The sequence below is a fragment of the Ciconia boyciana genome, chromosome 11 (genome assembly GCF_034638445.1).
Source record: "Ciconia boyciana chromosome 11, ASM3463844v1, whole genome shotgun sequence".
Taxonomy (NCBI): Eukaryota; Metazoa; Chordata; class Aves; order Ciconiiformes; family Ciconiidae; genus Ciconia; species Ciconia boyciana.
In genome coordinates, this window is record NC_132944.1 from 14,648,654 (window position 1) to 14,753,901 (window position 105,248).

General features: G+C 40.4%; 1 protein-coding gene across 1 annotated transcript; it reads left to right on the top strand.

The window, feature by feature from the left end:
• The first annotated feature begins 23,087 nt into the window (after positions 1-23,087).
• Positions 23,088-74,521, top strand: TAFA4 (TAFA chemokine like family member 4). Its single transcript, XM_072876421.1, has 4 exons — positions 23,088-23,167; positions 26,292-26,407; positions 64,754-64,909; positions 74,370-74,521. The coding sequence occupies exons 1-4, from the start codon at positions 23,088-23,090 to the stop codon at positions 74,519-74,521; spliced, it is 504 nt and encodes a 167-aa protein (XP_072732522.1).
• Positions 74,522-105,248: the final 30,727 nt, after the last annotated feature.

Consider the following 105,248-nt stretch of genomic DNA (forward strand, 5'->3'; position numbering starts at 1 on the left):
GAAATGACACGGGTTACTGCAGAGAGAGAGAGGGTCTCTAGAGAACTGTAATGATTTTCATCTGTGTGAAATAGATTTTTTTAATGCTATTACTTACTATCTTATGTTTAGATGATGCTGTAGCAGATTTCTTTTTTTTTTTGCCTTCTAGTTTCACATTGATGTTTGCTATCATTTTTCTGAGTGACTTCGGTGCTTGTGGAAGGTACAGGTTTGATGTACTCTGATAGCTAAAAGCTCCTAATTATTGAAGAAAAACACAGGCAAAATGATACAAGAGGCTTGGTGGTAGATTTCAGACCAAAACTGAAGAGCTTTCTGCCTTGCCAGGGTGCATAGTCTGGGTCCATGCTACTTATTCCACGGCCCCTTTCCTCGGCTGCCTAGAAAGCCGTTCCAGCTCTGGTAATTCTGGGATATGATTTAAATCGCATAAAAAGATTCCCATTGACTTTGCTGAGATTTATTCCTAAGAACTAGATTAAATCCACCAGTTCTCCTGGTCATACGTCTCACTGTGCAGGTGCTACCTGGTATTGCCTTCCAGATGTGACTGCTCTGGATTAGATCTGAATTGGCAACCGATTGGTGGTACTTGCGTGGAGCAGCTCCTGATCTCCCCATGCCAATCTTTTATTAATCTAAGGCCAACACCTGCTGTCTGCTCTCAGGCAAGCTGCCCAGCTAAAGACTGGGCTTTGAGTGAAAAGGGCAGAATTTGGCCAGGACTCCTCAAGTGTTAGAAAAAGTGTACATTTAAGAGGTAAACACTAAAATATTTGATGGAAAGCAGTTCATTCTCAGGTTCATCTAGAATAACGTTTCTTATGAAATCTTGAAATTACTGCGTTCTGGCAATGCCACCTAGCTCTGTTGGCCAATGAAAAATTAAACTCTTAATCTAGAACTAAACTTAATTTTGTGGGTGCAAAAAGTTGTTTTGTTTGGAATATCAATCCTTAATGAAACTTTAAGACAAATCTTTTATTCTTTTTAACTCGCTATCAATATGGAGCAACAAGATACCTTGGAGTGCTAAGCGTCATTCCAGCCTCCTGAGGAAAGTCTTGAGGACACTGTTTTGTCCTGGATTTTGGAAGTATATTCAGAATAAAGAGCTCTCCTGTATATATACTTTTCATCCAAGATACTGGATTTTCCTTGTCTCACTCTCAGTTTATGGCCCTGGGACTCTTTGCCCCTTCTCAAGGTCTAGTAGGAGAACTCCCTCAGCATCTCTTTTTCCCTTTGAAAAATTTAATAACCATCATGCAAGCGGTTATTTTGAAGCCAGTGCCAACCCTGCAGATCAGAAGATCACAGCACACTTTCACCTGAGGTTAGGCAGTGCGATGTGAGCTGCTTTGCAGTGGCAAAGCATGCTGAATACTTGCAAGCTATGGGGATTTCTATTGGTCTGTGTCACTGAAGCCTCTTTGCTATTCTAAAGAGGCTTATAAGGAGGAACAAAGGACTGCGGATTTCACCAATTTTGCTTTACTTTATTTTTTCCAGCAATTATTTTGGAAAGGCTGTGGGCTGAAAGGCTGATTTTCTTCGACTTGGTACAACTATGCCAGAGTAAAGCTCAAATGAAGGAAAGTAGTATCAGGTATCTCAGTGACTCAAAAGGTGACCTGTTGTTTTTATTGCCCCTTCTGTTGTGTTTCAATTTCAGTTACACTTTACAGGGAACATCTGTGGAATAAAAACTCTGGTGGGGTCAGGCCTTTCTCCTCGGAGGATATTTCCCTCTACAGAGCATCAGTACAAATTTTCTCCCTCCTTCCTTTAAAATAACAGTTGTGTTACAAGTGCTGCAAGATATAACGAGCAAGGATAAATATATTAAGGGGCAGCAATCTCAGCCTTGGTGTTACATGATGGTAAAAGCCTGGTTGAAGAACTTCGTCCCCAACGCTCGATGCAGAGCTCGTGCTCTTTCTGTTCTCCAATCAGCCACTTGCAAAGCACGTCTCAGTCATGCGTTACATCCTTCTGAACTGAAGGACATGGTATAACTGGAGTCAGCCCGGGCTTGCTGGTTCTGACAGCAACTAACCCCTTAAAAGCAGAGAGCAGAACTCTGATGCTTTCGCTCTTAAAGCATTCGTAGGCTTTTTTTCTAGCCTGCAAGAAACTTCTAACTAAACCAGAAGCATTTGAGTAATGCTTGGACATAGATAAACCGGTTAATAGAAGTTTTTTTAGCTTTTTAAAACAAATTGCAAATCTCAGATTCATATTTGGTTATTCAGGTTATTAATTAATGTGTTTGCATTTCCACAACTGTGTGCCAAATTCCCATTTGGTGCAAGTTTCAGAGTATTAATCTGAGTGCAAAGGGGAAAAGGAGAAAATTTAGTAGTTGTAGCATTGAATGGGTAGTGATTTTTCTTTTCAACAAAATTAAATGAGCTTCTTTTTTTTCTGAGTCATTTCAGTGTCGCTTCAGGTATGCAGTGAAAAATTTGGAAATTCTTAATTGATAGGATACCCAGTCTTTCATATGTGCATCTCTGGGATTTATATATATTACAATTTAATAAAGCTTCTGACGTACATTCTGTGCACGTGTAATTAAGGAGTGACTATACGTCGATGTCATTTGCTGTGTTATCTAGATTCCAGTTATAGGGACGATGGTATTTTATGTTGTCATTTGCAAGCGGGAACATCCCTGCATGAGTGAATCTGTTTGAAGGACCAGGCTGTACCTGTTTTAGTCTAGAGAACATAGCTACCCATGGATTTCTTTGCTGCTTCCATTATTCAATGAGAATTATGTGTGTTTATGATAGTCCGATCAGCAAATAGAAGTGCATTGCCGATGTAGATATATTGTGAAGTACAGCAGTTTACATTAATAGGAAGGATTTATCTTGTTGCAGTATTGAATTTATGATGCTAAGCTGTGATATTTTCCTGGTTCAAAAATGTTATATTGCAGTGAGCTGATACCAGGGTGATAAAATAAATGTTTCTTTTTTAATTTAAGCCACTGTAACATGCTAATAATGTTGGAGACAGGAAGAGAAATGCCTTATTTCAGAAATTAATATAATGCATCTGTATTACAATTTCCTAGCAAAATTCATTTAACTTAGCCTCCTAAATGAAACTTCTTGTTTTGTTTCAACTATTAAACAGATGTGGTTGTGGTCTTTAATGGAAGTATGCTTTTGGACACAAGCTGTGGGGTTAATATGCCCTGCTTAAATTAGTCTTCTTTGGGACTCTTTGTTCCCTATAATTCTGAAAAGGAAATAGAGAAGCTATAGTTGGTGGTGATGGTCCCTTTGCTGGGCATTCAGGCAGCCCATGCTGCTTGCTGGTTTCCTTCCAATTTCCTGGCAAATGCTCAGCAGCTAGGGTTACTAGGAAGGAAGGAGGAGTCATCTCTTCCCCTTTGCTGTTCTCTCTTCTTCTGGCTCTTACCAGGGACTGTGGCAATGCCAGGGCTGTATTCAGGATATCCGGTCGCCGTGTTCCTTGAAAACGTGGTAGAGTGTGAAGGACATCTTCATGATGTCCCACGACTCTCTTCCACTGCCACCTGCGCACTACGTACATCAGCTCCTGAGGGGAACTGGGTGAGCCTTCCCCCATTCTGCTCAGACACGCTCCCTGGGTTGTGCCTTGTCGAGCACGCAGGGAAGGGGATTCTTGGCAGCCACGTTGGTACAGCTGAGAAGAGAGAAGGCTGTTGTGGCTGGTCTGCTCTGAAACCCAGCTTGAGGCCGCAGCGCTGCTTCCTCCCCAAGGAGAACGGGGATGCAGTGAGCCAGTGACGTTAATGTTGGTCAGCTGGCATTGTTATTATGAGGCTAAACCTTTTCCTCTTTGTATATATGCAGCTGTGCCCCCCTCCATGAGTGTTTTACGGATTTCACTGGAATTGGCCCAGCATGAATACAGGTAGCTGTCAAAGACCGATCCCGACTGGTGGGCTCCTGTTGACTGCTTTACTATTTGTACTGAGCTCTGTCAGTTTAATGACTGTGAAGCACCACGGTTAGAAGTCAAGTGCTATAAAATTTTCCCCAAACACACGTCTACAGCAGTGAGTGGACTTGCACGTAAAATAGGCCATTGAATCTGAAAAAAGGATTAGTAATTTTGTGGAATATAGAAAGATTGCCATATGTGTGTCTTCATGTTACATTATTTAGTTAAACAGTGTCTCTGAACCTTTGAGTTAATATCCATTATTTGGAAGAACGTAAGAGAGTATTTCACATTGGCTTGTTTAGCTGAAAGGTACTACTGGAGTAACAGTTTAACTGTGGGAATATTTATCAGTTATAGGCTTAACTGGGGCTGAAGGGGGAGGAAGAAAAATAATTATTTTAGTACTAAATTATCGCCATATTTTTGGTGTGCTGCTAAAATGATTCATTCTGCTTTTGTTTAATTATAGCTCTATTTCTGTCAGGGACCATTAAAAGAACAACATTTTGTTAGAAAAAGTTACTTGTAAAAACCTGCACTGATTCTCTTGAACTAAGAGAGTATTGGGTAAAAAGGATTCTCCTTCCTTTTCTACACTAAATTGACACAGAGAGATGGATCTGAGGTGAAGCGGGGCAATTTCTGGCAGAATTAGTGTAACCTTCCACCTGAGAAAAGAATAGGTTAATTTGGTTTGTTAAGTGTTAGAAATTAATTAGTACTGAGCTTATCCACATACTTAATAGCATTTCCCTCCGGAATGTTTCCTTCTTGTAGATGTTTCTAATGTATTTTTGTTTTGTACTTATTTCAGTTTAACAATAGAATAGATGTGGTAGCCCTAAACCTTTAAGAACAATTACTGTTTATAACTCTGAAGAAGGTGCAGCAACATTAAATACAATTACTTACTCTGCCAGTGTGCATCATTCACCTACGACATGCTTCAGGTTATGCTTGCTCTCTAGTTGCACCCCAGACTGAGATGAGCTGTGCTGCTGAGTGGATGGACGGGTAGCTGCATTCACCCAGCATCTTTGCAGATGGCTGTAGGAATGAGAAGGAAATCAGGTATTTTCAGCAAAACTCTTGTTTTTTGCCAGTATTACACATTCTTCTTCTTGCACAGAATCTTCAGCAATGAATAAACTATTACTGTTAAATCTTGCTTGGAAATGTAGTGGAGACTGGCAGCTATTTATAATTAGCATATTTGGAATATACATAATTGTATTATGGCTGAAAACTTGATACATCTTCTGTGTTTTCCTCATCTAAGAGGAAAAATAAAGACTGAATAAAACCAAACCGGTCTTGTTTTAAATGCTTTTTTCTACAGAAGTAACATCTGTTACAGTTAATGAGCATTGTTGTCTTTTGTTTAAATTCTTTGTTACAGAGGCTTAGAGCAAGAGGGCTTTAATAATGAAAAGGCCTTCTTCTCTGGAATGTCTGTCTGATAATAGTCTGTAAGATTTCAGAATAATACGGTAAAATAATTGGTTTTCAAATGAATAATTGTGTATAACTAATTGGAGGGCAAATGGAAAATCTGCATCCTCCAAACAAATGTAGTGTGTCTCTTTAAGTATCCAAACAATTTTTCCTTCTATTTTTCTACCCTCAAGACAAAAATAATATCAAATCTCATTCAGGTTGTACTTAAATATGACCAAACTGATAATTATATTATTATAGAGAAGGGCAGGATAGCTGGAGGATACGTACAAGGTGCATTAGTCCCGCAAATAGAAGCTGATTTACTTGTTGATAGTAGAGACACGTTTTAGTCACTTTATAGAATTAACAATTGATCAGCTTGTTAGGTTCTAGTTCTTCATAAGCACAGCATGTTTATTCATTATTGTCATTACATGGTGCAAGCAGCTGAGGTCATGATTAGTAAGGCAAAATCTAAAAATATTTAAACTTGCTTAAATATAACTTTTGCAGCAGGCAGTTCTTGAGCAATGCACTGATTCTCACTTTTCAGAAATAAATATCACTTATACCTGCCTGGTTAATTTGCATTTCATTTACATTTTTCAGAACCATCAGATCTATTTGTTTTCCAAATGCCAGTGATTCAGGCTTGTAAAAGTGTAATAAGATGGGCAACATAAAAGCATTGCTTTCAAATTGTCTTGGTCACTGGAAATACGTATCGATGTATAGTACTGCAACTGATAAAATAAGCACGCTGCTGGAGGAGAATGGAAAGATGTTATTCCAATAAATATATTCATGATTGTTTGTTACTAAGTGTAAGTTATATTTTCTAAATCAGCATTGACTTAAGCTTGAGCAAACTCGATAGCAAAAATTCCCACAGAGGCTTCTCCTGCTACATATGACTAATACATTAAAGAAGATAAATAGTGATTTTTAAAATTTATTACACAGTAGGATTGAACACAAGAGGAAACCATTTTACAAATCTGAAAGTTAAGGTCACCCTGAGAAGAAAAGGACACTTAAGATGACTAGAAAAAGTCTGCTTCCTCAAGAAATTGAGATTCAAAGTTTACTCTTTTCACCGTGTCTTTTATAAAGCTTTAGAATCCCCAGTGTAAAACCAGAGTCCGTTTTGATGTGCAAATATTTCAAAACTGTATAGTGGATAGGCGTGTAGACACTCGCCTCTAACCAGTGCTACAGATTAGCTTCCAGTCTCTTAATTCATTACGGACTATGAAGCTTTTTGATAGTGGTTTTTATAATATAATTCAGTATTAGGGATGAACTCTCTAAAACATTTCATTGAACTCTTCTAATAGTTTTTAATAGTTTTCTCCCTTTTCCTTTCCTATTTATAAGCTTTTATAAAAAGATCCATTATGTATATTTTAGTCATACTGAACACCATTAAGCTTTTGGTTCATAATTCAGACTTCTAGGAGTATGAAAATGTGCTCAATAGCATTTTCTTAGGGCTTGCTAATAAAGTTAATGAATTATTTTTCTATTAGCCTGTCTTATCTTAGCTAATACTGCTCACTTGTTTGATCTGTAGCAAATCAGGACAACATTGATTTTCTTTAAGAGATGAATAATGAAAGATCTACATTCTTAAATATGTAGCTAAAGATAAGTGACTTAATTAAAAAATTATCAGTGGAAGGTAGTAAGATGAATTAGCTGTTTTAATTTGTTGTATATGTCAATATGCTGTAACATAACCTGGAGTATTACATAAAATCCATTTATGATATCCTTTTCTTTAATTTTCAGTGTGATTTCATAGAGTCTTCAGTTGCTTATTCTTTTGAAAATTGCTCATGTATTCGGAATGTTAAATCTTGGAACTATCTGCCCCAGCTTCAGCTTGTGTAGGCCTTGACTCTGCAGATGTTTAACGTCCAGTGCAATGCAGCCTGATGAAAATAGTTCTGCTTTGATCAATAGTAATGTTTGCAGGCTTTGTCTTCGGTGGTGGAAGTCAGGTTATGTGCCTGATTGTTTTTTCCACTGACTGGCAAATTCTGCTCTTTGATCACATGTGCTATGAATATCAGAGCTGGCAAAATTCCAGGCTAAATTGCTTGCTATCTTTTGACCAGCTTTACAAATTATACATGATGAAAAAGGGACATCTCGAGGCCTCCCGTCTTTCATCCAATGTTGCTTTTGATATCGTGTAGCTCTCGTCAGGGTACACAATATAGAGGAGGAGCTGTTAGGAGGAGCTGCTCTATTAAGACATAGTAGTTGATCTTATTGAAGGAGGAGATAAACAGCCTTCTGTTGGACGGGCTGCTCTGTGTCGCAGACTCTTTTGATTTTTTTTTGGTCTCACGTAATAGAGCAAGCACCCACACAAGTTCCACTGGTGGATTTCCTGGTGGGAATAGTTATGTATATAGTACTGTGCCTTGAATAAGACTTTCACAATTCTCATGCTTAAATTCTAAGTGACTCCCAAGTCATGCTGGTTTTCAAGCTTCAAGATCCTGTTTTTCAGAATATATTTTCTCAAGTCTCAGTGCAGCTACAAAGACATCATTTGACAAGCATCACTGAGCTTCTGCTTCAGGTCCTTGGGTCACTGCCTTTCTGTTGCAAATGCATTGTCCAACGGTTGTTTTGAAGGTTAGTTATTCCTATCTTTTCTAGACATCTCCATTAGCTTTCTAGGATAAGACAACAGCTGGTTCACAAAGATGTTCAGACTTTGCCTTTTCCTAATGCTAGGCTGATGGCTGTCCTCTGAAGTAATTCAGTTGGGTGATGGGAAAGGAGGGTATGTTGTAAGTAGGCTATACTTTATAACGGGAAGGGACTGGTGAGTGACTTTATAAAATCTCTGCGTAAGATTGCTTGGTAGACAGGATATGAGTGGAGAAGTCTGTTAGAATGTCTCTGTAGAGCTTCCGTGGGTCAGTTTGACAATACAGTGTGGGATTTGGGCAGACAAATTTTATTCTTTGCGATTCTACCCAGCAACGCCCTGCCAGACTGCGAAGTGTTGAGGATAGGCTGGTTCTTCAGGCTCTACTTTGTTTTATCTTGTTTTGTTCATTTTGTCTTGCTTCAGTTTTTGATTAAACATAATACTTGTGTCAATGAAATGAGTAGCAAACACCTGCCACATTATGGATTTTGCGATGTTAGGAGTAACGAATGGGAGCCAGTGTTTCTCATTCAGAAGAGGAAGACTGCCAGAATCAAAGACGTAAATAAGAGCCAGGGAAAATTAATTGCAAACCTGTCAAGTCTGGTCTGTCTTTATTTTTATTACATGGTCCTCAGCAGATCTTCATTAGAGATGTTTAAAAAAAAAAATCCTGCTCCTTGTGCGAATTCAGCTGAAATTTACCCGGTCAGAGTGGAGATACTGTTATTGGTCTTCTATGCCAGGAGAGCAACCTCTGGATTTTTGCTTTCACTCTGAAACATTTTTGCTCAACACTGTACAACACACAGACAGGATACGGCTGTGGTTGTGTGCTTTGGGACATGAGTCTCAGGAGACAAAGGTCTCTGATGGATGAAAGCTCCAAGGGTCCCAGATAACATACAGCTGTGTCTAGACTGTTGCACTGGAGCTTAAGCCAGGCTTGAGCACTGTATTCAGAGAGCTTTGCTAACTTAGCGTAGATCCAAGCAGAGAGCAACAATGACAATGCTAAAACCCAGCCTGCTATCTCCTCAGTGCAACAGTCCAGCCTGAGGTGCAATGCTTCTAGCCTGAACGCTGACAAATAGCATGCAGGTCTTGGCTCTTCGTGTGACGGCCAGCCTGCTCTTGATCCCTCCCCGCACTTCTGGGTCTCTGCTGGAAGAGGACGCACTGTCGTTGAATGATCTATTTGACGGTAAATCCTCCTGAGTGGAGAACAGGAAGCTTCAGAAAGTAATACTTTCCAGTTAGGGTGACTATCATAGGAATATTCATTATTAAATTAGAAATTTTTCATATTTTTGAAGACCTAATGTTGAGACCTTCAGGTTAAAAAGGCAATAGATTATTTATGCAATACTGCTGTTCTCAGGTAATAAGTTGGATGGTGCTATTGCAAGCAGAGAAATAATTAGGAATTCTTGTACAATCGAGTAGTCAAATTAAAAAGGACAAAATAATGGTTTAAGAAACCAACTGTCTTTGGCTGGAGTGCAAAAATAATTTAAAATGATAAACCACACCCTCCACTGGCCATTTATTCTGTTTTACGCAGTAGGGTCAGTATACCAAGTGAGTTATGCTGTCTTTCTAACATAAAGATGCTATAAAACAGTTCATACTCACAAATACCTCCTCAAAATCATACAATCTGAATGAAGCTGAACAGATAAATACCCAAGTATTTATTCTATTTTCTCAAAGCCATCAGTTTAGAAAAAGAAAAAGGACCAGGAGGGTAAAGTAAGGGTGGCTGCACTCTCTCGAAGATGTCCTTTGGGTGCTCACCAAACGGTATCTGTGAGCAGAGAAGGGAATTTTGACCATTGTCCCTGAATTTTAGGGGAGGGTAGGTGGGCAGGATTTAATCCCTGGATGAAAAACAAAGTATTAGACTAAATTGGCAGCAGATAGCTATGTGAAAACATGTGGGGTTTGCCTGAAATAGTGCAAAGCACAGCTCTAAATTAAAAGTCTGTATCTTTCTTTTTGTATGCAGTGGTACCCTCTGGTGAGTGCAGGTTCGGTTACCTGCAGCTTCTCTTGCTAATTGCCCAAAACACTTGTCATTTGCAAGGAAGGGGGTTCACTTGGAGAGGGGAAAATATAAATCCAGTAAGTGATTTTTTTCCATATCCCCCCCCTTTTTTTTAATTACTGTTGCTGTTTTGCATTTAATTAGTGACCAGTATTAAAGTAAAAGGCCTAACAAATTCCTATTATGGTCCCTGAGATGTAGCACATTTTTAATAACAGCAGTTTTTAATCTAAAACAGTCCTGTGACTGTCTTTGCTAATGGCCTTCTTTCTTTGTGTGGCTGTCTTGCCTATTACCAGGCTATGGAAATGGTTTGTGCAATAACCCTAGAATGTGAATCAATGATGCAACCACTCCATAGGCCTCTTTAAAAATGTATCTCACAGTGCAGGGAACTCAAATGGGAACAGTTAAAGTGAGAGGGTTTCACTTTTGTGTTCCAGTTCATCAATCTTTAAAGACACACTAGTAGGTCAAATGGGTCTAACACTGATCGATTTACAAGAAGAATCCCTTTTTAAAGTGAATCACAATTCATCTCCAATGGGCAATTGAAAAAAAAAATAAATAAAAAAATACAGCCACTGGGGTCCTGGTGGGGGAGTACTTAATTAGCTCAGCCCCTCATACACTCTTTAGTTAGTTGCCCCTTAGAATCCATAATCCAGTCTGATCTATTTTTTACAGCTCATTACATTTTTGTTCAGTTAGCTCTTACTGGATCTGAGAACTTGTATTTGACTAATGCCTACCATCAAGAAGGGCAATCCTTCTTGGCTTTGAGGACAGGTTCTCTGCAATGTGATAACGACAAAGCATGTCTGTCCCCCAGTCTTCTTACCAAAGGCTGCTTGCCACTTAACTGCGCCGTAGGAGCACGCATAGGACATTGTCTGGTCACCACCCCAAAAGGCAAACATCTGTTGAACAGCGGTTCAACAACAGCACAACAGAATAACAGCAGTTGTCTCGGGATCTAGCAAAGTGCTCCTGATGGACCTTGTTCTCCTGTAAGGATGACTACATTTGAGCTATAACCAGCGCACTGGTAAAGGTGTACGTGGCAATAGGGTGGAAGTAAATGAGGCACGCTGAGGGTATATTTTCATGGGATTATTGGTGGGGAAAGCTACTGGAAAGTTGTATGTGAGATGGAGGGACTCTGTTTAGTTATGTTGCCTCTCTGAAATCATAGAAAGGTAGTATCTGCTGAGACATTTCATACCTGCTGCTAATTCTAATATGATTGAAATTTGGAGGCTGCTCTCTTTATCGTAGTTAAGTTTGAGTACTGTTTCTCCCAGGACAGTATTCACAGTTCACTTACTCAAAAATGGAAAAAATGTGTATTGTGGGGATCTGAAAGACAAGATTCTGTTAATAGTCAGAGATCAGAGAAATGGAAGACTCCTGCAATCTGTTTCCCTAAAAAAAAAAAAGTTCAACAGAAATAACTGAGTGTCCACCCAAGGTGGCTGAAAAATATTGGTTCTTGTTCAGATGCCAATATCCAAAACATCATACATGCTCAGGAAGCACAATCCACAGAAAGAGAAATGGCTATTATTTTCTTTAGCTCTGCCATTGTGAGCATGCTGTGGACAAATTTTATTTAGGGGAGATGGGGGGAAACAATTGCCAATATAGGACTAAACCTGGAGGCTGTGGTAAAAGGACAGTGCTCCGGGAAACAGGAGGTGGAGAGAACCTTCAGAGAGAGATTTGGAAGGGGGAGAGCAGGGCAGTGCTGGCTGTGACAAGGTGCATGAATCAATCAGACCTCAGCTTGGTGGGAGACTCCCTGTGGCAGACTTTGTGGAAAAATATTAAGCATGGTTCAGTTTTTCATGTTTTGTTTCCCCACCTCTCTGGCAAATTAACTCTCATTGTTAAAAGAGTGAACTAAATGTGTAGTTTTTTCTGTGAATCTTGAGGGTTTTTTTATAAAGTCCCAGTTTCCTGGATGAAAATAATTGGAGGAGATTTTTCTTTTCTGTTTTCTAATTATTTTTAAGAGAGTTAATAGCTCTCTAGTGGTGATGAAAGGCTGATTAAAAGCTGATTGTTGTCTACCCTGAAAATAAACAAACGATCAACAATTTATTACTTTCAACAGATCCCGCATCTTTAAGGCAATCATAATTGCCTTAAAGTGAGGTAGGGAAAGTGGGGGGATTTCATACTTCATTTCCAACCCTGAGCATTTCAAAGCATTATCAAAATTATGCCACTTACCCTCTCCCCAGCTCCTCCTATCAATCATGCACACGGTTACACGATCATGAAGTGGCTTGTGCACGACTGAAGGTGCAACAGAAAAATAAAAATCCATCCTAGGCAGATTGGGAACTAAAAGCCTAAAGTTCAGTCTTTTCTGAGCTTTGTGAAAAAGAAAATTATTTTTTTTTAAACAAATAAAGAAGAAAGTTTCTAGCTTTAGCCATGAAGAGGACATGCTGTTACTCATTCAAAGTCTGGCTGTGGTCTTACTTCAGTCAGAGTAACTGATTGAGCCTCCTGTATGGAAACATGTTATTAGTTCAGCTGTGACAGGTACTGGAAGGAGGACCCTCTGACAATTCAGGTGCTTGAAGGGGAAATACCACGCTAACAACTTCTCTTACTGCTTCTGAAGAGCAGTATCAGCTTGCTGGGGCTGCTGGTGTCCTGTCTTGGTAGTGCAGCAACAGGAGGGTGTCTAGGACTATTCTCCTTACCCAGTCCCTCAGCACCTTTTAAGGTTTACTGATGTTTCGTTGCAATAGTAGCCAGAGCTCTATCTGGCTTCCTCATGCCTGCGAAGGGATGAAAATAGCAGCCAGCAGATGATTAACCTGCTCTAAACAGGGAGACCTTTTTTCACCATTGATCAATACATAGCTCAAGTGGGGTCTCTTTCCCCGCCTGCCAACCATTTTCTTGATGCTGACATGCATGCTGCTGCCAAGCAGGTGAGCTTCCCAGAGGAGGCAGGAGGAGATGCTATGCAAACAAGAAACAGAGAGGGCTGAGAAGGGACAGGGAAGGAGGCCTGAAGGATTGGGCTGGAAGAGGGAAGAATGAAGGAAATCCCTTCTGGAGGTGAGGAGGCAAAATGTAATTTATGGGACTTCTGAAATTCTCTTGCATCAGGGCATGCAGTAGCTGGTACTGCTGGAAATGAAAATACCTGAGAGAGAGTGTTACCTTATGTATTCATATTGGAATCTGGAATTTTTCTGGTTACAAGGAGAAAGACAAGGACCTGCAGGAGAGAGGTAGAGTCACTCCATGTACGTGTCAGTGGTCTGCTGGGGCAATCAAACCAGCTAGGGCATGCTGCTGACACATCACAAATAGTACATCTTTCTGAGGTCTGTCCACTTTTTAAATTTGCTTTTTCTTCTGGCAGTGTAATATTGATTCTAGGGCCACAGGACCAATAGCTCAGGAGATAATTAACAGATATATCTATCTGCTCATCCTTCTTCCTGACTCAGTAGTAGGCTGCTGTCAGGAATTAGAAAACCTTATATGGCTCTCGGTACCTGAAGAGCACAATGCAAAGAGTGTACAGCTACAGCCTCACCCAGGTGTCTCAAACTCAATGAGAGCTAAACCCAACTGTGCCATGGCCATACTGTGACTGTGGTGCTCCAGTTAGCTCCAAACAAGCAGATACTTCTCCATGGTACAATGTTGAACAGAGACCAGAGTTCAGGACTCACGACTCAGTGTTGGAATAGGAATTAAGTTATGCCCAGCTCAGACAGTGCTGTGTACAGTGCGGGCACACTCTGTGTGATGGTCAGTACTTCCATCCAGCATGATGTTGCCAAACCATAGAAAAGCAAATACAACTTTGAGGTTGGTTCTGAATATGCTTTTGTTCATTTAACTAGGATCAAGATTGAACAAAATTGGGTTCGCCTTTAAAGTGCAATTGTTTATTGACCCAAATCCAAGTCGTCATGCCATACAAATGCCTTGCCTCTGTCATTCAATTACAGAAAATGAAGAATGATATTACACTTTTTATTTGGTAACAGTTCCTGAACTGATGGGCCAGGAACCCTGTTCTGGAACTTTCCTATTCAGCAGAGCAATGATTTTCTAAAATAGCTTGAGGAGCAGGCTCCGATAAGCAAACAACTTTTTCTAACACTGAGTAAAAAGCTTGTCCCATAGCATGAAAGTCAAGTGACAAAACAAGATCAAAAAGTTGGGTTACAGCTCTTTGGTCTGTGCCTCTCCCCTCCTGTGCAAGTTTTGTTCTTCACTATTGCCACAAGAGAGTCTGTATGCTAGGGGCAGAATTTTCAACGAATCGCAAGCTGACTGTGCTATCGTTGTACAAAAATGGGAATATAAAAAAAGTTACCTTTCAATTTGCTAGTACTTATCCTATGTACTACCCCGAGACTGACAGAGAGAACAGAGATAGCACACCACAAGATGTTTTGCTATTGGCTTATGCAGTTGATAACACAGGTGCTAAAAATGTGCGTTCAGCCCATAATTACACTTCCGGAAATTTAGTGCTGTATTTATGAAATGCTTTTCATTAGAATCTTTTAACAATTAGCTAATGAGTCCCAAGTGGAACAATTATCCCGTATACCCAGACAGTTGGGATTCTTCATCAGCCAATGTGCATCCACTGCTCATAAAGCATGTTTGTGTTCTAAAAGCAAAACTAGCTATTCTGTGCTTTCTTCTTGGAGCATTTCATGAATTGAAACAAAAGCAGAGACCGGATTACATTGGTGACGCAGAAGTGGACAGATCCTGTTGGAGTCAGGGCCTAATACAGCTTAGGGAAGCATGAGTGGACATGCTGTAACTATTAACTGTGAATGAGGTGTTTTGGGGAATAACAAGAGAATGTAGTATTCTAATGCAGTAGAACCAGAAAGAACCAAATTTGGTTGCATAAGGACCCTCAGAACCACCAGAAAGACATCTAAATATAACACAAGCTGACCCTGTCTGCATGAAAAAAAATATCAATATGTGTAGGAGGTATTTTCAGTTTTTTTCTGCCACAATTTTCCTCCACTGACCTCTGATGTGTTGACTGTCTGTGGTCAGGGTACTGAGGATGACACTGTGAACAGCGACTATTTACCTTGTATTTATATTCCAGTGCTTTTTTTTTTTTTTTTCCAAGGCATAAAGGAGATGTAGTCCTGTTACAGACCCTGAGCAAACATGTAATCCAACCCTGTGGATGGAGAAGGGAGCCTTGACCATACCGTAGGTGTTCAGCCAATTTAAAAAAAAACCTCCATCAAAGCAGGCTCCATGAGTTTTTTGAGCAGCTTGTACCACTAGTTTCCTACACTTAGATACAGAAAGTTTCTCCTCATGCACCCACTAAATTATCTTTGCAGGACACCTAATTTATTTTTATGCCATTTGCAGTAGCTACAAAGAACCACTTCTTTAAATCATGCCCTTCTTTAAAGCAAACCTCTTCAAGGAGGCAGTTAGCATGTCTCCAGTAAACTCTTTTCTTGACTAAAACACAGCTACTTCAACCTTTCTTTACTGCTCGTGCTTGTTGAATCTTTTAATTTTCATGTTATTTCCTTGGGATTGGCTCTTTTAGTTAATTTGAATGGTCACCCATAGTCAGTGATCATCTACTTCTTGAATGTGAGCCCTGGGCTGGCCACCAGGCACCCAGAACAGGTCTGGGACCTCCCAGTGTATTATCCAGAGACACAAACTGACATGAGGTCCCCTCCTCCATCCTTTCCCTTCCCCCTTCCCTCCCTCCCTTCCCCAAGTGATCTCTGCAAAATAACCTACCAGCTCACCTGGGTCCCCGGTGAGTGGGAAGAAAGGTGAGTGTCCTGCTCTATAGCTATTGGGTGAGTTATCTTTTCCTTCCATGGGAGAAATGAAATTCCTCCATCAATTCAGGGTATAGAAAACAGTGTCTTATTGCTCGAGATAATCTGTGCAACAACTTTACTGCTTTGCTACCTGGCAGGCAAATTTTGCAGTAGGGGAAAAGGCGCATTTGCCTTGTCTGAAACATCCTGCTGAAGAGATTTCCTTCGAAGATGTTTCTCTCCGCAGTTTTTGGTGTGCTGTCTGCTTTGTGTGAGTACTGCTCTGCTTCTGGGAGATCAGTTGGGAGTGGAGCAGGGCACTGTCTCTGCTCTGCCTCCTCTTTGAACAGGGTTGAAGCAGTTTCTGTGCTTCCCTGAACACAGTGCCTGCAAGTCTGCCCATCTCTTAAGTAGGCCATACACCAGGGGGTGGAGAAGATTTTGAGCTGTAGTGAGGGACTGAAAGCACCTGGGTAATCACAATGAAAAATTCTCTCTGATAAATGTAGTTGAAAGAGTTGAAATGCTGGGCTGTAATGAGGAGATATGCTGAGTTGGCTGTCCAAGTTGGGCAGGCTGTTTGTGCAACCTTAAAAATTAAACCTTGATAGCAATAGTTACCTCTTCAGGAGTTTACTTTGGCAGAAGAGTTCTTTGTAGGATGGTGATGAACAATAAATAATGCTGTATGGAGAAAAGGGTCTATTCTGACTCTACTTTACAGCTAGAATAGCTGTACTTTACTCTCTGAGCAGTCCTGTTGGTCTGGGTGGAATTTTTCCTGGAGGGAAGATGTGGACTCAGTTTGAGTTGAGAGAGCAGTTTCTAAAACATTTTCCTAAAAATTAGTTTTCTAAATGAGATTCTATTTAATTTAGGTGATCCTCTCATACACAGAGATTATACTTTTGAACTGCAAGCGATCAGTTATTTGTGCCAGCATAACTCATAAGCTTCATTTGCAAGACTACTTCTTGCCACGTAAATACACTTGAAAGCTGTGAGTTCTGCTGACCACAGGTCCCCAGAATATACGCTGGAGTTAGTGCATATGAGGAAGCTACTGTTCCCTTGCCTAGAGGGGACCTGAACTAGCCCCTGTAGTTTGCATTGCATCAGGTTCTGAGTAGACACCTGACTTGTTCTGCCGCAGCAGAGGAGGCAACAGCTTCAATTTCAAACTCCTCCTTACACTGTGTGAACTTGAGATCTTCTGGCAGTCCTTTAGTTCTCCCCTTCAGTCCCTTGCTTGAATTTGTTTTCTGATTCTGTGCACTGCTGTTAACTGCTTCTGCGTGACCCGAGTGTGGATTAAATGTGGAAGCCACAAACTCTCACTGAGAATGAGTCCAACTGAAAAAGGCTTTCCAACAGAGCATCCACCCAACTCACTATTCTCACTCTGGCAGAATATATATATATATTTATATTTATATATATAAAGCCCCTATCACCATATTGATAAGTGAGGAAGGCTACAGTGACTGGGGCAGAGAATTAGGGTGGCTTAGGCATATTTTTGCAGTCCTCTCAGCACACCCTCTTAACATGCCCACAACGGATGGAAGGTTTGTTCTCATCTCTAAAGGAGACAGTGAGGACAGATATACCCTAGAGAACACCAAATGCTCGTGAAGACAGACACATTTCCCGCAAAACACATGGCACACAGGATGTCTGTCTGTGTGTGGATGGCCTGGCTGCTGGTGTGGTCGATAACCTCATGGTATGTGGATACAATAGCAGTTCAGTACTCCCTTCTTAGGAGGCTGTGGGTTTTATTTCCTTTAGCTCTCATTGGCATTGTTTTCTTTTCCTCCCCACCTCCCCCAGTTGCTGTTAAGTGAGATTTTGAAATATTCCTGTGGAAAGGGCTGACTAGGGGTGACAGACTGAGCTGCTGCCAGCAGAGACTGATGTCATATATGGAATGTGATGTCATAAAAAAGCACTTCAAAAATTGCAGGTGAAGTGTGTTGGGAGTTTGCTGGGGTCTGAGAGATGCTGGGAACTGCCGCAGTCCCCCAGGGATTTTTTTGCTACATGTCTGGCTTTCTTAAAAGTGAGGAAGCACACTTGCAGTTTGCTGCTGCCACCTCGTTTAGCTAATTTTCCTGCTGTCTGAAGAGCCTTCTCAATTCAGTTTGCCTTATGGAGCTTGATGTTATCGGGCCTCCCTCAGTGATACCTGTAGGGAAGTAGACACAGCAGAAAGATTGGTGTTTACCCTGGGAGTAAAGGATGGAGGAATTGGGTTCAATAAAAGTTTTGCTTTCTTGCACTGTGAGAATAGTCTTATGTTACTATGTGCATAACTTTGTGTCCTTCCTCAGTTTGCATAGGGCCTTCCTACCTGGTGTAACTGTTACTCGTGTGAGTAATGATGGGCAGAACCGAGACCTTTAAGCACCTTACTTGTCTCTGTGTGGTGCGCCAGCCGGGTAGACGAGTAGGATATAGCAGGAGGGAACATGAAGTAGAAGCTGGAAGGTTTGTTACCCCTGTTTGTGGTATTGACAAAGATCATCTCTGGTTACTGTGTATTCTGAGGTTCACTTCGAAATACCTGATGTTGAGAAATTGGCAGTGATGCAGAGAAGAGCTGCAAGATAGATTTAATAGTTCAAAGCCTTCCAAGGAGAGGCTTCCTCCTTCTGACTTATGTGAAAGTCAGGGGCATGGTGGAGAGCAGCGAGCGTGGGCAGCGATACCAGGGAGCGGAGGTCGCTTTCATCTGCCAGCAAGAGGCCTGATGAGATCAGATGCCTAGAAGCAGAAGCTGGACAATTTCAGCTTAGAAATCAGGTGCAGTGTTTAAAGCGAGGTTAATTAACTGTTGGAATAACTTAGCTGTGGTGTATTTACTGCCACTTGAAGTCTTCAGGTGGAGCTAAATTTACCTGACCTGACGCAGAGATTTCGGGGTGTGGGTTGAGGGACTAAATTCGGAATCTAAACCGCGTTATTTCCCCCTGGCTGGCCCATTTCTGGGGCTCGCAGGGGACCTCGAGGAGAAGGGGCGCAGCCTGCGAGGCGGTGCGGGGAGCCCACCAGCCCAGCGCCGCCCCCGCGGGTGCCGCAGCCGCGCTCTCCGGGAGGAGGCTGCGGGGAGGAGCCCTGTGACAGCAGCGTGTTAATATGATTAATGACAAAACTTAATTTGCACGGACAGTTCATTCTCGCACAATGGAGCGCTCGCAAATTAGAGGCTTTGCGGCAGACGGAGGCCTCGGGGGGGATCTCTCTCAGGGCCAGGATGGCTCCGGCGTGGAACAATGAGCGGGGTTCGGCGGAGCAATTGGCGCACGTTGTACGGATGAGATTTAATGAGATTTCCGAGTAATGACGAAAGTTGGAAGTGTTTAATAGCTCGCCGCTAAATTATGCATGCCGCCGGGGCCGGGGACAGCTCCGTCGAGCTGCGGGCCGCGCCGGCCGGGCGGGGGGGGGCGGGCGCCGGCGGAGCCGCGGCGGGGGCGGGCGGCCGCCAGGGGGCAGCAGCGCCACGGCGCAGGGCCGGCCGCCGCCCGCCGCCCTCAGGGAGGGGAGTGCGTCCCCGCCGGGCCGGGTCTCCTCACGTGCGCTTCAGCACCAACAAAAATAGAGTTACTGCACACCGACAAAACGATTTCCCCACTCGCGGCCCTAAAACTGCGGTGGGCTGCCAGGCCGGGCCGAGGAGTGTCACCTTGCAGGTGTCGGCCCTCCCCTGAGGCGCAAGGCCTGCCCTCCAGCCTGTGGGCCTGCGGCAAACGTCTCCTGTGGGATAAGGGGGTCTTTGGCGGGATATTGCTAACTTCGTGCCCCGTTTATAGCCGTTTAGCCCTGAAATGGGCGGTCTGTGTTAGTTAGCTGGTGTGTAACGGGTAGAGCTAGCCAAGCAGGTGTTCGCTCTTGCTCTTTTCTTGATTTTTGTCTCTATTTCCCCTCAAACTCGACTAGCCGTGCTTTTCAAACACACGTAGTGACTGGACTAGAGCTCTTTTTTTCCCTCTTCTAAGACATTGCAGGCGTTGCTCTGTTTTCTCTCAGTTCTTTATTCAGTAGGACGTAGGAGTTTAACAGGGCTGACAGCAGGGTTAAATTCTCAGGCTGGCAAATTGCCCTGTAAAGTATGTGGCACCCGTACTTGCTTCCTTCTTACCAGTTGCTTTACAGAAGAGGAGTCTTTTAAGGGATGTGCTATCTTTAAGTGAGGAATTATTGACAATAGAGAAATTACGGCCTTTTAAATATTCAGTGCATGGAGATTTTCTAAATTATTTAATAGCTTATTATAAAAGATGGCATAAAATGGTTTAGTAATTTATTCTTTACAGAAAGTAGCCGTAAGAAGTATTTTACAACATGTAAATATTGGTAGGAAAAGTACCTAATTTAAAATGCTATCTTATTCCATCTGTCAAAGGAATTATACAGTGCCCATACAATTTTCAAATAACTTTAGACCTTTGTTATTTCTGTTCTAGAAATGCTTCTCTAGCATAGAGAGATGCTATTTATACCCATTTCACCCAAGTGTGGAGGCACAGAGACAGACTGTGCTGCGGCTGAGCTGCAGCAGATCTGACCATTGCAATTCCCTTTAGATACCAGAACCCACAGTCTTAGTTTGGGTGCCCTAAATGGCTGACATGGGAGAGTTGTGTGGCCTTAAGTGGGGTCTAGGGCAACTAAGTGCAAAGCAGGAGTAGTTCATGGCCAGCCCATGCATAAATGCTTGAGAGTAGAGCCTCTCCCCCTTCCTCCTTCCTTCTATTCTTTTTTATAGCTTTGCTAGAGATGGAAGTGGGGGTTCAGCTGCCTCCTGGCTAGAGCTCGTTGTATAAAAATGACCTCTTTCTTCATAAGATTGCTTTCCGTGGGTAACTTTTGTTCAAATCCCTCTTGTGTAAATTAACCCTGCTGCATTGAAGTCGAGGACTTCATCCACAAAATTCCAGTTGTTGTCAGATGTATTGGTGCCTCCTGGGAGGTGATGCTGATTTTTATTTTGTTTAAAGCGGCACTCAGTTTGCTCGCAGGTGGCCGGTGGGAGGGTTGATGCCCGCTGGTGGGAGCAGCTGCCCTTGCAGGCCACGCTGCCCCAGCAGAGCTCCTGGCGAAGAAGGTCAGGAGTGATTCGCTTGTTTGTGCAGCCTGCAAATAAGCAGCTCTGCTTTCCAAAGTAATGCTGCACCCTGAGACAAGGCAGGGACCAGCATTAAAACCACTGATCACAAAATACGCACAAAACATGGGTTTGCCATGAGAAGCCTGGAAGTCCTTTTACCGTTATTAACCAGGTGAGCCTCTTGCTTCTGCTCTGACCTCCCTCCTTTACTGAAATAAAGCAGCTGAATCTCAGACTTAAGATTTCACTGTAGGAGTTTGCCTTACACTCCCCTCAAACAACCCTATTTTCTTAAGAAATATCACTGCCTGGAAGGCATCAGAAAGCCCCAAGATATGCTGGTGGCTGTATCATCTGCCTCTTTTGCTGTATTCATTTAATTAGAATGAGTTAGAATAATCAATACTTCCTTGTCTTTTACCAGTGTTTAACATATGTTTACAGAACAGGTTACACTAAAGTTAGTATTTACCTGTAGATGCATCTACAGAGGTTTTTTTTTCCTCTCTGATAAAAATTATGGAACAGATAAGCACTAAAACCCAAGTTAGTATATTGCAATATTGATTTCTACAAGAGCACTGTAAGAATATATTTATCTATCTGTCCTGTTATGAAATGGGTAAAATTGTACCACACAACCATTTCAGTCATTCAATACTATATTGAAAAGCCTGTTTGTTTGCTTTTTCTCAATAGGCCTTTTGAGGCACACTGATTTTTTTATTTTATGTGTATTCGTGGAAGAAAGGATTAATATAGGATGGTAGTGCTTTGTCTTAAGACATCTCTTTGCACACGTTTTTTTTTTAATTAGAACTGCTGCACTGCAATTTTGGCTCAGTCTGAAACTCTCCATATTGGAAAGGGAAGACAGAGTAAAATGTGATTAATTATAGATTGCTGGCCTGGTACCTCTTTAATTCCAGCAATTACTCTATTTTCTCATGGCATTCTGAACAGAAAGGAGCTGAGTGTATTGAGCCAGGGGCTTTCCTGTCCTAAGCTTCTGAAAGGTGTCTGCCTACATGCTTTTGTGACCCCAGAGATGCTTTGCTCTCCAATGTGATAATGTCATTTTGTGTTTCTTAAAACAAATTTCTAATTGATCAAAGGAAGAGTGAAATGAAAAGAGTGGTGGAAGAAGATGAGAAAAGGTTATTGTGATCACTCCGTAGGTGAAGACCGCATTATTATTACTCTCACAAATTGCACTGTGTTGTGTTTTCAATAGCAGAAGGTTAAGTTGAGCCCAGGGATAGAAGTGCGAGAACAAATATAAACAATAAGAGCAAAGAGACTCGAATGTCTATGAAATGGAGTGTTTGAGCTCATTATTCTGTGGAACGTGTGTCAGTACTGCTGCCAAAGTGTCTCCATATAGTGACTTCAAAATGTAGCTTCTGGGTATAGGTGGGCTGGGTGTGAGATGTGATGCTGGAAGCAAGTAGAGACAAAAGTGTCAGAGGGTGCTATAATGCATTGATCACAAGGACACGATCCCATGGATGCGACCCTACAGACCCTCTGCTCCTGAGGCAGCCAGACTCCAAGGGCCTTGGCCAAATCTTTATGAAGACAATGAAAGATTTTCTCCCCGTCTTTAATAATCTCTGGTTAAAACTGTTGGAGGTTTCAAGTAAGCATGTGGAAATCTGTTTGCACTATGATGGTGTCTTAGACCTTACAGCTTTCACAGCGGTTGAGTGATGAGAGGGCACATGGTTATAAGGACAGAGTGAGCTGCGCCCATTATGTTTGTAATTTCTAGTATAGTGAACTCTGCCTTTAGTTAATGTGCTATTTCAGAGCTGCCTTATCACAGTTGCTCTGTGTTCTTGGAAACAAGTGAAAAGAGCAATATGACTGCTGCCTTTTGCCTTGGATTGCACTGTAGATGGCACTGTGAAACAATGATTTTGGTAACGAAGCTCTATTTCACAGCACCATTCCAGCCGTTAATTGCAGTGTAACATGGCTTTCTTTCTAGGTCCCCAAAGCGAAGGAAAAATTCTGAAATGCAGAAAGGCTTATTTGCTGCCGCAAATGGGAATCTGGAAAAACTATGAAAAACAGACTGAAATAATTGTGTTTGACTGGAACAAAATTCTTGCAAAGTCCCCAAGGTAAGAGTACTTTTTATCTTTCAAATGACACTGAAGATTTGCTGTTCTGGTTAGCAACAATATCTACTTGAATCCAACAGAGAATGAAGGCTTGACATTTCTGAAAGCGGCAGCCCACTGACGCTGAAGGGCTCAGCACCCCTTGCTGCATCTGTCTGCCAAATTTCATTTTTTCCCTGCCTTTTTAAAGATCCTCTTGTATTTCTTTATATTAGTGGGCTGAAGACTTGGGTCCTGTCCACCTGCAAGGCAGACTAAAGTTTGCAGATGTTGTATAATTTTAGTGGTACTGGATGCTTTTAGCAGCCTTTCAGTCTGGATATAACTAAGTTGATGCTTTGCAGTGATACACTTATTCCTGGACTTGAATATACTGACAAAGGGGTAAGGTTACCCTGTAACCTGATGAAACCTGTTTTCACATTCCTTGTCTAACATCAGGGCCATGGCTTCAAAAGAGTCAAACTCATAATCTGGGAGAGCTTTTGAAATTAGGTCAGCACACAACCATTTCCACTGAGACCAGCTTTGCTCCTGCACGGGGAATGGTGGGAACACCTGGGTTCACTTGCATGCTGAAATAGCAGCTGTTGAGCATGCGGTGCATGATTTGGGACTAAATATCTGGCCCTTCCATCAACTCACACCAGAAAGGGCATGCCCAAAATGTCTGATCTGTGGTATTTAATTCCAAGGGTTAAATCCTGCTTTCAGTCACACCTCGGGAAACCTGAAGGAAGGTCCCTGTCTTCATTATGATACTACAGAGTGACACCAGAGCTGGGCTCTCCACTGGTACTTGGATCAGATTCCTGTGTTTGCATTTAGAGCAACAGAGGGATGGTATTGCAAGATGAACAGATGATGACTTCCTATTTAGTGGTAACTGGTGCTTGAGGTGTAAGCTGTGTGTTTCTCATGGAGAGAGCAAGAAAACTAAGACTAAATTCAGCCCTCTCCTCAAGAAAATGAGGTTCAGTTACCTGGGAAAGATTTGGGTGACTAACATCTGAAATGGTAGGTTGATTTCAAAGCCTACTGGGCAGTTTCCTTAGACTAATATTGGATCAACAGCAATAATAACATTTGTGCTGGTTTCACAGTGACTCAATCCCATTAGCTGCAGTAGCATTATGTGGTTCAGCTGGGTGCAAGAGGTGAATTAGGTCCACGCTTATTAGGTGAAGTGTAGCTGCTCTGAATTAGCCTGGGAGTGCTCCATAAGAGGATACTTGTAGGGTAGGCAACGACCAGTGACGTCTTTATCTTCTGGGCTTGATTCATGCTTGCAGAAGACTCCTATAAACTGCTGCAAAAGAGCCTCAGTGTGTTTCTTCCTGTGCTGGTTCATTTGTAATTAGGGTGGCAACATATTGGGCTTGAAACAGAGCACCATCTTAATGCAAGGAAAGGTACCTTTTTTCCAAATCAGTCCTTAAAATGCAGCTTCTTTACATGGAATTTTTTTTTCTTAAATCTGTAGATATGGTGGGTTATTTTTTAGCAATATTTGTGTATCTTTTTTAAAAAGTGTGTAGTCTGGAGTAAAGTCTACAAGGACAGCTGAAGGTGCTGGGTTTTTCACCAATGTATTTTTTTCTCAAGTATAAAACAGTGTTTGTTGCTAAAATATATTTACATACAACAGGCTTTTGGTCTCGTAACTTTTGATATTAATAAGTGCATTTGTGATTTGTTTGGGCTTTATCAACATTCCCATTCATACACAATGAGAGAACAAAATTGGTTTGTGATGTGTGAAAGGGAAAATTATGCAAGGACTTTTAAATGAGAAAACAAGGGATCTGTTTTGGTTTCATTTGTAGATGGTGATCAAATTTAAAACAGGATCCAAGTGCTTCACCTGCCTTTGATAGTAGAGCTGTCTAGGGCATGAGTTTTGCCTTTTTTTTTTTTTTCTTTCACACTACCAGTCTATTCAGCACTTGAATATTGGATTAGCTGAATAGTCTCAGGTATTTTAAAGATATACAGATAAACAAATTATTTAGAAAATACTTGGAAGAATCAGAACTGGAATCTTCAGGGTAAAGAAGTTCTCAAAGGACTTTTTGGTGCAAATAAGCATGCTTATGGTAGGCTTGCCCAAATCCCAGTGTGCTGATTAACTGCAGACTAACATCACTGCTATGAAAGCAGTATTTAGTTCAATTTATGCAAATCTATAAATTGCCATTAATTAATTTGATGTATTCCTGCTTACAGCATTTGCTGAAAGTGTGGAACCTTGTATCTAAGGGTTCAACTGCATAATGCCCATTTATGTATTGCATGGGTAATAAATCATCATAACTGAGTTTAAGAGAGTGATTAGATTACCTTTCCATATGATGAATGGCATAACATAAGCTATTGAGGGATTTAATTGTAGATATTTGCAGCAAAATTACTGAGGATTTGTGGTCTTAGTTCTAACACTAACATGAATAACACTAACAACATCTGCCTTGTTTAGAACAAATGTTTTCTGAAATGCAGTTTCTAACACCCTGGCAGAGCAGTGAGCCCTTGCATATTTGACTGAGGTGCTGGTTTCATGAGTGTGTAACCCTCAGCAAACTTACTGATCTCCAGGAAAGCTAGCAGATGTTGTGTGCTTGGGAGATCCAGCCAATTCGTGCACATGGCTACATGGGAATTGGTAGCTTTAGCAAATATGTCCTGAGAAGTATTGGGTAAAAAGGACATTTTTCTGTGATGTTTCTATGATTTTGAGCAGGTGCAGTTTAAAAATAGTAGCACGAGTTATAAATATGTATATTTAAATTTGAATGTGGATGGATCTTAATCCAAAAAAACCCCCAAACCTAACCCCTTATTTCAGATTCATAGAAATGTATTACACTCATAATGTGTTATTATAAATATGTGTTTGTGGGTAATACGATGTGTGATAGCCATTGCATTGCTTCTAATTATAAAACATGCTTAACAAAGAATTGATCTCAACCAATCCGTGAATATGATTTTGTCAGTGTTGCCTTGTAATAAGCCATATTAGTTATTCTTCAGCATCTTTTCAGCTTTCCTTCCCTGCATCGTTTTTATGTTATTCCCTAGTCCCATTGTTCTTTCACTCAACTGCTTCCTTTTCTGCCTCCAGGATGAGATTCTGTGCCAAATCAATGCTTCTATCTGACTGGCTCTTTCTGGTCTATGTGTTAATGGTCTGCTGTAAATTGTTGTCCGCCTCTAGCCACCATCCCCGGGGGCACACAGGTAGGAGCTTTTAAACTCATTATGTGCTACTGAGACCAATTAATACCACTTGCAGAATGTTAGAGCCCACTTTTTAGCAATGGATAATTGATGAGGCTGTTGACAGCATGTTATAATCAGTGCAATGGGTTAAAAATATAACAACAACAAGAAAAAATGATTTGTTATAAATTTTCATGTTTTTTCTCCAGTAATTTAATGTACTGAAGCTCACCAGACAGTTTTTGGAGTGACTTCATGACTGCTAGGACTTTGGGATTTGTTTGTGTCCTTTTGCTTTATCCTTATCCAAAGTTACTCTGAAATGTATCTTTATCTTCTCCCTCTTAATCCAGTTGTTATCAAGAGACTTTACAACGGTATCATTGGCTTTGGTGGGCAATAGATCAAAGCACTCAGACTTATGTTAGCCAGTTCTTTCACTAAGTAACACAAATACTGAACTGTGGTTTAGTTCAGCTTGTGGTATGCTCCTTCTTTTCCTAACCTGCATAGAGAGGCAAACAGAAAGACATTGCATTTAAGAGGATGCACTATTGTAGCAGGGTCTATCTACCAGGCACAATGTAGTATCTTATTATAAATGCCTGAAATAGCTCAGAACAAGCTGGGTTGGCTTCATGAAGAGATACCAGACTGGATCTTCGAAGCAACATCTCTGTGCTAGGATCATGCAGACATATCAGCTTGAAAGCAGAAGGAAATATACATGTACTAATGCTAATGCAAAGATATTGGTTCAAGTCCTAAAACTGGATAGCTGAATTAGCTCTATGTCACCTTTGATCCCAGAAGAGAGAGAGGTAAGTTAACAAAATACCACCTGTGAGCTCTGCTCTTTAGGAGAGGTCAAAAGCCTGGCTGCCACACCATGATGAGATGACTGCATTCTCAGTACCATAGTTAGCTTCATGCTGGCTTGGGGATTTCTGCAAGTGTTGCTATTTGTGATGTAGTCTCATTCTTAAATTAGGTGTAATGCCTTAGTCCATATGAGCTCTGAGCCAGACTCTTGTGGGTCCACGTCTAATGTTAGCATCCACTTCAGCTCAGCGCTAGGAAGTGGGGATGCATTTGTTAGAGGCTCCATCCTCCAGATGAGACAACCTATTGATCTCTTTCCTGGCTGCTTCTGGTGATGTCTAGGTAGGGGTTGAAGGTTCCTCATGTGCTCGCCAAAATCTCTTCAGTCCTGACAAGCAGGACTCGCTGTGACCTGCATATAGCTGCTGTGTCTATCTACATGCTCACAGCACATGAGCAGTGTGTGTGTCCAAGAGCTACACAAAACACCTCCTTGCCTTACCCAGCTCTGTGTCCCCTGGTGCTGTGCAGCACTCATGTGTTTGCCGTAAAACGGAGTCACAGGCTATGGAGAATAACTGACATGTTGCAGCAAAAGTCCATAAAGTGATTCCAGTGAATAGAGTGTTAGAGGATGATCCATATTACTGTTTTGCAGGTAGCTGTTATGGAAACTAGTTGAATCATGTCAATGAGGAAGGGGGTCTATGCACAATTACAAGTTAATTAGGCCCTCTTGACCTTTCCTGTAAACAACTGCTGCTTAGCAGGGCATTTCAGAGCTGACTACACAGCAAAACCTGGAGAACAGCCTTCTGCAGCTTTTGTCATTCAGGGAAAAGTCTTGTAAAAAGAAATGTTATTTTTGTCTTTTAAAGATGCACTTTGCATGCGCACTTAAGGGAAATACCTGTTATAAGGCAGTAGTGATCCTGTGTTGTGGGCTTGTATGATGAACACTCATTATGTGTTATGTAAATTATGACAATCTTTTTAACATTACGTTTCAGAATGCTTGACTGCATACTTTTAATTGACAACAAGAATTCTTTCCCCCGTATCAAAGAGGTACTGTAAAACACAATCAAGCTGCTCAACTGTTAAGCACATTTGTGTACAGTGCTTTCTCTGGTAGGCTAAAGAAGTGTTCTGCTCTTCATGAATAGTTTGGTCAGATTATGGAGCTCTTTTTCAAATAGACACCCTTGAAGCTGGAGCCTTCATGCACCTTTTTAGACTATGGTGTCATATTCTTTCCCAGACATGAGTTTCTCTTATGTGTACACTGAAGTGACCCCCATCCCACTTTATGATTCCATGTAGCAGGTGAAACAGTCACCCCGTTTTTGATTCTCCAGCTCCCCATGTCTGACGTCTGGCACCATAGTGCATTTAGAGGGCTTGGGGGGCTCTCCTCAAGGGGCCTACGTTTCCCAGCCTCATGTTATCTTTGCTGTTTGATGTGACACCTAGATCGACCTTCTGAGATCTGTGATGGAATCTGATATGTGAGCAAGACAACGTCTTGTTCATCAGGAAAGCAAATAATTTAGAACTTTTAGTGTAGCCTGTTTTGTGGAAAGCAAATAATTAGCCTCATTTGTTTAATACAAATTAGCATGTTCTTGGATGGCAATTGAGATAAAATTTTTGCAGTCAATAGACAACACTAAAATTTTTCAAAGTAAAATGTACTGAAGCATGTTAGAGGGATGAATTCAAGCTTTGGGTTTGGCAAAGGCTTTGTCCTGTGTCCCTTAGGTCAAGCAGCTGCAACCTGACCGCTATGTACTGAGGTGGGAAATACATGCTGTTTAAGAGGCATGAGGTGCCTAGCCTGGGATACTTTAGGAGGAGCTGGTTTTTAAGACCATGCTCTGTCTGCTCCTGAAAATCGATGTGTTTCAAACTATGTACTTGACATCACTAGTCACTTTTGAAAAAATGCTTACTCATTAAAGCTAAGAAAGTTTATTAACTGAGAGCAGACAACAGAATTTAAGATGAAAAGTGGGGATTGACTTTTTTCCTTTCAAAATACTGCCATTTTTAAGGAGCCTAATCCGGGAAAAGACAATTATTGACTTTGGTCATGTTAGATGGTGCCTGAAAGAATGACATTCGACAGCTGTCTCTGCAATATTCAGACAGGAACAGAGACTAGATCTTTAAGGACCCAATAACCATCCTGTTTCTGAAAAGTGAGAGAGAATGCCATTGAGCAATCCCTTTGACAAAAAGGACCTCTTCACTGTAATAAAGTGTAAGACGGACCTGGTTCTTTCTTTTGTTCTGCAAAATATTCACCACCATCAAATAACTGTCAGTAGAGAAAGAGACTGTTCAATCTGGCAAGCCAATCCTGCCATTGCTTTGAAGCAGTTTGGATCTTGTGCTCAGCTTGGAGGCTGCAGCCTATTTTTCATTTGAACACTGTAATTGCTTTGAGTGGCAGAGTTAACTAGGCAAAAGGTAGAGGAGAAATGTTCCTTCTCATTACCATTAGATCACGGAAGAAGCTGTTTATGCAGATTATTTCAGCAGGCTCCCTGTACATCTATGTAGAGAAGACGACACTTCAGAATATTCATCTGACTTTGTTGCTCTGAATTACCCTTCTGAAGAGTTTGTCTTTTGCAGTGACAATAGCTGAGGGAGGTATAAGCACCAACCTTACTATAGCTATTTAAAACTGGGCAGTATTTCAGGCTCCCAGAGTACCTAACTGATACTGATATAACTATCAATTCCATGCTGTGCTGAATGAAGCAACATACATTTAGTACCAGAAAAGATTTGTTTTCACCTCACTGCTATAAGTCAGGATCCACAAATGATGAAGCATTGAAAAGACACTTCCTCAGGTCACCTCACGTGGGGGCTGGACTTGCAGACCATTAATTGATATAGCCAGCTGAGCAGTTTCTGTCATGAATTACCAGTGCAGCTTGGCTTTTTTGAGGCTGCTGTGTTTTATTTTTGTGTGATGATGCTCACCTGAAATGCTTCTGGCCTCCTCCTGCTTGCTGAAGGGTCTAGATTTTTGGGAAGTCCATTATTATTAATGTGCCTAGAATCCATATATTTAATATATACCTTTATCTTAAAGCAGGGCCAAATTTGTCTCTGAATTGTCTAACATAGTTCACATTTTCTCTTTTCTTTGTGATTTCAAGTGAAGACTTCAGTGGTAGCCCTAATGGTTTGCTTGCTTCCCGTAGCTTCAGGATGATGCAGATCATAGGGATAAATCACTGTGAGTGCGCTGGGACAGCTTGGTCTTTTAGCCAACTTGGTCTTTTAGCCAACAAAATAAGTAGCAACTTCTTTTCACTGAGTTTATTCCTTGTTGCACTGCAGACGTTTTTATTTACAGGGTTATTGGAGGTTAAATGGGAGAAGTCTTTTTAAAAATGGCAGTGGCAAGCGAATATGCATGACTGTAGAGACTGGGAAGTGAATTCAGGGGGGAATTATCACCAGCCTGAGAGGTTTTAAACTGCACATCTTTGCTTAGTGAAATGCAGCTGAAAATTTGTAATTTGCTGCCTGGCATCTTAGATGTGGTCTCCAGCAACCAGGATGCCGTCCTAACTGGTTTTCAGGGAACTGGTGATTTCCGTCACATATGAAAGATGAGCTTCTTTTGTAGACTCTGCTGAGCAGGGCCTGACTGGGATCTGAGATAATTTTGTAGGATTCCATGTGTCGTGGTTTAGCCCCAGCCAGCAGCTAAGCACCACGCAGCCGCTCGCTCACTCCCCCCTGGTGGGATGGGGGAGAGAATCGGAAGAGCAAAAGTAAGAAAACTCGAGGGCTGAGATGAAGACAGTTTAACAGGTAAAACAAAAGCTGCGCACGCAAGCAAAGCAAAGCAAGGAATTCATTCACTACTTCCCATGGGCAGGCAGGTGTTCAGCCATCTCCAGGAAAGCAGGGCTCCATGACGCATAATGGTTACTTGGGAAGACAAATGCCATCACTCCAAATGTCCCCCCTTCCTTCTTCTTCCCCAGCTTTATATACTGAGCATGACGTCATGTGGTATGGAATAGCCCTTTGGTCAGTTTGGGTCAACTATCCTGGCTGTGTCCCCTCCCAGCTTCTTGTGCACCTGGCAGAGCACGGGAAGCTGAAAAGTCCTTGACTAGTGCAGCAACAACTAAAACTTCCCTGTATTATCAACACTGTTTTCAGCACAAATCCAAAACATAGCCCCATACCAGCTACTATAAAGAAAATTAACTCTATCTCAGCTGAAACCAGGACACCATGAGTGTTCTCCTTTGTTTTCTTCTGATTGGTGCTTGAACAGGGAGATGTGTATGGAAAGGCTCAGCTTGTGTAGGAGCAATCTGAGTGAATAATGCAGCAGTGCACTTGACGCAGAAGACAAAGGCTCTCCTCGCTGCTGCTGTCTTTCTGCCTTTGCTATGGCTCACAGAAAGCAGTCTTTTTCAGGATGCGTGTGTCTTTTTTTTTTTTTTTTGGTTGCTCTCTAAAGAGGTACTGGTCTAACCTATCAGTGGGATGGTCAAAGTCACTTGTTTGTCATGGAAACAGACCTCCTGTCATGTGGTAGTGGAAAGTATTGTATGTACATGGACCTGCGGCAAAGATCTGCCCTTAACGGACAGCAAGCCAGACCAGCTGAAGGCAGTACAGAGGGTATGTGTTGAACTAGGTGTTTAATAACACTTTTCTGTGTCCCAAACAGCATAGAGAAGTCAGTACCCTGAAGGAGTGGAAGAATCCCCCCCCCAAACCTAGCGACCACTCCAACACACTGGGAAAGTGCATGCTTCATTGCCTTCTACTAGGTAGCAAGAGAGGAATAGCAGCCTATGATAGGTAGAACCTTGATGAGTTGTCAGTGTGGGGTGTGTTATCAGTAAAGCGGGCATCAGGTGAAGAAGAAATGAACATCACAATTCATCTGAAGGATGAATAAGGGATTCAGTCATGCCGTTGGATGGACTTGGGGGCTGAGTAGCAGGTGGGCATAAATAATACTGGGAACATCCCAGCAGAGGGTTGCCCCTTTATGCACAGAACAGCAATTCATGTACTGAGGGATGTATCAGACGTTGTTTTGGTCTGCAGGACCCTCCGAGTCTGCTTTTTTTAAACTCTGAGTATGAAATGTCACTGTCAGCTGGAATTCAGACCTGTTAATACCTCTTGATCATGCTTTTGGTTTCAGGCGGTCTGGTAGCAGACTGGATTGTTCCACATCACTTGCAGGTTTTCAAAACTTTAAGAACTTTGTGGACAGCATCCTGTCCCTATTGGAGTTGGAGGAAAAATTCCTCCCTTACACAGGCTCCAGGACTTCATCTACTTAAGTGAAGGCTGTGTGTCTGAAAAAATGCAGCTTTATATTAGAAATATCGCAGCTTTCAAAGAAAAAGGGAAAACCCAGGTGTCTTGTTCTCCCCTTATTTTTGGGTAGGAATGTCATTCTTCCTAGTGGTGTTGTTGGGTTGCCACGGGCATGGTTTCCAGTTCCACCAGAGGGCCTTGCAAGGCCGCCAAAGGGGGTCCAGCACACAGCCGCAGACAGGCACTGCGCTTGCTTTCTCGTGATTTAAATCATAACTGTGCATTTTACTAATTAGAATTATGAGTCCTTTTGTATTTCAATGGGTCAGACACGGTTAGTGCACAATAAGCTTTAGCCCTTTATTCCATTTAACTCCTTTTATGTCTTAATGTTTTATTCAGTGTGTTATTTATGTGTTTTATTATCCAGCTTCTAAATATAGGGTAGCTACAATATACAGCCTTGGCTGTAATCTCTTCAAGTAATAAGGTAGGGAAAGCAATTCAGTTGAGCAATAGGTTCCCTTTAAGACAAAAAGGAGCAGAGTTTGCTGCATGAAGTTTGCTGGTATATTTATTTTTGAGAAGAAAAAAGAGAAATAAATACTTCTCCCTCCCCCCCAATCACAATGAGAACTTTTAATATATATGACAGATTTTGACAATGACTTCAATTTGGATGCATAGTTGTGTTACCAGTAAGGAGCAATTCAGTGTTAATTTGGTCTTTTGTAGGGTAAAACATAGCTTCTGGTATAGTTTTCCATGAACGTACACTTTAACTGCACGGAATGTGATTGTATATGAAAAGATTTGTGTATTCCAGGGAGTCCGGGGGGAAAAAATTACAGACAAACTGGTGAATGTGTAGGTTTTGTGTATCATATTTCATCGTGTTTCAAAAAGGAGGGGGGAGGAAGTCCTGTAACAAAAAGAAGATGGAGTTTCATTTAACACACAAATGGCCAAGTCCAGTGTATCAATCTGTATAGCAGGAGGCTGAAACCAAGCTCTTTCCCGCAATATCAAAGTGACCTTATTTTAAAACCATTGGGGAAAGCTTGTGAAAAGACTGTCTTTATTTTATTCCTTTTACATTGACAGCATAATTTTTTATATAACTGCTATCTGCAATAAATGATAATCTTTACATTCCATTGAGCAAAATTCTAACCAAGAAAGCTTTCTTTGCTCTATGTCTCTTTTTAATCTACTTCTCCCAAACTTAGGACTTATATTACAAAAAAATATTATATTGCAAATAGGTAGTCTTGTGCGAACGTGGGGAGAAAGAAATGGTTGGATAAGTGAAAATTGACAAATAGAATGGAAAGCATCTTGTCCTCAGCGTTAATTTGGGTGAAGTGATGCAACAAAAAGTGGAATGTGTTCTACTCGGGAGCTCTGCTCTGGGTTTACATGGAGGTCAACACACCAAGTCCTTGGTAGGATGGATGCTTGAGTGATGAAGGCAATAGATTGAAATGTAAAGGACTTGCATTGAATTCCTTGCTCTGAAATGATTAAAAGACCTGCCTAAGATGAAGTCCTGACCCCACTGAAGTGGGAGTTTGTGATTCTTCTGTGATTTAGTTTCCAGCCTGCTCCGGATATGTCATACGGTTTTTGGTCCCAGCAGAAAAGTTAGACTTCATAGTTATGATTTTATTAACCCTTAAGCCAGTCATTCTTACAGAATTAATCATTCAGTGTTTTGCAAATCACTGCCATTTTGAGAGACGGAAATTGCTTTAGGGCCTGTTCTGCTATTGATTGACATGTCTGTGCTTACTGCATGGGCTGCATTGCCACAGCCTTGCAATTACATTAATTGTAATAGCAGCACAGAGCCTGTCCCGAACTTAAAGTCCAATTTTAATGTAATTGTAAGGCCTTGTGCTACTGGAGAGTTTCATCCCAAATGAGTGACTGCACAGGCTTGAATAAAAGTCCATGGAAATAGCAGTTTTTGTTGATTTGGTGATTTAGACTTAGTGTCTTTTTTTGTCTGTGCTGCCAGGTGAAGGGTGATTCAGAAGCAGGCTAGAACATGCTGACCCTTGATGCTGGCTTCCATTTGCCCATGGTTTTGGCTGTAGGTGGGTACAAAATATTCACCTTGTAGTTAAAGAGGAGGAAATTATTTGTCATACTTGGCTGTAGCATCAAACATGCCCCACCTGTGCCTAGTCCACTCAGACTGCATGAAGAAGTGCTCAGCTCTGCTCTCATGCCAATCATGGTGTTTTCCCCTGCCAGAGAGCTGCCCTTTGATGTTAGTTTGAAAGTTTACGGTGCTGATGTCTCTGGTTTCAAGGACATGTTTGAATAAGCATTTTTTCTTGGAAACCAGAAAATGTTTAACAATGGAAGAACCTGCAGATGAATCTTTTTTTTTTTACTAACATTTAAGTGTTTTGTTGGCGAAGCACCTCCAGATTGCTGCCCATAGCCTTTTGCTGCAGCTGTCTGTTTTTCAGTGTTTGGCAGCATTCTTGCATTCCTTCAGGAGAGTGACAACTGGTAGAGGACAATGGATTCTAAATCAGGAGATTAAAGATGTCTTGTAGGGTTCAGCAGGGTAATCTCTCCTCATCAGACTGGAGATGCTGTCCATCAGCACAGGAGTGGAGACTACACCTGACATTCATTATCTTCCAGGGTGGCAATCTTTAAGGATACCCTGCAAATGACAGAAGTTATGAGTGGAAAATTCTAGGATCAACATTTCTATTGCTTAGTGTTTGGCCTGCCTTTATTTATTGTCTTTCTTTATTTCTACTTTCGTTTCCCTGATGGACAGCATCCATATGCCTTGCAGTCCAGTGATGGTCACTATTCTTTTGACTTATGTTGTTGTTTAAAGAAATAATGACTACATAAGTGTGAGGCAGGATTTCTCTTAGTGTTATTTACTGCTTGCATCTTCCTGATATCAATTCTTCCATTAGTTTTACACCTGTGTTTCTTTAAAGTAGCATGCTAAGATGCAGCAAATATTTTGGAATAAACAGATCTCTTACTGTCTCTTTTGCAGAGACAAATTGTTGCAAATTAGCTTGAAGCGTTATACTTCTGGGGTGCAATGGCAGGATCTGTGTGTAACAGATCATGATTGTGTTAACGGGTGTTTGTAGGGTGTTGCATATAGGCGATTTTAGTTTCATGTTGGATATTGATGCCTGATAGCAAAAATGAAATTGTAAGCAATTGTAAACCAAAATTTTAAATGTATCAAGGTAATCTTTCCTATGCATCTTACTTTCAGGTTGGGTGAAAAAGCTTAGAGTATCTCTTGTGCTCTGTATATCCTTTCTTCTGTAGCTCCCTTTTTCCTTGGGAGATTTCCTTCTACATCACAGGAAATAAAAGTTGATAGAGAGCACGCTGATCTTCCTCCTTCGTGCTGCCCCAGGATTGTCACTGGATGGGACATGAAGATGAGGGGGTTCAAGGGCTCTGAGGTGGCATTAGCCTACTTGGTTAGAGCACAAGTGTCCTTCAGCAACAAACAGTGCAAAATGGGAGAGAAGAACAGCATGCAAGTCCCTCATTCCCTGTGACCTTTGTAAGGTAACAGATTGGATCCAGTGCTCTTCCTAGTCCAATGCACAACACAATGAAAGACAAAACCTCTTGAAAAAGAGCATGGAAATATCTGTTTTCCCTATAAATGTGTTTTTACAGCTTTTTTTATACTGTCCTACACACTATACAATTTGAAAGTACCAAGGCTTTCTGACACATTTCCCCCTCCCACCCCCCGTCCCAAAGATGTCATTTGCACAGTCTGGTGATACCATAAAAAGTATATTGAGGCACTGGAAGTTATGGAACCAGATTATTGCATTTCATGAATAAGCAATAATTGTGCAAACACTTTGCACCCCCCCCCCCCCTTTTTTTTTTTTAAATGAGGCACAATAAATAACTGGTCACCCAAAAGAATGGTGCCTGTCCTCTTATGACTTACCGTTTTGAGGAGATGCCCTCTTCAGAGGAGATCAAACAGGAAGATCTTAGACTGTATATGGTCACTGATGTTTGTTGCTACTCCTAAGTATTCTCAGAATGTCTTTAGAAAATATAGTTTACTGAAAGCATGAAAATCAAGTCAGAGTATAATTTGAAAAAAGTGCAAATTATGTCAGTTGGCATAAATCACCCTAACAACATGAGTGTCTGGCCCAAATCGTGCATATGCTAATTATTTCTGTCTATTGAGCCCTTTCAGCAGATGCTGGTATTCCTCCAACTGAAAAACAAAACAAAACCCCAAAACTAAATCAACTGAAATTTCTCATCTAAAACAGTTTGAATGTAGAAAGAGGTCCCCACTGTTCTCTAGGTGCACCCTGTTGGAGTTAGCACTGTTGGGTCACTGAGGAATTAAAATGTAACTGATATTTTTATTCTCAGTGTTTCTCAATGCATCTTGCTTAAAAAGAAAAAGAAGCCTGGTTGCACTGGCAGTTGCCTTTTAGGACTGACACTTGCTTGACTGTGTGTCCAAATGAGTTGTCTATTTTTGGGAGTGCCCACTCATAATAGAGTTTAATAATTTACTTGCATTGAGCTAATGTTTCAGATTTTGTTCTACTTTCAAGGTTTCAGAAATGGGGAGAGAACAACATAGTGGATTTTACTATCAGACCTACGCTCAACTTTTTTTGTTGTTTGAACTACATAGGAAAAAGCACTAGTTTGACATTTCATTTGGAAATACTGTGGCAGGTGTGCTATTTTTCTCCCTCCGCCATACACTATATTTACTGGAAATACAAAACCCCCACAACTTTGTGTCAACATTCTTTAGAAATGGAGTAAAATTGCTGCCCTCAGCAAAATGCCATTTACTGCAAGGGATGCTACAGTCCCCAAACAAGGAGCCAAGATAATTAGTCTACAACTGACAAATAAGTCTGCTATGCTAATGTAAAGAAACATCCTTTTATCAGACTGTATCACATGGTAGTTTGTGCCAAGCTAGAGAGAAAGGAGAGTTTACTCTGAAAACATGTCGTCTTCTGGGGGAACAAATCTAATCCATCAGTGACTATGGAAAGCATTTTCCTGACCCTTCCCCAGTACCAAGGGATTAGGATTAACTGAATTCTGGATCAGAACCAAGGCCTGAGTAGGGTTCTTTGCAAAATCATTTCCATTTTTCTTTTGGCTGTAGCAAGAACTGCGTCAAAACAGCATTAAAAAGAACTATGGCTGCAGAATGACCAGTTTACCAGAGGGATAAAGGTGATCTCTCTGTATTGCCTCTCAACAAAAGAGAAGGGTCTTTGCCCCAAGTGCTTCAGTCTAAATAAACAGCGATATGCTGGAGTAACTCTACTATGGCAGCCAGACTCACTGAAATCAAAGCAATACAAGGTGTTTGTCAGTAGAACACGAAGTGCTTTACAAATGAAGTGTGATTATTCTCATTTAACAGATGAGGGGCTGAAACACACATGTGTGCATGGTGAATGCTTCCAGGTCTTGGGAACAAATTGGACTCAGTTGCAGAACAGTGCCAGAGGTTATATTTAGATTGCCTTGACTGAGACTTGGCGGCTGGACTACTATGTATGCAAACAAAACAGAGCAGTACTTAAATACCATCATTGCACTGTGCTGGCCAGCTACAGTGAAGATATACGCCTATCAAAGCTGACAAGTGACCAGTAAGCTCCTTCCCAAATTTATTTCCAGTATTTCCAAGTCCAGAGTCTGTTAGCTGAGTTGGCCAAAAGGACATGCAAAGAAATGGCATTTTTCTAAATGCCAAATACTAAATGCTAAATACTTTATTCTTACAGTTATTAAGTTTTGCTCACTATATTTTTTTATGGAGTATGACATGGGCTTTCAGTCTGAGATCTGTTAGATAATAAACAGTATTAGCAAGGTCATTCCTTGACTAAGGAAAAACTGCATGTTGTGAAATGATAAATTCAGTCAGGGGGCAAGCAATGGGAAGATGTCTGTTTTGTGGCAGCCTCAGCAGATAGTTGTAATGAGACAATGGATATTGCTAATTGCCACTGCTCTTATATTAGCATATTCACTTCAACTGGTTTGCCACTTGCTTGTGGGGGTGGGGGAGAGAAGAAGTGGGGTCCTTCTGTCACAGGTGAGTGAGGTGGTAATACAGTCATTGCATACCAAGAAACTGATATGCATTTCATGCAGAAGTCAGTGCAAAGCACAGGCAACACTAAGGTAACTAGAGTTGAGAGGCAGTGTGTACTGACCTCTGGCAGAGAAGGGTATGACCTCCCCTTCAGTAATGTCTTGACAGCTCCTTGCTAGATCACAAACAATGCTAGCTGACTGAGGATGAGGAGTCGGGGGAGGAAACATTGTTGTGCCCTGCTCAGGTCCCCTGTGAGAGATGTAGTGACTGTGACACGACTGTCTCTCCATTCACTACGTAGAAAGCCAGAATGCCAAGGCCCCTCTTAGACTTCGGTCCTTCAGCAGTTGTGATGGCTCAGGTAGCATCAATCTTAGGAGGTGCCAACAGCACTCTGGCACTGCCCCATTGAAATGACTGGTTGATAGCATCACTCTTCAGGGCATGCAGACCTCTGAGCTTCTCCAGGGACAAGGACAGTACCATTCCTCACCACCATTTGGCCAACTTCAGTGGTAGAAACATTAAAAATACAATCAAGTCCTAAGACAGCACCAAGATGTGTAACATTCTGGTTTCCACAAAACAATAAGCCATTTTTAGTGAGACACCATTCTTTCCCTGTAAAGTTGGAGTGACTATTTAGTTGAAGAATGAGATTATAAGCTTAAATCAAAGCAAAGGTGCTTTTGATCTACACTGGAGATACCACACAGGGTGAGTAGCATGAAAGGAAGATGCTGATCACTGGAGTTATCTGGTTGCTGTGGTGTGTTTAGAGGCCCGTGTTTTAACAGATGAGTTATACTAGCATATGAGTATGTATTTCAGATCTTAATTCCATTTTGTGTTAATGGATTTCTTAAATACCCCTGTCTTTCCATTTTCTCTTTACCTTTTTTTTCTGTATCTGTTTGAAAATCAGTAAGTAGTATTCTTTTTTTAAAAAGGTCATTGATGTTATAACACTGTAAATAAAGCATTAAGCAAAGAATTGATGGCTATAAAAAGAAGACAGTATGAAATACACAAGGATAAACACTATGCTTCAATAAGAGCGTATGAAGAACAACATCCAATTGCAAAATACTCTCTGGGGCAATGAGAGCTACTTGTTATTTTTTGCATAAATCTGATGACTTAAGCTATTTTCTCTGTGAAAGGAAGATAATGTCAGGCTGATTGATAGAGTGAACAGGACATGACAGTCTTCAAGGAAGAAGAAAGGCAGAAATCACTTTCAGTAGAGAGGGGATTTCGTGATGTTGTTGAGCACTTGATAAGCCAATTGAAATTCAAAAGTCACATTTTAAATTACTGAATGATGAAATGAGAGGGAGATAAATAGGTCTGTGCTAATGATTACATACCCTCTTGACTAAAATCAGAGATTAAATAATATATTGTACATTTTGAGTTAATTCTGCTGTCCTGTATCCAAACAAGGGCTAAAGTTTAAAACATGGTTGAGCAGTAACCTGGTAGAAATGTGCAAAGGCTGAGATTATTCTTTATGTTGTGATGTTATGTGCTATGCAAGTCTTGTCTATGCAATGTTTGTATGGGTGTGCGAATTACCAGGGCTTTAATGCTACGGTTAATTTTTTAAAAAGGTAAATGGGCTTTTTGTGTTTTGGTATAGAGGCAAATCAAAGACATCTGTTTACTGACAAGACATAACTATCTTAAATTAATCTTTCTGAAATTAGGCACTGAGAAGGTCCTGGGCTTGGTGTCTTGCTCAGACAGAGCTGAACTGAACATATGGCAGAAAATAAGGGCAGATATACTTGCAGATTCTCTGTAGAAAGCTGACCTGGTGCCTGGTGCCATGTAATGACAGGGCAGCTCTAAGTTTTGCCTATGACTCCAGTAGAATATTATTTATAGCACTCAATACTTGCTAGAAAGTAGAGGGATTCTGATTGTATCCCGGCTTTTCAGGGAGGTTAACTGTACAAGGAGGTCAACATGTGTCAGTCTTTCCAACTGCTATACAAATCCCAAGATAATAAAAAAGTTAGGCTGATGTGGATAAGTCCTCAGTAGTCAAAATGGATGAAATGTGAATTATGATTCTTCCATTCTGCTGATGGTGTAGTTGAACATCAGTACTGGTAAATGGTGTTTATTGGGCCACAGTTCACCTACTTCCATACACCAAAAAGAAAGCATCATCCCCTTCTTTGTTGACTGCTGCACCACTAGTGCTGTTTGGGAGATCTCTGTGTAGTGGGATTTGATGCTGTGGATTAAGTGATAATTTTATGTTGCCTGTAGTAATTTTACAGGAAATATTATGAAGATATGAAAAATATGGACATAGAGAAACAAGAGTCAGTCTCAGCAGCATCTGTCTCACAAAGCAGAGTGCTGATTGTGCAGCTAGACTGCTGAGGAAAGCTTTGTCTTTTCCTCTCAGTCCCAAGTCAGTCCACTTCCCCCTGCTTCCCTCCCGTTCTCCTTGATTTTCTGGAGGAGTTCTTGCCTATTGATGTCTTGCTGTAGAGTCCTATTAGCATCAGAAATTTATCTTCTTCATAAATTGCCCTGTAGACTGTACCCTGACAATTTGAGCTGGCTTTAAATTGTTATCACTGCTTCTGCTTCATCATCCACAAGTAATGATGTTGATAATGAAAATGTTATGCATTTACCAATTCTGAGGCCCCCTGTTATCTATGAGGGGATGCTAAGTAGATAGCAGAGTATCAGAGTCTCATTTTGCTCTACACATCTATATTTTGAGCTCCCAAGTACTGAAACAAGGCAGATATGGGCTTTTAAAGTCAGATTGAATGAGATATTTAGATACCTATCACTGCAGATTAGCAGCCAGTAGGATTTTCAAATGTGTGTATGCAAGGTAGTTGCTGAACTTCCATTTTAACTGCAATGAAATTTGTAGATTTGAAGACTTGAAAGTTGTGATGGTATAAGCTGAGATCCTGCGTATTACAAAGCTCTGTGTAACCATTCCTCTGTCAGCTCCAGCACCTTAAAATAGCTAAACAGCTGCAGGATTGAAGAGGATCAAGTCCGTAGAGTGATTTTACAGGCAGCGCCAGGAATGAGCTGGAGCAGCAGAGTGCCTCTTTTGTCCTTGTGCAGAAAGAGCAGACTGTTACAACGGTTTCTTATTCAGCGCCTGTTTTATTTTACTTTCTCTGAAAACTTTTGTCTTGGATGGCATTGACAGCAAGGTGCAGAATAAGCATCAATCTGACAGTGACTCACTCAGCCCTTGTTAGCCATCGATCTTTGCTCAAGTGCTTTCTACTCAACCTCCCCACTGGGTGGCAGCAGCAGAACACATGCATAGATTGCTTTTTTTGTCTGAGTGAGTAGTGGGACTGCCCACGTTAGAACATATTCTCCCAGCTTTCATGTGACTTTCTCCTTATTTAATCTTCTGTTATTTGCCCCAGTGTATCCAGGAGAGGCACATCTTGGTCTTCAGTTTGCTCTTCTTATGGTGTCCAAGAATGCATATTGCTGGACTAGATCTTCAAAGAGCCGGGGGACTGAGTCACAGCCAGTGAGTAGGTGATATGCCCGTGTAGCTGGTGTGGGTCAGACTGCAGCAATGACCAGCTCAGCTCACTGAACATCAGGTAGAACTTTAACTAGAAAAGGAACTGAAACTGAGCATGAGCGTTTCCCTTCCAGTTTATATTAGGCTATATCAACAACGATTAAAACAGGCAGGTATTAGCTGCCAGATAGCATGGACAAATAATTTAATTTCCCAGTGCTTAAAAAATGATCCTCATCTTAGCAGGCCTTGTAATTAGATTTGACCTTGAGCAATCCTGCATTCCTCATGTTACTTGAAGCAGTATCTGAATTTTTGAGTCTCTTTAAAATGTTGTCATGGTTTAACCCCAGCCAGTGACTGAGCACCATGCAGTCACTCACTCATCCCCTGGTGGGATGAGGGAAAGAATCGGAAGAATAAAACTGAGAAAAGAACAGTTTAATAATTGAAATAAAATAAAATAGTAAAAACTAGTAACAATAATAATAATAGAATATACAAAGCAAGTGATACATGATGCAATTGTTCACCACCCACTGACTGATGCCCAGCCAGTCCTCGAGCAGCAGCCCCCCAGCCAGCTTTCCCCTGGTTTATACACTGAGCACTGATGCCATATGGTATGGAATATCCCTTTGGCCAGTTTGGGTCAGCTGTCCTGGCTGTGCCCCCTCCCATCTTCTTGTGTATCTCCAGCCTTCTCAGTTGGTAGAGCATGGGAAGCTGAAAAGTCCTTGATTTAGTCTAAGCACTACTTAGCAACAACTAAAACATCAGGGTGTTACCAACATTATTCTCATACTAAATCCAAAACACAGCACTATACCAGCTACTAGGAAGAAAATTAACCCTATCCCAGCTGAAACCAGGACAACTGTAAATTGTTACTTAAAATATGTAACAACATCTTCTGTAGCATTGTGCCTTTATAACATAACATGTTTCTTAACTAAATGTCATTATTTTATGCTGAATGCTTGGACCTACAATACTTTATATGTGTGCCAGCATTTAAATGGGATCCAGTTTGCCTCTGATGCTAACAGTCCATTAGGATGAAAGTGTGGGCAGTTCACCTCACTGTCAGTGCTGTATTTTTCAGCTATTTGTGTGCTGAGCCTGTACAGTAAGAGAAAAGAGATTTGTACAGTGAAGACTCTCTCTGCAGTATGAGAAAGTTCCACAAAAATTAAAATTCTAATGATGGTGACATTTTTGGGTATCTAGGTAGAGACTGAACTTCAATCAACAGAACAAGAGCTTTTTTATTTTTTGACTACTGGTGTCTTGCAACTAAATGTTGAGAGTTGATTTTTTTTTAATTGTTCTTGACTAATTAGTAAATACTGTAGCTGAAATGACAGCAAGATATATTTCGGAAAATATCACACCTGCTTTCTTTGGAGGTGGTTCTAAGTTTAAGAGGAAATACTTGTATTTACTAGGGGGTGAATATGGTATTAAGTGGGTAGAATAAAGATAGTGCTGTTTGTTGCAAGCAGGAAATAAGAGGTCAAAACACAGACTATTTCCCCAGAGCAGCAGGGCCTATAAATGCCATAGCAGTGACATCCAGTGACTGGGTTGTTAACAGTAATTCCACAGTAGTTCCTTTTGGATATGTAGAAGAGACTTAATCCCAGCCACAGGTCCTAGTGATGGTGCTAGACAAGAATGTGGAGATAATAAAGTAAGGAAAATTATTATGTGGGGAAAAATGCAAGATTGGAGCTGGTACAGGCTTGACCTCTGTTATGGCCCTCAGTCTTGGAATGAAAAAAGATTTTGGCAACTTGTTCACCTCCTTCTGAACTTGCTTGCAGATATAGTGACACAAACCTGTCTGAAACTTATCAACACAAGCCATGTGCACTGGCTGAATGTATTATCTGATGCTGTGCTATGGAAATTGGGGCTGTTTGACTTATGGGACTGTCCCAGCTGTTGAATTTATCTGGTTGGCTTAAAAGCTGAAAGGAAAAATCACTTTGAAGGAGGATTTTTTAGAAATAAAGAGATCTCTTAATTAGGGTTAATTGTGTCATTCAGAGAAGGTAACGGGTTAGCATTATTAATCTAGCTCCGTGATTGACCCTTTGGGAGTGGTGCTGTGTATGCCCCAGGTGACAGGTGATGGAAGATCCACAGAGAGGATAGAACATCTCTAGCTGGCAGACACATGAAATAATCTGTATGAAATTGGGGAGTTTAAGGGGAATTTGGGAGTTTTAAGGGCATAGCATAGATGTGTACTGGGATTCTCCCCTGTACATTCATCAGGAAATGATACAGTATAATCAAGAGATGATCTATGTAGTTGTAATAGTTGTGTAAAAAGGCTGCTGTTAAGTAGATCCCTATGTTGGTATCTTGTTCCAAGTATTGGGATTAGCTACGGGTGGCAAGAACAATGCTTTGTTTTTTGTCCTGAGCAAGTTGTTTCCTCCTTCTCTTTAGTTAGTCTGTTCCGTTTCAGTTTGCTCTTGTGTATTGTGATACCTGTCAATCCAATAGTCCAGCATGTTCTGAATTAATTGTAAAATGCTTCAGAGTAAATGGAACCGAGACTGTTGCAGAGAACAAGAGATGGCTGAGTCTTACTGTGTTTAGTGAGACTGTTTAATTCACCGCGCTTTCCAAAATGGGAACCATGTGTACATCTTGCATTTCAAACACCTGTTAACCCTGAAGGACTAAAAGTTCCTGAAGGAGGAAGATGTAATTTTACAGTCCCTCTCACTGCCATTGACTCCCCAATAATTTTTTGAAACCGCTGGGCCAAATCCAACCAAATGAAGATCTTAAATGTGGTAGGGTTTCTAGGACTGTGAAGAAAACCAACAGTGAGGTACATTATTGCCCCCTAAGAAAAAGCTATAGTGTAATTGTGAGGGTTACCTGCCCTGTGTGTCCTGGCAGCTTGCTGATTAATACACCTCTATACTGGAGCCAGCACTTACCTTGTTGCAGTTAAGGGGCATAGAAGATGCCTGAGCACTGTGAAGTGGATGAGAATGGAAGTCATGGCAGTGATGTGGGATGGGGACAGAAAACAGACATGTCATGGATGCAACTTAGTGGAACAGCACAATCAATGAGGGATTATTTCTTACAGTCACCTCAAGAAGAGATGGTCACCTCTGAAATGTGATTTGCCTTGTTTAATGTCAGAATTTTTTTTTTTTTCTGATAGGAGAAGAATGTGATGATTTGAATACTGGTTTTCTTTGGCATTGCCACTGTGAAATAGGCCAGATGTAAGATTGTCTGTGGGGCAATTCCATCTAGCCTGCAGTGATAGAGGAGCAGGAGCAGGTATTGCACTAGCTTGAAAAATCCAGTAAATGCATACATGGGCAGCTGCTTATGGCTGTGAGCTGTAGGTGTTGTGTCAGTGTGGACCGTGATCCCAACACTGGGGTGCATCCCTCCAAGCACAACCATTGCCATTCTCGCATGTGAGTGTCCAACTCTCATTTGATTTCTTTTCCATTAGATTTTGATTATTAGATGTCATCCATTTGAGTTAGTAGCAACAAATGCTCAGCGGGAAAAGTCATTGTTTTCAATGCTCCTGGGTCACCTTTTAGACACTTCTGAAAATCCTATCTGCAAATTCTGATTTTTATTAGCCGCTTTTATTATATGAGCAATGTCACTCCTCATCCTGAAATGACAGGGAAACACCCATGACAGCTTGCCTATTGCATCTCTTTAATCTTGTTTCGTGTTTGGTGCCAAAGTTATAAAATGTATTTAGCAGGATCCCATAAATAATTGCAAGATGAGAACAGAATAATGATGGAAAGTAACTAGTAAGTTAGCCAGATCATGTAACTGCAGTGCTATGTGTTGCCAGGAAGAACTTACGCCAGGTTGCCTGCAGAGTCGCTGTTTTGAACCTCCTTGAAACCTGGAGGAAGTCTAATTTGAGAAATTTTATGGATTTCTTTATGTAATAGTTCTAAGAAGCCTTGCCCCCAGTGACCTAATTATGTCACCTGCATGCCGCACAACTTCGTGCTCAAGCAAGACTGCCACAAGGCATATGAGCTTTGTACTGAAATTTTTTTGTAAATTAGATTTCATCTTTTCTTCCCCTCGTACAAGCTGCTGACTTCAGCATTTTACCTGAGGTTGGAAGCTCCACTGATTTTTGTTTTGTTTTGCGTTTGGGTGGTTTTTTTCCTTTCCAAAAGGCCAAGGATGCAATGATAAAACTAATTTGTCTTTTTAATCTTTACCTTGTAATGAGAGCTAAGAGAGCCTGGAAAGAGATGCCAGGCAAGTAAGCTCTTTTCCTTTAAAAGCTCTCCAGGCACATCACTGAGTCTTGGGAGAGCTTTAAAGGAAAGCAGTAATGAAAATCCTGCAGAAAAGGAAAAATAAGCCAACAAAATTAAGACTTAAGTGTGCTATTTTTATTCAGGACTGGGGGTAAAAAAGACTCTGGTACCTCCTGGGTTCATTCTCAGATAAAACGTTTGAATCATTAATTATTTTTAAACGTTCTTTTTGTATGGATGAGCTTCCCTCTTTTTTTTCTGCCCTACTGATTTCCCCAGTACTAAGATTTTAGGTGATTGAAGATGATGTTGATCTTATTTGGAGGTTTTGGAATTGTTTTACCTCAGCTTTGTTTGAAAATCAGATTGTTTTTACTGTCAGATCAGTAATTTTCATGAAGTTTTGTTTTGCTAGAAGACAAAGACCCAAACCACCAAAGCCAACTTATTTAAATGCTGGGAATCCAATAGCTGTGGAATTTAAGCACCTGATCTCAGAAAGTGTTTAAAAAGGCCACACCTTTCACTCGGGCAGAGCACTGAGTTAGAAACAAAGCACAGTCACAGCCATCCTTGCTTATAACCTTGTTTATAAAGAAGGTGGTGGTGAGAGAGACTGAATGGCAAAGGGTCGAGGCCCCAGTGCTGGTCTCTCGAGAAGCTGAAATAACAGTGTTTATCATGCCTTTGGGCAGGATTCTGCAGTTTTAAGTCAGTAGCTCTCCAATGGTAGAGCAATGCAAAGCTGCATTTGTGCATGGATCTGCTGATAGGATTGCTCTAGCACAGCAGATTCTTTGTTTCTAGGAGACGCATGTGCAAAATTTCTGTTATTTGTTCCCTTCTGAATGCATATAACGCAGTGAACTCCAAAGCCTTTCTTTTGCCAACTGATCCTCTAAGAGTCCCATGACTTCTACTCTCAGTGGCTTTTTTCCTTAGTCTTTAACAACCTTTGTTGTATAAATACTAGTTTGTAGAATCAAAATGATGACTCTCAACATTGCTCTGAAATATTCAGAGATGTTGCAGAACTAAACCATATTTTTCATTGGCCCATCGTGCTGTGCGTGAGACTTACGGTTTTGCATTCCATATATGAGAAGGAACATAAGCCTCATCTTGTGCTTGCATTCCTGAGGACAAATGAAAACAAATGTTTTGAATAAGATTTCTTTTGATAAACCAGATACCCATTTAAAAATGAAACTCAACCCCTTTTTCACTTGTGCAAGATTAGCTTTTAGTCTTTTTAAGGAAGAGATATCCAAGTGAGGATGCTGGGCGTTAGCTGGTATTGCTTTAAAACTGGATTATTCCCCCTCACCCCTGATGGGGCCATGAATGGTTACCTTTCCCTCATTTCTCTCTTTTTGATTGGATATGGAAGATTGCAAAAGTGTGTCTGTGTCCCCCCATTGTGTCCCCTCCCTCCTCCCCCCCCATTGTTTAATAACTATCCTTTGGGATTTTTGAAGTGAGGGGTTTTGGGCTTTTTCGTTGTTTTCAGTGGCTTAGTGAAGGCTGCTTTCTCCACTGTCTTAGCTGGAGGAAAAGGCTGAAGATCAAAGTGACATGTCTTCCATGGTCTGAAGAGAGAGAAGGACAAATAGCAGTTACGATTTGTGAGCTGAATGGTAAACGATGGAGTTTTTTATATTTCTAAAACTAAACTTTGGAAACTAGCAATATCCCCCATCATCAAGGGTGTTCTCAATTATGTGCCTAACTTACATGTATTAGTTTTTCCAGTGTTGTCAACAAAGTCAATGGGCCTGACTTTTTTATTACCTGTGCCTTCATGCAGTCGCTGCCCTGGTATAAATGCTATCATTTGGACGTTAGCAAGCAGCCGTAAACCTCTATTCCTTATTGCTCCCTTGTAACTCTGCGCTATGATGCAGCTCACCATGCAGATTTTTGAGTAAGGAGAGGCAATAGTTCTCAACATAAACAAGTCTGCTGGGTCACATTAACCTCCTTCAGTCTCTGTGTTAAATAATTAAAATAAACTAGGTAGTGTTTAACTATACGTATTTAGAGGCTTACTGGAGGAGCTTATTAGTTCAATATCCTAACACAGTGTCTTAAACCTTTCTGAGCTCCAGGATCCCTTATTAAATATTTAGTGCATATTGCTGAAAAAGTCAAGATTTACTTTATTTTTTAGAGGCAATTGCTATTCTCAAAATTCTTTTAGCCCTTAAAATACTGGCCATCTATAAATAGTACTTTTCTCAAGTTGTCATTTCTTGCCACCAAGGAGTATTTTTCATTTGTACCGATCTTGATAGTACCCCAAGAAATAATACTTGCAGAAGGCTCTACAATGCATCCTTGCTGTATTCTATAGAACCACCTCAAATACTTTTTTAAACAATTCATTTGACAGCAGCTACTTCGGATAGAAAGAAGATGCGTGTCAGCTACTGACTGTGATTTGGAGATGTCAATATTTCTCCTCTTCTGTTTCCAAAACTGTCAAAATGAAATTAGTTAATTGGCGAGTATTTTTGTGTAGTTGCTGTGGGATAGTAATTATTGGTGACAAGGGCTGCTGGATGTGCTCTAATACAGGACAGCAAAACCTAAAATTTGAAAATATAAGGCATTATCCTGCAGTACTATTATGACTAGTCATTTTGCCGTAGTCTGACTTGCTATAGATTCAAACCTTCAAGTTCAAGGTCGTCTTGCCAGGAGAGAGAAGATTTTGCTTTGTACACGGCAGACTCTTCTAAGACTTGCCATATAGCTGAGCAAAGGCAGCTTAGTGGATTAAAATAGCATCAGTGATATCTATTTTCTCTAGAGTAATGAGTTATGAGCAAAGCAAAGACCTCCAGGAAGGGATTTTGTTTCTGTGGAGTCTCTATTAGATGATACTGTATAGTAAACAAATAACAAATTGTTTCACTGAGTCCATTCTCATTTTGCCTAATTGCCTGTCTTGCTTCAGTACTGGTGAAGATAAGACATAAGCCACGTTGTATTTACTTTTACACCCAAGGACTGATTGCTTACTAAAAGAAACTAGACTATGTGTTTTCTCTCTGCCTGTAGCTGGAAGCTGGTCACTCCTTGCTAGAGGCTGCTCTTTAAAGATTTTAATTCAGTACTTTCCGTGTTGTTCCATGGTCTGAGGTGGCAGCTGAGAGAAAGAGTCCCTGTTCAGCTTCAGTAAAAACATCAAATTTGTAGTGTGAAGTATCTGGGCAAGCCATTTACAGAATCCTACAAACAAAGATGTTTTCCACTTCTAATAGTAAGCCTCTATATATTGTCTGCATGCCTTTAACTATCTAATAATCCACCTCTATCCAAATGCTTAAAATTACTTAAAAGCTGACAAAGGGTAATGTGTTGGACTGGCAACATGTTGAATCTCTAATATAGGATCTATTCATCCCAGTAATTGCCATCCACCTCTCACCTGAAACTTACCTGTTATTTAAGCAGTGAATCATGATCAGTCATAACACTATTCTCACTAATATTAGGAAGGACGTGTGAGAAATTCTCTTAAAGAAGGTAGTCCCAATTTTGACAAAGTACTTCATGCATAAATATGTCTGGTTTTTCACTGTAGTATTTTCATGCTTTATGGGGTCTAGATTAACAGACTTTTCCTCTCTCTACTGGAGTTTTTACTGAAATTTGATGGACGTGCAAAAAGTTCATTTAAAAAAAAAAATCACTCTGGTTTAAACTGACAGGAACGTTAAAAGAAATAGAAATCTATTCTCTCTTACCCAATTTAAGTGGTTTTTAAAATAACAATATATTACCAAAGTTCCTGATAAAATGTCAATGATTTTATATAAATTAAAAAAAGGAAAAACAAGTTATGATTTTCAAGAGACTGCACCTTTTAATTTCAGAGTGCAAAATACATTCCTGCAGGATCTAAATGATGCTATTTTTTCTAGTCCTTTGAAAGTAGCTGTCAAGTTTGTTGCCAAATAACATGTCTGATTTCGTGTCTAATAGTTAGCAAAATTTAATGAGTACAAACTGAAAAATGGAATAGTTCTCAGTAGGAGGGTAGCAGAGTTCTTCTTTTGACACACCCCGTTGTTCGTTTTATTGTAAAAGATACGTATAGGTGGCCATTCAGTGCTCTCAATGCCTCGCCTGAGTTAAAGAATGAATGTGAAGCTAGGGCACCTTGGAAATGAATCCACCCCAGCTCACAGTCTGAATAGATCTCAAGAGGAGGGAAAAAAGGCAGCCTTTGTAGCTAACAAGAGGGCGTTGGTGGTCTGAGATTTTTACTATTGATATTTAAGGGACTTGATATTTAAGGGACTTGTACCTAAAGCTCAGGAAGGGAGTGAAATTTATACTAAATACAGTGATTCAGTCCTTCAGGTACCTAACTTTTGCAGTCAGCTTGGAAGCCATACTCGAAAACTTCTCTGAGCTTTTCTGCTGGGAATTGTCTGCCAGCTGGAATCATCAAAATACAGTGTGCTATGGCCTGAGTGGGCTCTGTGGAGAGGCAACAGAGAAGTCCTTATGAGAACTATCATACTTTTGCTTGAGTGTCTCATCCCTCACCAACACAGAATGCGAGGTTCAGGAACTCTCTGGTGGATGTTACCTTTCTTGGAGTTGTCATGGTACTTGGGGAATCGCATTTGCCTACATCAGTTGTTCAGCTCTTGCTGCTAGGATGTGTTAAAATAGTCGCCAAGAAAAAGGTGATACTGAAATGTGTCATTTAGCCACCCCATGTGGAACTGTAAGTTGTAGGAATGGATGTATGTTCCCTGCTTTTTTAGTGAACTTGTACGGCAAATTTATTTCAGTAAAAGTAGGATATTTTAAGTGAAGTGTCAGATGTTTTCAAAGGCCATATCTGAAGGTCTAAGTCACTCTGGTGCTGAGCCTTGTAAACCAACACTTTGTGTAACTTGGAGTTAGGGATACATCACCAGATTAAATTCTGAATGTGTTGACTGTCAGCTCATTGGTCAAGCTTGCTATGCAGTTTCAAGGAGTTGTGATTAAAGTTAGATCATTATTTTTCAACTTCTCAGAGCACAGGATGCTTGGAACTTGATAGTGGAAAACCTGCTTTCCTGTTTATAAGTGAACTCTTTTGGGGTTTTGTTGACAACAGGTATCTTCTCAGCTAAGGCCACTTCCAAAGTGTACATATTTATGATAACTTCAAGCCATCTGCCACCAATTTCAGAATGAATAAAAATATTCATCCTAGATGCATCCTTCCTTATCACAGCCTGCGATTCATGGCAGAATGTATATTTCACTGTATTTTATTGTTTTAAACTCAATAACTATTTTATAGTCATTCTAGAATCTTTTACATCTTCCTTCTTTTTTGCCTCTCCTTTAACCTTTGCCCAAAAAGAAAAGGAAATTTTGCCTTAATTTCTGTACTGCTATTTTTACATTCTCAGAAGCAACTTCTTGGAGACCTCAGTTAAAATTTCCTCTTATTTCTTATGTAATACTTAGAAAAAGTAAATGACTTAGTTAGAATAATTTAAACAGGAAGCTTGCAGGCAATAAATCATATATAAAGTGACAGAAAGACTTTTGAAAAGCCATTTCTTTGTCCGAATTTTCATGCTGAATAAAGCCATGCCTGTTGCCTAACAATAAAATTTTGTAATATTTTTAAAGCAAACCCCATATTTTTATTAATGCAGGAATGTAGGTGTTTTTACATTACAAAACTCAGACTATTTCATTAAAGAAGTTATGGCATGGCAGTCCAGGTGCATGAATTATTTCCCTTAAATGTTCTGTTTGCCAAGGTAGAATTAAACTGGACTAGCCAGGACTGTCAGTGTGCTGACAACTGAGTTCTCTTCATGAAAGTGGTAGTGCAGAAACAAACACATTAATTATATTTCTTAATCTCAAATGGTCAGGTTTGTATGCTCCAAAGGTGTGTAGTCACTATAAAGAAAGTCTTGTAATTTCTTGTGCTTGAAAGAGGCACTTGTAAATAATTACAAGATACAATCACATAAGAACAGGAAGCCTGAATGAATTAGTAATGAGATACAAAGCCTTTCACCTCAAGGTCATTGTTTCTAATCCAGATCTGCTTGGTAGTGTTTGGAATTGCCATCAGACAGGGGGTTAGTGTGAAATTAGGGGTTGTTAGTAAGTACATATCCACCTAAGAAAAATTGCTGTGGCTGTGGTTTTCTTTCTGTCTGTCTCCTTTCCTCTTATCTAAATAGGAGACAGAATTTCTGCTGTTTTCTTGTATTGAGCCGACTGGGTAAGATTAATGTGATTCTGGCCAGTTTCACTGCTGCTGAGAACCACCTGCTGGGCAGCCATGATGCTGTCAGATGTGAGTCCTCTGGTGTGGGCACCGGAGGGATGTCAGCAGAGGGAGGCAGTAGAGTGGTTCATGTTTAAAGGGCAGGCTAGTCGAAGAACAGTGTGAGGGAGGCACTCCAACGACACACAGAGTCCTAGAAAGCTCTGAAAATAACAGGAGTTGAACAGGTGTGAGCAGAAGATAAGCCTTTTTCCATGGCCTATTCAGCCAGTGTACAAGTGTGTTGTATAGACGATGAAGAGATTCACAGCTCATTAACGATAGTGGCACTAATGCAGTTGTTGCTGACTTCTGCTGTTGTGATTCACCACAGATGAAACTCACCTTTTCTTGGGTTCCCATGAACTTCAAGCAAGGGGTATTGCAGGGGAATCTGCCTTTATGAAGCTGCTACTGCTCTGTCGAACAGCTATCACAAGCAAAACCTGTTGGTCCTTCCCATCGTGTCCCTGGTGGGACGCTGAGTTAAAGGAAGTACCAGAAGGACACTGTATATAATCTGACGATGTCCAGAGACTTTCAAAGTTAGTTACCATTTTGACAATTTATCTTGCCAGCGAGGCAATGCATCTTTTAAGATCAAGAAAAGCCAACCACACAAGCAGAAATTGTTCTCTAATGAATTGAAGTCAACATAGTTTTTAAAGGTAAGAAAAATAAGCAGTGTAACTGTTGATTTGACTTTTTTTTTTGAGAACATGATCAGAAGAAACATTTTAAACGTTTCCCCTTTGTAACGTGCACACTGCAAGAGGAAAAACCCAACCATTTTAATTACAGTACCATCTTTGTGGAAAGATAGTGGAACTAATGACAACTGTACCAGGTCACCTTTAATCTTATTCAGACAGGGGAGATGGTGGAGCATTCCTGTTAAAGTCAATGGCTCTTGGGGGAGTCTAACCAGCATTGTGTAAGCTAATGGTGTGCCCTCTCCTGCCACCTATGGCTGCTCCATTATCCTTGAAAGCAGACGTCAAATTTGCACAGCTTTAACAGGAACATCTGCTTCTCTCCCCTGGTTGTTTCCATCACATCTGCAGTGGTTGTGACAGGGCGCATACTCTTCTTCATTCACCCTCATTTCTTTGACCTTTCCTGTGGCTCATTTTTTATGCTCTGCCTCCTTAATGACTATTCTAATTCACCTCTGCATTTGCTGATAGTCTCATTAGGGCCAAGGGAAAATTCACCAGGTGAGGAAGCCTGTTGTTTTCTGCTAAGAATAAAAGTTTGTCAAATCTGACAAGCTAGCTGGGACACTTTAGAAAGACAATTTCACTACACTGTTTCTGCAACTTGCCCAGTTGTCACAAGTGTTCCTGCTAAAAAGGGCAATCCCTCTCTTCTGTAGTGAATGAAGTATGTCCCCTTTTCTGGCTGACCTGGGTTTTCTTGGCCAAGACCTAGAAAGATATCAAAGTGTCTTCCTGCTATTTAACCATCTCGTTTCCATTGTTTTCAAATAGATTTCATTGCCAACATAAGAACTGGACATCTAAAAGCCCTTGGGAATCTGAGACTTCCCCTTCAATTCTACCTCCTTTGAGCCTCCAATCCAAATATACTTTGGCAAGTGTCCTAGGACTAAGCCAGTGACTGTCTTGCTACATACAGGTGTAGGAAAGTGCTGTTATTGCAGCTGCTGCATCACAAAATAAATGCGCTCATTTATCAGGGAGCAAATTTGCATCTCATGGTAGAAAACCCCCTTCCAAATACAATAATCTGCAAGAGTCAAGAGCCTTCTTAGTCCTTTGAGTGATGACAGTGAGGCTTGAATATGAGTCAAGGATTAAACTGCCAGAATTTCTCCCAGAGTTGTAGTCTCTTTCTGTCAAAGCTAAGACATGGTGTGGAGGGAGATATTTGAAGTTACTCTCCAGTCTGTTCCTTTTGTACAGGTAACGGGATACAGTGGCTTCTGTGCCATTTTAAAGTTATATTTTAATTTTTCACTTTAAGCCAAATGGCTTGCCTAAAGTGGAAAATCTACCTAATCATTGTCAAGGACTTTCCATTTTAATAAGAATGGAAGAAGGGTTGGGTTCTTGGGTTCGTGGGAGGCAATCTGTGGATCGCCAGGGTCATGGTCAAGTCAGGGTCATGAGTTATAATGTGGGCCCCTGGGAAATGGTTATCAGGTTCTGATTCTCATTTTATTTGATTGTGACTATATTTTATTGTTGTCTCTTTCACTGTTACAGTGTAGCATAGAATGGTGTGCACTCTGCAGGGTTATTTTTTTCCATATAAGAAAAAAAAAAACATTCAATAATACTGACTAGAAAAAGTCTGTTGGCATTCTGGAAACCTCACTTATGCTTTGCACTTATGGATATAATAGATAAAATAGCTTAAATTCAGTTAGCTGCTTAGCCAGGTTGGATGGAGTCTGCACATGCTGAAACCATTTAAAAGTTCTCATGCCACTCAGAATTAAAAATGCATTTGTGCAATTTAGTTTTATGGCCTGTTATTGCTTAACTGGCAGCTGGATCTTATACTTGGACTGCTGCGATGCTTTCCTTGTCCATTCCATCGGAATAAACCCAAGATAACCATTACAGCTATATAAAACCTGATACAAAATGAGGCAAACTCTGAAAATAATTAATCAGTGGTGATCAAGACATAGGGGCTTTTCCAGGGATTAAAGGCCAGCTGAGGAGCTGATGGCCTGGTGCCCAGTGCGTTAACTGATCTGATTGCTCGTAACGTTCCTAGAAATTCCATTTGCCCGATTTGCATGTCGCATGAAAATTTCATCTCACTTCAGCAATGAAATGTATCATTCAAATGTGCAAATTATCCACTGGGCCTATTTTTTGCAAAAGACTTCTAGTAGCAACAGATACTGCTCCGTGATTTTAATAAACACAGAGCAATTAATGGAAAGAGAGATTCACTGCCAAAGTCAGTCTTTTAAATTAAGACTGTCAAACAGGACAACCAGAAACACTTTCATAAACCATACCATTTAGTGACAACAGTTATATCTGGATCTTTCGTGAGCAGATTCTCAAATGAGGGTTAACTCAGAAATAATTATTCATTTGCCTACCTCTAACTGCTGAATTCGGGCACAGTGCTATTACTTTACAGTCCCATAAAAGTAATTCCATTTAAGGAGGGAAACACACCTTTGCCTTTAAAAAATAAAAACCAGAAAAGCAGAAGTTCTTTGTACCTTGTAGATTTGAGCTGTTTTGAGTACTGAAACGGAACAGACTAGAAGTTTACTTGGTTGCCCTACTGGGTTTTACCCATTATACTTGGACGTGAGAATAAAGATTCAATTTTCACTTGAAATGAAGAAAATTCTGCTTTCCCAAACATCTACTTTGTTTTCTGGCAACTGCCATTTACTTAGTCTGCAGAGCCTAATGACTTAGGTGACAATTGCTGTTTCATATTCTGTAAACAAATATCATTCTTGTCTGATGAATGACCTTGAACTGGGTTAAAAATACCTCTGGTATTTAGTAGATTACAAACATTTGTTTTACACAGCTCATCCCAAAATGGTCATTTGATATTTCAGGTGATGGAGGAATACTTGGAAGGGCACAAGGCTTAATCCTCAAAATTTATTTAGTTGCATACATGAGGCAGACTTAAGAGTTTTTCTTTCTTTTTTTCTTTCTTAAAGTTTATTATAATATTAAAGGAACTTCTGGCATGTCATAGATGTGAAGTAATAAGTTGTACAAGTACGGTGCTGAGTTTGGGTATGGTGAGCAGCTGCAAATGGCAGCAGACTGCTGGGGACAGCGAGCTCACCTGAGCCCTAGTGCCTGCTAGGGCTGTATTGATGGTATCTTGGTCAGAATGGGTTCTGCCGTCGATGAAGAGCTAGTTATGGATGTGGATGGGATAGTCCTTCCCAGTTTGCAGTCCCAGGTATGCCACTTTTGCTTTCTTATGGCAAGAATGACCCTGTTTTTAGACGCCATCAGCCCTTCACAACTGGGGCAGAAAATTTAATTTTTGCTTACAAACTGGTGAATAACCGTTAGCCTGGCCTATATGGATGTGTGTGTACCTGCTTTCTCCAGGCAAGCAGAGATCTCTCTAGGGAACTAGTTTCATTCTTTTTCCCTTTCTTTCATGATAAATTTGTGAAGGAAGGAACAAATGAGAGAAAAAGAGTGGTCTGCATGTAACAGTGAGAGTGAATGTTAATGGGACATGTGGGAAATACTTCTATATTACAGAGCACAATGTTGCTCATTTGCTACAAGTTATGATGGAAAACCAAATCTTTCCCTTGTATTTTCTTCTCTGCCTCACCTAAAATAGCCACACAGTAGAAAGTTTCCCGCAGGAAATGTTTAGCACCACTTTACTCCGAGGTACTTTATGAAGTTTTATGCTCTTAGATTTCATTTGTACAAGTGATAAGTGTGCTTGAACCAGGTTGAATATCACTGCCTGGCTGAAAGGCAGTCCTTATTGATTAACTTCAGTGTAGCACCCCAGCAGGTAGAGAGGCTCATGTTTTAATTTATTTTTGCTTCCAGGTCACTCTTCATCCTCCTTTCTTTTCATTTGTAGCAACTTTTCCCTCCTCCCTCCCCCATTTGCAGCACCTACTTTGGTCTCGGCTGTTTTGATTTATCGACCATTCAGATTTAATGCTTCGTTCCTTGGAGAAGTCTCAGTGCTTGTGTCTGATCTAAGGTCACCTATGCTACTTATTCCAGGGGACTTTAATCTCCATATGGATGTGACCTCTGACACTCGCCAAAGAATTCACTGTATTACATGATTCTCTCTAGCTGTGTCAGCATGTCCCTCCACCTGCGCTGAAAGGTTATGCTTTTGATTTCATTAACTTTTTAGGTCTCATTATCAGGGTTTGAGGTCACTCACCTTTTTTTTTAAATACACATCTAGATCTACTGTACCCCTAGGGTTCCTCTCAAATTAGTCGCTTGTTTTGAGAGTTGTTGTTTTCCTCGGGTGTCACTTCCTGCCCCAAACAAGTTAAAGTAGTTCAGTGCTGGTTCCCTGGTTATCCAGTTAAAATGCTGATTGTGATTTTGCACATGCCATACTAGTGGCTTCCACAACCGATGAAGCACAAATGTTTGATTGGAACAAAGGCTGTAACTTTATGGGCTGTGATAAACCCTTTCGTTTGAAACCTGCAAATTGTGTGAGCATCAACGTCAATTCCTTCATCTGGGAAATCATTGTATCTTTGTTTGCTTTTTTTGTTACAGATGTTAGCTCTAGTAATTACAATGCTGCTATGTATTTGAGGAATGTGAGAGTAATGCATGGCAAACTGGATTCCTTGCTCAATTTTTTTTTTGTGTGTGCTACATCTTACTTTGCCTATTATGATGGGCAGGTGATTATGGGAAGATATTTCTTGTCTCTTGTCATGGTTTAGCCCCAGCCGGCAGCTAAGCACCACGCAGCCGCTTGCTTGCCCCCCCCCCCCCCCCGTGGGATGGGGGAGAGAATTGGAAGAGCAAAAGTAAGAAAACTTATGGGTTGAGATAAGAACAGTTTAATAATTGGAACAAAATAATAGTAATAATAATAATGAATTATAATGAGAAGGAAAACAACGAGAGAGAGAGAGAGGAACAAAACCCAAGGGAGGGGAAAAAAAAATGATGATGATTTTTTTAAAAAAAAAAAAAAAGATACCACCGCTCACCACCCGCTGACCGATGCCCAGCCAGTCCCTGAGCAGCGATCGCTACCCCCCGGCCAACTCCCCCAGTTTATATACTGGGCATGACATCATATGGTCTGGAATAGCCCTTTGGTCAGTTTGGATCAACTATCCTGTCTGTGCCCCCTCCCATTTCTTGGGCACCTGGCAGAGCATGGGGAGCTGAAGGAGAAAAAAAAAAAAAAAGTCCTTGACCAATGTAAACACTGCTTAGCGACAGCCAAAACATCAGCGTGTTATCAATATTATTCTCATACTAAAATCCAAAGCACAGCACTATACCAGCTACTAGGAAGAAAATTAACTCTATCCCAGCCAAAACCAGGACATCTCTTTATCCATAGAGCAGTTGAACTGGCCTTTTGTGGCAGTTCTGGACTATTTCTGAACAGTCCCTTACTGCTAACAAATGAAAAGGTAAAACTTTACAAGTGAAATTGGACTGAATTGTATATGCAGAGACAATTTATGAGAAACTATATGTATAAATATTGTATATCCTTGAGGAAGGAGAGCATCTAAGTCAGGACCTTGACATGAATGTGAAATTATTATGAAAAAATCCAGTGGCTGATGGAATGGTAGTAAAGCTGTGCTGAACTACTACTTCAGCCTTAGAAGATAGTGTGTTAATTTTACATTCCAAGTGACTTTTAGCTGCTTCTTTTGAGAAGGGGTGTCATCTTTAGAAACACCCCTTCTCCTTTTTCCCCCCAAAACCACCCCATGAGCTGGAGAGGTTCTCAGAAAAATGTTTGGTAAAAAAAATGTGAAAAATAGCGAATGTTATTTCCTTTAATATATGTGTTTTCCTAAGAATATTTGCCTCTTGCTGTGTGCTTCTGTGTGTTCATATATTTGTAAGCAAAAGTCAGCATGAGATGAAGGCGCAACAGACAATGAACTGGCACCAAGCTTTTTAGAGTGCTCTCCTCTTCCAAACAGCATCAGTGCTGACTTCTAAACTCACTTGTTTCTCTTACTGTTGTCTGCAATATTAGGTTCCATAGCCATTCATCTCCATATTGACAGACATCCTCTTACCCTTTAAATAAATGATGCAGTTGATTCTGTGCAGACCAAGCTTGCTGGTTTTGAGGCTTACTGAAGAATGTGCTGAGCTAGGGTCATATTGTCCTACTGTCTAGATGTGCTGTTCTCCAGAAGTACCAGTTGCTTTCTTCATCAAAGGGGGCAGCTTATGAAACAGAGATAACTCCCTTTAAGCGTGTCTTTTCCATGTGTTTCTTAGCTATGAAATTAGAAAAAGAAGACGTTATTCAGGATTTCTGATAAAGGCATGCTGCCTGCATGTATATTGCATTGAAAGAGTACTCCTTGGGAGTGATTAGAATTAGTCACAGAGATGAAATGGATGTGGACAGAATTGGCTAGCAACCTTCTGAAAGCCTTCCTCTTTCTTTGATATTTTCCTTGTAGTTTTGAAGTACATCACTGTAATGTTTGATATTTTATTAACAATAATTGTATTTCCCTTTTCATTTGAGGATTTCAAAGAGTTTTAGAAGCATTAATTGCATATCTGTCCCCTGACTTCTATGAAGAAAGTGAAAATAAGGTCTTGTCAAATAAGTTAGTTGAAAAAAATGTATTAAACTGAGAATAAACAGTTCAGTGGTGATTATTTAGTCAACTCTACTCACAACACTTGTGCTGGCTTGTAATGTGCAAGCCTAATAACTTCCCAGTTTGCACTTTCTTGTTCTTCAGAGATGATGACTGCCTTCTCTGAAATCTGTGGGCTTTCCATCTTCTGGACTGGAAAGCCCACAGGTAACAAAGAAACAGTCGCAGAGCCTTTGTAGGAGGCATTCTCGATGTGGGCACCTGAAGGCTGCTGTTATCTGTAGGTATCTCATTACGAAAGGCAGCACAATTCATAGCAGGGAGTGTCCTGGAGGTTGCTTCCGTTAGTGAGCCCTATCCCGTTATGTCTGTGCCCTGTATGGAGAGATAGGGAAAGTGTCCTTAGTGAATTTGAATAGTGTTGGTATTTCTAGGGAAGCTAAGCTGTACAGAAACTGGGATATGGAGAGCAACACATGTGCCAAACTCCTGATCAGAAGTAACCCAAAGCCCCATAGTTTTCAACATTCATCCTCTGTCCTCTACAGTGCCTGGCTGGCAGACATCCCTTCTTCGGTATGCGGAAGGTGTTCTATGACAGGAACCTTTCTCTGGTACTGTTGCTGATAAAATGTATCTCTCCTTGGAGAGTTTTCTTATTTAAATGTGAAGATGTAACTGAATTTCAACTGCAAATATTGACAGCCCTTAGGTTGCAGATCTGAATAGGTTTACAGGTGAAGAGCTATGAATTTATGGGCTTCTTGTAAGTGAGCCCAAAGGGGCTTTGCTCTCCAGAGCCTGGCTTTCTCCCTATCTCTCATTGCAGTTTTCCCTGAAATGGCTTTCCTGATGTGTCTGGCATAGAATTCACTTACTATGATCTTCACACTTTAAAAATTCTTCAGTCCCTGCTCCCCTAATGCTTGGCTTCCTGAGAATCCATTGATTATAAAATATTTTAAGGCTTTTAGTGAGTTTTTCTGCCATTATGCTCTCAGCTGTACCTTAAATGTACTTTAAACCTGAGATGAAGGTTTATCTAGTGCAAAATGGAGATTAAAATGTGCAGGGGAGTATTCTTGTATTCTTTATTTTTGCTGCCTTTGGGCACCTGAATGTAGGTACAACAGGTTTCAGTAGATCTAGGCAGAGAATAGACTGAGTTGATGGTTAGTTTTTAAGATAATCTGTGAGTTTTCTTAAATTGGAAAACCACTCAGCAAACTGAGTGCTTGTCCTCTAGATTGCTGAACACTGACAAAAATGGGACAGAAAGCCTGCATGTTAACACTTCGCATTTGTTCAGCACCTGTTCACAGATGCGTCTGAATATTAAGAAGAAATACGTATGGTGTTCAACAGAATAAAAAGCGTTAAGATGTGTGTGAACAAGCAGGAGAAAATATAGATGTGAATATGTAGGAGGGGAAAGACTATTACAAGGGCAATCCAATTAATGCAAATGATGCATGCAGATGTCTTTGGCTTTTTAGTACCTTTCACTGTTATAGTCCATAAGATCTGCGCACTAGGGACAAGGGAGGAGAGCGCTGTCTTCCTTTGCGTGGCAGCAGTACTTTCAAACCTTAGCATCGTACGCCTGCCAGCAGATGAAGAGGGGACACCTTCTCTTATCTGCTTGTGTAGCTGTGAAGCATGAATAAGTGTACAGTGAAACAGCTACTAAACCAAAGGATGCATTCGTGAGGTAATTTAATTTTGCCTTCTGCAAACATCTGTGTGCCTGTTGACTCCTGGCACTTCAGGGGAGCACTGTCACTGCTTTAAAATTCAAATAAGATAATTGAAAGTGAGCCCCAGGTTTTTTTGGGCCGTATGCTCAGGGCCAACCTGTTTGATTTATTTTGGTATTGACTTAATGGGACTGTTCACCTAAAGGAAGTGGGATTTGAGCTTGAAAATAGAAATTCTTTCAGCTACATATTGATTGTTGGAGCTGGATCTGCTCCATTCTTATGATGTACCTTCTTAAAAAAATGGATTCTACTCTTATCTTGGCATCTGATGTCTGGTGAAGGACTTTAATTAAAAAGAAGACCTGACTGCTTGGTCTTTCAGATGAGATACGTGGCAAACTCAAGTATGTGGCCTGAGCAGTTCCAAATTTCTGTTTTTTCTTCCCTCCCTTATAAAATCTCCTTCTCAAGAGACAGTCCAGACTGTGACCTTGCTCTCCTGAAGTCAACAGAAGTTTTGTTGTTGACTACAGTGAATGTAGGACTACCACTGTAAGCACCGTAGGAAAGCAGTGGAAATTTTCCCTGTTTACACCAGAGAGTTTTGAGTCAGGCTGTAGATCTAATGAATAAATAAATATACTCTCTTAAATTAACAACCTCATTTTACAAATTCTTTTCTGTCAGAACCTCTGGCCACCTGCTTTATCTTCAAACATTGTCATGTGAGGTGTTTTGAAGAACAGTACTTTGGAATGAAGTGGCATGGCCAGTTTAATTTCTCTGTTTGTGTATTTATTTTCCATATTGACTTACAGAGAAGCTACTGTCCTATAAGCTGGTAGCTGTTTTCATTTTTTTCATGTTTATTATGATATGGGTATTAGGTACTTGCATGAAAATTCTGAGTCTGCCAATAAACTTATTACAGTAGCTATGTAAGATACTTTTATGCTGTCTTCAACATTTTTCCAACTTTCTGTAAAATACATTATGCATTTTTCTGTTGTGGCGTATTTTGCTTAAAAATACAGTGTAGCTTTTTCCTCAGAAAAAAAACCCCCAAAACCCATGTCTGTATATAGAATTTCTTTTTACATGTTGAGTGCACAAACAGAAGACAAAATTTCCTGTCCAGGATTGCATATGCATAGTTTCTTGTCCATTGAGGTTGTTGTGAATACAAATTTGGCAACAAAAGTCAGATGTGCTTGAAATATTTGTGAAACCAAAACACACACAGCAAAGGAACATGGCCAAGCCAACTTTTTAAAAAGTTATATAGATGTATATATTTGAATACTCTCCTTTTTTTGGAAAACCCCTTTAGAAGCCTAAATTGCGTTGATAACTCTTTTGAAGGTTAAGATTTCCCACTTAATCAACTCATAAAAACTTATGCCCAAAAACTACAGTGTTCTTAATAACGCAATAAGATTTCATCTATAAGGATGTAAGCCTGGCCATATTGCATCAGACCAAGGCATTCTCTATCTCAAAATCCTGTGTCTGGTATTAATTAGTAACAGATACTGTAAAAAAAAAAAACAAAACAAAAAAACAAAAAACCAACCAAACAAACAAAAACCCCAACCAAACAAAAAACCCCAAAACCAAACAACAAAACCCAAAACAAAAAAAAAAAACACAAGAAAAACCCAACAACAACAAAAAAACCTAGGGCAAGCCTGGAGTGAGTAGGAAACAGGACAATCCTCCAGGCTTGCCACTTGGAGGATTGTCTGTTTCTGAAGAGTGCTTTCAGCTTCCTTTCTTTAATCTGCTGTACCTTTGATATTGCACACACCTACACCAATATCTGTACCGTAGTCTCTTCTCATATAAGGAGCCTGTACTGCTTTGATGGTGAATATTTTTATTATTCTCAGCATTGTCTCTCTGTCTAGCTCACTTATTAAAAAACCCACCCTGTTCTGTAGTGCTGTTAATTTACAAGGTGCTTTACAAACACAGATAAGAGCCATCCAAGGCTCTACTCTAAATAAGAGGAGACAAATGCAAGATGAAGCACTTGAAGGCTGTTCAGGAAAGTGAGGGCATAGAAATGACTTACGCAAACAGGAGAGGGGTTTTGTGAAGTGGGGTTTCTGAGAAAGGGTTTTAGATAGGGCAGAGAGTAAGTTTGGCAGTGGAGGAAAATGGTCAGGTGCACGGAGCAGTGGAGCTAAGATGTGAAGGCCAGGAGCAAGGAAAGGAGAGGAAGGGAAAAATAAACTCAGAGAAATAGGGGACAGAGAATTGTGAGGAAAGGCACTTGAGAGAAAAGCAATAGGACAGAGTATTTATCACAGGTTTGTTCAAAATGGGCTGGGAGGCAACTTGAGAAATCCATATAGTTTGGGTGTGGGGTTTTTTTTTTGGTGGGGTTTTTTTTTTTTTTTTGGACAAAACTTGACCACCTATGATGGCTTTCCAGCCTACCTCGTTCTTAGCCTACCTGTAATGATAGGCATAGCAGGCAGTGCTTAAATGTTGTTATGTTAGAAAGTTTCCCTACTACTTAAGATGTTTCCCTTGCATTAAGAATTATCCTGTCCATTGTGTCCATTTATGAAGGGGAAGAATTAAATATAAAACCTAATGCAAGACAGGAAGCCAAAGGAAGGAGGATTGTGCTCTACCTCTGCATGTCTTCTTGTCTAATCTATCTAACTGACTACTCCAATTTCCTTTACTGCCTATGTAAGGGAGAAAGTAAGTAAGGCTTTGTAGATAGACTGAAAAATTGACTTCTTATGATGAACTAATCTTTTTTAGTAAGAATAGGATAAACTCGGAGAATAAGCCAGATCCTACAAGGTGCTTTGCACCTCTGTCTTCCTGGGATTTAAACTGGTGTTTGAGAGATTCAGTATCTTGTAGGGCTGTACGAACAGGCTTTTTCTTTATGCACTGATGTTTTGTTTTGCTCTCCATCACTTATCTCTGCAATTATTAGGCCAGCACCAAGTCAAGCAAGGGACATGCGAAGTTGTGGCAGTGCATCGTTGCTGCAATAAGAACCGGATTGAAGAACGATCGCAAACGGTCAAGTGCTCCTGCTTCCCAGGGCAGGTGGCTGGTACGACAAGGGCTCAGCCCTCGTGTGTGGAAGGTAAGCAGTCTCCTGCTCGCTCATGATTCATTAAGATTGTTTGAGAAGTTTAGTCTCCTTGATTGTTTGACTTCCCACTGCCTCAAAAGCATAATCCTTCCTTTTGTTAATTTTGGAAACATCTCTGTGCATTCATGATAATGAGTCTGTGCATAAATCTGGGTGTAATTAATCCTCTTAATATATGTACTTGTCCATTTCATGTCTGTGCCAATAAAACTTCTTAATTTTTTTCACAGAAGAATTCTCTTTAAAGCTAGTCTGAAAACAGAGTAAGCCAAGAAATTCAAGCTTATGATATTAACCCTTCCAGTTGTTTTTAGACTTAGTAGCTTGGCTGAAAAGTCACTGGATAATAAATGCAGCCCTGTGACTGGGCATGCAGATAGTGCTGGGACATCTGACTTTGAGAGCTGTTCTCTAGGTGGATGTTTTACCGTTTTATGTGCCTAATGGTCTCATATGTTGGACATCAGTGCTATAATAATGCCTCATGTCTATTCAGTTTCATGTGTTGTAACCCCAAATACATTAGAGTATGGAGGACAGAGCAAGCATACTGCTGCACAGGACACAGTGTCTGAGCTAGGTCACCTACCTGATGAGAGAAAAATGTGGTACAGTTGCCTTAGTCCATCACCTTCCTGGGTAGATGTTGAAATCCTCACAGAGCTCAACATTGCCATCCTTATGCTTTTAGCAGTATAACTCATTCAAAATTAAATTGATTATATATACCAAAGCTAAAATCTTACCTTGATTGTAATGTTGACCAGGCATTCTGAGGCTATATAAAACTTGCCTCCCTGAGGTTCACTCTGCACCTCACCCCCACCATTTTCCTTTCTGGCGTACCAGCAGTTCAGAAATTGTGGGTTACCCTTCTTACTTTTCCCACCAGCAGAGTCTGTTCCCTGGAGAGGCTGCTGCTCTTCTTAACTTAGTAAACAGTTACTCCAAGACAGAATTTTTTTTTTAATAGAAAGTCTAAAAGTTACCAGATCCCCATTTCCTTAATTCATAAGCAAGACCCTTCTGTTTTCACTTTCACACAAAATCGCAACCATTACAAGTTAAATATAAAACAAAAGCTTTAAAATCCAATTTTTAATCTAACATTCAGAGATATTTAGTTTTAAACATAAAATTCTAAATACATGAAACATCTGGGTTTTTTTAACCTATTATCTGTTTTGAGAACCTGTTATTTAAGAAAGTAGATTTTTTTAATTTTTTTTTTTTTGATGCTTAGTCTTTTTATGCCTTGTAACTCAGGAACACAATCAACTTTAACTGTGCAATTTGTTAAGTAGTTTTCTTGTCAAATCAGAAGTACCTTCTGTATTTTTAGGTGACACATCAAATAGCAGAAATACTTTTACATACAACAGATAATAAAAGTCAGGCATTGTTTTAAACTCGCTTAAGGATTAGCAAAGGTGATACTGTCTTTCCATGACAGAAAGATATACATGCATGATACAACAGAAACTTAATTCAGTTTGTCAATGCAAATAGTTGCTGAAAGAATTTAGTAGCTGTTTTTTCTTCAAGTATAGTTGAAATTAAATATGACAAAATATTACGAATATAAGATTTTGGTTTCTAAAGTGGAAGCCTTTGATTCCCCCTCACCCCTTAGGGTAATGCTTTAACATGCTTCGCTTATTTTTGAAAGCATATGGGACTACAGTCAGTGTTATTCAGTTGCTGTAGCACGGAAACTATAACTGTCTTTCCTTAGCCTCAGGATTAGATGTGTTTTCTCCCACTCTATACATATCCTTCAGTAGGCTTCTACACTGGGGAAGCCAGAAACAGTTTATGTCTTGAATTTGCATATTTCAATCTGATACAGACATTTCATTTTCTTTTCCAGCACCTTTTTACTGAATGCAGGGCTGTTTAATTTGCCTATATTTTGCCCTGAGCTTAAAGGGAAGGACATGCCCAAAGCACAGAGTTACTTTTCTAACCAAAAGAAAAGGTTTTATAGAGCCATTGGCTTGCAGTAGTCTTTTAAAGTATTTTCTTTGAACTTCAGACCTTATCCAGTAGTAGTTATCATTTACATTAGGGCAGCAATTATCTCTGTGCTGTTGATCATGCATGGCATGCACATGGTGGTTGGTACCTGCAGTTCCTACCTTAAATCAAAGAATCATAGAATCTCTCAAGTTGGAAGGGACCCATAAAGATCATCGAGACCAACTCCCTGCTCCTCGCAGGGCTACCTAAAACTAAATCATATGATTAAGAATGTCGTCCAGACGCTTCTTGAACTCTGACAGTCTTGGTGCAGTGACCGCTTCCCTGGGGAGACTGTTTCAGTGACTGACCACCCTCAAATTACTTATGTGCTAAACTGTGTTTGGACAAAATGAGAAAACAATGTAGTTCACATTCATTGAGTATGTGTCCACAAAGTACCACCCACCTGTTGTGTCAGACTACACAATTTTTATTCATACACAGAGAGTTGCTTTTACCCATTGGAATTCTTGGTAAAAGTAGGCTAGTACTTACTAAACTTGCTTAGTAGTTTTTATAGCACTTCTATTTGGATTTAGAAAATATATTCTGTTTGGCTTTTAGCCTCTTCTACACACATTCAAAAGGAAAATATCTCTGTGCAAGTCGTGCTGGAAAACAATAGTAAACAGGGTGAAATCAGTTGCCTGTGAACTTTTCAGGGTTTGCATGTTTCAGTTGTTCTTGGGCAGCCCCAAAAGGCCATTGGAGCAGAGTAAATGGGATCGTATTTCATGTTCTATGCAGAGTAGGAGCCTTTATAAGGCTATTGGAATGTAATTATGTTTTCCTTTCTTGACCAAACAAGCAGATGGTTATATAATTAAATAATTACAACTAGTTTTGTCGAGATCTGCATGATAATTTTACAGAAGTCTGCTTCTCCTTGCTATTTTAAAATGAAGGTCTGATTTCTGGTTTAGAGTTAACAACCCAGGAAAGCAACAGTTGATTCTAGCTTTTCTTTAGGCCAGGCAAGCATATCCCTGGTCATAGATTGTAGATGCCCCATGAGAAATTAAGACTACTGCAATAAATAGATTCTTACAGAATATGGAAGACTGCAAAGATCTGGAACTTTAGCAAAGTCTAGACAAACTGTACTTACCATTCTGTTCTGGACTCGATCTTGACATTTGAGTAGCTTTCTGCTATAACCTATTTGGATTTTTTTTCCCCAGTAAATTGTAACCAAATTAAAATAAGCCTTTCTCATTTGAAACTTATACATCTGGTTTTAGTATTTTACAAGTTTTTAATTTAGTTGGGTATTTTTCCTTAGTTTTCTCAGTCTTGCAGCATATGGGTTTCCTGACCTAGATCCCACTGGGTTTCAGTGGCAGCTTGTTTGTTAATTTGGGTGGGGGTAGAGCCTAGTTCATCAAACAGTGCTCCTTGTTGATGACTATCGGGCATTGTGCCCTTTTGTATATATAGGCCATGAAATAGGCTTATAAAGCCCATCATCTTGGTTTTTAGGATACAGTCATAGGCCAGCTGGATATTTACATTTTGGATAGGTTGACAGATGCTAAAGAATTTTACACAAGGTCAGATTTAAAGCAGCAGTTTATTGGAGCAGCACTATATGTTAAGGCTAAGTCCTGCTCAAAGAGGTAGTGAATACGTGTACCAGTATTCACAGCTACTAAAATTGCAGGAAAGCCCCCTGTTTGAGCCAAGTCAGAATGGATGTTTGCATGATTACACTTAGGCATACACCTACACATAGAAGTGCCATTTTTTCTCATGATAAGTGCTAACAAGGAAACTAAGTACTTTGGCGTTACAGAAGAAATGATAGATATCCAGGTGAGTTCCAAGGAAAAGGTGTTGAAGTGGTGCAGAAAAGAAAATAAAAGCTAGTTAAATCTTGCAAATACATAAAGTGAAAGTCTTAAGTGCCTTGATTTCTATAAATCAGTCCTTTTCCATGTTGTGCAGTAATACTGTGTTGTGGGTCCTAATTAACATTTATAGAGTGCTTTGCATTTCTACCGTGTCTTTCATATTGGAAACTTTAAATATCAGTAGTAGGAGAAGTCAAAGTACTTTGTTTAAAAAGAAAGATATGAAGGTGAAAATCAATGTTTGTTATAGACTAAGATCTTCCTAGCATTTTTACAAGCACAGTAAAATCACTCATCGTAGCCTAGATGAGAGTACAGGGCAAGAACTCTTTGGGTCAGGATGTTTTTTATCCTTTGCCCATGATAACACACTTACTTAGATAATTACATTTTGGATGCATCCAACAAGAAACTGTCATTTGTGTATTTGAACTTAGTTGTGAAAGCTATTGACAAGCATTGGCAAACAAAAAAAGCAAGGCTAGTTCTTCTGTACACATGCACACCTCGTTTTCCTGGGGGTTATTTGAACTTCCAAGCACGGGCCCATCCGATACTTTGAGAAATATTGCTGTAGATAAATGGAGCCACTAAACTCAGAAAAAAGCAGATCATATGAAAGAAAGTATTTAAATATGTAGAGAGGACATACCACACAGCCTGTATACCCTGCCTTGAGTTGTAGCTATACAACTTGACTGCAGCTACAGAAGATTTTGCTTAGCAAAGGTCAACCCGTTCTGTCGATAACGAAATTACATTTAAAGTAGTCATGAGATTTTGTTTATACCCATTTTCTTTATGGAAATAAACATCCTTGAGTAAGTACTTCTAGCTTGTCTAACAGCTACTGCTAAGAAGATAAAACATTAATAACTTTTGTCTGTAGAGTAGCTATCTTAGCTAAGTGTGTTAAATGCCTCTAAGTAAATCATCACCAGCCAAATCATCGTCCATCCAGGCAATTCTATTAGTCCTAGAATTTATGAGGAAACACTCAGATTGGCAAAAATGTGAATGGCACTAAAGAATTGTTTAAGAATTTTCTGTAGGGCCAAAGAGCCGCAATTAAGAAAAAGGACAGTTTTGGCTGAAAGCCCATCAGGGTTCCAGACAGAAGGGAAGAGAGCATATAGAAACAAGAAAACAAAAAATCAATACATAAGAAATAGATAAAAGAAGAAATAGCTGAGAAGATTTCCCTCCCACTGTTTTTGAATGGATTTCAGAATACTTGAGAATTCAAAAGTATGCTAATGCTGTGTCAGTATTCAAAGAAAAAAGGAAATATACAGTAAAATGAATAGTGTACTGAAAACTTATATGGAAGAAAGCTTAATCCAGTAGAGTAGGAAAGACATCTGTATTTGTCCAGACTAAAGACAATATGAATTTGTTTGTTCCAAGTAGAGCACACAGAAATCCTTAAAAAAATAATACTGGCCCATAATGGGTGAAATATTGACACTGCTAATGCTGAGGCGGATCAGTATCACAGTTCTTTTGGTAAGAAACAGGATGGGGAAGCACTTTCTGACTTACTGTTAACTAAAGAAGGTGCTACCAACATCTACTGGGATTAACACCCCCCCCAATTCTGACCCTGGGTATTTTAGAGTCTTAACAAGCGGGCTCATAGATCTCTGGTCAGTTGTTGTAATTCAAAATGTATTTCAGAATACTTGGGTTATTCTAGAAGAGCACTAGTATTGTGTCAGTTTTGAGAGAGTAGGCAGCATGGTCTAGATACTTAGGGACGACTGAGGCTGATCTCAGTCCTGTGCGAATAACTGAGAAGCTGATATGGTATCCAATCAGCAAGGAATTCCTGGGGTACAGGTCACAAGAGTTTGTGACTTTCTGAGAAGAGATTTGCCAGACACAACTGATTTCATTTCCTGAGGAGCTTTCAAGACTAATGCAGGGAGTTTCTGCATGTAAGCCCGTGTTTTCCAAGTTACCTTGGAAGCTAATGTATAATTTATTCAACTAAAGATTTGGTTACTAAATACATTTGAGGATTTAAGTCTTATTTTTTGTAAGCTATTTAATTTTGAACCATATGCTGTTGCGTGCACTGCTCAGTGTCAGTTACCTAGCGTACCTCAAAAACACATCTCTCCGCAGAGTCATCAGTAGGAAGTGGTAGTCAAATGGCACATCCCTACTGGGATTTCACAGTGCTTAGCTCTACACCTGACACTCTGCAACATTTTCGGCAGTGACCCGAAAGCAAATATAGAATCTCTCCTGACAAAAACATGTATGGATTTCATCCGGTGGGGCAAGGAGTAATTAACAAGCCCAAGGCAGTCACATGGCATAGTCCTACTCACAGGAAGCTGAACCTGTTTGAAATAACTGCATTAATAAAGACAAATGCATTGTGGTGCAAAACTGAATGAGTTCAATCAGCTCAGCTTATCAGGCAGAAGATTGAAAAGTTACCGGATTGCAGCATGTTCAATACCTTCATAGGGAGAAAATGATGATTGCTAACAGGTGCTGTAATGTAGGAGAAGAAAGCACAACAGAAGAGGTAGGAAGAGGAAGAAAACTAAGGCTGTGTGTGTTTCATGCTGAGATTGCCATTTTTTCTGACAGTTAAACAACGGCAGAAGTTTCTTTCTTCACCTCTTCCAGATTGGTTTTGGAAGACACTGTGTAGCCAAACACAACTAGGGGCACAGCACAGTGAATTGCATGAGACAAGATAAGATGATGTATTGACACCTTTTGGCTTTATTCTCTATGAACCTACTGTTTCCATGGAGTCAGGTTATCTAGGGAGCGATGTCAGCAGAAGATTTATTTCTGGCAGGGTTTCTGGCTGATTTCCAGCAAATCAGATGGCTAATGTCAAACCAAAGCAGTCTCCTTTCCCTTCATAAGGGTGGTTGTGTATGGGAGTGACATAGCTGCTCTCATTTCTTAGAAAAGCCATCTCTTGAAACCTTTCCAAGAGTGCCTCAATCTGAAAAGAAGAGGAAGCCTTTATATCCTCCAGTGAGTTGCACAGTTACAAAGACAACAATAGTTAAAGAACTCTAGCTATGAAGATAAGCCTAAGGCTTTGATGGAGAATTTTAATGGATTAATCTCAGGGGTGTGTTTGACACAAAGAGCTACAGCCAGTTAGGACATATAGATCAGCAGAGTGGACATTACAACTACAAAGAAATTGGACATAAAATGGATGTAAGAATGAGTGGATTGCTACAGCAAAGAATTGAGGATTTGCTGGAAGCTAATGGAATGAGATCTGTATTAAGTATTTCCAAGTGTTGCCATTACTCTGGGGGGAGGCATTTGTACAGAATAGAAATCAGTCAACAGAAGGATTGGAGTCACTTTCTGTGAAAGTGTCTAAACAAGAGATGAATAGAAGGTGAAATATGCAGTCTATTGAAGAGCTTGTGGATCTTATTTGAGTTACAGATTGACTCAGCAATGTTTCCCATTCACATCTGTGCTTGTTTTAATGGAAGACGGTACTGCTGGAGATGATGGGACAGTTTCACTATCTTCAGTTCCACATGGTCCACATAGACCAGGAAGCTGCATGGGCACAATTGGTCAAGAATGCTGTGTGAACCCACTCCTGTGCTGCGCTTTTGGCCATTTTTCTTTAATTTCTTTAATTAGTTTCTTTCAACTAATGCCGTTTTTCTTTAATCAGGTGTTAGGAGCAGGTTGATGCAGGTTGTATAGATTAAAAAAAACCCAAAACTGCTGTGTTTGTTGCATTTTCTGTGATCTCAAAACATTGCACCCAAACCAATATGAAAAAGGTTGGATCTAAGGAGTTATCAGAGTAACTGAGGCATAAGGGATTCTAGGTACCTGCAGGAGACAGGTGAGTGAGAGGTAGGTTTCAGGATCTGAAGTTGAACTTATGTTTTTAGGGTAGCACTAAATATATGAAAGCATGTTCATGTGTCAGAGTGCAGGCCAAGTCACAGCATGTCACCACATCTACACTCACAACAGCACTATGCAGAGCTGTGTAATGCAGTAGCCAGGCCTCCCAGGAGGACTCGCTGGCTTTGAAGCACAGCTCTGAAGACACAGTTAGCTTGCTGCCAAGATCTCCTCCTTGCTTAGGGACCTCTGCACGTGCCCTCAGTCTTTTTGAATCTGGCCTTCGAGACTTGCTTATGTTTACCTGAAATAACTGTGGTATAGAAATCAAAACAAATTTAGAATGTAGCAGAGAGATAAAATAGATGACTGGAGCATATGTCTGGGGTGCCTCACCTCCTAGGAAGCACAATGAAGTTTCATCTGTTTTGTCAACAATCAATCAGCATCAATACAAATGATCTAAGATCCAAATGACTGGTCAAAGGAATGATGCATTTATTTTATAATTTTATGAGATTGAAAGAATAGTTTATAAAAGCCAAACTGGTGTTCCAGAAGTATATTTTTCATAGTGCTTTTCACGTAGACTGAGTGAAAGTGCAAAACAAAAGTAATTGAGTGAACATTTCAGCAATATCCTGATGTCAGCTTGCCTGCTTGTCACCCTAATTTGAAGGTCGCAGAAGTACGAATCTACCTTGAAATTAAAAGGAAAAAAAGTGCTTTACAAGCAGCAGACTAAATTATTTTTGTTACCCTCTTTTGGATGTGGTATCATTTAAAGCATGCAATTCAGTATTTTGTGCACATAGTAGCATAACGCAGACTAAATGAACATTTTAAGCCATATTTTATTTTGAAATTCAATTTAGATTATGTGAGATTGTGAACTGATATATTTCATAATAATTTTGTGGGATTAGATGAATCTAATGAACAATGCAAAACTGAGACATGCATGCAGATGTTTGCAGCTGTTTGTGGGGAAAGTATATCTGTTGTTAACAGCAGTATTATAAAGTCATGACTATATTTGTAAAAATAACAAGCATGGTCTTATTAACGGAAATTGGCTTAAAGGTAGAAAATTAATAAATTTGCACAGTTAAGGTGTACTACTGTAGTCTTCCAAAACATACTGCAAAACTGGCAGTGTAATGGCAAGTAGATTTTTAGTTAATAATGTAATGCTTTCCAGTGATTTCCACATTCTTCTTTGCGCTATTTGCTGACAGACCTCACATGCTTACATCTCTGTGCAACTCTATTTTCTCACCCAGTGAAGGGAGAAACTGGCATTTCTCCATCCAGTCTCGCATATGCATGTCTGGGTTAAACAAGAAGCCTTAGTTTAATTCCGCTTTATAGCAGGTACTCGACTGAAGCATGTAAATGAAGGAGGCAAGTCATCTTTTTAGCCAGTAGAGATGGAAAGGCACTTCCAGAGGTCAATTCAAATGTTGGAGTCAGTCTCGGTGGTGCTTGCCTGTCTTCGCTATTTGCATACGGCATTTACCCTTCTGTGTGCTGGTGAAGTTTTTTAGCTACATTTTTAGCTCAAAAACAATCAGTGTGATAAGCTGTTAAAACAATACCTGTTGGTTTCTACCTTTGTAATCAAGCAATTGAACAGCACAAAGACAACCTCCCTACTAAAACCAACAGTATTCAAAAAAAGATTGTATTCTATTTCTCTTTCCTATTTCTTTTTCTAGCTTCCATTGTCCTACAGAAGTGGTGGTGTCATATGAATCCTTGTTTGGATGGAGAGGACTGTAAAGTACTACCAGACTATTCAGGTTGGTCTTGCAGCAGTGGAAATAAAGTCAAAACCACAAAGGCAAGTACAGAGATCGCCTATATTTAAGGGTGGTAGTCTGGTGATAGCACTTGCTTATTGCATTGCATCTGCAGGTGTGAGCACCAGTACTGGACTCCTCAATGTTTTGGAAAGCGGTGATTAAAGCAATTGTTCTTAGAGAGGGAAATGTTGGGTCAGAACTGCCCCTTCACTGCCGGCCTAGTTAAGTTATTGGGTGTTGGAGTCAAACTGAAGAAGGCCCTGCTTCAGTCTTTAGTGAGCAAAGAAACCATTCTGCTGTGACTAGTGCTAGAGCGATAATCGTATTGCAGGATCAATTCTTCAGTTTGCAGACTGAGTACATGGATCCAAGGTCTTTCCCAGTGTCACCTAAAGTTAGATTCCTGTGCTACTGGAAAGCCCTTTTAGCTTTTCAAAGTAGCAGCCTGTCTTGGGAGTTGTTGAGAATCTGCACTGATGTCAGTGGGAACTGTGGGACACTGAGCACCACTGGAAATCAGGCTGGTTCAGATCATTTCTAATTACAGGCTACCCTGTAGATGGCCTGTTTTTTAAAAAAAAACTTTGCTCTGCCATCCTATTTCTTAATTAATGGCTGGCAGAGAGAAAATATCATGTCCTCTGTCTGCTTAACAATCTAAAATGAGTTCAGTGCATTGAAGTTCAACAAGTCATAGCAAACTGCATATCTAAATATATCATAAAACGGGAGTCTTTAGCAGGCAATAGAAAGGAAAGACATATGCTTAGCTTTTCCCTTTACAGCCTCTTCTAGTTGGGAATGGATGTTGTTTAGGTTACAGTCTGAGTTAATACGTAAATACTAAAACCAAATATTATTTAATAATGACTGTTCTAAGGAGTGAAAACTGTACTACTTTCTGGATGAAAGAGAGAAAATTAGGTGGTTTGGGCAGCTGTGGTGTGATATCGGTGGTCTAAAGCCCAGTTACAGACATTGCACGGTGGCAGGCTCACTGGAAAACTCTGACCAAACCAACGAGTCTGAAAAACCCTATTTCTGTTTTTAAGATCAGAGGAATTGTTGCAAACCAATGTTATTTATCAAATGCCAAAGATGTAGTCTATAGTGTGCCTAGGTCCTGCTGTTCTCCTGTGAAGGATACTACACCCGAAAGTTGACCTGCACACTCTAGAGTCAGTATGGGTAACTGGCAGTCAGTTATTGCAAGATACAGATTACCCTCAGCCTTTAAATTTTTTCACAGGCACTGACTTTTAACTACTCATATATAGATAAGGGGTAGTGTTGTAGCATCGCACTGAAGGGTGCGAAGTAGGAGTTCTAGATATTGAATAAGACAACTTTATCTCTGGACATACCAGAAGAGAGCTGGCAATTTATACCAAAAGGACCTTATTGGAAAAGGGTAAGCCAGGGTTAAATAACCTTGATGCCTTCAATACTAGAGGAATGAAGGGTAGAAGAATGAACTTTATGTTGGCATTGATGACTGAAGGCCTGAGGCGTCAAGTCCTCATTCATGCAGCTGTCTTTTCCTTCCTACCAACAGTTGCCTTTTAGTTCATTGAGGTCAACTGACCACATGAGTCATACAGCCTGTGTTCATGACTCTTGCTCTTAAACAGTGAAAAGAGGCAGCGTGTGTCAATGGGAGTTTACTAATAGAAGCGCAAATTTGGCATGGATCATTTATTTTATTTTCCATGACAAATATTGCAACCAGCAAACTACAGAATACGGTAATGCATTCTGATCAATTTAGGAATGTCTTTATAAAGCTAGAGTGGGACAAATCATCCTGCCTGCAATTAGACCTGTGCAAATTCATCAACTCCAGTGAGTTTGTGTGGGTCTAACAGAGGGCAGAGTGTAGCAATATGAGTGCAAATGTTGTTTCATTAAACTCTTCCTCTACTTTGCTGGGATGCAGAGTAATGCAGTTTGCATTGATTTTTATCACCATAGGAGATTTCTTTGAGGGGCATTTAATTGAAAGGATAAGCAAACAACTGTCACTTGTGCTTAGATGTGAATTATTCTACTGTATTACTGACATGAGAACTGTTCATTTTCCTGCATGGTTTTGTTTTTCTTTCTTTTGCTGCCCTGTGCTGTTTTAGATTTGAGCATGTTAAAGTAGGATGGTATGTTCTTGTGCATGCGGCTAGCAACAGCATAAGGGAGATCATGATTCTGATTGGTGTCTTGGAGTACTGCAACAATATAAATGTAGATATGACTAATGAAGTTAGTGGTTAAACTTTACATTGAAAAGACACAAGAGAGTCCTAACCTTTAACTAGTGATTGACCATGTTAGAGAAGGGAATAGGCAGACTTCCTTAAAGGGCAGATCCCTTAAAAAGGTGTCTCAGTGCCTCCCTTTTTAATTAATCTTTGCTAGAAATTCTTTCATTGTTTGCTGTATATGTTTTATGTGTGAATACTTCAGGGAAATAATTACTTTCATGCTTTTAAATACTTTGGGTTTGACCCATAAAAGCTTTTTCCATGCATTTACCTGTGTTGTTAGTAAGTGAACCCTGAAGAGTTACTTTTGGAGGCTGGGATTTAACATAGCTATAGCCTCAGTAGTAGTGACATTTCTAAAAGCCAAGGACTTGTCATACTATCACCAAGTTGTTGTATTCCTGTAGTTAGCTTTTAGTATTTTACCTTTTGAGAATCAGTCTGAAATCACGAAGTTTGTCTTCTTTATTGATCCAAGTAAGAAAGGACATGATTTGTCCAAGGTTTCGTGGGTGAGATTCATTGTGCCCAGCTGCAGGCATGTTTCCATGCAAGCCGAGTTGTTTAGGATTCTCCAAAGTCACGTGGAGAGAAATGAGTGATCTCACAGCGTGACTGTGCCCATCCATAAGAGTGTTCCCATGAGTACTTCTTTCTCTCTCCTGTACCTTAAGGAAGCCCTGGATGACAAGCTTACATGTAGATATCTGCTTGCTAGACAGCAAAAGCTGTGCTACAGAATCTGTCCTGGTATCCATATTTCCTCTGTAGGTATTTTGCCTGTTTTGTGAGTGGTTTTCTTGGTCTACCAAGATATAGTTGTTGCACAAATATAATGAGTAATGGTAACTCCAGATTCTGAACAGAAGCTTGTGGCACAGGCAATATTGAACTGGAAGGAAAGTAGAATGGAAAGAAAATTTCCCTTGTAATAGGGAAAAGGAAAGTATGACATACCTTATTTTTTTTATGTTATAAAATGAACCAAAGATTTGTCCAAACTCATCTCAATCAACAAAATATGTATTAAGTGCATTATTAAGACTTTACACAAAGAGGACTGTATGAACTGTCAGACCAGTAGTCCAAACGGTACAGCAGCCTGTGTGTCTCAGTGTTGGGATTTAAGAATCAGAAAGACACAGCAAAACCCTTGTGGACAATTAGAGAAAATGTACACATACATCAAATTCTTCCAATTTAATAGTTGGCTTATGTCTAAAACATGAGAGTTGAGATCCATTCCATATTAAATTTTTTTTCTATGTTATGTAGCAAAGATGATCTCATTACCATTTAAATTTCTAATAAATTTTTAAAGCTTTCTAAGATCCTGGGATCAGTGCTAGTTGGGACAATGACTTCCACAGGTTAATTATACACTGAAAGAGGAAATGCCATTTAATCAACTTTAAGTCCTCTACCTTTTCATTTTGTGAAAATATTAGAGTAACTTGAAGTATATGAAGCACAGGAGACTCCTGACACTACTCAGTATTTAGATGAATAGTTAGTAGCTGAGTGGGACAGGTAAAACATGAAAAGCTGAAGAGCTCGTATCTTACATCAGTTACCTCAGGGAAGGAAATAAAAACTTCCCTATGCTGAGTGTCTGTTTAGTTTTGTAACATGTCTAGACACTACAGAGCAGAGCTGACAAAGCTTTCCTCCTTGCAGGCTGCCTATTCTCATCCATTTTGAGGACGGCAAATCTGACGTGACCCCTCCTCACTGTGAAGCCAAACCCACTGGCTTTGCACAGCACTCTGTGCGTGCGTTAAGGCTTGCACATACATCCCTGAAGCACCTGACTGAGTGTGCATATGGTTGTAAGGGGAAGAGACCGTGGGGTCCCGTGGGAGAAGTGCTATCTAGGAGTGGCTATTCCTGCAAAAACAATTCGTCCCCTCTGCAGACCATGTTCTGTTTGATCCCCAGTTCCCTCCCATGAGATGGACCACTGGGAGCGGGTAGCAGTTTGCATGAATGGCCCTTTGGGATGTAAGTCATACACTTGTGCTGTAGGCGTTGGTGTTGAAAATGATGCTAAGCAAAATAAAGCAGAAGGAGATTTCCACGAGATGTTGGTGGCAAATTTAATAGTAAACAGCCATTTTTTAAATCTGTAAATCTCCCTTATACTATTCAATAACAGTGTAATTAACATTTGCATATAGATTCTGCTTCTGTGCAAGGTGTGTAGGTATGGCTGGCACAAGTTCATTCATGATTTATTCATGTGTACAGTTCCTTTGCGGCAACAAAGCGCATGCTATCATCCTTGTTTGATCGATTCTCTGTAGGTAACTCTTTCCTCTCCTTTTATAGGTAACACGGTAGCAAAGAATAAACCTGTGGGTCGCTACCAGAACAATGGCATGTGCAACTGTTGCTTGGCTGTTACACAGAGACCCTTTTTTGTGATGATGCTATTGACTTAATTCTTTGAACTTGCAAAATTAAGTCATCAAAATGGAAAATGCTTCTCCTTTCAACTGTGGCTGCGGTTCCTGAACCTGGATTTTGCTATACAGAATGGTACATTTTAATTTCACAAGAAAAAGCAAGGAGATTTGGTTCTACCTGAAATGCACCTTGGATTCTCAAGGATCTGAAACCTGGCAGAAATTCGTGGAAATATACACCTGAACTTCTCCGGTGCATCAAGGATAAGACTTTCATAATGACACTAAGATATGTAAAATTGTTTTAAATGAGTTTTAAAATTGTTTAAAATTGTTTTAAATGAGATTGTGAATGTAACCTAGGGGGTCATAGAAAGAAAATGTTTATATTAGAACCGATATGGATGATCTTAAAGGTCTTTTCTGACCTAAATGATTCTAAGATTCTATGGATTGGTCTGAGGTACTTCTCACATACAGTACAACATGAAAATACAAAGCTGATCCCAATGCTAAGTGAGTTGACAGGACAGTGTTAGGAAATTATGTCTTAGTGTATTTTCAGCTGTGATTTAGTAACTATCAAGGTTGTATGAAGGTGAAAAGATGGAACTTATAAATCAGTAGCAATTATTGTAGGGCATACTTTGGTTATATCTGTGCAATTAGATTTATTTCCTTAGATAGTTCTAGGTAGTTTAGCTTTTAAATTCATAAGTGATGGCCGGAAATCATGAGGAAGAGACAAAATTTGAAAGTAGACATAGTTTTTCTTGTCCTAAAATAAATCCATTCTCTAGGGGAATAGCAAAGTATACGTACGTATTCCTTGCCTCTTTGAATCTAGATATGGAAAATAATTTAGCCATTAGCTAGAAATATTCATTCAGATGCCTCAAAAAAAGGAGAGCATGTTTGTACTGCATAAGGAGGAAGGCTTACTGGAAGGAGGGTAATTTGTTTGGATTTTCATAGCTTTGGTTATATCCTAATAGGTAACATACTTAAAATTCATAAGCAAAATTCTAGATAAAAGTGAATCTTCACTTTCAATTAGTTCTTGTTTAGAATGATTATAATAATTAAATGTCCAGTTCCTTGACAGACTGAATTTCCAAGTGGTTACATTTTGTGACACATAATTGTTCCATATTATTGTAGATGCATTTCATACTGTTTTTCTTATTTGCCTGTTACAGTTTTTTGTCATCAGTCTTCATAAATAGGACAGTAAGTAGAGATGAAGCTGTAGCCAGTCTGTTCCCTATTACATCCTTTTGTGACTTAAGATGCACTGAAACAGACTAAAATGCAACAATGCAGATGGCTATCATGCAGATGAACTGCTGCTGACCCAGCTACTGAATTCATTGTTATGCTTTATGTAAATATTAGGGTAACAATGTATATCTTAATTTTATACAGACAGAAAAGCCAAAAAAAAAAAAATGGAGTGTGTTCTACTAATTTAGGTCATTGTGCATAAGCTTTCTAGTTTATGGGAAAGATAGCATCAGCAGTGTGAAGCTGTTCAGAGTAATAATTGTTCGCTTCTGATTTGCTGGAGTGAGTGGGAGTATTCAGCCAGGTAATTCCACTGAAGTCAGTGGTGGGAAGATCTGGCCCTGTGTTTTTTGGTTTTGATTTCTCTGGTTTAGTTCACTTTCAATTATGTATTTGATTACAGCTGGGATCATAGTGGTCATTGTACTCGGTGATAAGTAAACAAGAGATTTTCTGCTCTATGCTTGGACAGCTGAACAGTTAATAGACTGCTTGCTCTAATGAGCTCTACATTCCTAATATTTTTCCATTGTTTTGATTTTCTGATTAAATTTTAAAATTACCTTTACTATTTCTACTGTTTCTGTGCTTATGTATTCAACAATGTCATCAGTGAAGATCATTTTCATTTACTATTTGTACAATGTTGAGCCATAACTGGTATTTATTTATTTATTTAGGTAAGTGCTCTACAAAGGCATAGTAAAAACCATTGCTGAGATGTTCTAAGTGGACAAACAAGAGTTTTAGAGGAAAGTTGTTATTTTTCTCTTTGTTGAAGGTAAATACAAAGAAAACAAGTTACTTGACAGTGGTCATACACTTGGTTTGTGGTGGAATTGAGAACAGAACCAAAACTTCTTACGTCTAATTAAGTCTTTCCCATTCAAATCTTTCCCATTCAAGCCTTTCCCAAAAGGGGTACAGTATGTTACATGCCTTGCAATAGCCACCTGGAAGGTGCTTTCGCTGCCACCGAGGAAAGGGGAAACTACAACATAAGTTTGATAGTGAGATGAGATTCATGAGATTATGAAATACAGCCCAAATGAATGACTTGCCTTCCTAGATCCTCAGCCCAGGACAGAGATTTTATATTCCTAAAGCAGCTTCGTTCCAGAGGATCTTGGGTTGATTTACAGCTTTTTCTGACTCATTGCACAAATGCTGTAATATATGCCTGTTTCTTTTTGGAGGATTGCTGCTTCTTCTAATGCTTTTGTCTGGCATCTGACACCAGCATTGCCCTTCAGCTGAGCGATAGCAAAATTAAAGTCTTTGCCAGCAGCTCTGTTAGTAGAAGAGATCAGCGTCCCAGATTCTTGGTGTGTTCTCTATGTAAATGGCTTAGTTTATGTTTATCTACTTGTTCTAGAAGAGCAGTTTTTGTAAGCAGCATACTTGCAATCTCTTAGAAACCTCAGTTTGCATCCCACTGTTAAGCTTCTGTGGGTTTAAAACCCCGTGGGTCGTCATGTCCAGGCTTTTGTTTGGGGTAGGCACTGTCTCCTACAGTCTGGTTCAGAAAGTAATCCTCTTTGTCTTAAAGTGGCAATGTTTTGCCATACAATTTCTAACAAAGATTGTTGCAGACGCTCCTCTGATGAGATAGTATTCTAATACCCAAGCCGAACTGATTCATGTCCTGATTATAGCTATATCTTACTTCTTAACTCTGTTCTTTTCTCCCCTCATTAGGATGACCCTGATGTATTTTCCTTCACCCAGGTGACATTTCAGTAGGCATAAAATAACCATGGCCTCTTCATCTCCTTTTTTTTTTTTCCTGCCTATCTTTGTAGCCCTCTTTGCATCCCTTGCAATTTAGGTCAATCATTTTTTGAACAAGGATTGCCAGAATTATGCACTTTATTTGACATCTGCCATTGCCAGTTTTCTAGTGTCATTAGCCCTTCCCCACCTCTGCTGCAAATACTTCACTTTCTACAGCCTATGTTGCTTTTGCCTTTTTCATAGCTGCATCATGCTAGCAATTCACAGTCAGGAAGTGTTTGACTAATATTCTAGGCTTGCTTTTTTCAGCTTATGCCTCCTTGCTGATAGTGTTTACATTCTTACCAATTCTACCTTGGAGAATGGCCTTGAAGTTTGTGCTGCTGAATGTCACCCACTGTTACTCTCCTAGGCTGATGTAATGAGGTGCTGCCTGTTCCCTGTGCTGAGGTTTTCACTGTGCCTCTTTGTGAGGCCATGGTTGAGCACTGCCGAGACTGACTGGTGAGGAACTCCATCCTATCTCGTTTTGAACAGAAAGTGCCATTGTTCACTCTTTAGCTGGTTCCTTACCACTGTCCTTGTCTTCTCCAATTAGATAGGGAAATATCTGTGGTATCAAAATAAATGCTTTGATATATAAACTAGATTAATGGAATTATCTTTATCTAGAAAATAAATTATCTTAATAGAAATCCCTGCAAAGTTTCTCTCGCATCCTACAACTCTGTTAAATCCATGATAGATTTTATTGCATTTTCCATTTACCTTTAAGTCTGTTATCTTCAAGGATTTGTGTTAGAATTTGTACCTAAAGAGAGTGAAGAAAATATTTACATTTGCTGTAGATTTTCTCAAGCATTAGTTCATAACAAACCTACAACAATAGAAAATGTCTTTGAAGACTAACATTTGCTTGCACACTGAACAGACCCTGAGGTAAGAGAACAGTTAAGACTTCTGTCATAACAATAGATGCTTCTGTGTCTGTTGAAATATAGATGATCCTGTAACAAACTTGTAACTATTTAGGATAAATAAATGCCTCTAAACTGTAGTAATGTCATTTAAAGGACTGCTTCTCACAGCACAGTGTTCCCACGTACTGCATTGTGGTAATAATTCTGGTCAGACTCACAATGGATCTGCTCACCTTGGAATTTGGAATATGCTGGTTATGTTGAGTTCATGAGGATGTTTTTTTGAAGGTTATGGCTGCAGGGATTCTCACTGCATGGAAATGAGATTCCTACACCTGAAGATGTGGAGTATGTACTATTTTCCACGTCAGTTACTTTAGTGTTTAGTTGAGCAACTGGATCCCCTTTGCAACAGCAGGATTATCTAGACAATGATTAAAGGTGGAGGTTTTTTCCAGATGATGACACTGCCTTGATGAATAAGCTGCACATCTCCCATTGATTTTATTTGTGTCTTTTGCTTGTTAAACTGTTACTCTTAAAAAAAAAAAAAAAAGCACCTAGGCAGTGTTTTCAGCTTGTACTTTAAAGTCTAGAACCTTGTATGGGTATGTCTAAGTTACCAGATTTTTCTCATTTGGATGAAAATTCACAAAGGTAATTGGTTAGAATAACAGCCTGTACCAACCTTCAAGAGACCTTTTGCATTTTGTAAAGTACTGTAGCTTTATTATTGTTATGAGGACAAAGTCACCCACCAGGAGAAATTAATATTGCTGTTAGAACACTTCAGGGGCATTCTACCCTCCTATGTGTGTGTGTGTGACATTCCCATTAATACTAATAGAAATTACGTGCACTCAAAAAAGACCAGTTTTGGTAGCATAGGTAAAAAGTTTGTTCATTATGATAATTTATACAGAATGATAGCAATGAAATTTTGCCAGAAAAATCACTACAGGCTACACTGAACCTGGAGGCTCAAGCCTGTGAAATGCCACTGTTGCATTTTACCAGCCCAGGATGAATCCTGGAAATGAATATGGCTTTCTGGTCCTTTGAGATGTAATGCCTTGTGAAAGGTGCAGACATGAGGCAGACTAAGTGGAAAATCAACTCTGGCTTCGCTCTTCTTGCCCATACCATACAATGAAGAAAGAAGATTGTGTATTCAGTCTTTGTATGCCTTTCTGGGACTGAAGTTCAAAGACTTATAAATCTCTTCTAGCCAGTATAAGTTTTTCATTTTTGGAAGGTATCTAAGGGCATGGTCAGATCACAAGTGATTAAGCACTGCATCTTAATGAGATACTGGTCTTTAGCTGAAACGCAGGTCCCATACATACTTGTGGTCTATGGAGATATGAAGTAAAGTGAAGTAGCTTAAACTACTATGATGGTTGCAGCTGGGGGGCAGTAACTTTTAAAGATATATTAACTCTCTGATTTATAGTTGTCTGCCTCAGCCATAACCTGCATTGTACCTGCCAAGTAGTGGTTATTTAGGGACATTGGATGATCCAGCACTAGCAGTGACTTCTTCATTTAGGGTATATAAGGGTTTTATCTTTGTAAGTGAAATTTTGCAGAACTGACTCTTTCCATTTAGGTCTTGGTGTTTAGTCACTGAAGTCTTCTCAGCAGAGGAATAGGAACACAAATTTTTTGTCTGCTCACTGGAGTTATGCTTTACTTCATGACAATCTATACTGACATGAGGTTGCACAGATTGGTAAGGGCATGTACACAAAAATGTATAAATTGTAGGAATCCAGTGTGCCTTCTGCTCTTTAATGTATGCACTGGGTGAAGGTTTGGTAATCCCACTCATGCCTCTTGGCTATAGAGTCCTTATTTGTGTTCTCTGCAATTCAAGGTTATGGGTGGATGCACTTTCTTCACTTTATTTTTTTTTTTTTTTTAAATTTGAATCATCAGGGAGGTTTTTCACAGGAATGCCTTCCACTCAGGAAACTTCTTGCTGAGTCTTCTGAGTAGAGGGAAAGTTTAGTTCAGACATGAAAAGAAAGCTAAGAGGGAAAAGGTTCATCCAATCCCACAAATGATCTCTACAGGAGTCAGGAGAGTAACAAGGTAACATTGGTAAGATAACTCTACGTCAGGATACTCCATATTATTTATATAAAGGGTTATTCAATAGGCTTTTCAAGGACAGTTGACCTGTAGCCTTCATATGCCTGAGACCTCAGAGAGCGACAGTAAATGGAAAAATAACTTTCATGCACCTTAAAGGAACATCTACAATGCCATCTATCAGCCACTGTGAGAAAGAGATGAGGAACATTGCAAAAGTGGAAAAGTAGCCTAAAAGATAAAAGAAAATAGGTACAGAATCTGTTTGTCTGCTGTATAGTAGTATGCAGATCCACCCAAGCTCATGCATTCAATGATTTTCCAGTTTACAGAAACACGGTAATTTTTTCTTTACCACATTTTTCAACAAATACACCCATTGCTTAAAATTCACTAGAACAAGTGATTTGCAAGCAAAACTGTCAGCTGTTTGCTTACCCTTTAAATTAAGTGGCCCACAAAGTAATCTACTACAGTGGTAAAATCAATGTAAAATGCATTACTCTAAGTCCCCACAAAATAAAATAGGTGCTTTGTAAAACAGCACTGGTATTTGCAGGACTAAACTCTGCTGTCACTTGGATTCATATGAAACTCCTGGAGTTAATGAGTTCACACAGGTCCGGATGAATGCACAGTGATATTCTCTAGTCTGTCCTTTGAATATGTGCCTGCAGGCAGCAGGAGGTATTAGCAAAGCCATGAGAACTATTCCAGGAAGAGTACAGAAACGGTACTGCTACTTTCAAAAACTTTTACAGTCTTTGGAAAGTAATGGTAAACTACATCATTCTACTTTAGACCATGGCTTTCACAGCCTATGGATTAGGGCCTACCCTTATAGAGAGCATAAGTGTCTAACAGTGATTAGCAGTGAGCTGATGGCTTGCTGGCAGTGGCTTAACGCACATTTATTTACAGAGATGGTGCAAATTGTAATGTGACTGTGCTGAGTGTCTAAATATGTATTTCAGGTCCTGTAAAGAAGAGGCCATGGGGGTACTCTGCACCCTTAGCAGCCCAGATTGACTGAGGGGTAGGTGAAGGAACTGAGCTTTCTCTCCACATGGTGCTGTGTCCCTAGACATTTTCTCTGTACGTGTGCTATGAATTCATTCCAATCTTCTGACAGTAGGAAAATACAAACAATTGAGAGGGGGATGTGAATTCTTGCAGCAAGGGCTAAAAAGAACATTTTTTTGTCACTTAAAGTAAAGCAGACAAGGCAGTATATCCCACAGGACGCTAATGAGCCACCTGATAACACCAAGTGCACACCTGACCTCTTGACACATGAAGCGAAGATGACAGATGTACTGTCAAAATACAAATCTATCAACTTCATCATGTAAATCTACCCACAGATGCTTTACAGTAGAGATCTGAAGGGAAACAAACATTTTAACTTACAGAGTAACCTTGTAAACAGGAACTTCTACAAAAGACTGGTTAATTATGAATTGTAACAGTGTCATGAGAAAAGGATACTAAGCATTGATTTTTGGCATTGAATGACAACAAAGACAATCCCTCCATTTCCACAATAATGATGCACTCACTGTCCTAGTGTTGGGGTATATTGATATTCATAATGCATTTGCATAAAATTCTGTCTCTCATGTTTTATATTATTCATTTTGTGCTCTCCATCTCTTTCCCAAATGTGTTGAATTGCTCCCTTAAACACACAGACTTCTATTCTGCAAGTGGGAAGCATCTTAGAGTCACTTCAGGGCAATGATTTTTGCTCTTTAATTAGGTTTGTAAAGAGTTTGGTACTTAGAGCAGGAATTAATTTTTTTTTTTCTTGTTTATAAGTAATTTATCGTGACCTCTCCAAATGATAGCACTTGCCCTGTGTGAAGACAGTTAATTTTCCAAGATGTGACAAGCATAGTTTTTAATTAGATTGGGGTAATCATGTCAAAAAAGGAACTTTATTTTATGAAGCACATGGATATTTGCATTCTTTCAGCAAAAGCTTCTTTTTTTTTTTTTTTTTTTGTCCCTATGATTGAAAATTAAGCCTAGCAACAAAACAGATCTGGAGGCTGGAGTTTATGCAAGAGGAAAATTTTTGAGCTGTTCATAATATCTTTCAGGACTCTGTTCACAGAGCTGCATTTGTGGTACAATATGTTTATCTATGATGAATGTATCAATATTTTAGTTTTCATTTTAGAAAGGTTTTATCCAAATATCTGTAAATGTTTTTGCAGACAAGCCCTCAAAATGTGGGTTGGGTATAGCTCTGATTGTCATTGTTGTGTCTTTGCTCCCTTGTGCCCTTGCCCTTTCTCCATTTACTCCCCCACCAGGTTATCTTCCTCACCACAACAGGTTGTCTTCCATGAAGGTCATAAAGATCTTCAAAAAGTTCTTCATCCTGGGTTCCTTTCCTGATAAGCAATGATGAGAAATGGAGATCGGTGAATCAGCAGGGCGCAAGTGACTGGCAGCTGAGATGGAAGTCTTTTTAGTGCAACTGCCATGGCCCCTAGCACACCAAGGTGAGTTCAGCACATTGACTGCTCATGGGTCTGGTCACTCCTTCTTTCCCAAGGTTTTGCCCACCAAGCTTTGCACCTCCACTCCACCATAGAGAACATCACACATTGGCAAGGGCAGAGGGGAGAAGAGCAGAAGTGTTTGGAACAGCAGGGGGAACAGGAGAAGCTGCAGAAATTGATGGGCTTGAACTGGGTGAAAACAGAAAGCTATAGCTGTTGGTCTTTCCTCTTGGCTCAGGATAGAGGCTTGGCCACATCAAAACCAGCTGTCCACCACATCAAAGCAAGGCTCTGGCACTGAGCAACGATGTGACAAGTTCAGTCCCTTTTGGACATCCTCCCTTTGGGAAAAGGCCCTGATGGTCATGAATTGGGAAGGCTGGCTGGGCTGTGCGGGGAGGTTGTGCTGTGTTGTGCTGACGTGATTTCGTGAATGAAATCTTGGTTTATCCGTTCAAGTATCCCGTTGGAGTTCTGCAGTCAAGGCAGGTAAAAGGAGTGGGGTTTTCAACACGATCTAAAATCCCTATAAGCACCTTTGAAGATATTTTAGTTAATAGTTCTGATGAGGCTATTTCAGTCTGTCAAATCAGACTTTGCTCCTCCTTTGGAGAGATGTACGTTTGCAGACCTATGGTTTAATGGACTGATGGCAATTTTAGAGATGCTACAATCTGCTGAATTGCTACAGGTGCATTGATGGGTTAGACCCTATAGGCCTATTCCAAGCCATTAATGTTCACCATGTCAAGAATATTTCAACAGAGTTATGCTCCTGGGTCATTGATCTGGTGATCCATAGGTATGTAGAATTACGTTCTGTCAAGCAAACTCTAAAGCTGAGGCAGGAACATTTTCTGTACTCTCCAACAATATTTTTTTTTACCTTAGGAAAGTCTCAATTCAAGGATCACTTTGGAGATTCCGGAGGTTTTTTTAATGAAGGAATGGCATTATTGAGCCTGCCAAAGGTGTTCTCCCTGCTCAATAAGTAGCTATATAAATGAATAAATGGCCTCTGAAATTATAAACTAAATTCTTTCCTTTCTTAACATTTTTTAACACAGCACAGTACTTTCTGGGGTATGATTCATTGTATCCTCAAATCTAGGAAAAATCAATATTTGATGAATAACAAAGTGAATCCTTTATGTTTTTTTTTTTTTTTTTCTCTGTCAAGTGCATAAATGTCCTGATCTGCATCATGGGAACCAGCTCTCAGTTGATTTCAGGGAGTGGCCAAGCAGGAGACTAGGAGAGAGGGTCACCTGCTTGAGAGAAATGCTGGATTTGGTTCTGCTGTTAATCAGAGTCCTGCCATGGAGGCTGTATTTGAGATCCAGTTGCAGACTGTTACATACAAAGAATGACAAGATGGTTGAATAAATGCAGCTAGTCTTTTAAATGCAGTGGATATCCTAGCGTGCATGTTTATCAATAGAAATTCTGCATGAATGATGGAGCCCAAAGGTTTTCAATCAACGTCTGAAAGTAATTGCATCCCTCTCTGCTGTATTGCTTATGACAGCGAGGGCTAAGAAGCTGAGGCTGTTCCCATTCTGTCCCTGAGGCACAGGTCCAAGGGAGAAGGCAGACCGTACTGTTTGCCTAGTGTGGATTCCTGCAGCGTGCCTGCCTACAGCTCTCAGTCTGCTGTGTAGTAAGTAGGTAATGTAAGATGTAAGAAGCTTTGCCAACTTGTCTATCAAATATTGACTGTGTGCAGCTGCCGTGAGGCATTACAGGACATGCAGTGGAAAACTTGGCTGCGTGGTAAAAGCTACATCTATGCTCATTCCACCCACGATGTAGATCTAAATTTTCCTCACTTCTATTTTCCTTTCCCTTCCCTTTCTTCTATCCAAACTGTGTATAAACACACATTCAAAGGCAATGGAGAGATATCCGTTAAAGCCTTCTGTACTGCTGTTGCATGGACAGAATTTGATGAGAGCTGTTTTTCCTTTCAAAATAGCATATTTTGTTCTTCAAGAACATTTATGGTATTGTGCAGCGGGGGAAGCTCTTCATAACAGCATTTGGTTCTTACAGACAGGTGCTGCAGCATGGTTTCCCATAAAGGACGAGCTTAAGGTTTGCCAACTGCTCCACAGCTGCAACCAGCTGCTATACTGACACAAGATAGCCATCCTGAGAGCGTATGGGAAGCTTTTAGCTTGCTGATGCTGCTCTCATTTACCTGTGACTGTAGAGATCGCATCAAGTCACTGTGGAAATCCATAAAAGGATTTCCTTTTATGAAGCTGGAAAGGCTTTTACATTCTAATGCTGCAGCATGCATGGCACAGCATAACTTGCATTATCACTTTTGCTGTTTGCCCTGTTTATAGTTCCCGTTGGGACTGATTTGGATCAGTGGTAAATGTGTGCTGAAGGCAGGCAGACTGGCATATAATGGTGAGCCCAGTGTCAGGAGGGGGACAGAGGTGGAGATTTTCCAATGGCAGAGCGATCAGCTGCTGGCTTTAATCAGTCTCCAGCACTGGCTTAGCCAGTTGGATGCTGCAAAGGAACAAGGAGTATCCCGTATTTACCAGTGCTTTCCTCATTTGCATGGCAGGGAAGTACTGAATGCACAACGTTGTGCTGCCATCAGGTTGCGGTAAGGAAGAGACAGACAATGCCGGATGAGAAGCTGTGAATCTAGATGCTCCTGATTTCTTTTATCCTCCTCCCCCATGTTTCTAAATTAGCTTGATCTTCAGTGGTAGATTGAAGTTGTGTTAACTGAAGGCAAAATGTCATATTTTATTACATATTATGAGCAGAAGCAACCTGTTTATTTCCATTTCTTTACTAAATAAAATGTTAGATTTGCAGAGGTATTACTTTAAGACATATTACTGAAAATCTGAAAGTCATTTATTTAGCTTTATAGGTTAACACAAACTTTTCTTTCTTTTGGTTTTTTTTTTTGTTTCTGCAGCCCAAGGAGACTGTCTTCTGTGGCCCTGCAGATGTCTCTGCAAATCTTAATAAATCCTCAAACTTCAGTTAATGTCTTATGTATATTAGTCACATGTGAATTTAATCACCATTATGAGAGCCTACCATGGGTCATAGTTGCAAAAACCATTTCCCTTGGAAATAATTACCCTCAGCTGCAGTATAATGTGTTAATAGAATTGCTTTAAAGCAGGATAGCAGCCCTATTAACACTTGTCACTGCTCTGTGTATTTTCAGTATGTCTTTCTCTTCTATTGTGTACCATTAGAATGGAAATGGCTTGGATGCAGTAAATAGTCTGGTACACACTGGCAGCTGTGAGCAATGAACTGACAAGTGATTTATTCAAAAGGAGACATCTAACACTCCAAAGGTGGTTATTTCCTAGACATACTTGGTCCACCTCTGCAGCCCTGCTGCTGAGAATACTCGGGTGAAGTGGTCTGTTTAACTGCTCTTTTGCTGGCTGCTGCTTCATGTTCGTAAGAGCTGCTGAACCAGGCTGTATAGCTGCACATGCCAATAATAGTCTACAGTGAGCTTTTCTGAGCTAAAATGACCTCAAAACCAGAAAATGGAACAGAAAAGTGAGCAGGAGATTTCTCAAACCCATAGGAGAGCATGCAAGTGCTTCTCTGTCTTCTCTGTCTGCCCCAGTAATCCCGGATCTGCCTATGCAATGCGGAGTTGCTTCAGCTGGTTGGAGTGAGGGTGTACGTACACCAAATGGCAAAGGTGTGTGCTGGTGAGCTTTGGGTTGAACTCCTTCAGATGGCGAAAGCGATTGACCCCCATGTCCCACATCCTGTGAAAGAAGTAAGCAATGAGCAGTAAGAGAGGCGCAAGCAAAGGGGAGAACTCGCAAATCATTTGGCTGGGTGATGGTTACACTCAGAAACAGGATTTATTTTCCATGGCATCAGCAATCTTCCTTCACAAAACACTCTGTTCATTACATTATATTTGAAGCAATTGTAGAAAATACATGACTATAGTTCAGTATATTTTTGCATTGCTTTGCTTTTGCAATTAACTTGTTGGCATAAAAGTCATTATCTGATGACATCTGGGAACAAAAAAAATATGTTGTCTGGGGCAAAGGAATTCTGCCCATCTTTGAAACAGCCATTAAGACAAACACTTATATGATTTCGTGCAAACAACCTGATCCCTTTTTTGGCAATTTAAATCAGCTGGCATCATCACTGTGCTTCAGACTCCATCCCAATGCCAAAGGTTGGCAAGTAATAAATGTTCAAGTCAAACCTGACCTAATGCAGGCCTCCCAGAGCTTAGACAAAGCTCACAATATTTCAGCCACAGCAGGTGCATTCTGTAATCTTTTATTAAAAACTCCTGCCACACACCCCCCCAACATGTGATGGGGTCTTATGCAGATTAAATCTGACGTGCTATGAAGTTACTACAACCTTTTCCTTACTCCTAATTAAAGGAAAGAAAGCCAAAAAAAGGATGAAGTACTTTGAAACAGAAATGTGAGGCAGGTGGGCAGAAATGATTGTGTTGTGTATGGCAATCAATAGGCCTGAAGTTCACAAGATGGGGAAGGTGCTTGACCTACTGTTCTTCCTGTGTGTGCATTTAAATTAAATCGTAGGCTTTCTGTGAAAGGTAACTGACATTGTTTAATTAAAAGCCTCTCTTCTGTTCTACCTGGACTTCTAATTCCAGTGCAATGTGTGGGCACACGGTGCTTTGTCTTCTCAGGGTATAATTAGACTTAGTAATGCAGCTGTCCTGTTTACAGTGTAAATCCCCCTAATGATAAATGGAGTAGACTTATGGAGAAACCCTGACGGTACTTCAGACAGGGAGAGTGGATGATCTTTGCAAATAGCTGGTGGGTAGAAAGTAAATCATTATCTGCTAATAAGCCTCTGATTGCTGGGTGTTTTATACCGTGGAAGATTAGAAAACTTGACTTTGCTTTATATTAGTCCTGGCTGCAGAGCTGGAGCATGAACAGGGAGTAACTGGTTTGTTTATGGGCAAGATTCTGACCTTGCGTCTTGAGAATCTCTTTGAGCGTTCTTGCTATGTTAGAAGCTTTTGGTGACAAAAAGGCTTTAGAAAGAGCTAGTTGCAAGTAATATGGGGAGCAGGTTTAGCTATCTCTGTTCTGAAAGCACCCAATGACTTCAGTCAGATGTGAGGCATTGCCTAAGTGCTCCGTAGCCAAATAACAGGAGACCTCTGTGCCCCCAAAAGCCCACAGAATCAGGAGACGGAGCAGATCAAGGCTGGGAATGAGGACATGCTTTTACCCTTGTTCGCAGGTGTGGATCTGGTTCCTGAGGAGAGCAGAGCAAGCCAACTGCAGTCACTGACTTCTGCTGAGACAGAACTGGGGGACAAGGAGGGGGAGGTCATTTCAGCTGTCAGATTTCAGAGACCAGAGACTGCTCAGCGGGGAAGAGATGAGGAACATATGGTGTCGTGGGAGGAGGTGACAGTGGTACTGAAGAGCAAGAAATATAATGAGAAGTAAACTTTTGGTAGGGTGTCAACTTTAGGAAATGCTGTGGCAGAGGGCGGGAACTGGTGAGAGCATGGCTGTGTGTGCAAAGGAGAATGAAAACATGTAAGGATGGGAACTGTGAACAGGGGTGAGTCTTGGGAGAGAAATTAGCTTCTATCGTGCCTGTACTTCTCATGGCATACGTCAGCCTGGAGGCCACTGGAGTTATGACGTGAATTAGAGTAGCATTTTGAAAGATGGACAACCTGTGCCCATATGTTGCTCTCCAGAGGAATAAAACTGTGGACAGGAGCTATTTGCCTGGCACACGTGATTGTGAGCGTACAGTCCTGGAAGGAGGGACAGGCCACGGGAGGAGACGTGTCACCAGCCCTCATGCCTGGGGGGTCACTGGGGCCTCAGGAGTGAGACAGGAGCGGCTCCAGGAGAAGAGAATGGGCAGGAAGCAACTGGTGAGGAGTTCCTTCAACATGACTGAATCCCATTTCTCCTTACTCCGTGCTGCTTCAGCTACATGGGGTCTGTTGGATTGTATTGCCTTTGCTACGTAGTTACACCGTGTTCTTATTGTCACTAGTGCAGCTGTTGCACAAAAGAATTTTCTCTGCAATGTCCGATGCTGATCCCAGGTGTGTTTAGTTCACCAAGGAGACAACTTGAGAAACTGTTTATTAGCGTGTTTCCTGACCATGGTCAAGAACTTCTGGAGGCCTGAAGATCTCCTAAAGGAATTGTTCCAAGTGGTTTACGGTTTCTCGTAGAGTTTGTGTGTCTGTTACAGCTCAATGGGGATTGCTTTCCTAACCTATGAGAAATTCAAGATTTGAAAAATATTTTTGCCTCAAATTAAGGCAGACAAACCAAAATCTCAACAATTTTCATTCATCAGCTGGGGGAATTTCAGAGGAGGGAACTGGTCCCGTTGAAAAAATTCATTTCAGTAAATTGCAGTTAATGCAGTTTGAGTTCAGACTTTCTTAAATTTAAAAGAAGTATTTGCTGATCATTATAAATTTCAAAGGAAGAAAGCAATTCTATATGAAATGCAGTCTGTTTCAAGTAAAAAAGTATATTAAAAAAGTGGTTTAGATTAGAATTTTTTTTTTCCTAAGTAACAAGTTTTTGAACCATCCTTTGCAAAATATTTTGATTTAGGTGAAATGGCATTTTCTGATATGTTTCCTCAAAAAATTCCCAGCCTGTTGTCCTCATGATCTAACAGCACTCTTCAGTGGCTTTTTGCCAAAATGTTGGTTTACTTATAATTATACTGGAATTATGTTAAAAGAAAGAAGTTTTTTCATATTGAAACTAACCTCAAGAGGGATAAAAATATACATAGAGTTGTAAATGAAACACTCTGCAAAAAATGAAAGTTGCACTGCAAGTAAATCCATGCTCCGCTTTCAGGTCTGAGATGGTAATAAATTGAACACAGAGCATTACACAGACAGTGTCAGATATAAAATATATTAATCTTGTCAGAGAGTGTACTAACTCTCCCAGATTTATGATCAGGTGCACTTAAGTGCCATTCTTCTCATTAATCTTGATTTACAAACAGTAGCCTTCAGAACAAGGGGTCAGAAGAGACAAGAGAATCAGAGATGTGCCACTTTGATAACTCACCTTCCCCAGCTACCCTGTACCTTTCAATGACATCCTTCCATCTTTAATTACTGAAAGGTCTTTAATCTTGTCGGCGTAAGGGCAGAATATGATGAATGTGAGGGGTTGCCTGTGCTACTCCGAGTGTGTTTTTAACAACTGATGCCATGGACGTTTGTGGGAACAGCAAGATAATCACATCTACCGCTAGCAGGACTCGATGCTGAGAAAGTTCAGTGGAAGAGGGATGTTCTGGGAAGGGGAACAAAATAGGAGGAGAATGGTTGAGGCTAGTGAAAGCAGCCTTGTGAAAAAATGCAGTTCCTGAAGAAACCACATTTTGAAGTCAGCTTAACACACATACCATGTATAAGATCACATCCATCTGCAAAAGACTGTCTCTTTGTAACTCTTAAAAATATGGGGAGCTGGAAAACCAAACTTCTTTCAATGCAGATAAACCTGGTACTTCCACTAGTTGATACTGGAGACAAATCAGTCTTCCTGCACTCCAGTATGCTAGCTGGGATAACATCGCCCTGGACACTTGTCAAGGTGGTTGAGCTGGAGAAGGAGGAGTAAAGAACAAGCTTCCCAAAGCTACTTGTGATTCTTAAGAGGAATGAACAAAAGAATTTACATGAGGAAGCTGCAAAACCTCCAGATGTGAGAAGGTAGATGTATAGCAAATGAAAATAGTTTTTAACTTCCTCTCTGATAAGGTGTGTGTGTCATCAAAAAAAATTGTCAAGGATGGGTTGAAGCACGGACTAAATTGCATTCAGCACATTCTTCCTGCTCTTGCTTTTCCATACTTTCTCTAAGGGTATTAAACTGCTGGAGCATCTGTAAATTGTGGGCAAATTCAGTGGCAGTGTGAAGTGTCTAATGGGCTTTGTAGAGCCTCTTCCAGTTCTTCACAAAGGGAGTAGAAACTCATGACAGTTGTGATATGATGAGAAACTTGGGAAGAGTTTTGGAATGAAACGGTTGTTCGAGTTGTGCATTCAAGTTAAGAAGCAAATCCACCTTAAAGAAATCATGCCTGAAGTGTACTAGAATCTGGATTTGCCTGCTCTCCACTAGAAAAATATTCCAAAGCTATTGATAAAAAGCCCCTGTTTTCTTCACAGCTCTCCTAGACGCTTTGTTCTGAGCTTTAAGACCTCTCAAAGGAGCACAGTTGCCATGGGGGTTCATGGATGAAAATTCAGACTTTGATGTGGTTGGGTCTTGAGACACTAATTGCTTTGAAAAATAGGACTGGGGCCTTAAGTTGGCATCAGATGCTGACTGGGAACTTTGGAAAAGACTTGAGCACAAACCAGATATGCCCTTGGCAACATAAGCCATAGAAAAAGCTGTTGTTCTCCATTCCCAACCAGCTGGAGCTCGTGTACAGTTCCCACACTGAGCTTCAAAACACGTTGAGTTACTATAATCCAGCCCAGAGGTGACAAATTCATGGATTACTGATGCCACCTAAGCAGCCAGACTTTGTAAGGTGTCAGACCCAAGGCACAGCTTTGACAAATATGGGCAGCGTGCTTTTCCACAGAGGGGGAGATGATGTTTCCATGAGCTGTTTAAAGAAATCCTTCTTCTTATCCTGCATTTTGGCTGTGCTTGCATTCATTCACTTCAGTCTTGCTTGGATTCAGTTCAAGCCATCTGCTCCTTTCCAAGAGCTATTTTCCTGGAGGTGTTCTGGCGTGGTGTTAGTGTCAATGGTTGTATCCGCAGAGAATGAGGACACTGACTGTCGTCTGCAGACTGTTGGTAACCAAGCCTGCAGCACTCTCCATCTCTCCCAATCATCTTGCATAACTAATGGAGAGAAGGAAAGATTATGTGGATGCCTATGGGCTGTTCAAGGAAGGAAGAACAGAACCCATCTCCACTCTTAGGTTTGCTGGACACCAGTGGTAGCAACTATGTTGAGGATGAAATGTCTACTTCTGGTACATATGTTATTAATAGTTTCTTCAATCTTTGTATCAAAGGCTGCAGACTGATTCAGGAGGGTAAGGATGGTGGAGTCCATGAGGATATCTTTGGGTGTCAGCAGAGCTGTCTGTGTTTTTTCATGGGCTATATCCTTCTGTGCAATATACGGGACGTTGGCCAATGTGATACTGTTGGCAGGTAGCAGGGAGGTGGTAAGAGAAGAACGCTTGTAAGGATCTTCAGGGTCAAGGATCAGCTTTTGAAAAGCTTGAAGAAACTATTTATTGTTGAAAGAAGTGCTTTGAAGACTTGCTTTTTTGAATATTTATTTTGAATCCTGGCTTTTTTTTTTAAAAAGGTATTGTTTACTTCTGTTTATAATAGGGCATTTTTATTCTTCACTGACATTGATCAGGCAGGAAAGTCATCAATCTCTTTCACATATAATGACTCTAATTTTTATTTTCTTTTTTTCAGAACTTGTCATGATCTGGCATGTGTGAAGGGCTGAACTTAGCTGGAGCAGAGAAACACAAACATCAGTTTGCTTGTAGGTGAAAGTTTCTTTTCCAGGAAGAGCCATATGTACGTGTTTAATAAGCTGACACTTCTCCACAGCTATTTGTTTTGCTGGCTTTACAGATTCATAGAGTGACCTTCTTGGTAGGTATAAAGGGAATAGATGGGGTAAGGCTACCTAAACAGTAGCAGATAATGCGTAATGAATTTCTCTCTGGCTGGTTTGCTTGCTGAGGACAAGTTGAGGCTTCTTTGCAAGGCAAACCAGTTTCAGTCGTTCTCAACTGTGCTGGTATATAGTTTAACCTCTGATCTCTGTTCGCATTAGTTGGTAATTATTCCAATGGTGTACTACATTTATAGTGCTTCCAGAATACAAGATTTCTGATTTCATATTGAAAATATGTTGCAAAATATGTCTGCCTCCTAAAAAAATCGAGATAATAACATGGTTTTCAAAACAGGAATGAGTTTATGCATTTTCTTATAGCTGAATGTCTCTATATGAAGATTCCACATGGTGGTAGGCAATTGATCTGTAATTTCCTTGAGGGAGTCAGAAGGCTTTCTATTTGGAGGAGAATATGTTGTTGATCATCTTATTTTCCAGCTTGTTGTCTGTTTGTTTGTGGTTTTTTATAAAAATTTATTTTTAATTTTGCTTATTCAATGCAGGAATGCTTTCTACATCTGAAACTGAAAACCAGCTAACCTCTTCTCTTCATTTTTCTGGTACATAGTAAAGTATATAATGGAGTGTGAATTAAGACTTTTTGATGAGAAGGAGTAAAGGTGAAAGAGCTGTCTTTTCAAGAGTCAAAAGCATCATTGAATCATGTCTCAGTGATGCAATCATGACTAAATACAACCACCAAACTGAAATCCTGTCTAGTCTGACTGGTTTTATTGGCATCTGATCTTGCAGTCAGCTGCTAGAGCATTAGGCTCCCCCCCCCCCCCCCCTCCTCTTTTGTTTAATGGTGTTGCAGAATGAGCAACTGGCTTCAGAACTGATTCAACATATGGCGCAGTTGGAAGAAATATTTTCTGCAGATTAAAATGGTTTAGGGCAATGGTATTGCACAAACTTCATTCTGATGGTTTCCAGTTCCTGAGCCCTGGAGGGGCTGGCTTGTCTCTGCTCTACAGGATTCTATACAAGGAGATTTGCATTTGTTCCTTAGCTGGGTGCAACTTGTTTAATGAACTAAAGTATACTTCAAAGGGTTGGATGTTCTTGAAAGGTGACAGAGCCAAACGCCCTAAGACGTTCCTCCCACTAATGTCACCAAGGCCAGAGTTGTGGTTGGGAAGGAGATGGCCATCTGTGGTTAGGAAAAAAAAATTATTCAGTGAAGCACCATCCCGTGCTAAACTAGTAACTGGTAGTAACTGCAAATGCATCATCCTTGGTGCTTAGATCTACCAGTGCTTCTCTGCGTATTGCATGAGTGACACTCATAGTGAGATGTAATAGCAGGTTTTCAAGTCACAAATTTACTGGTTTTTAAAATATGTAAAGCATAAATTAACACATATAATGAAAAGCTGAATGATTTTTATCCCCAAGAACTGCTGCTCAGAATGTTTCTTTGTTTTGTCAGATTGGAAAGGCATCAAATTGTTTTATTCATTATTTCTCCCTATAGGATACTTTCCAACTTCATGTGTGTTTTGCATTGTATAGTTTGGAATCTTTTCAGACTGGGAAGTGCAGACAAAGAGACTCCCAATTTGTTTTGACATTGCCTTGTGTATTTTACACACTGGCTTAATGCAAACGCCACCCCCTGACACCCCCCAATGATAATGATCTTTAATTTGATTCACTCCATGGAGATAGAATTTATATAAAAACCTGTGTAAGGACCAAACCATGCAAATAATAAAAAAATCATGTCTAAATACAAGTGCAGCAGGTTTCACTCCTGGAAATTCTCAGAATAGCTTAAACAAGATTTTTTCATGAATAGTTATGGTCCTCTGTTGGGATTGGGGGAATAGGCTGGGTAACCTTTTTCAGTCCCTTTGTGGGTCTGTCTTCTGTAATTCTGTAATCCACTGCTTTAAATTTATTTCCAAATAAGGAAGGATTGTTTTTATAAGAAAAGCTTAGTAACACTACAGCTTACTTGGTCAGAGAAGCATGAAGATAGGATGAAGAGAAATACATCTAGGGCCAGAGGTTTCCCACGAGTTTCAGCAAGACCTGGGTTAGGCTCAATATGGAGAATGATCAATGGGACACAAAGGCTGAGCTGGATTTATGGGTATAGTTCTCTAACAGTAGCTTTTGCCTCTCAAGGTCAGACCCCATGAAGTGTATGTATATAGTGACGTTATAGAGGAATAAGCTATCAAACCATAAAAAGTACAGCAGACCGAGGAGGTGTCAGGTGGATTATTACTTTGACAGACTCATGAGACCGAAGTACAGGTGCAGCCTAACAGCAGCTGATAAAATAAGTGCTGACTGCTAACGAGGGCTCCCAAAGTGCAGAACTGCTAATACTCCAAGGAGACCACTCCTTGGGTAGGAGCTGTTCCTTCCTGCTACCTTCCAAGGCTAAGAATAGGCTAAGACACTCCTAAATGGTGGATAACCCTGCTAATCCAAAAGCTGCGTGCTCTCTCTATCCTTGCGAAGCCGTGAGATTTCCAGTGGAGCTACATAATCCCCAGTGTGAGTGAGCATACGTTATGAAATGCTGGAAAGGCTGAGGATAACATCCCATACGATGGCAGCCTTGGCGAGCAGTAACCATCAGTGCTGGGAAATCCCATGGTCCCACAGGCAGAAAGCAGAGTGGGGAGAGGAGAAGGTGCGGTGGGTTTTTGGTTTGTTTTTTGCTATCTGCAGGGAAAAAGGAGTGGGTATGTTGAATGCTCACCCCCATCCTTTGCACCTGGAGGTGGATGGAAGGAAGCCGAGTGTTGTTCCTGATTTGCATGCCAGATGAAGGTGGTGTACGCTGAGTGTTTTCCTGCACATTTTGTTCCTCCCCCCTTGGAGGAACTAGCTGAGTTTGTCAAATAGAAAATGTTACACTGAGAGATGGCTTTGCTGTCTTCAGTAGTTCCTAGGTATAGGTTTTACTGGCAGTGAAAGCACTGTGTACCTTGCTGACTAATCTGATGGAATGAGCTTTGTGAAAACAGATTAAACTATTTTCTGTTCACCTAAGGAAGAGATAATTAGCTGGGAACAGAACAGACAGGAACAAGTCACAAATACTGCGCTATCAGATGCTGCCTTTGATCGTGTTACTCCGAGGTCTGCAGTCACAAATTAGGATGGTCTATTTGCAGTGGACGGGTCTTCATGCACATTGTGCTCTGAACTGCATTTTTCCTTGATATCCTCTTCAAATCCTCTGGTGCAGAGATTTCCAGGCTACTCTGGACTCAGAGAGATGGTGCTGTCTCCAAAAGGAGTTCACAGAGGAAAAGGCAGCTTTCCCAGTCTCCAGGATCACAAGATTTGCCTCCACTGAGTTTGAAATAAAAAGCAGGCTCTCCTTTGTGCCTCATGGAGCTGCTTACTCAGAACCAAAATTAATTATTTAATCCTCTGTTTGTTGAGGCCTGTCTCTGTTCTACATATTACATGTCCCTTCTATGTGGCTATGACAGGCCGTGTGGCTAGCGAATATCTAATAAAAATAAAAGATGTAATCACACTTAGCAAATACACTCAGTTACCATAGCTGTGAATGGTGGGCTACAGCCGGGAGTCCTGGTGGACCTCTGAACCAGACAAACTTACTGATCAGTCTTGTGTGTTTTGATCCAGCCTCCATTTCTGTCTTTCTCCTCCTCCTGCTCTGTTTGGGGTAGTCTCTGCTCTTCATGGGGGGGCTGATCTCCAAAGGCTATTGCTGAAGTGAGTTTTGTGTTTGTGCCCGGAGGGGCTGGATGGTGCCTCCCTCTTCTTACTCAACAAATACCAGTGTTTGCTCTTCAGATTTGCTGTGGGTGGTGATGGGGAACCCTTTACAGAAAAAAGGTGTGTCTGTAGGTGCATCCTTAGAGAAAGGTCCTGATGACTGTTCTGGTTTTGGCTGAGACAGAGTTAATTTTCTTTATAGTAGCTGGTATGGGGCTATGTTTTGGATTTGTGCTGAAAACAGTGTTGATAATACAGGGAAGTTTTAGTTGTTGCTAAGCAGTGCTTATAGTAAATCAAGGACTTTTCAGCTTCCCATGCTCTGCCAGGTGCACAAGGAGTTGGGAGAGGACACGGCTGGGACAGCTGACCCCAGCTGACCAAAGGGCTATTCCATACCATATGGTGTCATGCTCAGCATGTAAAGCTGGGGAAGAAGAAGGAAGGGGGGACGTTCCGAGCGATGGTGTTTGTCTTCCCAAGTAACTGTTAGCGTGATGGAGCCCTGCTTTCCTGGAGATGGCTGAACACCTGCCTGCCCATGGGCAGGAGTGAATGCATTCCTTGTTTTGCTTTGCTTGTGTGTGTGGCTTTTGCTTTACCTATTAAACTGTCTTTATCTCAGCCCTCGAGTTTTCTTGCTTTTGATCTTCTGATTCTCTCCCCCATCCCACCAGGGGGGAGTGAGCGAGCGGCTGCGTGGGGCTTAGTTGCCAGCTGGGGTTAAACCACAACAATGACAAATGCAATGAGTGCAATACAGGAGTGAAAAATAGCTAAATTCCCTTTATATTATGAGAGATAGAAAGAAGGAAAGTGAAGGAGAGACTCTGGGGCTGCTTTATCCTATTGCTTTTGAAACTGTGAAGGAAACCCCTTTAGAAGCCAGGATGGAGGAACAACTCCTCTGTTAAGTCTGAGTCTTCCGAGTCTGGGAGACAGCTCCTCTGTTATCAAGTCTCTTGCAACTAAATCTGATGTCTCGGTTCCCTGGTAAGAGCCCTGGAGGGAAATGAAGCCACTGGAAGGCTCTTTGCAAAATCTCAAGGAAAACGTGGTGAGGCTGTCGCAGGGTGGAAGTCCCCACAGCCCTTGCGAGAATGCTCAAATAAATGATTGAAAAGGAAATTTCAAAGGAAATCAAAGGCAGGAGGCCTTCAAGTATCAGGAGAAGATGGAGGAGAATGCTTGTAATGCTTCGTCAGTCTAGCGTATGGAAAGTTTTCCTTGGGACCAGTGTTGGAGAGGCTTGGGTTTGAAGTACACCCATCTATAGGGTTCAGCTCAAGCTGTGGGCATTTCTCTTTCAGTGCTGGATGTCCTGTGTCAGTAGCAGGTAGGCCAGCCAGGAGGCTGACTGTCATGTTTCCTCCAGAAAAATATTGATGCCTGCATAGTGAGTGTGCCCCAAGCACAGGTCATTTCTACAGCCACGTCACACCTTAGTTGTGAAGACTCCCCAGAATGTTAATTTGGTTTGAAATAGGGGATACTTTCTGTCCAAAACCCTGTGATCTGCTTTTATAAAAATTAAATCCAGGCATTTAGGCTTTAGCAACATAAAAGTATCCCCTCTAGGCAGAGGTGCGATAGGGTTTTTCATGGAGTTTGTCATTTCACATTATTGATGGAAAATGAAGAGACAGGTTGCATTGAAATCGTGGGGAGATGCTGACAAAGTTTGTGCTGCAGAGAAGTGGGCTATATCTGATGAAAATGAGAGAGACGTAGGTTGGAGCAGCGGGTACAAGGTCTCCAGCAGCCGCAGGTTTTTTTCGTGATTAGTTGTACCTGCGAGATGCTGGAAGGAGCAGTGGGGCAGCTGTTAGTTTGTGCTGCCTTCCGTGTATGAACCATGTATGAGCTCTCAGTGTCTCAGCTCTCTGCCAGATAATGCAGAAAGCTTCAGGTGCCCTCTGTATGTGGGGTTTTTGACAAGTACCCACACCTTCCCGTGCTATACCTTGCTTATCCATCTTCAAGACAGCACTTTGGGCGGCCAGACCCCTGAAGAGGAATGGGGCCTGCGGCAGTAGGTTGACTTTGTATCGTTTTCCATTCTTTTTGCCTCATTACAGTGACAAAGATTGTATTAGAAGCTGAGCAGCTCATAAATTCTGAGAGTTATAGCTGTAGGCAGTTCATGAAGGGGAAATTGGGATGGAGTAGGGTTTGAAATTTGCATATACACCACACCCACTGCTATTTAATTTGCATTTGATTTGCATACATCATGGTTAAATAATACCCGTGCAGTACTTTTAAGGAGTAAGGATTGTATCAGTTTGTCTGTGATTTATATCATTTTCACTTTAAGTGTAATTTTATGGAGTAGTTTGGAGAGCATGCAACATGAACTTAAATTTAATTTCATGAAAATGATCAAATAACACTTATCAGCCATAAATATCCAGTTCTCTTTGAAAATAAATGTTGTTTTCATAAAGATGCTAGATTAACAGCACTGCAGGCTGAAGTCTGCTGTTGATCAACTGAAAAACCGTGATACAATACAATTACAAACTTCCCCACACATTGCAATTGTAATGGTATCTGCCCTGAACTGAGTGGGTATTCAGGACACACGTCTGTACACTGGTATGTGATTTCTCCTCCTTTAGGGATTGTGAGTTTGAATAGTGGTTTAAAGTATGTTCCTTCCTTGTTTGCTTTGCATTAATGATCTGTCCAGGCTGAATGCAGGAGCAGAGTGACAGTGTCTGTCCATCCCAGGATGGCAAATGACTAGAACGTAATTATTAGATAACTGTAGCTAGTGTCCCATGTAGGAAGAGAGAGGCCAAAGTTATTTCAAGATGCTTTTCACATTGTTGGGTTTTTAAAAATTTTTTTAATGTGAACTTGTCACGAATTCAAATGTAGAAAGTAAAACCACCTGCTACTGTTTGTTTTGTGCCTGTCCTGATGGCTTAGAAATTGCACCATCCTATTTCATTTTTTTTTCCCCTTTTAGTTTTGTAACTGTTCTTTAGCACAAAGAGCAGTTCTGCAAAGGCATTTCTGCACCTTTAAGTTGTAGAGAGTACTGAAGCAGAGAGGTGCTGTAGTCCTATCATTGTATTTCCCTTGACTAGGAGGACTTGGAAATTCCACTAAGCCCTACCCAGAAAAAGCTTTCTTCCTCAGCGATCTAGGCCCGTGTGCTTCTCTGCATTTTTAGGCACCTAAACATCTTTTAGCTCTAAGTACATCTTTGGTCATGCATTAAAACCCTTGGAGTACCATGTAATGCCATTTCCTCCTCCTCCGCACACACTCAGAAATCTCACACTGTAACCACCCTCCCTCTAAAGAAAAGGAGCAAAGGCAGCTCTTCCCTGGCAGCCCAGCAATAAATCTGCTCTGAGATAGAGAATATTTCTGTATGGCAAAACAGAGATCTTTATGTGTCCCTTTGGTGACAGTGGCCTACAACCGTGCAGTGCTCTCAGTTCCTGCTGTCCGCAAACATGAGCCCCTGCTCATTGCTGCATGCTGTGGTACCCATAGGCTGCCTGCAAGGTTGAAGTTTGCCTTAAATGATCTCTCAGCTAACAAATAACAATGTGTCACTCTGGAAACCTGAGCTTAAATTGGTTTGAGTCAGTAAGAATTGCTCTTGGTTTCTCTCTAACCTCCCTGCACCAACAATAACTCAGTTCTGAATGTGCAGCCTGCTATTACTGTAAGCCTTTGACATATGGATGCGAAACCTCCTCTTAACCTGGCTGAGCCTTTGCCAGCATGATGGACATCGAGAAGGTCTGCTCTGTTTTGATCATCAGTGTACTTGGGAGGATATCCATAATCGGTCGCTTTAGGATTATGGCTTCAGGAACTGGTGGGGGATGTCTCACCAGACCTCTCATTTTGTCTCTAACCCCAGACACATGTACAAGTGTTATCTGGGGGGGGAGGCTGGAGAATTGCTGTTACACAGGTCGCAGATACTGTAATTAGTAAAATGGGCCAAGTTCAGTTTTATGTACTTGAGATCCAAGAGCGTTTCTTAGAACTTTATATACTTTTTGTTGCTTTATAGGATTCAAAAGGAATTTCTTCCAAAGTCCCGAGTGTTAATTTATCCTGGTGGTATATTGCCTTCGGATCCTTATGAGAGTCTTCCAGGTTTGCTGCTTTCTTTCTGTGCTCGTGTGTAGCA

Bases quoted from the DNA above. Each gene is read 5' to 3' on its own strand.
- TAFA4 (XM_072876421.1), top strand. From the start codon at position 23,088: ATGGGAATCTGGAAAAACTATGAAAAACAGACTGAAATAATTGTGTTT. The intron at 23,168-26,291 runs GTAAGAGTACTT...TTCTGCCTCCAG, and splicing joins ATTCTTGCAAAGTCCCCAAG to GATGAGATTCTGTGCCAAAT. The intron at 64,910-74,369 runs GTAAGCAGTCTC...TTCTTTTTCTAG, and splicing joins TCAGCCCTCGTGTGTGGAAG to CTTCCATTGTCCTACAGAAG.